The sequence below is a fragment of the Dromiciops gliroides genome, chromosome 2 (genome assembly GCF_019393635.1).
Source record: "Dromiciops gliroides isolate mDroGli1 chromosome 2, mDroGli1.pri, whole genome shotgun sequence".
Classification (NCBI taxonomy): domain Eukaryota; kingdom Metazoa; phylum Chordata; class Mammalia; order Microbiotheria; family Microbiotheriidae; genus Dromiciops; species Dromiciops gliroides.
The window spans coordinates 399,053,312-399,175,207 of record NC_057862.1 but is presented as its reverse complement, the minus strand read 5'-3'; the positions used below and the strand labels follow the sequence as shown (position 1 = coordinate 399,175,207).

The following is a 121,896-nucleotide window of genomic DNA, read 5'->3' as shown; positions in this document are numbered from 1 at the left end:
CGTTGGTGGAGCTGTGAAATGATCAAACCATTCTGGAGAGCAATTTGGAACTATGTCCAAAGGGCTATAAAGCTTCGCATACCCTTTGACCCAGCAATACCACTATTGAGTCTTTTTTCCCAAAGAGATCATAAAAAAGGAAAAAGGACCCACATGTACAAAAATATTTATACCTGCACTTTTTGTGGTGGCAAGGAATTAGAAATTGAGGGGTTGCCCATCAATTGGGGAATGGTTGAACAAGTTGTAGTATATGAATGTGATGGAATTCTACTGTGCTGTAAGAAACGATGAGCAGGCAGATTTCAGAGAAACCTGGAAGGATTTACATGAACTGATTCTAAGAGAGATGAGCAGAACCAGGAGAACATTGTACACAGTATCAACAACATTATGTGTTGATCAACTGTGATAGACTTGATTATTCTCAGTAATACAATGGTCCAAGATGGTTCCAAAGGATTCATGATGAAAAATGCTCTCCAAATCCAGAAAAAAAAAGAACTGTGGAATCTAGATGTAGATCCAACCATACTATTTCTATTTTGTTGTTGTTGTTGTTTTGACGTTTTTCCTTTTTGCTCTGATTCTTCTTTCACAGCATGACTAATTCAGAAATATGTTTAATGTGATTGTACATTTATAACCTATATCAGATTACTTGCTGTCTTGGGGAAGGGGAATAGAGGGGAGGGAGTGAGAAAAATTTGAAACTAGAAATCTTATAAATAAAAATGTTTAAAACTATCTCTACATGTAACTGGAAAATAAAATATTTATATGAAAATAAATTAAATAAATAAATATTGTTGTTTGACAAAAACAAAACAACAACAAGAAGAATGAAGAAAACCAGGAAAAACAAATGCAGAAGAAAAAAGAAAAGGAGGGAAGCTAGGAAGAAAATATTAGGTAAGGTGGAAGAAGAGGACTAAAGGGAAAAGATGATAAGAAAATTAGAAAGAAATAGCAAAAGATGGAACACAAAAATGTACCATAATGACTTTAAGAATTAATGTATGGGGCAGCTAGGGGCAGTGGATAAGGCACGAGCCTTGGATTCAGGAGGACCTGAGTTCAAACCCAGCCTCAGACACTTACTAGCTGTGTGACCCTGGGCAAGTCACTTAACCCCCATTGCCCTGCAAAAAAAAAAAAAAAAGAAAAGAATAGGAAGTGAAGAATGATACTTGAAGGATATAAGAGGTGGGCCATGTTTTCTGGGCATTGCTATTATGATTATGAGCAAATGGGTCTCTCTGCTCTTTTCAGTAAGCAAAAAGTGTGGGAAAATAAAGCTTCTTAGATGCAACTTGGAAATTTTCAATCTGCAGGGTACACTCCAACCCTACACCTCTAAAGAATATTGTAGAAGAAAGCTTTACAATTACAATCATGTCATTTAAATGTGAAGGCTGAGTGATTATTTCAAAATGAGTTTATTTATCCCCATAACTAAAACTAAAGCTGTAATATTTTTAGGCAAAGTTTTTAGTTTTAAAATAAGTAATAAGTAAAAATAAAGATTTTTAAAGTAAATTTTATTTAATACAACCCAAGTTGACCCCACACAGAGAAGCCAACTGATTCCTATAAGCATTACAGAAAGAAAGAATTCCTATAGATTCCTCATGGCCTCTCATATCAAAGCTGCAGAGCCCTTCATCTCCAATCCAAATGTGCTAATGTATGGCTGATTGAATCTGTCCCTGGTTCATCTCTATATTGAAAAGCTTTCTTACAATCAGGTTTCTGGATACCCATGCTTAAGAAAAATATGTCTTCTCATCCAATTCAACTGAGGCTTCTTGCGGAGAATAGCCAAGATACCCATCCAGATCATAATTCCGTATGCTCTGTCTTCACCCCAGCTGATTCCTTTGCCAAGAGTTCAATGAAAAATGCCACCTCCTTCTCCTTCCGTTTCTTGGCTACTTTGGGAGTGATGTTAATGTGGAGGTACTCTTCATTATGATCATATGTAGGCCATTTTAGTAACCCTTCACCATTTGGGTTTCTGGAAATATAAGAAGATTTTCTTTCAAATTATGATTATTTAATCACAGGTGTTGGTAGAGGTTAAAAAAAGAAGAGAAGGATGAGGAACACATTAAATATGCAAGGACAAATTTCCTAATATTTGAACAATATTAAATTTTCCTCTTCTAAAAAGCTTCTAAGATCTTATATAATAAATTAAAGCACTAAACATTGAAATAATTATTTTACCAGTAATATTTTTAATCATTTAAAGGGAATAGATAAAGGCAAATCAGAAACAAAAGAATTTGGCAACCTAGTGTTTGGTCAACTCAAGAACATAAATTACTGGGAGAAGAATCCCATATTTGAAGATGTAAGGGGGTAGAGGTAGGTGGATTTGGTTACTCTCCTACCCTTGCCTCACATAATTCAAGTACAAGCTGTAATGACAGATGACAAAGTGTTAATATGTTAATAAAGTGATAACATTTAGTAATCCCTTTTCCAAAGGCTAGACAACTTTCTCTGAATGCATTGGAAGTGGCAATCATTGCCTAGGAAAAACCTAGAAATGCCTTTAGGGTCCTTAAACGGCTAAATCTCTAGCTTTGCAGTCCTTCAAGGAAAAGCCCAAACTTTGAAAGAAAATCAGGAGGGGGATTTCTTTTTCCTTCCTCCCACTGGACATGGTATCTAGCAGACCTATTTACCCCAGAAAAAGAAATACATGCAAAAGATGTAATCACTTCAAAAAGTGGGGCGATATACAATCTTCAGGCGAACATAGATACAGAAATACAGTCAATCAAGTGTTAGAGCCTCTGTCAGACAGAAAAAAAAGAAAAAGAAAAAGAAAAAAGAAAAAGAGTGGATTATGGATTCAAAAGAAAGCAAGTTCTGGCAACATTCAGGCCATTGTGCCTCAGTCTAGAAATATGCCTGGAAAAGATACAAAGTTTAAAGTGGAAGCTTTGTGTGGAATCCAAATAAGAGAAAGTGTATTGAGGATGGGCAGCAGTATTGTGATAAGTAGCTATGTCCTTATGTGTTACCTTCATGTGAATACCACCACCTTGGCACTTTAAATATATGTCTGCCTTTCATATCAATTCCATGTGCATATATACATGTATGTGTCTATGTGTATCTATATATGTATATATGTGAATGTATGTGTGTATATTCGAATCTATATATGTGTATTGTACACATATATGTATGTGTGTATATATTATTGGAAGGGACCTTTAATAACAGAATCTGTAAAGTTTTTAATACATTGCCTGGCATATATGTGCTTAGTAATTCCTAGTTCTTTTTCCTTTCTTCTAATGAAATAGAGGATTTCTAAGTATTTCTGATGAAAGTACCAAAGAGAAGTAGATAATTTAACAAACACAAGAATCAAGGGAAGCATAAAAAGGTAAACATGAGTAATCAATCATAAGGGACTAAGTTTAAACAATTTACAGTTTATACATTCCTATACAGGGAGATTATGCAGGTATACCTTGGAATTCCATCATCATGATGGGTCATAAAGGATCTAATTAGACAAAGGGCCTGAAAGTGATTCCATTGTTTTAATAGTCGTAAAAGAAAAATTGAAAGGGTGGGAAAGAGAAATACACCGGGAGAGGGAAGAAGAATATTATCTCATATAATTGGGTTTCACATGTAGAAATCTATACAAGGAAGATAGATTGAGGGGAGGGGTAACAATCGATCCTTTCTCTTATCTGAAATGGTCACAGAAAATACACATACACACAGTTGGGTACTGACATGCATTTCATCTAACAGGGAAACAGGAGGAAATTAGTTAAGGAAAAAGGGAAAGGATGAGGGAAGAATAGGGAGCATAAATTAAGGAAGTGGTTAATAAGAAGCAAAAGAATCTGTTAAAGTAGAAGTGGGAGCAAAACAGAAATAAAAGTATTAGAGGATAGAATAGAAGGAGGTACAGAATCAAAGATCGTAACTATGAATGTAATATGGGGTTTACTCTTTCATAAAATGGAATAGAACAGCTGTATGGATTAGAAACCAGAATTCAACATTATTTACAATAAATACACTTGAAACAGAATGATACACACAGACTTAAAACAATAGGTGGGAGCAAAATCAATTATGCTTCAGCTTCAGTAAAAAAAAAAGGCAAGATGGCAATCATGATTTTATATGCAACAGAAACTACAAAAATATACCTAATAAGAAGAAATAAACAGGAAATTTCTATTTAGCTGAATGATACAATAGACAGCAAATTAATATCAATGCTAAAATATGTTCAACAAAATATATTCATATCTATATTACTCAAAGAAATGTTAAATGAATTACAGGGAGGAGTTGATGGTGAAATGATTAAAGTGGAAGAACTGAATCTAACTTGCTCAACCTTATATGATCTAAACAAAAACAGAAAAAGAAAGGAATTGAATAGAATTTTGGAAATTTAGCTATGATAGCTTTCTAGGGAATGTTGAACTGCCAAAAATTATGGGTAATATATGAACAAAATTATAAAGGACTCTTCACACAAAAACATCTAAGCAATTGAAATGTTCATTGATCATGGGCAGACTGAGTTAATATAATAAAACTACCAACACTGCCTAAACTAATTCATTTAGTGAGTACCATACCAATAAAATTACCAATGAAAAACTTTAGAGAACTAGAAAAAATAGCAAAATTTATGTGGAAGAATAATAGGTCAAAAATATCAAGGGAACCCATGAGGAAAAGTGGAAAGAAAGGGACTGGAGGAGTACCAGATCTCAAATTGTATTACAAAGCAGTAGTGGTCAAAAAAATTTAGTACTGAGTAATAAATAGAAAAGTGATACACTGGAACAGATTATCCAGGCATCCAGAAGAGATATCTGGAATAATATCCATAAGCAAATGAATGAGATAGACTTGTATTTCATAAAAAAGTTCCCAGATATTAGGGCAAGAATTCACTATTTTGCTAAAACAGAAAAAGAAAATTATAGACCAATTTCCCTAGTGAATATCTATGCAAAAAAATCTAAATAAAATATTATCAAAGAGATTACAGCAATTTGTCCTGAGAATAGTACACTGTGACCAGATGGGATTTATACTAGGAATGCAAGGCTGGTTCAATATTACGGAAACTATCAACATAATTGACCACATCAATAACAAAACTAAATGAAATAATGATCATCTCAATAGATGTAGACAAAGCTTTTTACAAAATACAGCACCCATTCCTATTAAAAGCACTAGAGAGGATAGGAATAAAAGTTTTCCTTAAAATAATAAGCAGTATTAGATGGCGGAGGAGAGGCTGTGACTTCCACAAACTTCAGATAAACCCCTCCACTCACGCCCAAATAACGGGGTAAAAAAATCAAAACCCAGAACAGCCTAATGCACATAAGAACAGAGTGAGACTATTTCTCTGCAAAAGAGGGCAATTCCGATCACCTACTGATCAGGTTGAACAGCTCAGCACATAGTCTGGACCCAGCCAGGGACAGTGCTTCCAGCACATATCAGAGTCTTCAGCACCAGCAGCTTCTGAGGCTCCAATCACAGACTGGTGAAGGAGTTCAGGGGTAGTCTGGGGTGAAGTGGAAGCAGTATCTACTGGAGTTGAGGCAAAGCACCCTGGGTCTGAACCAGTGGGCTGAATCCAGTGGTGGTGGCCTAGTGGGTGAGGGGCAAAAGCATTCCAAGCTTCTGACCATAGAGAATCAGAGTTCAATCAGACTTCTGATTCTGGGTCAAAGAGAAAGCAGCCATGATTATTCACAGGCCAGGCAGGCTGAGAAGAAGCCCAATCACTCCCTGTGCTGCACTGTAGCATGAACAATGTGTCCTGGAAGCAGTGCTACATTTTAAGAAGGAGCTAAAAGCCAAGAAATAGTAAGCCAGGATAAGTAGGCAGAGAAAGCAGAAGACCATTGAAAACTTCTTTGGGGGAAATGTAGACCACAATACAACCTCAGAAGAAGATAATAACAGGGTCAAAGCTCCAACATGCAAAGCATCCAAGAAAAATATGAACTGGTCTCAGGCCATGGAAGCTCTCAAAAGGGACTTTGAAGAGAAAGTAGGAGAAATAGAAAGAAGATGTAGAGAAAAGGAGGAAAGAATGGAAAGGTAAATGAGAGCAATGCAGGAGAGTCATGAGAAAAAAGTCAACAGTTTGAAAAGCCAAATGGAAAAGGAGATTAAAAAACTGTCTGATGAAAATAACTGAGGTATAGGAGGAATAGACTGGGGGAGGGGGAAGAAGAGAGATGGTCTGAGGAAAGGTAGTTCACATGAAGGAAACAAGAAAAAAGCTTATGGAGGGGAGGGGAAGAGGGGGAAGGAATTGGGGAGTGAGTGAACCTTAATATCATCAGAATTGGTTCAAAGAAGGACTAACATACATACTCAAGTAGGTATAGTACTATATTTTTGCCCTGAGGGAGGGGAGGGAGATGGAGGGGGGGGAAGGAGGGAAGGACAGATTTGGGGAGAGAGTAGTAAAAAGCAAAATACTTTCGAGGAAGGTAAAGATGTTCTGCATAACAGCACAAGTATGACATATTGACTTGCTTGATTTCATAGGGAGGGTTGAGGAGGGAGGGATGGAGGATGAAAATTTAGAACAGAGAATTAGCTCAAAGACCTTAATTTCATCAGAGTGGGCTCATAGAGGGAATAACATTCACACCCAATTGGGAGGAGTAATCTTTTTAACCCTACAGGAAAGCAGGAGGGGAAGAAGATAAGGAAGGAAGGGTGAAAAAGGGGGAGTGAAGAGCAGGGGAGGGGACAGTTAGGAGTAAAACACTTTTGAGGAGGAATAGGTTAAAAGAAGATAGAAAATAGAGTAAATATCATGGGAAGGGAAAAGGCTAGAGGGAACTAACTAGTTATGATGATTGATTATAATGGCAAAACCTATGGTACCTATCTTGCTGTGCTATGATGAAGAAAATTCTCTGTCAAATTTAAGGTACTATATATGGGTTATAATGAACAGGATACTATCAGAAAAACCTGGAAAGACCTACATGAACTGAAGCAGAGTGAAATGTACTGTATACAAAATAACAGCAATAGTGTAAGATGATTTGCTGGGAAGCATGTGGTTATTTTCAGCAAGGCAGTGATCCAATATAACCCTGAAGGACTTATGAAAATTGCAACCCATCTACAGAAAAAGAACTTATAGTATCTGAAAACAGATGGAATCACATTTTTTTCCATTTTTTTCTCCTCTTTGACAATTCTTCAATCTGAAGTTTTGGGTTTTTTTTTTTACTGTTTTCTCTCAACCTAGCTAATGTGGGAATGTTTTCCATGACTACTCATGTATATCTTATTTTAAAATGCTTGAATTCTAGTGGGGGGTAGGTGGGAATGGAGGAGGAAGAGAAGGTGGAACACAAAGTTTTTTAAAAATTGATTTTAAAATCTGTTTTTACATATATTTTGAAAAATAAATGCAAAATGCAAAATGGATGATTTTGATTGCATTAAATGGAAAAGTTTTTGTACAAACAGAAGCAATACAGCCAAAATTAGAAGGGAAGCAGAAAGCTGGGAAACATTTTTTACAGCCAATGTTTTTCATAAAGGCCTCATTTCTCAAATATGTAGGGAACTAAATCAAATTTATATGAATGTAAGTTATTCCCCACTTGAGAAATGGTCAAAGGATATGAACAGGCAGTTTTCAGATGAAGAAATCAAAGTTACCTATTCCCATATGAAAAATGCTCTAAATCACTATTGATTAGAGAAATGAAAATTAAAGCACATCTGAGGTATCACATCACACCTATCAGCTTGGATAATATGACCAAAAAAAAAAGAAATGTTGGAGAAGTTGTGGGAAAATTGGAACACTAATGCATTATTGGTGGAGTTGTGAATTCATCCAACCATTATGGAGAGCAATTTGGAACTATACACAAAGGGCTATGGTACTGTGCATATCCTTTGACCCAGTGATGTCACTACTAGTTAAATATTCCAAAGATATCATAAAAAGGGGAAAAGACCCACATTTAGAAAAATATTTATAGCAGTTCTCTTTGTGGTGGCAAAGAATTGGAAATTGAGGGGATACCCATCAATTGGGGAATGACTGAACAAGTTGTGGTATGTGAATGTGATGGAATACTACTGTGCTATAAGAAATGATGAACAGGCAGATTTCAGGAAAACCTGGAAAGACTGAAGTGGACTGATGCTGAGTGAAGTGAGCAGAACCAGGAGAATATTGTATATAGTAACAGCAACACTGCGTGATGATCAGGTCTGATAGACTTAACTATTCTCAGCAATACAATAATCCAAGACAATTCCAAAGGAATCATGATGAAAAATGCTCTTCATATCCAGAAAAAAAGAACTGTGGAATCTTTTTTTGATGTTTTTCCCCTTTTGTTCTTATTCTTCTTTCATAACATTACTAATGCAGAAATATGTTTAATGTGATTGTACATATATAACCTATATCAGATTGCTTTCTTTCTTGGGGAGGGTAAAGGAAAGCGAGTGAGCAAGAAAAATTTGGAATTCAAAATCTTATAAAAACAAATGTTGAAAATAATCTTTACATGTAACCGGAAAATAATAAAATACTTTTATGACAAAAAATAACAATCCTCTGATAAAAATATTTTCCCTTCTTTTTGATTTTTTTGTTATAAAGAAAGACATTTGGAAGGGGGAAGAAAGAGGGATATATTTGGAAGTGTAGATGATTTAAAAACAAAATATATCAATACTTTTTTGAAAAATATTTCCCTCTTTATTACTATCCTTACCCATTCCTAGCAAAGTTGGCCCAATATTTCATCACCATCCTGCTAATTTGCTTCTCCTCTTCTGGGGAACCATCTGAAAATGAGAGATATTAGAATGTGAGTAGTCCCTATTAAAGAGCAAAACTCCAAAGTTTATTTTCAGTGCCCACTTCACCTTGTTTTACTTTCACAAATTGTTTCCTCTTAGAAATATATTCATGTTTTGTTTTTACCTTCCAAAATTTACTGATTATTCCGGCTTAGTGAGAAGCCCCTTGTAACTCATCAAAACTGCTTAGGAAAGCCATTAATACAGTGAAAATTCATTCAACGTAAGACATTTGTAGCAACTCCAGTACTACTACAACATGCACATTTCTATTATTAATCCAACAGGAAAACAGGAAGGAAATTGTTTAAGGAATATTGATTTTTTAAATTTAACAAATATATTTTTCTCCATAGTTAACACCACCCCATTGGGAAAAGAGGAAGGAAAAATTTGCCTTTTAACAAATATGCAGAAGAAAACAAAAACTATTTTAAAAAATAATACCATATTGGTTTCCAGACTGGTTATACTGATTCAGAGGTCCAGTAACCGTGCACAAATGTTTCTATTTTCTCATATTTCATTCGTCACCATGTTTCTTTTCCTTTTTCATCATTACTGCCACTTAAAAGATTGTGAGAAAGAGTCTTAGAATTACTTTAATTTGCCTTTGTCTAATTGGTGTGATTCAGGACATTATTTCATATGGTTTAAAATAACCTAGGTTGGGGCAGCTAAGTGGCACAGTGGATAAAGCACTAGCCCTGGATTCAAGAGGACCTGAGTTCAAATCCAGCCTCAGACACTTGACACTTACTAGCTGGGTGACCATGGGCAAGGTCCTTAAACCTCATTGACCTGCAAAAAAAAAATGTAAAAAAAATTTAAATAGCTTAGCTTTCTTCCCTTGAACATTTTCTCTTCATATCCTTAGACCATTTGTCTATAGGAGAATGGACTCTTTTCTCATAAATTTAATCAATACTTTATATATTTTGGAAGTGAAAAATTTGTCAGAGAAATTTGCCTCAAAGGTTTCTTTTCCAGTTTATTATTTGCCCTTTAGTCTTAATTTTTTTGATGTTTGTGCAAAATCTTTTTTAAAAAATTTTATGCAATATGAATTCAATGTCTTTTGTTTTCAATTTTAGTTTTTAAATTTTCATATTCTTATTTTAGCATTTACTTGAAATTTTTATATTGGCTGGCTTTTTTATATTTATATTGTTATATTGGCCTTACAAATTCAGTGATTTGTTTTATATTATTATTCCAAATGGCTAGATATATAAATTTCCTTTAAAAAATTACTTTGGGGACAGCTAGGTGGTACACTGGATAGAGCACTGACCCTGGATTCAGGAGGAGGTGAGTTCAAATCCAGCCTCAGACACTTGACACTTAACTAGCTGTGTGACATTGGGCAAGCCACTTAACCCCAATTGCCTCACCATAAATAAAAAAGCAAAAACAAACAAACAAAAATTACTTTGAACTTGGCTCTTCTCAGTGGTACAATTATCTAAGACTTTCCAAAGAACTCATGACAGAAAATGTTCTCCACATCCAGAAAAAATAACTGTGGATTCTGAATGCAGATTGAACCATACTGTTTCTAATTTTTGGTTGTTGGTTTTTTTGTTTGTTTTTGAGGTTTTCCCTTTGTGTTCTGATTCTTCTTTCACAACATGACTAATGCAGAAATATGTTTAATATGATTGTATATATATAACCTATATCAGATTGTTTTCTGTCCAGGGAAGGGAGGGAAGGGAGAGAGGGAGAAAAAATTGGAACTAAAAATCTTATGAAAACAAATGCTGAAAACTATCTTTACATATAACTTGAAAATAATAAAATACTTTTAAGATAAAAAAATTACTTTGACTCAATCCTAGTTTTGTTATCTTATCTCATTGTTCTCATTATCTTTAATGAATGTTCCTATCATTTCTGTGATTTGTTTATTTTTTTCCAGTTGAATAGAATTTTATTTTCCAAAATATGTGTAAAAACAAAATTTTAACATCAATTTTTTAAAAACTTTGTGTTCCAACTTCTCCTCCCCCTCTCCATTCACACCCCCCACCCACAAGAACTCAAGCAATTCAAAATATGTTATACATGAGTAGTCATGGAAGAATTCCCATATTAGCTAGTTGTGAGAGAAAACAGTCAATAAAACCAAAACTTCAGATTAAGGAATTGTCAAAGAGGAAAAAAAATGTGTTTCCATCTGTTTTCAGATAATATCAGTTCTTTCTCTGCAGATGGGCTGCAATCTTCATAAGTCCTTCAGGGCTATATTGGATCATTGCCTTGCTGAAAATAAGCACATGCTTCCCAGCAGATCATCCCACACTATTGCTGTTATTTTGTATACAGTACATTTCACTCTGCTTCAGTTCATGTAGGTCTTTCTGGGTTTTTCTGATAGTATCCTGTTCATCATAACCCGTATATAGTACCTTAAATTTGACAGAGAATTGTCCTCACAAAAGCCCAGCAAGATAGGTACCATAGGTTTTGCCATTATAATCAATCATCATAACTATTTCCCTCCATCCCACTCTCTTCCCATGACATTTACTCTATCTTCTTTTTACCTATTCCTCCTCAGAAGTATTTTACTTCTGACTATCCTCTCCCTCACTCTGCACTCCCTTTGTTCACCCTTCCTTCTTTATCCTCTTCCTATTTTCCTGCAGGGTTAAATAGATTGCTCCTCCCAATTGGGCATGAAAGCTATTCCCTTCATGAGCCCACTCCAATGAGATCAGGGTCCCTGAGCTAATTCTGTGTTCTAAATTTTTCTTCCTCCCTCCCTCCTCAACCCTCCCTATGAGATCAAGCAATTCAATATGGCATATTGGTGCAGTAATGTATAACATCTTCACCTTCCTTGAAAGTGTTTTGCTTTTTACTGCTATCTCCCCCAATCTGCCCTTTCCTCCTTCCCTTCTTCCCCCCTCCCCTTTTCTCCCTCCCCCCTCCCCTCAGGGCAAAAATATATTACTACACCTACTTGAGTATGTATGTTAGTCCTTCTTTGAACCAATTCTGATGATATTAAAATTCACTCACTCCCCAACTCCTTCCCCTTCTTCTAATCTCCTCCATAAGCTTTTTTCTTGTTTCCTTCATGTGGACTACCTCTCCCCAGACCATCTCTCCCTTTCTCCCTCCCCCAGTTTATTCCTCCTACACCTCAACCCTATTTTAATGATGTCATCATGGATTAGTTGGGCGGCACTGTTGACAAAGCACCAGCCCTGGACCCAGGAGGCCCCAAGCCCACATCCAGCCCCAGACATAAGATACCCAACCTGGTCTGCCCTACAAAGAACAAAACATAAATGCTTTACAGATATCATCCCTTCATATTCAGTTCAGCCCTGTCTTCTGTGAATTTCTTACTGAGATAGTTCTTATGATTTCAAAGTATTATTTTCCCATGTAGGAATATAAATGGTTTGATCTTTTAAGATCCCTCATGAAGTCCTTTCCCTGTTTACCTTTTTATGCTTCTCCAGGGTCTTGTATTTGAAAGTCAAATTTTCTATTCAGTTCAGGTCTTTTCATCACAAATGCTTGAAAGACCTCTTTCTCATTGAAATCCCATTTTTTCCCTCAGAAAGATTATACTCAATTTTGCTGGGTATGTGATTTTTGGGTGAAGTCCCAGTTCCTTTGCACTCTGAAATATCATATTCCATGCCCTTCAGTCCTTTAATGTAGAAGCTGCCAGATCTATCTTTATCCTTATTGGAGCTCCACAGTATTTGAATTTGTTTTTTCTAGCTGCTTGCAGTATTTTCTCCTTCACCTGGGAGTTCTGGAATTTGGCTATAATATTCCTGGAGGTTTTCCTTTTGGGATCTCTTTCAGGAGGTGATCGGTAGATTCTTTCCATTTCTATTTTAACTTCTGCTTCTAGAATATCAGGGCAATTTTCCCTCACAATCTCTTGGAGGATGGTGTCTAAGCTTTTGTTTTGGTCATGGTTTTCAGGTAGTCCAATGATTTTCAAATTATACCTCCTATATTGATTTTCTAGGTCAGTTGTTTTTCCAAGGAGATATTTCACATTGTCCTCTATTTTTTCATTCAATTGGATTTGCTTTACTGTGTCTTGGTTTCTCATAAGGTCACTAGCTTCCATTTGTTCCATCCAAATTCTTAGGCAGTTATTTTAATCAGACAGTTTTTAAATATCTTTTTCCATTTGGTTTTTCAAACTGTTGACTTTTTTCTCATGACTCTCCTGCATTGCTCTCATTTACCTTTCCATTCTTTCCTCCTTTTCTCTACATCTTCTTTCTATTTCTCCTACTTTCTCTTCAAAGTCCCTTTTGAGAGCTTCCATGGCCTGAGACCAGTTCATATTTTTCTTGGATGCTTTGCATGTTGGAGCTTTGACCCTGTTATTATCTTCTTCTTCTGAGGTTGTATTGTGGTCTACCTTACCCCCAAAGAAGTTTTTGATGGTCTTCTGCTCTCTCTGCCTACTTATCCTGGCTTACTATTTCTTGGCTTTTAGCTCCTTCTTAAAGTGTGGCTCTGCTATTCACTGTTCAAGCTACAGCTTGGCCCGGAAGATGATTGGGCTTCTTCTCAGACTGGCTGGCCTCACTTTCATTTGATTTTTAAACTCTCCACTGGGTGTGTGTGTGTGTGTGTGTGTGTGTGTGTGTGTGTGTGTGTGTGTGTGTAGGGGGGTTGCCTCTCAGCTCCACTCCTGTTCTCAGCTTCAGAGGGTCCCAAGTGTTTTGTGTTGAGGGGGGGCAGGTTTTAATCTCACCTGGCCTGTTTTCAGGTCCGGAGATAACCTCAATCATATTACTAAGCAACCAACCAGCAAAGCTTTCTGTGGTGTGGTTCTCAGCTTCTGATGAGACTGCTCCCCTGTTCCCCTCCCCGACCTGGGCCTCCAGACACTCAGGATTTCTTCCTGGTTGTCCGCTGGGGTGGGACAGTCAAATCCTTTCCCCCAGGCCACTGATACCCCTGCACTTACCCCCCTGGTCCATCCATTCAGCCCGACCCCATGTTCAGTTCCAGAAGACACCGGTGCTGCAGCCAATTCAGAGGCACTGGGGCAAATCTCTTTGTCAGGTGTCTGGTGTGTTGGCCCGACTGGGGGTTTAGGCTTTATTCATGGCCCAGCACAGCCCCCTGAAATCTATCTATAGCTGGAGAAAACTCTCAGCCCATATTTTTGTGTGTTTTTCTGCCCCAAGGTTTATTTTATTGCTATTTTGGGGGCGACTGTATCAGGAGCCCTGTGCATTTAATGTCTTTCCTCTGCCATCTTGGCTCCACCCTCTGTGATTTGTTTATTAACCCAACAATGATATCTAGATGATTTTTAATAATTTTATCCATGGCTCCATGTTTAATATAATGGTATTGCACTGTAATGAGTAAAGCATATTTATGTTTCTGCTTTTTTGGTACCTATTTGTGAACTTTTTACATCCTAAGAGACGATCAATTTGACATGCATGACTTTTTATTCCTATTTAACATTCATCAGAATTCTGTCATATCTATTTTTTTTCTAAAATTTCTATTCATGTTAATTTATTTTTTAATTTTGTATTTAAATTTACATGGGGCTGATAGGGGTAAATTGAGATCTCCCATTATTATAGTTTTATTATTAATTTTTATAATTCATTTGGTTTTTACTTTAAAAATTTATAAGCTTTGATATTGGGTTCATACTTTAAATATAGAGAAAAATATTTGTACGTGCTACTTTTCAGCAAAATGTAGTTTTCTTCATCTCTTATTTATATTTATTTTTGCCATTGCCTTGTATGAAATCATAACTTGTATCTTTGTTTTATGTATGCATGTGTTTATACATGTGTGTTTCTGTGAGTGGCATTCAGCTGAGGAATAATAGATTTTATCCAATGCCTTAACTGAGTCTTTCTTTTTCAAATGTTTTTCTTTTGAGCAACATACTAAATTCTGTTTTAATGGTAAGTTCATCTCATTTACATTCAAAATTATGATAGTTAATTGTTTATTCCCCCATTCTATTCTCATATTTTTATTCTGTATTCTCTTCCTGTTCATCTTAAGTTATTTTGCTTTTTTACTCTTGTTTTATCTCATTCTTCACTATCCTCTCTCTAAGCTTAAGGTTTCTTTTGATTATGAATAATCTTTCCTTCTACATATTTTCCCTTTTTTATTATGCTTTCCCTCTTCCTCTTCCTATCTGTATTCTTGTCGAGTTGAATGGATTGCAACACCACATTCTTATGTGTTCTTCTGTTGTTTGACTTGCATACATGAACGTGAAATTCAAATGGAATCTTCTGTCACTTCTCCATTGTTTTCATATAGTGCTACTTACAAAATCCAGTTGTGTGTCTTACAATGTTTCCCAACATTTCACGCATTTTCCCTTATTTCCTTCTTTCTCCCCTAACCGCTTTTGTTGTTTCCAGTTTGGAATCCACTTTTCCTCCAGAATTGCTGTCCCTTACATTACACAGTGCACTTTTCTGTACACTCTCCTTAGGCAGCAATGTACATGGATGGAAAACTTAGGGTAAATAGCAAGGCAAAAGCTCCAAGAGGAAAAGAGGGGAACTCACATGCTCATAGCACGAACTTTGAGAGCACAGATGGCTTTTCTGACTTTGAAGGGATTCTTCAAAAGTACGTCATTATTTCTCTCCTAAGCTCATTACCAGTATCTTTAAAAGCAGGGCCACCATCAAAGGGAATCAAACCCCTTGAGCATAACTATCTGGAATACTTGTGGCACTCTGTTTTGGATAAGAGAATATTCAAGCTTTCTAGCTTGACCTCAGACACCATCTAATCCAACTCATTCAGAACAAGAAAACCCTTCACATGCTAATAAGTTGTCTAGTCTCTGGTTGAAGATGTTCAGTGATGAGTAACTCATTACCTTAAGAGACAGCACAAGAATTCTTTCAGACAGTTAAAATGTTTCCTTGTATTACCCATTGCATTTGGTTCTACCCATGCAGAGCAAATCTAATTCCACATGATAACCTTTTACTGTATATTCTTAAAAATACCTTGCTACCATTTGCTTTCAAAATCTTCTCCGCTTCAAGGTAAAGACTGACTGATCCTTTAACTCTTCTCAAATGATATGGTCTTAAGAGACCTCCCCCATCTGGTTACCCTACTCTTGATATTCTTTATTTTGTCATTGTACTCTTTAAATTTTAGTGCCAAAAATCTAAACAGGATGCTACAGATGTGGTCTGAGCAGCAGTGAGTAAAGCAGGACTATCAGATCTTTTATCTTAATCACTATGCCACTGTCAATGTGTTCTAGCATCACATCCTTAGGGGAAAAAAAAATCCTGGTTCAGTTATGACACTTGAGTGTTAGTCTGGAGATGGAAAACAGAGATGTTTGTTCTATTTCCAGCTCCATCATGAGTATTAGGTAAGTAACTTCACTCTCTGGGACACAACAATCTCCTCTATACACTGGAGATAATAATACATCATCCTTTCTACCCCACAGCAGTGTTGTAAGAAGTAAATGAGATAAGAATAGCCCTTTGATAATCTAAAGAAGTTTAACTTATGTAAGGACTAAAGTTATCTTTCAGAAGTGGCCCATAGGTAACATTTTAATGAGACTTTTAGAGCAAGGAAAGATCCATTACCTTTTAAAAATGGAGATCCAAAGACAGAAAAGATGTCATCCCCATGGTCTGCCTTGACTGTTGCTGGTTTCAAGTTTCCCCAGCGACTTGCCCGATGCTGATATTCATACAGGTAAGTGGGTGCATCTAAATCTGAAAGGAAAGAAAATGGAGGAAAATTCTAATGTCCTTTGTAACAAATGGATCATTCTTGATAACTTTTGGAAAGCTAAGACATGCTTGTGTTCTGAGGTATTATTTAAATCATTAGTCTTAGCTCTTCTCAACAATACAATGATCCAAGACCATTCCAAAGGACCCACAGTGGAAAATGTTCTCCACATCCAGAAAAAGAATGCTGAAATCTGAATGCAGATTGAACTATACTATTGCTATTTTTTTCTTTCTTGAGGTTTTTCTCTTTTGTTCTGATTCTTCTTTCACAACAGGATTGATGAGGAAATATATTTAATGTGATTGTACATATATAACCTATATCACATTGCTTGCCACCTTGGAGAGAGGGGAGGGAAGGGAGGGAGAAAAATTGAAGCTCAAAATCTTATAAAAACAAATGTGGAAAAAACCCACAAATGTGGAAAACTACCTTTACATGCAACTGGAAAAAATACTATTAAGATTTTAAAAAATTAAATCATTGGAAAACCTAGGTCCTGGGCACATAATATAGAGGTACCAAGAGAAGTGTTCAGAATGATGGCCAAAATTAAAGGAGGTGTGTTTTCCCTGCTAAGGTTACCATCTATCCTATGCTAATTCATTAAGAGTCTAAGTTTTGACTTCCTGATCATAGAATATTAAAATTGGCTGCAAAAATAGAAGTAATCTTGTCCAATCTTCATACCTATGTGTGTGTGTGTGTGTGTGTGTGTGTGTGCGCGCGCGCGCGCGTAGTCATCCAGTTTCTGCTTGATAAAGGTGGCTCATTCTAGATTTCTATGCAGCAGCCATTCCGGGCTTAGTAATAGATTGAGTAAATGTCTCTTCTCACACACAATCTGTTCCTGTCTCTACTATACTTCATGTCTTTGTACTATGCATTTTCATCTAAGAAATATTCAAGCAAGGATTTTTACCCTGGTCTTCAAAACCAAGTACTCTTTTTGTTACATAGACCTCTGAGTAGGATCTGTCCAAAGTCACTCCAGAGTCATCTAAAAGCTGAAATCTGAAAGGGATATATCTGGCTTTATCATCACCCCTTTCCTTCATATTCCTTCAAAACTCACCTCTGTTAAGCCGACCCAAAATCACAGTTGGAATCCAAAATGTCAAGTCTCCTAGCATTTCCAGAAATAGGGTTTTCTTTTTGACAGGATCTTGTGTCCCTCCAAGATACTCTTCAGTTATTACTGGAGTAAGAACTTTGGGGATTTTCTATAATGACCAGTGAATTGAAAAGTAAAAAGTGACTAAACATTAATTCATTCATTTCTTTCATTTCTTTATCTATCAATTAATTTATCCCTCTATCTATCATTTGATCTCTTCATTGACTTAATACCTTATTTAAGGCTGCCATTATTAGTGTCTTTCATGATATTGACACTGCTTTATAAACAAGCTTCAATGTTATGAAACAGCTAAAAGTTCTTAAAGCACATGGCCCATTTATGATATTGTTTGTTCGATTAAATTCCTCAAAGAGGTTTCCTCTAAAATAATTATTTATGGAATATGTTATTAAAATTGGGGCAATATGACTATTTAAAGACTATTTTGTGGTGAATCCCTTCTGTAGACATTCTGTAGAAAATAAGTATGAATTAGACAACTTCCTTCAGCATGACACAGTAGATGGAGAGTTAGCCTAGACCTAGGAAGCATAAAGATAATGGTTCAAGTCCTGAAACTGTTACATACTGCCTATGTGACTTTGTACAAATTATTTAACTTCTCTAGGCTCTTCTCTAAGACTACAAACTACAAAGAAGTTGACAACCTGAGTTGGTAGAAGAATTTTCCTTATAAGGATTTTCCTCTACCAATAAAATCATGGGTCAAATCCTACCCCTATCCTGCCTTCCCAGAATTTATAATCTAAGAAGGAGTTATAACAGCAACACATATCAGTGTAACATTAAATATATTTGAATAAATGCTTAAGAAAGGTATAAACAATAGGCTATTGTGCTACTTGAAAGGTGGCGAAGAATATTCCCAAATTAGTTGGAAGTGTTGGTCAGAGAAAATATGATAAATGCACTTCATGCATTTTCTTGCTGGTTTTTACCTTAGAGGTGGGAGGACTACAATAATGGTTTCCATTTTCTAAACTGAGTTGACAAATTCAAGTTAGACTACTTTGTTCTTTGATTGCTTTGTGTTTTACCTAAGATGGAAAGATAATGGTACAATGGAAATTGTACTTGAATGGGCATCAGGAATCCCAGATTTAAGTTCTAGCCCTGCCACATACTAGAGATGTGACCTCTGGGAAACTGCTTCCCTTTTCTAGGCCTCAGTTTTCTACAATTATCAAATGAGAACATTTAACTAGAGAGGTTTTAAGATTCTCTCCTGGATCTGATATTTTATGGCTTTAGATTTCTTACAAGAAGTGGGTAAGAATGCCATAAAAGTTCTGTGGCCGTTTCTTGGTCAAGTCCATTCTCTGATATAGGATATCCCAGAATCTGCACCAAAAAAAGAAAGAAGAAAAAAAATTTTACACAATATATTAATGGTTAATCAGGAAAGAAAAGCTACCTAAGTGATACAAATATCCAAAATGATTTTATTCTACTTTAAGCTTTGAAGTTCTCTGATAAATTTGATTAGTTCAATGGATTAACATGACTCACCAAATGTTGCAGAAAATCAAAAGAATACAAAGACAAAATAAATATTTTTCAAATCCTGAAAAGAACAGGTACCCCTCTTCTACCCAGCAGAAAGAAGCATCTCTTGAAACTGGGATTCCCATACTACCCAGAGGGTTGGTCAATGGTAAGCTTCTAGATTCTTAACCATAATAGTTTACCTAGAAATTAGGCCTGAAACAGGCTGAGACAGGAACCACATTCCTTTAGAATTGTTCTCTAGAATTTCCCGTGTTAGAATGCAGATTTGAATCATTTATATATGAATAGCTATCATTTATGTCTGAATGAGTTAATTTATCATAGGATTTAGAGCTTAAAGACTCCTTAATCTAGTCCAACCAATTTATTTTACAGATATGGAAACTGAAGTTCACAGATGAACAATTAATGACTTGTGCAAAGTCACAGTAGTAGTGAGTATCAGAGCCAGGATTCAAACCTATGTCTGCAGTTTCCAGATCTGGTGCTCTTCCCAGAATATCTTATTTTTTCCGTATTGGTGGAGTTGGGAAGAGTCAAACCCAGGATTTCATACAAAACCTCTTTGATTGTAGTGGGAAGGAAACTCAAGAAAGGTCAAGGGCCCTTCAAAATTCATGGGGGAGGGAGTAGGACAGCAAGTGAGAAAAGACATGAACTCTTATATTTGTCCTGATACAAATGCACTGTATCAACCTGAGACAATCTCTTCCTTTTATGGGCCTTTTTTGTTTGTTTGTTTGTTTTTTCATCAGAAAGATAAGAGGTTTGAAGTTGATGCCTTCCAACTCCAATGTTCTAAGATTCTTTGAATAGGAGAATGTTAAAATCCTGCTTGCCTCTGCAACAATTGCCTAGAATAATTCCTTGGAAATGGTGTCCTTCAGTGGAAGAGAGAATTGCAGGGTTGTTAATTCAGAATCAATAGCAAACCATCTCTGAAGAGGAGACCAAGCACACTGAAGATTTTTCTTACCTTAACCAGGGTAGGGGAATTTCTATTTCTAGAGAGAAAAGGAGGAGAATACAAGATTCCAGAAGAAATATAGTGCTCTCACATTTGGAAAAAAACAACCAAATTCATCATCAGTGATTCCCATGATGTAGGGAAGGGGCTTGAACTGATTTTCAGCCAAGAGGTCTTTGGGACTTCTGGGGAAAAATACTCCATCCACAACTGCAGGTAGGAAGACAAATTTCTAGAAGAAAGAAAAAATAATAACATAGCCAGTTTCTTTTCCCATGTTTCTTTTCTATGGCTTATGGAAGGTCAGAGTCATAGCATCCTTTGGTGGGGTTAATAGGGAAAAGGACCTGCAACTTTACTCTGGGTCTCCAAATTACAAGAATATTGATAGACAATGTCATTATCTTGCCAATGAATAGATTATTTCTTAGTTAACTACTTTTGACTTTAATTTCAACACAATTGATCAGAACATTTATAAAGTCAGTTTAATATATAATATAGGCAATAAACAGGATATAGGAAAGGAGAAGTGTATTAAAACTAGTCCTTTATGAAGTATTATCTTGACTCTGTAAGGAGTGAAGTACTTATTGGATTCCTCTTCTTTTAAAGGTTATTTAAATGGCACTTATGCCAAAAAGTCTTTCCTGATTATTCTAGTATACATGGATGTCTCTGTCCTTGAAAGTCACTTAACATTTACTTGGATGTGAAAAAAAGCCCTGAACTTGAAGTGAAAAGGCTAGAATATGATCCATGGCTCCAACAGTTGCAGCCAATTAAATTGGATATGTTTCTATAAATCTCAGTCTCCTCATTTATAAAATCAGATGATCTTTGTAGTATGTACCTCACAGGGTTATAAGGAAATAAAATAAATACACAATTATGATCTGGTGTCATAATATTTATATATCACCTAAGATTTAATCAACCCCTAATTAACCAGCATGCATTGTGTTCTAATTGTTTTGTCTTTCTTTTCACAGAATTATAAAATCTCAGAGCTGAGGTCAGATGCTATGTAATTCCAATTCATACTTTAACAGGAATTTCCTCTATAACAAACCCAACACATTCCCATCCAGGCCTCAACTGAATACCTCCAATGAGGGGGAATTCATTACCTTTGCAGGCAACTAATTACATTTTTGAATAGTCCTAATTATTAAGTAGTTTTCTGTTATGTCAAGCTCTACAGGTGCCTCTACATCTTCTTCCCACTGCTCGTAGATGTGGTCTATGGGATCAAACTAAAAAAATAAAATAAAATGGTTCTTCTAGATAAGATCCTTTAAACTTCTTGAACACAACTACTATTATCTTCCTTAGTATTTCCTTTTCTAGGCTAACTGTTCCTCATTCCTTAATCCAATCCTCCATGGTATAAGCTAGAGGACTTTCACCATCCTTGATGTCCTCCTCTGAGAAATCATGGGCTTGTTGATTTTCCTAATAAATGATCACCCCTAAAAATGCACAAAGTACACTAGAAGTGGTCTGACCATGGTAGAATACAGAGAATATATAACCATTTCGTGCTTTTAAGTTTTGTCTCTCTAAATGAAGCCTCTTGGGGTAGCTCTATAAGAACTTCAAATTATTTATAGGATGATTTTACAAATATATTTGTATTTGTATAAAATGATAGCCATCTCTATGGCAGAGGGGAGGGAAGAAAAAGAGGGAACATAAATATACATGATAACTTTATTATATATTTAAAAGGAAGACCAATTTACACATAATAGATTTGCAGTTTCATGTGCAATCATTTTTTATTATATGATGTTATGGAAATGCTTATTTTATTTCATCAATTTAAAATAAAATAAATATTTTTTAAAAAGAAAGATAAGTAGGAACTCATGTACTAAAATTCTATAGGGGACCTTAGTCCAGAAAGTATGGGATATACTCAGTAATGAAATTGTAAAAATACAATGAGAAGCAACACCAATAAGTAGGGAAATTTGAAGATTCTTGAAAAGACTGATGTGGATACACAGGGAAATGCCAACAACTGAGGGGTTTTTTTGTTTTTTAATACATAAAGCAAAAGAAAAATGAGCAGGTAAGAGGAGGAATATAGTAAATAATATGTTATGGTCTTTAGAAAAAAAAAATCTTTTCAAAGGTAGGTGCTAAAGCTTATAAGGAGCTGAGACCAGTGAAGAAAAGTATAACCAAACAGTATTTGAAGTTACACTAGGGGAAAGAAGGGATTAGAGGAAGGATAGAATTGCTGCTTGGGGTAGTTGAGACAATAATAACTTAAAATAGAAGGAGAAAAAAGATATTTTTCTTGTTTTCCTTTTGTTCTCTCTGCCATGGAGAATGACCTTTGCACTGAAATAGTAGAACAAAATATTGGAGAGAAATAGAGAACACTTGACTACTACTCCTAATGAAGTGAAAAAACCTGGTTTCTATGAACTATGACACTACATACTGATAGAACTAGAATATGAGATCATTGAACCATTGTTGGTAATATATGAAAGTTTGTGAAGAATAGAAGAGGTATTATAGAAGTAGATAAAGGAAAGAGTAGGCCTATATTTTTAATAGATTGAAAAGAACTGCAAATTATAGTCCAATGTGAATGGTTTTTATTTCAATGAAAATTCTAGAATGAATTACTAAGGATATAGTTAACAAAGGAAGAGATGATAACAGAGCCAACATGGCTACATCAATATCATTGGATATCTCAGACTATCAGACATGTTTTACAGGGTTTCTTTTGTTGGAGATGATGGTATAGCTATAGATATGGTTTATACTTCCTTCTCCAGCTTATTTTACTGATGAATAAACTGAGGAAAATAGGGTTAAATGACATGTTAGACTGCATGAAGAGAAGTTTCTAGGAACAGGGAGCTGTACACTCATCATACCTCTTCTGGAGTATTTTGTTCGGTTATGCATCTCATGGTTTACAAAGAACATTGATGAGTTAAAGGCAGCTAGGGGTTTGTAAAAATAATTGTAAAAAATCTTAAATCTATATTATAGGAAGATTGCCGGAAGACACTGGACATGTTTAGCTTTCAAGAAATAAGATTTTGAGGGAGTCTAATGGCAATAATGTTCAAATATATGAATAATTAGTAGAAGATGATGACAAAATGAGAAACAATGAGTGGAATTTGGAAGGAAATAATTTAGATGTCATGTCAGGAAAAAGTTCTTAACAATTAGAGTTGTCCAAAATTGGAAGGGGCTTCCTTGGCTGTAGTACATTCTACCTTAGTGGAAGTCCTCAAAAAGGGGTTAGATGATAATTTTTCAAGTAGGTTGTAGTTAAGATTTCTTTCAGGATTGGTTGAACTAGAAGGAAGTTAAGGGACCTCCCAACTCTTAAATTCAGTGACTCCATGAATCAGTGAAGAAAATTGTCCATGGTATAAGAAAATCATTTCCTTATTAACAAATTACATCAACATAGATGATTTCATTTGGTTCTCTCAAACTTTAGAGGTAGACCCTCATACTCCATTATTTTACAAATAAGAAACATGAGGCTCAAAGGAGTTATAGAATCATATGACATGGGGACCTTGAAAATCATATAGTCTAACCTTCTTATTCAGTAAACATTATATTCTACAGGTATTTATTAAGTACTTATAAATATGTGCTAATATGTAGATGCCAAAGTCAGAACTCAAACAGTCCTTGCCCTTAAGCAGCTTTCATTTTTATCTATAAGGTAAAAAAAAAAAATCTGTATCTCTTTCTTTTACAGATGAAGAAATTGAGGCTCTGACAGAAGACTCATAGACTAATTCCACTTTTCCTTATTCCTAATTCAAGACACTTTCCATAAGAGCTTGCTACCATAAATACAAGCCAGACTGCACAGGTAGACTTTCAATTTAATATGGCAACTGAAGCAAAAAAGGAAAAATATTTATATGATGTATAAACCAGGGGTTAATACAGTCATGGGTTAAAGAGCCAGAATGATTCAGAAATCCATGCATAGAGACTGTGGGGTTGGGAGGGAATTTATTATGATGGAGCAATTCGTCCAAGAGAACTCCATGGAGCAGGTGGGATTTTAGGAGGAGACTGAAGAAAAGACAGGCTTATAGAGTCTTTATGCACAAGTACCTACGAGTATAATTAGCATTGAAGTGATAGTGATGGGCAGGGAGGGAAACTTTGATTACTACTCAAATAAGTAGACAAGGTTGGGATTCTCCAATACATAGTCACCCTAAACATTTTGCAGTTAATAATTAGTCCAAAGCAAAGGCCTCCTATAGCAGTTACAAGCATCTCCTCACAGGGTATACAAGGGGCATAGATTGATATTGATCTTCATTGCCTAGAGCCTTGGCCTTTAATCCAAGAAGTGTGTAGGGTATCATTGGCCTAGTTCATGTATTTCTATGATCTAGAATATTTTCCAACCTTAAATTGCGCTATTTGGATACACAAAGGTTTTTTGGCCATCCTCATCTTCAGGATTATTTCAATTTAAAACATTTTAGGATGGCAGGAAAGGAGAAGTGAAACAAAGGTTTATCAAGGGTTCTTAACATGTCATCCATGAACTTATTTTCAATATTTTGATAACTGTTTTTCAATATAATTAGTTTCCCTTATAATCATATTATCTTATTTTACATTAAACTACTTAATTTGAGAAGGGGATTCATAAACAACTACAAAGATTCGTGACACAAAAAACATGAAGAACTCTTGACTTAAATGCTGCTCTGCAAGAGAAATGGTCATAGACTCCTTAAGAAAAATGTGTAGAAGTAGTTAATTGTCCTAAGAATGAATCAGATGCTTGTTAAAGAACATGGCATTGAGATCATTCATTCCATTCAAATGGGGCTGTTTTGTTTATGGTGTGGGTTGTTTTGTTGTTGTTGTTGTTGTTGTTGTTGTTCAGTCATTTTTCAGTCATGTCTGATACTTTGTGACCCCATTTAGAGCATTCTTGGCAAAGATAATAGAGTGGTTTGCCATTTCCTTCTCCAGCTCATTTTATAGATGAGGATACTAAAGCAAACCCGGTTAAGTGACTTGTCTGGGTTCACACAGCTAGTGTCTGAAGCTGCATTTGAATTTAGGTCTTCCTGACTCCAGGCCCAGTGCTTTATCCACTCAGCCAACTAACTGCCCTTACCTAAGCAATGAGCTATAGAGGTTTGGTTTTGTTGTTCAGTTGTCAACAATTGTGACAGACTCTTCTTGACCCTATTTGAGTTTTCTTGCAAAAGATACTGAAGTGGTTTTCCATTTCCTTCTCCACCTCATTTTACAGATGAATAAACTGGGGTAAACAGGGTTGAGTGACTTGCCCAGGGTTACAGAGCTAGTAAGTATCTGAGGACAGATTTAAACCCAAGAAGATGAATCTTCCTGACTCCATCTCTGGCATTCTATCCCTTGTGTCACTTAGCTTCCCTTCATGTTTAACTAGAGCTTAAAAGACCCAATAGTTAAAATCTGCAATTAAAACAATATGAATGCCTTACCTCTGTGGGATCTCCTAGGAAATCCAGGTGGTACAAATCCTGTGAAGGCAAACAAAAGAAGGGTAAGAAAAAGAATGTTCCAGAAAGAGCTGATCTTAATACTTCCCTTAACAATCAAATTCATTCTCATAGCATTCTCAAGAAGATCCTCAGGTAAGAAGTGTACAGGGCTTCTGGGCCACTATACAGCCTATCAAAACCAAGCTGTAAGAGCAACAAAGAAACCAAGCTTGGAGTCACCACCTCAAGTGCTTCTTCCTCTTACCTAACCCTGACCCATCCTTTGGGGGAAACATATAAGTGAGGTTAAAAGGTCTTAGAAATAAAAATGGTGGCACTTCTAAATGTCTGCTCTTTTGTAGTTCATCCCTACTCCCCCAGAACATACTGCCACCATTAAAAGAAAAAACTAGGTGTGGGGGATGGGGGTGGAGGTGGGGGGAAAGGACAGTATTATCTATTCATATAAGCCTGCAATAAAGATTGTATTTGGTGGAAACAATGCTAATGTTCCTGAAATCCATACAGGAAGAGTTTAATCATTGCATTTGAAACACATCAGAAGGGCCTGATCCTTGCTCTGCACCATGACAATCTCTGAATTCTCCTAAATTCTTCATTAGTCCCTGATAAATTGGTTCCATAAACACAAAGAAGTGAATTGTAGCAATCATGCAAGTTATTCCAGGCCCAACAAAGCACTTTGTTTTTACTTGCCTGGGAAGTCTCTTCAATTTATTTGGGGTTTCAGTGGATCTTAATAAATATCCAAGGGCTGCATTTTGTTCTTCATGTATGGTTATAGTCTTAATCCTGTGTCAGATTGGCTTCATGGAAAAAGTCAGAGAAATCCCCTGGAGGATGGCCCATGTGTTAAACATTCCTTTTTTGCAAGGAAGGCAACAACCCATCAGGTTCTCTGAAATTCCAGGGTTCAGGCAACTGTTCTGCCTCCATCCTTATCTTAGTCTTCATTAAATAAACAGATTCTTAGAACTACTTAACTCTATCAGTGTGTAAAGAAGGACCTCAAGACCTCTCCTGGTCTAGACTCTTGAAATCAAGCAGATGGACATTAGAAATAAAACCCAGAAACCAAATCATGATTAGATGATTTTCAAAATAAGTAGGATGAGTTAAAGGAACTTAAAAAAAAACTGGAGTTGTAAAGATAATTGGAGTTGCAGGATAAGGAAATCAGGATATTTTAAATACTTAGAATCCTTCAATAAAGAAACAACTAAGCCTAGAATCGAGTTAACAAAGAGACATGGGGAAAATAGGAAGATATCAGATCATATGCTAATTACATTATATGAAGTGAGCTTTTTCCCTTAACTATGGTATTTCCTCCCTGAATCCCCATGATCTTGAAGTTTGAAGAAGTGTTTTTCTCTGCTTCCTCTAAGTGCCCAAATTTGCAAATTATTGCCTACAATAAAAATACTCCCATTTCCCTCCCCAGCAAAATACCTATAATTCTGGAGATCAGAGCATCTTAGTCATGGGAGACCATTCGTGTCCTCTTGGGGAACTTGAGAGGCTGAAGTGACTCAAATACTATGAAAATTGTTCAGGGGCAGTAGATAAGTGCTATAAGGTCACCTACCATCTTCTGAGTTATAGCTATGATCTCCTCTTCTGTCTTCTGCCGCATGCAATGAACCAAGATAGCTGATGTGGTAGTTTTACATCCAGCAAAACTGGCTATTTTCTGCAACAAAATGTAAAAAGGAACATGTTTTGATATTGGCCTATGTGGATAGAATACTAACCAAACTACTTTGCCTGGATGTGGGACAACATGGTATATAGAGAATGTGCTGAATCTGGAGTCAAATCCTGGCTTTGCCCCCTGATTCCTATGTGATGTGGGCAAGTCACTTCCTCTCTCAGGGCCTCACTTGAAGTGATAAGACTAGTTGTTCTCCAGTGTCCATTCCCACCTTTAATTCCTCTAAGTATATAAATGGCTTCAAGTTTTTGGATTAGCATATAATAAAAGGAACCTACCTCAGTAGCTGGTTTGATGTTGGAACTGAATAGAGATTCCATAAAGATAACCCCACTCTGGGAAATGGCTCGGTGGAAGAGATTCTTGGTCAAAGGAGACAGCATCTGAAAGACAGGAAATAAAATTATGATTTTAGAACAGAATTGTAATTAGGGTAGGACTACCATCTCTTTATCCCAGGGCATGACTTTGGATAAATGACAACTTATTAGTACCCTCAGGGAGTTCTCAACTATAGGTCACAGATTTGCAATTTTTCTCAGCAGGAGAACCCTACTACTAAAATCACAGATGTGAACAAAAAAATTAAAATAAGAAACCACCAGAGGGCACACTTCCTCCTATTGGCTATCACACATGATTCTAGCTCTGCCATGCTTCCCCACTCCTCTCAATAGAGGCCTTCTCAGTAGTAGGCTCTGATTTATCTGTGTACTTTTTGTTTCCCTCCAGTAGAATGAAAACTTCTTGAAGTCTGGAAATGTTTCTTTTTATCTTTGTATACCAATACTGTGCTTTCAAAATTATTTGTGCCTACTGTGCTTTCTAAAATTATACAGACAGGCACACATATACACATTTTGGCAGTAAGCATTTATTGTTAATTAATATCATATATACCAGTAAAGAATTGACTGTGTGGCAGTTAGCACAGGCAGGAAAAAAGCCCCAGACCCATTGTTGTCTCTCAAAGAGACAGAACATAGTCTCAAGGCGTAAGAAGAAGAATATGCACCAAGTGACTGCATTCTGAGTCAAAAGAGGGTCAAGCCAAGATAGCAATCCTCATTTGGTCAAGGTTTTTTATCCTCTTTTGATAGAAGCAGGTCACTCACTATACCTTGATCAAAGCTAATTGATTAGCATCATTCACTTCCATTGGTTGACATGACTTGAGGGCGGTCCAAATTAAAATGAGTTCTACAGATGATAAAAGGGGGGAAGTGTACAAAAGACTCTTCCTGAATGGCAAAGAGCAAAGGCTAGGTGTGGCATAATCCCATCAGTCTTTCAATGAGCTAGATAAAAGAATCTATCTACATTTCTTTTTTTCTCTTGGGCTTGCCCTAAACAAGATTCCAGGAAAGAATTGGACTTTCTGAAGTGGGGATGGGGGTGTGGAGAGAAAGAGACTAAAACTAGGTCTCTAGGTCCCCAAGAAATTAATTATTAATAATAATTTTCTCACAATTCCAAGCATAGTGCCTTGTACATGGGTTAAATTTAGTAAATGCCTATAGAATGAAAATACAAGTGTGCCATGATCTGTCCCTTCACAGGGAGTTTTATTCTTAGGGTTGCTCCTTCCCTCAAATTTTTCTTAAATATTAATTTGAGGACATATTTTCTGTAACTTACTCCAGGTGCCAAAATGGCTCTTTATAGCATGCTTCAAGAGAACTGATTAGGTAGGTCAGGGAAAGCCCACTTGTGCTCAGGAAATCCCATAAATTGACCAGCTTACTGAAGTGAGACTATAATACATAAATTTAGGATTATTTTTCTCCTTGGTGAAATATTATCATTGTTGTTTGTGTATAACCCTGGAATTTAGCTTTCCAATGAGATCCTCAAAGAAATGAACTTAATAAAATAAGAATTAATGACATTATTCAAAAATATAAAGCAAACTGAATTATAAAAAATCCTGGGAAAACTGTGAAGATGAATTTTCCCCCCAATAACCATCAACTCTCCTATCTATTCCCTTTCTCCTCACTCATTGACTTCTATCCTTTTCTTTTTCCAAATTCTAGTTTCCTCAGAATCTCTTCCTCTCTTCCTATCAAAATCTTTTTTCAGGAAAGCTTAAAATAAACCTATTCTCATGGAAGTGTTGTACAAAGAATCTTGGTTTGGGCCATGCCCTGATCAATAAGGCAAACTCAGGAAATTAGAAGCTTGATGCCTTGGATGCAACCAACGCTGATTACAAACCTTGGCACAGTCTTTATAGATAAGAGTTGCATATAACGGCAAAAATTGCTGACTGACACAAGTATGAGGAAATGGGTTTATGCTACTTCAACTTTTCCCATGTCTAAATATAAATGTATAGTTTACAGACCACAATTTCCTACAGGCTGGTTGCATGCATACCCAAAGATCAAGCAAAGTTTAAAAATATAGTCACTAAGGCTAATTTATACAATGTCAATGACTAATAAGATTTAATATACTAGTTCTCCAAGGGGAATTTGCATTTTAAGTGGGCAATAGACCTTCAAGTAATGAAACACTAATTTTAGAAGAATCAAAATTCAATGGGTTGGGTCACTTTTTGGCTACTCCATGAAGACCTGGAAATCATGAAGTCCTGGAACCCATGAATGCATGTAGGTCAAGACCAGCCACCTTGGTTCTGTACCCAGATGGTACAATAAGCTATGGTTGTAATTATAGGATACTAGGATTAAAGACAAGTGGTAAGTCAAGCAAGGTCTAGTTAATTCAATGAGTGGTTCAAAATTTAGCCAAAATGGGGAAGCTCACAATCAACATGGCCGTCTCTCACATATGACTCTTTCCCTCCTCTGACACTGCTACTATTCTGGTGCAAGCCCTCATCTTCTTTCATCTGGATTATTGCAATAGACTGCTGATTGATTCCCTTGTTCCAATTCATTCTCACTCCAGTCCATTTTCCACTCAGCTGTCAAAGTGAGTTCTAAAGTATAGATCTGACCATATCACACCTTCTTCCTTCCAATTCAGTAAACTCTAGTGTTTCACTTTCACTTTCAGCACAAAATATAAAATTATCTGTTTGGCTGATAAAGCCCTCCATTACTAGCTCCACTCTCTTTCCTATCTTCTTACTCTACCCCATTTCCCACATACTCTGTGAGCCAGTGACACTAAACTCCTTATTCCTTGAACAAGACAGTTCATCATTCAATTGCAGGTATTTTCACTGACCTTGGATGGTCCTCATGCCTGGAATGTTCTCCCTCCTAGTTTCCCTGGCTGCCTTCAAGTCCCAGCAAAATTTCCACCTTCTATAAGAAATATTTCCCATTTCCCCTTAATTCTGGGGCCTTGCTCTTGTTATTTCTAATTTATTCCAATTATAACTTGTTTCTACATAGCTGTTTTCATGTTGTCCCTACCATTACACTGTAAACTCCTGGAGACCAGACTGTACATCTTGTGCCTTTCTTTATATCACCAATGCTTATCACAGAGCTTGATACACAGCAAGAGCTTAATAAATGTCTATTGACTGACTAAAGTATCATCATCTTTTCTCATCATTGTAAGTCCCCATCAGAATTGTATATTCATTCTCATTCAATTTTTGTCATATAAACCTAGTAAATGTGCATTTCATCATTTTGGTTCTGCTTTTTTTTCACTTTCCATTATTTTACAATGGTCTTTCAAATTTCTATTTATTCCTTAAATTTGTCAATCTTAATTGCATTATAGAATTCCATTACATCCAAAGTTACCTTGCATTTATATATATATATATATATATATATATATATATTTGTATATGTCAGTCAGTTTCATTTATTAAACACTTACTATAAGCAACACTCCTTGAGGGGAGACCCTGTTTCATATTGGTCTGTGTCTTCAGCACCTAACTCATTCCTGTCATGTGGCAGGAACTTCAGACTTGCCTGATTGACCTTAATTTATTTAATAATAGTCTCCTTTTTTTGTTTTGTTTTGGTTTTTTTGTGTTGTTTTTGTTTTGTTTTGTTTTTTTGCAGGGCAATGGGGGTTAAGTGACTTGCCGAGGGTCACACAGTTAGTAAGTGTCAAGTGTCTGAGGCCGGATTTGAACTCAGGTACTCCTGAATCCAGGGCCCGTGCTTTATCCACTGCGCCACCTAGCTGCCCCCAATAGTCTCCTTTTTGTTGAACATTTCTGTTTCTTGAAATAGCAAATAATACTATAAAATTTCTGAAAAGATAGTTATTTTTGTTCGCTTTTGATAATATCTTTAGGGAATATTTTCAAGTAGGAATTATTTGGGTCAAAGGCTACAACTATTTTTGGAACTTACAACCTATTACCAGATTGCTCTCAAAAAGAATCTTCAAAATCATGCTTCAAATCACTTAGCATAAGATAAATGTAAATTAAATCATTATGAGTTTTCTCCTCAGGTCACTCAAATTCACAAAGGTGACAAATGAAGGGGACAAAAATTTTTGGAGGATCTATGGGAAAACAGGTACCCTGATGCATTGATAGAGCTGTGAACTCTGGTTTCTCTTCAGATCGCATAAATGTTTATCCTTGAACTGATAGAGCTGTGAAGTGGTAGTTTGGAATAATACACAAAAAGTGACTAAACCTTTCAATGTCTTTGCCCCACTGTTTCCACGCCAGTGTATATACCTAAAAAAGGTAAAAGTAAGAAAAAGTGTCTAATATATATCAAAATATTCACAACAGCGATGAAAAACCTGGAATGAAAATGGGTACCCATCAATTGGAGATTTGCTAAAATAAAATATTATATATGAATGGATGAATGGATTTGTGTATGCATGTATATATTCATGTATTTTATATATGTATAGATGCATACTTATATATGTATAGCATCATTTGTGAGTGAATATATACATAGAAATTTCTATTTCATACCAATTATCTTGAGAGGGTGCTATGTAAACCTAGGGTCAAAGATTCCAATTTTTCCAAAGGTTTTCTAAAATGTTGTTTTTCACTCATTTTTTAGTCATGAATTACTCTTCATGACCTCAATTAAGGTTTTCTTGCCAAAGATACTAGAGTGGTTTGCCATTTCCTTCTCCAGGCATTTTGCAGATGAAGAAATGAATTCAAACAGGATTAAATTACTTGCCCAGGCTCAGACAGTTACTAAGTATCTGAATCCAGATTTGAACTCAGGTCTTCCTGATGCCAAATCTGGCATTCTACCTAGTGTGATACCTAGATGCCTCCTTTCTAAAATGTAATACAGTTCCTAAAATATTATACATCTTGAAATTGAGTTATAACAGTTTGTGTAGTATCTTTAATCATTTTGATCTCAACTTTGTCTAATATTAATTCACATACACATAAATATACATATATGGACACATACATAAGTGTTTAAGGGAATATTATTAAACAACATAAAATATTAATATATGAAGCTCAAATAAATATGAAGATTGTATATGAAAATACAGAATATAATAATAAGAGCCCAGAAAATAATATATACAGTGTCTGTAATATAAATAAGAAGATCATTAAATGAAGTTGATCTCTGAGTAATGGAAACATCAGTGGAGGTCCCTGAAAACAGGTGATGAAACACTGTAATTCCTCCCTCACAGCAGAGGTAGAAGAGACTAGAGCAGCATATTGTTTGAATAATCTAATATAATCAGCAGCAAATGTTCTTCTTGTCTTTCTAATTCACAATGGGGGTTGGGGGCAATCTGGATGTGAGCATTGAAATGACTATGGTGTAAAGGCAAAAGGCACTAATAAAACATTTATAAAAAAGATCATCAAACTACAAGCCTGCCATTTCACTGGCAATAAGCGAGAGTCACACTGAGAATTAATAATCTCTTTGTCTTTCCCCTTTGCTACATAAAGTCAGGGACCATGTTTTATGTAATCTTTGTGTTTTTCACAGTTATCACAATGTTCTCTACACAGTGGCATTTATTAAACACCTATTATATGCCATGCACTGTGCTAAGCAATGGGGATATAAAAAAAAGCAAAAGTTATCCATGACTTGAGGAGCTCACCTTTGATTGGAGGTTACAACATCTAAATATATAAGACCTAACAGAATATATATAGAGGAGGTAGAAGACAATGCTAGAGGAAATAACTTTTAATAGCTGGGAATGCTGCAAAAGATGGCATTGGTGCTGAATCTTAAAGAAAAGCAGGGTTTTTAAGAGGTGAGGACGAAAAGAGTTAACCAGTGAGAAAACAGGAAGATGGGAGATGAAATGTTATGCCTGAGGACCTGCAAGTATATCATTATTATCTGGATTATAAACTATATGAAAGAAATTAAGTGTAAAATCATTGGAAAAGTATAAAAGGTTCAGGTTTTAAGAACCAAATAAATGATTTTGTATTTAAACCTAGAAGGTATAGGAAATAAACAGAATTTATTGATGGGGACGGTGTCATGATCAGGCCTATAACTAGGAAAATCAATTTAATAAGTATATGAAGGATCACCTAGAGTTGGGAGAGACTTAAGCCAAGAAAAGAATTAGAAAGCTATTGTAATAGTCTAGTTGAAAGGTAATGAGGGCCTAAAGTAGTGTGGTAGTTTTCTGAGTAGAAGGAAGGAGTCGGATATTAGAGATGTTATAGAGGTATAGATGAAAAGATTTGGCAAATGACTGCATAATCAAGTTGAGTGAGAGGGAGGAATCAAGAGGAATCAATCTTAACCAAATTTGAGAGCCTGGGTGATTAGAATGATGATATACTTAAGAATAATAGGGAAGTTATAAAGAGGATAGATTTCTAAGGCAGAACAGACAATAAGTTGTTTTACTCATGTTGACCTTAAACCCTATGGAACAATAATTTTTAAATGTTCAATAGGAAATTGGTAACTCAGGACTGGACTCAGGGAAATATATTGGGATATACATATATATGTGTATATATATGTATATGTATATATGTATGTATGTGTGTATACACACACACTTTTATATATATGTGTGTGTATATATATATATATATATATATATATATATATATATATATATATATATATATATACAGAGAGAGAGAGCGAGAGAGAGAGAGAGAGAGATCTGGGAATTATTTGCTTAGAAATGACAATTACATCCATGAGGGCTCTTGAGATCACCTAGTAAATAGAATATAGAGGGAGAAAAAAATACAGTGCCTTGGGGCATATTTACAGTTTTTAGGTATGAAAAATCAGCATGGGAAACTGAGAAGCTCTTAGTTAAGGAGAGAATCAAGACAAAGGTGTATTGTGGTAATCCAGTGAGGAAAGATTATCCAAGGGAGGTCATGGATAAAGATTAAGAAAAGACCATCATACTTGGCAATCAAGATATCTTTGGTAACATGGTAGAAAGAAGTTTCAGTCTAGTAATTGGGTTAGAACACAGATTATGAAAGGGTTTATGATACAATGAGAGGAGAGAAATCAGGAGCATCAAGTAAAGAGGTTTCTCAAGCTCAGAAAAGATTATAGGATGATAGCTTTAAGAGATGGTTGGATCAAGTGAGGTTTTTTGGATTGTGGTTTTTTTTAGGATGGGGGAAATAAGGAAAATTTTATAAGCAGAAAGGAAGGAGTCAGTAGATAGGAAGAGACCAAAGATTAGAGAGAGAGTACAGATAATAACAGAAGCAGGGAAAGGTTGCTAAAAGATTGGAATATCATTCAAGACTGCTTTATTTTACCTCAAGCTATTGCTCACAAAGATAATAGTTCTCCTAGATTTATAAAGGTAGGTTGGGCTACTTTAGGGAGAAACTGTATAGATTTTCGTGATACTCTGAAATACTTAGTGTGTGCATACATAGAAAAAGCACTGGATTTGATATCTGGAGATATGGGTTTGAATACCAGTGAGACTAGAGCCACTTCACCTATCTTAGCTTCAATTTCCTCATTTATAAAACTAGAACAATAATGCTTATATTACCTAATGGAGAGTGTAGCTGTGGATAAAGTGATTTTAAAGCACACTAAAATGTGAATTGTGCTATTGTTATTATTAAAAAATACCATTTTGAAAAAAATTATGTCCAATACCTCCATAAATATCCATTATTAGGTATCTATAATCAGAATCTTCAGACGTTGCCAATTTTGCTCATTTTGAAGGCTCCCTCTCTTTGCTAAGACTCACTGGCAGTACCCTCCTCAATCAAGGCCTGGAACCTTGTAGAACTCACCAATGCTGAAACACTAAAACCTCCTGATGACTCTCCAAAGATGGTCACCAAGCTTGGGTCTCCTCCAAAATTACCAATGTTCTTCTGGATCCAGTGGAGTGCAGCCACTTGGTCTAAAAAACCCCAGTTCCCCTGGGCATGTTCATCTCCAGTGCTATGTGGGAGGAGAGTAGAAGAGGTACATTAAAAAAGAGAATAGCTGTCCAAAACCAATATAAATCCTTTAGAGGGGTGAATTAGGGTCATGAAATTAAAGGCAGCATGGTATAACGTAGTATAAAGAATACTGGGCAGGTAGTAGTTAGGAAAGAACGGGGTTCAAATCTGACTTGTGATACACTGTAACTATGTGATCATGGATTAAAACATTTAATCTCCCTGAGCCTCATTTTAGTAATCTGTAAAATGGAGATAATAATAGTATGTACATAATGTGGTTGTTGAGAGATACAGTAACATAGGTAAAGCATAGAAAATGATGGTTATTACTATTAGGAATAACTGGTAATATGGGAAATGAGAATTAATACTGAGCCTCCATATCTTTAGTGGATCCAGTTCAACCTCTCACATTGACAGTTTTGTGTAGGCTCCTTTTTCCCCATAAGATTCTAAGTATTATAACAGTAGAGATTATCTTTGCCATCCTATCTGCTTACATGAAAAGACACAATTCATATTCTACCTCTTCCAAGAAGGATACCCAAACCCATAATGATTTTTCCTTTCTCTGAATTCCAACAACTAACAATTATTATTTTATACCCTCCACTTGCAGTTAGTATTTTGTTTTTGTTGATAATCTTTTTCTGTTGATACTTTTTGCTGTTAATACTTGCTGATTCTCAAAAAACATTAACTCAACCCTCTAAATGGATTCTGGAACTACAGAACCTAAAAAAAGACAGAGAGACACAATCTTCTAACATGAGACAATTTAAAAGTCTTCAGGAAAGGTCTGTCTCACTTGGGTGAAAGGGGAGGGCAGTACAGCCCAGCTCAACCCAGCTAAGGTCAGCACACCATGGAGTGGGTATAGGCAAGTCAGCAGAAGGCTCCTGGCCATAGAATTAATAGGTCTCTAAGTCCCTTTGGTCCTGGCTCAGAAGGCTGGTGGCACAACAGGCCTTTTGTGAGACTGACAAGCCCTGGCTAAGAGGGCAAACTACCAGCTAGAGAATGACCCACAGGACAGGCCTGACTTGGTCAAGCCATCCCAGAACAGGGAGCAAGCCCAGGGCAGTGAGGAATGCAAAAGCCACAGAGGCCTCAGAGGAGAAAGACAGTGACCAGGCCCCTATGCCCCAGCATAAGAAGCTTTCAACACTAATCCCTGTGCCCCAGGAGCAGACCTCAACTTTATAAGTAAAAAAAAAAAAAAATAGGCTACAAGATGAGTAAGAAACAGCAAAGGGCCCTTACCACTGATAGCTTCTATGGTGACATGGAAGACCAAAACACAAACTGAGATGAGGACAATACTGTCAAAATGCCCACATGTGAAACCTCAAGTGGTAAGATAAACTGGTCTCATGACCAAAAAACCTTCTTGGAAGAACTCCAAAAGGCTTTTTAAAATCAAATGAGAGAGGTAGAAGAAAAACATGAGACAATAAATGTGAGAAATGAGAGTTACATTGGAAAAAGAATCACAAAAATTGACTGAAGAAAACAATTCCTTAAAAGATACAATTGGACAAATAGGGGGAAAATGGCCAAATGGAAAAGGAAGTGCAAAAGCTTACTGAGGAAAATAATGCCTTAATAATTAAAATTGGGCAGATGGTAGCTAAAGACTCCATGAGACAACAAGAATCCTTCAAGTAGAATCAAAAGACTGAAAAAAAAATAGAAGAAAATGTGAAATACCTAATTGGAAAGAAAAATGACCTGGAAAATAGATCCAGGAGAGATCATCTAAGAATTATTGGACCACCTAAAAGCCATGATCAAAAAAGAGTCTAGACATCATATTCCAGGAAATTATAAAGGAGAATTGCCCTGATATTGTAGAATCAGAGGATAAAATCATTATTGAAAAAATCCACTGATCACTTCCTGAAAGAGACCCCAAAAGGAAAATTCCAAGGAATATTGTAGCCAAATTCCAGAATTATCAGGTGAAGGAGAAAATACTCCAAGCAGCCAGAAAGAAACAATTGAAATATCATAGAGCTACAGTCAGGATCACACAGGACCTGGCAGCTTCAACATTAAAGGATCTCAAGGCTTTCAATATGATATTCTGGAAGTCAAAGGAACTTGGATTACAACCAAGAATCAACTACCCAGCAAAATTGATATTTATCTTTCAGGGGAAAAGATGGATATTCAATGTAATAGGGGACTTCTGAGGTTTCCTGAAGAGAAGACCAGAAGTGAACAGAAAATTTGATCTTCAAATAAAAGACTTAAGAGAAGTATAAAAAGGCAAACAGGGGGAAATTGTTATTCAATAAGGTTAAAAAGTTTATATCCCTATGAGAGAAGATAATAATTTTAACTCTTGAGATCAGTATCTCTTCTGAGTCATTTCTTAAAATTTATTCAGAATTTTTTCCCCAAATTACATGTAAAAACAAATTTTAACATCAATTTTTTAGAACTTTGTGGTCAAAATTATCTTCCTCCCTCTCTCCCCAGCCACCCCCTTAAGAACTCAAGCAATTCAATATAAGTTATACATGAGTAGTCATGGAAAACATTTCCACATTAGGCAGATTGTGAAAGAAAACAGAAAAAATCAAAACTTCAGATAAAGGAACTAACAAAAAAAAAAGTATGTTGCAATCTGTATTCAGATGCCATAGAAGAAAAAATGGAAAAGAAATGAAAGTTACACAAGACAATTATATAAAAAGAATCAACAGCTTGGAAAAGGAAGCAGAAAAATTTACTGAAGAAAACAATTCCTTAGAAAATACAATGGGCCAAATAGGGACAACAGTTGGTCAAATGGGAAAAACAATTAGTCCAATGGAAAAGGAGGTGCAAATGTGTACTGAAGAAAATAATGCCTTAAAACTTTGAATTGGGGAGATGAAAGCTAATGACTCCATGAGACACCAGGAATTAGTCAAACAGAATCAAAATAATGAAAAAATAGAAGAAAATGTGAAATACCTCATCAGAAAGACAACTGAGCTGGAAAATGGAGATCACTATCTCTAATAGGGTATAGTTACTAAATGGACTTTGATGTGAAGGAGAACTTAAGGGGAAAAATAAAAAGAGAATAGAGGGAGGAGATGAAAGGGGAGGTAAAATGAGGTTATCATCATACATAGAGGCACAAAATACCTATTACAATAGACGGAATGAAGGGAGAAGTGAGCATTTTTTTAACTTTACTTTCATAATATTTGGTTCAAATAGGGAATTATATATATACTCATTTGGATAAAGAAGCTTAGCTTACTCTTTAAGGAAGTAAAAGGGTAAGGGGAAAAGGGTGGTTCTGATAGAAGGGAGGGCAGAAGCAGGGGAAAAAAGAGGAAAGAAAAAGACAAAACAGATTGGGGTTATATCATATCCCCACTTCCTTTGCCCTACTGGGTTCAGATTCAGACTTCACTTCCTCATTCACTCTATTTCATATGTATAGACTGAAAATAGGGTTTTTAACCAGGTATAAGGTAGTCACACCTCTCGGCAACCATATGGTCCTTAAACACTATATCAAACTGTAAAGTCTTTTAATGTGGCCATGTAGCATGTATTTAAACAATTTACTGTCTATTGAAATTATGTAGAGATGTCTCTCCAAAATCTCACTTCTAACAACCATTTAAAATATCTATATGTCCCTATTTTTCTTATCTATTATTTTGGGTATTTACTCTTCTCTATATTAAAATGGATGATAATACTTGTTGATACTCATTGTTCCGTATGAGTAGGGAGGTACCATGTATAGACTGGGAAGAAGTGAAAAAATAGGATTAATTTTGGGGGGTAAGAAATGGAAAGAATGTGCTCCAGGTCATTTGCATAACCTTTTGTTTTGCCCTCATTTCCTATCAATGGAGTAACTCAGTAACTAAATACTTAAAGACAGTGAGTGCTAGTATCAAAAATGAAAATGTTGAATTCCCCACCAATGCTTTCTCCACTGTGCCACCTAACTGCCCCTAAAGTTAGATTTAAACAATTAGAGAAATATTGTCATATGTAGACCAAGCCAATACAATAAAAATTAAAAATCTACCCCAACTAATTTATTTATTCTGTGCCATGCCAATCAAACTACCAAAAATATTTTATAAAACTAGAAAAAAATGACAAAATTCATCTGGAAGGATAAAAAGTAAAGAATATCAAGGTAATCAACTTAAAAATGTGAAGGTGGCTTACCACTACCAGATCTTAAATTGTATTGCAAAGTGATAATCATGAAAACAATCTAATACTGACCAAGAAATAGAAAGGTGGAACAGTGGAATAAATTAGGTACACAATACACAGCAGTAAATGACCAAAGGAATTTAATATTTGATAAACACATAGATCTAAGTGTTTGAGAAAAGAACTGACTATTTGACAAAAAATTTTTTAGGAAACTAGATATGGACCAAAATATCACACAATATACCAAGATAACATCAAAAAGGATATATGATATGGACATAAAGGGAGATATCATAATAAATTTAGCACAGCATGGAATATCTAACTTGTCAGATCCATGTATAAAGGAAGAATTTGAGACAAAGCAAGAGATTGTGAACATTACAGAAAGTAAAATGTTTAATTTTTATTATCTAAAATCAAAAAGGGTTTGTACAAATAAATCCAATGCAGCCAAGTTTAGAAGAAAAATAGGAAACTGGAGAAAAATTGTCATAACAAGTTTCTCTGATAACAGCCTGATTTCTCAAACATATACAGTACTTAATCAAATCAATAAGAATATGAATCATTTCTAAATTGACAAATGGTCAAAGGAAGTGTATAGCCAGTTTTCAGAAGGAAAAGTCAAAGCTACCTATAGCCATATGGGACAAAAATGCTTTAAATCACTTTACATAAGAAAAATACAAATTACACCAACTTTGAAGTACCACCTCATACCTATTAGATTGATTAATAGGACAGAAAAGAGAAATGACAAAAAAGATGTGGAAAAATAGGAACACTGATGTACTGTTGGTGGAGCTGTGAACTGATCTAACCATTCTGGAGAACAATTTTGAACTATGCCCAAGGGACTATAAAACTGTGTATACCCTTTGACCCAGCTATACCACTACTAGATCTGTATCCCAAAGATATATGAAAAAAAGGTAAAGGATCTATATGTACTTAAATACTTATAGGAGCTCTCTTTGTGGTGGCAAAGAATTGGAAATTGAGAGGATGCTCATAATTGTGGAATGGCTGACTAAGTTGTGGTATATAGTTTTATGGACTACTATTGTGGTATAAGAAATGACAAGCAGCATGATTTCAGAAAAATCTGGAAAGCTGTACATGAGCACATGCAAAATGAAGTGAACCAGGAGAACATCATACATAGTATCAGCAACATTGTGTACTGATCAACTGTGAATGATTTAGCTATTCGCAGCAATACAGTGATCCAAGAAAATTCTCATGGACTTATGATGAAAAATTCTATCTACCTCCAGAGAAAGAACTAACAGTTTAAATGCAGTTCAAAGTATACTTTTTTTTTTACTTTTTTAAACTCTTGGGCTGTTTTTTGGGTTTTTTTTTTGGGGGGGGTGATATTTTGGTCTGTGTTTTCTTTTGCAACATGATTAATATGGAAATGTTTTCATGGCTGTACCTGTATACTCTATATCAAATTGTGTGCCTTCTTAAGGGGGGGGAGGAAGTGCAAGGAAGGGAGAGAATTTAGAATTCTAAATTGTAAAAATGAATCTTAAAATTGTTTTTACATGTAATTGGAAAAAGACTAAAAGGTGAGTATGCACACCAATCAGAGTGGCTATTATAACAAAAAAGGAAAATGCTGGATGCTGGAGGGGATGTGGGAAAACTGGTATACTAATCCACTGTTGGTGGAGTTGTGAACTGATGCAACCATTTTGAAGAGCAATTTGGAACTTTTGGAATTTTATAGCCAAAGGGCTATAAAACTATCAGACTCATCATACTCTTTGATCCAGCAATGCCACTGCTAGGTTTGTATCCCAAAGACATCTCAGAAAAGACCTATTTGTACAAAAATATATTTACAGTAGCTCTTTTTGTGGTGACTAAGAATACAAAATCAAAAAGATGACCATCAATTGGGGAATGATCAAAAAAGCTATGGTATACGATTGCAATGTATTAGATGATGTGTCTTCCCAAATATACTGCCTGACTAATCTTCCTAAAGCTCCCATAAGATCATGCCACTCCTCTGCCAATATTACTATTATGCCATAAGAATATTAATATCCCCATTATATTATGCCATAAGAAATGACAAACAGGATGATTTTAGGAAGGTCTATAAAGACTTATATGAACGGATGTATGGTAAAGTGAGGGGAATCAGGAGAATATTGTGCACAGTGACAGCAATATTGTTTGACAAAAAACTATAAATAACAACTATTCTCAGCAATACAGTGATCCAAGACTATCCCAAAGGACTAATGATGAAGCATACTATCTACCTCCAAAGAAAGAACTGATGTTGATTGAACACAGACTGAAGCATGTTATTTTTTCCTTTTATTCAAGTCTTCTTATAGAAAATGACTAATATGGTAATGTTTTACATAATTTTTCATATCTAACCTATATGTAATTGCTTATTGTCATGGAAGGAATGGGGGAAGAGGGAAGGAAGGGCAGAATTTGCCACTCAAACTTTAAATAAAAATGTTTATTAAAATAAATAAATAAAATAAATTTTAAAAGGTGAGTATGCCTTTATCTGTGTGAGACTCTCTTTTTTTATCAGGGATAGCACTTGATATTAGTAAATGGAAGCAGAGATCCCAGCAGATGACCCTGAAGAAGTAAAGCCCAGAATTTGACAACAAAGTATATATAGTTCAGCAACCACAAACATGATGGAGATGTCAAGAGACAACCCCAAGTCCAATAAAGAGTGGAAATGTGATACATAGCAAAGATAATGCAACACCATCTCATAGCCTTAAAGGAAAAGAACACTTGGATAGATATTTGAGGCATGAAAGAGAATCTTTTCCTGGCATGGGGGATAATGATATGAGTAGACTCTTGAGAGAGAAGAGAACAGGATCAGAAAGTGGGACATAGTACAATTGGGTTTAGCTGAGAGAGTATGGAAAGGGGAATCATTTGAGAAAAGCCTGGCTAGGTAGGCTGGAGTCACTATGTCCTGAGTTTTGAATGCTAGGGTCAGGAGTTCATTTGTTAGGAAAAAGGGGGTATCTAAACTATTTGTGGTGGACAAGTGGCATGATCTTATGGGAGCTTTAGGAAGATGAGTCAGGCAATGGTGTGGGAAGATATATCATCTAAGAACAAGAAGCTATATATTATGTACCAGGCACCAGAAACAAATAGTTCATATCCCCAAAGAGATTAAGATATTCTAGCTAAAACCACACATACACATAGAAGTACAAAATATATACGAATCAAATACAAATTTATTTTGGAGGAACGAGAAGGCATTAGCTGCTCAGGAAACCAAGAAATGCCCTGTGTAGGAGGTTGTATGAGATTTGAAGGAAGCAATATATTCTGTTCATTAAATGCTTTCTTTTTTTTTAACTAACTGTCCTCTGGATGGCTAGTAAATATAAAAATATATATTTGTGGGAGTTCATGATCTATGACTTTGAGCAGATGCAAGCCCATATAGTAAGACAATCAAATCATAGATTTAGAGTTAGAAACAATCTCAGAGTGCAACTAGCCCATCCCCTTTGTAATTGAAGGAAATAGAAATATTCTCTGGCAGGGTGAAATTACTACATTCGTGCTTTGAGAGACTCTTAAGAGCAGTTGCTCTAAGATGCTAATTCAGAATTTCAGAAGTGGGCTGACCAATGACTCTAGTAGCAAGAGATGATTCACACTTTTTGTTTTGTGTCAGTTGATTTACCGGATTCCAGATCTTACCTAAAGAACCCAAGGATTCCCAGGCGGTACTGAATTGACACCACTACCACATTTTCAAGGGCTGAGAGGGCCAGTCCATCATAGGTTGAAGCTTCACCCATCATCATCCCCCCTCCATGGATCCATACCATCACCTGAAGAATAAGAGGGGAAAAAATGTTTCTGTCAAAAGAATGCAAAGTTGAAAGAAACCATAGAAAATGAATTTTTAAATGACCTAACCCATATGATTGGCAATCTTTAGGAAAGTGGTGAGATCTCCATTCTTCTCCAAGCTCCTTGCTAACATCTTCCCAAGACTTAGCAAGCCATACAGACTTCTGCATTCAGAAGTTCACTCTCCTCCACCATTCCCTTTCACACTGGAAGTACCCTCCTATCCCTGTGGCCTCTCCCATTGATTCATTTCTTCCTCCTAAGACCTCTCATTTAAGGAGAATGCCCACATCAAACACATCTTTTTTCTTCTCAACTTAACTGCTGAGTCATCTTCATCTTCATAGAGCTGCTCACTGGCACTCCTCCCCACTTTCAGCTCCCTTTTAAGTGCTGTCATTCTCCTTTGGGATGTAAGTTTCTTGAGAGCAGGGACTAACTTTCTTTCTGCTTCTATTTGTATTCCCTGAACTTAGCCGAAGGCCTGGCACATAATGAACATGCTTGTTCACTTGAACTTTTAACTTGGTAGAGTGGAAATGAGGAATTAGCAGTCCTGGGTTGTAGATCTGGCTCTACCACTAACTTGTTCTGTGACTTGAGGTAAATCACTTCCCTTCCAAAGTCCCAAGTTATCTATCTGTAAATTGAAGGATTTGGTCTAAATGATACGTATGGCCCTTCAAGCTTGGCAATTTGACCTTATGTTTCCTCTGATAGAGGTCAATCCAGAAGGGACAAGAGGAGAAGGAAGGCTGGTTCAGGAACATTAAAGTAAGTCATCATGTTCTCCCTTCAGTCTTTATCTTCTTTATTCCCTGTAAATACTTCTGTTCATCATGATAGTACACAAGTAAACTCTCCACTGCTGCATGTTCCCAGGACTGGTCCGAATTGGCTGATTCAATCAGTTGATAAACTAACATTTATTAAGTTTTACTATGTGCCAAACACTGTGCTAATTACTAGGAATACAAATTTTGTTGTTGTTATTGTTGTTCAGTTGTTTCAATTATGATTGACTCTTCATGAATAAATTTGGGGTTTTCTTAGAAAAGATACTGGAATGGTCTGTCATTTCCTCCTCCAGTTCATTTTATATATAGATAAGGAAACTGTGGCAAGCAAAGTTAAGTGACTTTTCCAGGGTCACACAGTTAGTAAATTTCTGAGGTAGGATTTAAACTTAGGTCTTCCTGATTCCTGGCCTAACATTATGCACTGTGCCACATAGCTGCATAAGTAATATAAACACAAGTAGAAATAAAGCATTCCATGCCTGAAAGAACCATATATTCTAATGGGGGAATTTGTCCGCAAAAACTAGACTCTTGGACTGTCAGAGTGAAGAGGGACCCCAGAAGATATTGAATGAAAATCTTGTACCTGAGCAGGAATCCCTTCTACAATATCCCTGATGGGTAGTTACATATGTGGGCATTGCTAGTATCAGTATCTGTGAGTATGTTTATACATCCACAGTTCATCGAACACCATCATCTCAATATTGAATGCATGTATGTGTGTATGGGTCAGATGGTGTGGTTTACAAGAAACAGCCCCACCAGACTCCAGGTCACCTCCGTGGCCACACTGAAAGCTCCTAAGTCTCTACCTTGTGAATATAGAATCTTCCTATCTTCCCCAAACCCTTCTCAACAATGCTCTTCCAGGCCAGGGTTTTGAATACAATAAAAACTCTTTGGCATCTGATATGAAGGACAGTACTGGAGAAAAACCTAGTGTGTAAGACTTTTTCCTCAATGCTTTGTTCAAAGTACACTTCAATGGGAGAAGGTCCATTCCTTGTAAGAAAACCCCTTATAAAGAAGCATCTAAAAAGTTTAGACATTTAAAGAAAAAGTTAATTTGGTCAAGCCTTTCATTATCCATTAACCAGCAATTGGGAAGGAAAAGGGAAGAAGAGTCAAGGCAGGACACTATGTAACTGCTGTGGATGCTGCATATGACTGTAGCCTCCATGCTGTCCCTGGGGTATTTATTCAGATTTTTTACTTTTAGAAAAGGTAAATGAAGGGGACAGCCAGGTGGTACAGTGGAGAGAGCATCGGCCCTGGATTCAGGAGGATCTGAGTTCAAATCCGTCCTCAGACACTTGACACTTACTAACTGTGTGACCCTGGGCAAATCACTTAACCCTCATTGCCCTGCAAAATAAAGTAAATGTGGAACTGGTAGACAAATTAAACACTAGCTTTAAAATAAGAAAACCTGGATTTAAATGTCAGCTTGGTCACTCACTATCTGTGTGACCTTGGGTAAGTCATATTCTTCATCTTAGCCTCAGTTTTCTCATCTGTAAAATGAAGGGGCTAGATGAAATGGACTCAAGTTCCCTCCCAGATCTATATTCTACTGTGACCAGAGAGTGGCCCTAGTACCCTTGGGTACTGGGGATTTCTCAGGAGAGAGAATATATCATATAGGCCCTAGAATAGAACAGATCTGTTCCCTCTTAACATATAAAAGGAAGGTGAAGGGGTTAGGAGAGAAAGAGAGGAACAAATGTACTATTTCATAGTGGGGAAAGGTAGAGGTCTTGAGTGGAGCCTAATTACATCTTTATGCCAATTCTTTTCCTTAGTATTACCACCTAGAATCATTTAGCACAGGTATTAAATTCAAGACTGGAGGGCTGCATGTGGCCTCCCAAACTCCTGAGTATGGCACAAATTAGCTTAAAATATAATTGGGAAATGTTGAACAACAATAATACAACATAGATAGTGTTCATTTATGGTTTTCTATATTAATTTACAGCTGCAATGCTTTTTTTTTTTGTGAGGCAATTGGGGTTAAGTGACCTGCCCAGGGTCACATAGCTAGTAAGTGTAAAGTGTCTGAGGCCAGATTTGAACTCAGGTCCTCCTGAATCCAGGGCTGGTGCTCTATCCACTGTGCCACCAAGCTGCCCTGCAATCCTTTTTTATTTGAATTTGATATCATTGATTTAAAACATCAAAAAGAGAGAAAAATAACCGATCAAAAGGCTCTCTCACCCCACCTGATTTATTTGGAGAAGAAAATGTTAGGAGTGAGAGAAACTTGTAAGTAACTAAATTTTGCCCATTTAGATCAGTTGAAGAAACTAGGGAGATTTCAAGAGGACATGGCAGTTTAACTTATATATTTGAAAAGTTGTCATAGGAAAGAGGGATCAAGCTTATTCTTTTCAGCCCATAAGGCTACAATAGGAACACTGACAGAGGTTTACAGAGAAACACATTCCAGATCTATGGAAGAAAATTTTTCCTAACAAATAGAGATGTCCCTCTGTAAAAATGCTCTTGATTGATAGTGAATCTCCTCTAACTAGAGCAGATGACTATTTGGCATATTACATAGATGATTCATACAGATCGATGGGTTAGTTTAAATAAGCTTTTAGGGGGCAGGGCAATGAGAGTTAAGTGACTTGCCCAAGGTCACACAGCTAGTAAGTGTCAAGTATCTGTGGCCAGATTTGAACTCAGGTCCTCCTGAATCCAGAGCTGGTGCTTTATCTACTGCACCACCTAGCTGGCCCCAGCTTAGATAACTTCTAATGTCTTTTCGACTCAGAAATAATGTAGGTAGGTTAAATGAGAGAAACCTGAGTGATCAAAGGGTTCAATATTCTCCCCTTGAGGACTGGTTGAAGGTACAAAATGTTTAGCTTAGCTAAAGTAGACTCAGGAGGAGGTTGATCACTGTGTTCAAATATCTGCTGGGCTGTCTGCAGCTACTTGGTCCCAGAGAACAGAAATGGACCTAAATCAATATTGAAAGGAGGCAAATAGAGGGAGGGAGGAACAAATGTCCTTAAGAGCCCACTGTGCTAACAGTTGCACTGGCAAAGCTAAATGGCTTTCTAAAGTCATAGAGTCTGACCACTGGGGACAGGGGAGCTTATCAACCCATTGCTAGCACCTTTAGACCAAGGGCTGCTTCTCTGTTACCTTGTACTGTAAATAGGAGAAGGAATCACGAATCATCTATCAACTCCAAAGTCATAGCCAATTTCAGCCCTAGGCTTCTTACCGGTAACTTGGTCTTCATTGCCAGGTCAGATGGTGCATAAATATTTAAGTACAAACAATCTTCAGACGTTCTCATTGGAAAGCTTTCATTCCGTATGGAGAAAAGGCTAGCGAGTCCCTGCGATACAGATATATTCTGGGGGCACCTGGTCAGTGAAACATGTGAAAATCATTACTTTTCATCAGCATCTTAGGAAAGAATATTTGGGGCCATAGGATCATTCAGCAGTTTTAAACCTGGCAGAGTCCTCAGAAATCACTTAGTCAAAAATGTTTATTTTTAGAAATGCAGAAACTGAAGCTCAGAGAAAGACAATATCCTGTCAGTAGTCACAGACAAAATAAATATTAGAAATAAGATGACAGCTCAGGTCCTCTGACTCCTCCACCCTGGTCACTGCCTCACCATTAGTGAGGGTATGACCAATTTCTTTCATTTTCTTTTCTTTTTTTTTTTTAGTTGTTTGTTGTTTTGTTTTTGTGACTCACCCAGGGGCACACAGCTAGTAAGTGTCAAGTGTCTGAGGCCAGATTTGAACTCAGGTCCTCCTGAATCCAGGGCTGGTGCTTTATCCACTGCACCACCTAGCTTCACCCTTTCATTTTCTTTCAGTTCCTAAATGACCTACTAACTTTCTGTTTGACTTTGGACTTACCTGCCCTGAGCCTCAGTTTTCTATTCTGTCAAAGATGATATTTAGAATCTCTTTGGGTTCTGTCTCACTGTGAATCAAATACTTATTAGTCTTAAGAACAACAGAGTAGAAAAAATGAGATTTATATCAAGACAGAGATGCTAAAATTTATTCTACCTTGTGAAACATTGGAGTATCTGCAGGGCCATTCAGATGCAAAATTGGGTCCCTACAGCTATTCCTTCAGACCTCATTAGCAGTATGCTTGGCCCTAAATCTCTGTACCCTTCCCATTCTACCAAAATGTATATTTCTGGTGCCCCAAACACTTTCTTATAGCTATTAGTTTGTTATAACAAGAAGTGAGTGCCTCATCTCATTTACACACCAAGATTGTAGGGTAAGTAGAATAGTCATCTCATCCCCACTACAGAGGTTGAATCACAGGCCCAGGATTGCACAGATCTGAAGTAGCAGAGTCAGAGCTAGAATCTTAATTATAATTCCAAGGCTCCTTCCTCCAAATCACCTGCTTTATATCCACCAGAACCATTAAAGCCACTAGAGAGCTTGCCCTGTGGCTAGGGATGGTCTTGGTATGACTGAGCAATAAAGGCACAGGGTCCTTGCCATCCTGCCAGGTAATGTGTGCCCAGGGATTTGACTATAAGTAAGCAAAGAAACCAGTGCCAGCAGCATCTATTCCGGTTTGACAACTTTGAAAGATCCATTATTTATTCATTTTTGCTGAAGTTACTAGAAAAGGTGAATCACTTGGGGCAGCTAGATGGCGCAGTGGATAGAGCACTGGCCTTGGAGTCAGGAGTACCTGAGTTCAAATCCGGCCTCAGACACTTAACACTTACTAGCTGTGTGACCCTGGGCAAGTCACTTAACCCCAATTGCCTCACTAAAAAAAAAAAAAAAAAAAAAAAAAAAAAAAAAAAAAAAGGTGAATCACTTCATACTTCAGGACCAGCCCACTATGAAAACCTGAGAGGTTCTTCTCCAACAAACCCTCCAACCTCTTATAGGTTTTAAGCTAGGGGGTCAAAAGTGAGAACAAATAGGAATATTTTCCAGGGTGTTGGGGACAAAGTGAAGTATTCTCAAAGTTTGACTAGAAACTAATCCAAGAATAAGAACATTTTTCTTCATGTTCTCCTCCATTGTAAACCCTCCCTTCCCAAGAAGAAGCTGAAGACTGATAGCTTACAAGGGTGGGTACGTAGTGGTGTCCTTCACATACTCCCAGGGTTCAGGAGGCTGGGGTGGAGTGAATCGCAAGGGTCCAAGAGGAGGTTTGGCAAAAGGAATGCCCAGAAACACATGGACAGATATGTCAAATCCTTGCAGTCTCACTTGTTTGCCTTGGACTTTCCCATATTCAGTGTCTACTACCATTGAACGTTGCTGCTGTCCTGTGCCACAATGAGAGAGGAGAGGTAGTTTCACTGGAGAGGCAACATAAGCAAGTAGAATCATCATTGCACTAGGAGTCAGAAGCCCTAGGCATCTCGGCCCAGCTCTGCCTAGTACTAGTAAGACCACCCTGGTTAAGTGACTTCAATTCTCTGGGCCTCAAGTTTCTCACCTATAAGCTAAGGGTAATAATAAAACCCCACTGTATTGTTTTGTGTTTCAAAGGAGAAAATTGATATTAAAATGTTCAGCAGATATACTAATAATATCAAATCATATTCCTATAAGACTTATCTGTTAACAAAATACTGTTCACAGTCCTGCAAGGTGAGTAGTAGTATTATACCAGTTTTACAGATGGAAAAACCTGGACTCACAGGAATCAAGTATTCTGGTCAATGCCACACAGCTGGTAAATGTCTTATAAAGACAATTTTGTGCATTTTATGCCATTCCACATATCCCTGAAAAAATAGTCTAATTATAATACACACATTTTTGTATTCCTTCTGTGGAAAATGTATGCATTTGTTCATTTAGTCAACAAGCTTTTTTTTTTTTTTTTTTTTTTTTTTTTTCAGGGCAATGAGGGTCAAGTGACTAGCCCAGGGTCACACAGCTAGTAAGTGTCAAGTGTCTGAGGTCAGATTTGAACTCAGGTCCTCCTGAATCCAGGGCTGGTACTTTATCCACTGTACCACCTAGCTATCCCTGGTCAACAAGTTTTTACACAGTACCTACTATCAGCAGTGCATTGTGCTTCGTGTTGATGGCCACCAGATGAATGAGACTTAGAGACGGATTTCTCTCAAATTTAGGAATGCTGACTTATGCACTTCTATTTCAGGAGATTGGGCTGCATTGTGGCATAGAGCCAAGAAGCATAAGCCCCCAGCTATGTAGCCTTTGACACCTTCATTGAGACTAAAACCTGGCTAAACTGCTCCTGTGTGGCAGATTTTTGTTAAACTAAACTGAAATGGAATTATACAACAGAAAATAGGGCATGACCGATCGTACTAGAGATCATCATGACTGCTTTTAGTCTGCTTTCTCAAACAGACCAACTGAAACATAGATTTTATTTGTTCACAGATGACCAATCTCCCATGTCCCTTTAGATCCTTGGGTTATTAGGAAATATTGAGAGGGGAAGAAACAAAATCTACAGATAGTCCAGGGGATAGCTGTAAAGGGTGTTAAAGATCGAGCTAAGAAGTTCCAAAACTTTTTCCCACTTCAGATGAATGGCACTTATAATACTATATTACCCATGTCTTCCTCCTGTCACTTTCCTACATACCCTAAAATTATTTGATGCACAGTAGCCTCCCTAGCCTTTTAAGTATCTGAGGGAAGCTGGGCAATGGGGGTGTTTTGAAGGTCACCCTAAGTGAACAGAATCCAGTTTCTGTGCCCTATTTGATAGGCAAAATCATGGTGACAATGGATCCAAATCACATGAACAGGGTTTGAAAGGGGTTTGAATAGAATCATGTCTTTCTGGGAGGGAATTTATTTCATCCTGACAAACTTGAGCACCAACAATTTGTAAGGTATTGTTCTGAATACTAGAGATATGAAGGCAAAAAAAAAATCAACATTCCTTGCCCTTAGGACCTTACCTTTCTATTGAGATCGAACATACCCACATATAAATAAATAAATGCAACTTATCTATAAAATTCTTGGAAGGAAAGAAGTGCTATTGGACGAGATGAAGAAAGACTTTACTTAAGCAGCAGAGTTTGAATTGTGCTTTGCCTAAGTAGGGATTTTATGAGGCAGAAATGAGGACGATTTCCATTCAAAACGCAGCCAATGATCTATACGAAGGGAAAGAGACCAGGACAGAATGCCATGCATGAGGAATGACCAACAAGTCTTTAGTCTGAGTGAATGAAGATGAAGAACATAAAATAAGCATAGAAAGGTATTTGGGACCTGGATTTTTTAGGATTTTTAAATACAAGGCAAGAAGTTTTATATTTTATGCTAGCTGCAATTAGGAACCACTAAAGAATTTTGAGTTTATCACTGATTGTCCAATCTGTGTTTCAGGCACATCAACTGGGCAGCTATGTGGAGGATGGTTTGGAAGGGAGAGAGACTAGGAGGGAGACCAATTAGGAGGAAATTCCTGTAGTCTGAATTAGTAGTAATGAGGGCCTGAGCCAGGAAAGAGGCTATATGTACAGTGAAAGGGGCTACATGTGAAAGATAGCATAAGGATAGAAGAGACAAAACTTGGAACCTTATTAGACTTGGGATATGGAATTGTGAGGATGATAAGGAGTCAAGAATGTTTCCTATATTTTGAACCTGGGTGACTAAAATGATGGTAAGGCCCTCAAAAATGGGAATATTTGGTGGCAAACATTTGCTGAATAATCAGTTCTATTGGGGACATGCTGGGTTATAAATGTTTATGCATGCAAGTGATACTATGCAACAGGTAATTGTATTGTTGGGCTATATGAAGGGCAAAATTAAGATGAAAGAGACAGAGAGAAAGAGACAGAGAGGCAGGGACAGAGAGAGAGATCCAAATCTTCCTAATGGAGATAAGAATTGAATGTACAGGAGCTAGTAAAGGTAGAAACATGAGTAGAGGGCATAGAACAGATTCCTGGGGAATGCCCATGCTTATAGTGGACAGGATGATGATGATATAGCAAAGGAAACTAAGAAATGAAATTCAAACAGACAGGAAAGATGAGATAATATGTACAAAGCACAAAGGAATTTTAAAAGGTGATTTAAATGGAATGTATTATTTACTATCTCATTCTCATCTTTTTTTTTTTTTTTTTTTGGTGAGGCAGTTGGGGTTAAGTGACTTGCCCAGGGTCACACAGCACATTCTCATCTTTTTAATGGAATTCAGATAGAAACAATACTAAGAAAAGTTCCTGTACTATTATTCATCTATATTGAATATTATGAAAATTATCCCAAAGGCAGATAATTATGATTGCTTTTTGGACTTGAATCAATGTATTGAGGTATAAGTGTGTCTTCTATGGGCTCGCCAGAAACATCTTTGGGACACTTCCCAGCAGCAGAGAGGATGACAGAAATGATATGTATTTTATTATATTACTGTATGTTTTTATTTCTTTCCTCTATTTTTGAACATTTCAAATTTGACATTTTGGAGGCTATGAGTATTTGATACATTGACATCTATTAAAATGTTGTTTTTAAATTTTTATGGATCAATGCTATGTCCTGGCTAGTATGTGCAATAGATTTGTCTGTGATAATACTTGTTTTTATAGTTTATTTTCATTTTGTTTACTTATTTATTTACTCACTTATTCATTCATTCATCCATCCATCCATACATACATTCATTCATTTATTTATTTTTTGCAGGGCAATGAGGGTTAAGTGACTTGCCTAGGGTCTCATAGCTAGTAAATGTCAAGTGTCTGGGTTCAGATTTGAACTCAGGTCCTCCTGAATCCAGGGCCGGTGCTTTATCCACTGTGTCACATAGCTACCCACTCTATAGTTTATTCGATTACTTTTCAAGGATATTTTGATATTTGAAATTGTAATAAAAGAATGATAATGTGGAGAACCAAGAGAAAACAGTACAATAGAAGCCAAGAGAGGTGAGTGTATTCAGGAGGAGGGGATGTACAGTTTCAAAGGTGCAGAGAGAGCTCAAGGAGGCCAAAAACAGAGAAAAGGTCATTGATTTACCAATTAAGAGTTAATTTATAACCTTAGAGAGAGTGGTATCAGTTTAAAGGTAGAATTGACAGCCAGATTACAGAGAATTTTAAACAAAGTAGGAGAAAGAGTGGGCACAAAATCATGACAGAATCTTGATCCTGATATCCAGAATGGAATGTATAGCACATGCACATAAAGGAGTGAGTGTGCCTATAAATGGAACTGCAATGATAGATAAGAGAAGAATAACCCTTGTTATATAGAAATCAATGGGTGTAGTACTAGGATAACACTATTAATAACTCCTGATTGGGGAGTTGGCAATGCATTTCATTATTTACTGAACCAGGGCCTTTCCAGGGTTCCAGGGGAACTTCCTTTGTGTATATTACAATTGGAATCACAAACAGAACTTCCCATTTATATCAGAACCCTCATGTATAAAAAGACTAAATTACCAACAAGGTCTTCCTGACAAGCAAATAAAATAAAGGCAAATCAGCATTATTCAGCAATGGTCTAAGAAGTCTTTATTTTCAGGGAGATTAGGGGCAGGTGGCACAGTGGATAGAATACTAGCCCTGGAGTCAGGAGGAACTGAGTTCAAATTTGAACTTAGACATTTGACACTGACTAGCTGTGTGACCCTGGGCAAGTCACTTAACCCTAACTGCTTCACCAAAAAAAAAAAAAAAGCAAGTCTATATTTAGGGAGATTAATCTGAAGAGAAAAAAAGTCTGAAGTATATCATAAAGATAAGCTGTGTACTCTGTCTGGAAACCATATCAGTCTGATATTTTATAAGTATCTTAAAGAAAAACAAATATTGTATGGAGGAAGAAGAGATTTTTTGCCCCGATTCAGTGTTTGAAAATGTGTGTAAGCAATACTTGCTACTTTCAAAGGAAGCAAAGTTATCTTAGTTTTTGAACCACTGGGACTGAAGAGTTCCCTCAATCACGAAGCTCTAAAAAACTACACCCCAGTTTTAATTATTTTGTGAGTAATAAAATTCTCTAAACCATAGTTGGTGAGCTCCTACACATTTATTTACTTTTAATAATTAGTAAAAAGCTATAATTAGTTGCAAGTAAAGGCTTTTAATGAAATAACAGTAATGAAAGGAACAGAAAAGCATTTCCTCCATAAAACTGGAAGTCATTCTCACATAAATGTACATCTTTTCCATGGAAAGAGGAGAAATACATAGAGATCATGCAGAAGGAATATATGTGGTCAGGGGATGGAGGAACAACTCATGCCTCTAATGCCACAGCTCTGCTGATACCTCTGGTGATGGCTCTGTTGAGCCTATTCTCCATGGGGGAAAATCTTCTCCATTGACAATGGTCTTCATTTATGCAAATGCCTTTAGACCCAACCGATCATTTGTTATCTACTAGGGATTCTGAGATTAGTAATCTCTCCATTGTAGGGGAAGACCATAGCTCTGTCAATGAATTCTTTTAGCCACCTTGATTACCCACTGTTGCTCTGAGAGTTAGTAAGCCTCTCCACTTCAGAGAAGGGCTTCAGTTCTCTTCATTGATCAGGTTTAGAACATGGCCATAAAGCTCTTAGCTAGGTTGCTCACAGAAGTCAGATAGATCCCTAATCTGAGATCAATAACTCTCCTCTTCTATCTTCACTCATTCCTCTGATCCAAATTTCATCTGACTTCAAATCAGAAGCCAATTCTAGTGTTTGTTTTTTTATCATATTCCCTTGTCTGGAGCAGTTATTTCTAGAGCTTGCCTTCCTCAAATTAAAAAGAATCTGAGTAAAATTCTGTTGAAGAAACTGTTTTTGACCTTTCTCTACCATGTTTCTCTATTTTATGCAAATAACATAGGTACAGTGGTTTGGAGGATGCTAGAAATCTATAACCTACTTATCTCAACAAGAAATCACAGCCTAGTCTTTCAATGCATATACATTAAGGACAGTAATTACCAAATGTTACTTTTCATAAAGTGCCCCCTCTCCCCGGCTTCATGGGCTATTTTATTTGGAAATCACACAGACATGGTGAGAAGTCGTATCTTCTCTAATAATTTTTGTTGAAGTTCAGAACTTAGATACAGAAGTAAACTTTATAACTTGTTTCTAAAAACATCTCAAGGATGATTACTTTCTAAAGTCATTGTACTCTCTTATAGTTTTCCTTGTATTTTATTTATTATTTAAAAGTTATTTTTAAAAAATATTACCATATTAAAAAGCTATTGTTTGAAACCAAGGAAAACTTCAGTGGCTTTTTAATTTGAATCATAATGTGTACAATGACAAATATCATAAAATATTTCCATGAAACAAGTGACCAAGAAAAACACATATGTACCTGGTGTGTCTTTTGACAGAACTTATCATTTAATTTGAATGGCAATGAGTCCAATGACAAGGGAGGTCAGTAACAAAAGATGAGGTCTAGACTACTACTAGTTGAAATCTAGTATGTTAGATATAGTGGCTATCATTCACATTCTACAAGGTAGCCATCTCCAAAGCATCATCCCTGCCATGTCATGGCAAATTGACACCATCCCTCTCTAAACTTTTTCAGGAATGCAAGTATATCTACATAGTCATAAATATTAATATCAGTTATAGCTTTATTGGACAAAATCTTCTCCAGTGAGGGCCTTGAGTAGAAGTTTCTCTAGCATTAGATAAATGGATTTTTTGCCTTAGGGAAGTATTTAAAGGGAAATATCCCTCCTTTTCAAGGTCATTACTATCCCTAGGCCTCCTGTCCATTTGTGGTCTTCTCATATAAGAAATCACCCCTGGATTGCCAATACCAGAGTCCCATCACTAAGGTATTTTTTCTGAGTCTGTCTTCAACCCAATATCTATTTGTAATTAAATGTCAAACTCTTCAAAATAGGTATCAGAACTAAACCCATGTCTGGACTGTCCTTGGCACCACTGTCCCTACCTCCATTCCTGGAACAATTGTTATCCTGGGAACCAGGAGGTAGGCTTGAGTAGTAGTGGCCCAGGTGGGAGAGGGGCACAGGCTCATCTGAGCTGACAACCACAACACACAAAGCTGGTTGATTAGCAAGTTGGTCTGGGGTCATCTACAGACCAGGGAACAGGCCAGGCAAGTGAAGAACCTGATCCTCCTTAAATCATACCACCTGGGACTTCTTAAGCTTGGGATACTGCAGCCTGCAAACAGTGCCCCACTTTAAGGAACTAAAAGTCAAGTAAAACACAGGCAAGATGAGCAGAGAAAGGTGAAGAAAGTTTGTTCAGAGACAAGAAAGATTGAGGTGGAAGCTCAGAGGAAGATGTCAACGTCAGGGCCCCTATATCTAAAGCTCCCAAGAAAAATATGAATTGGCCTCAGGCCATAGAGGCCTTCAAAAAGGACTTTGAAGATAAAGTTAGAGAGGTAGAGGAAAAAATGGAAAGAGAAATGAGGGTGATGCAGAAAAGACATGAGAAAAAAGTCAACAGCTTTAAAAGCCAAATGGAAAAGCCCTCTGATGAAAATAATTGCCTAAGAATTAGGATTGAACAAATGGAAGCTAGTGACTTTATGAGAAAACAAGACACAATAAAGCAAATCCAAATGAGTAAAAAATAGAGGGCAATGTGAAGTATCTTCTGAGAAAAACTGTTGACCTGGAAAATAGGTCCAGGAGAGATAATTTGAAAATTATTGGTCTACCTGAAAACCATGATCAAGGAAAGAGCTTAGACATCATCTTCCAAGATATTCTCAGGGAAAATTACCCTGATTTTCTAGAAGCAGAAGCTAAAATAGAAATTGAAAGAATTTACCAATCACCTCCAGAAAGAGATCCCAAAAGGAAAACTCCTAGGAATATTATAGTCAAAGTCCAGAGCTGTCGGGTCAAGGAGAAAATATTGCAAGCTGCCAAAAAGAAAGAATTGAAGTACTGTGGAACCCCAGTCAGGATAGCACAAGATCTAGCAGCTTCTACATTAAAGGACAGGAGGGCACAGACTATGATATTCCAGATGGCAAAGGAATTGGGATTACAATCAAGAATCTCCTACCCAGCAAAACTGATCCTAATCTTTCAAAGGTAAAAATGGGATTTTAATTAAAAAAAAAAAGAGGACTTTCAGGTATTCATGATGAAAAGACCTGAGCTGAATGGCAAATCTGAGTTTCATTTCTTTCTTTCTTTCTTTCTTTCTTTCTTTCTTTCTTTCTTTCTTTCTTTCTTTCTTTCTTTCTTTCTTTCTTTCTTTCTTTTTTAGTGAGGCAGTTGTGGTTAAGTGACTTGCCCAGGGTCACACAGCTAGTAAGTATTAAGTGTTTGAGGCTGGATTTGAACTCAGGTCCTCTATACACTGTGCCACCCAGCTGCCCCCAATCTGAATGTCAAATACAAAACCCTAGAGAACCATAAAAAATTGGAGTTGCAGGACATACCTGGAGTCATGCAGTGGGTAACTGTCTTGTGTCTAAGGCCGGGTTTTGGCTGGGATCCCCCTGGGTCCAGGGGGGGGATGCTTTGTCCACTGTGTCACCTAGCTGGTGCACAGGTAGAGGGAGACAGAGACTGCAAGGAACAAAAAGGGCCCTAAGGCAGGCAGCAAAGGGGAGGATGCCTGCCTGGTCTTCCATCCAGCACCCTCCCCAACACACACACACACACACACACACACACACACACACACACACACACAAACACACTCTACAGAGAGGACGGTCAGGAAGACTGAGACTCCGCGACTACCACCACTCTCACCACACCGCGGGTTATCCATTTGGATCGGGATTCCGCTTTGCCCAATGCACTCCCTATTCCGTGTTACCTTCAGAAAAGGTTCATGGCATTTTACAGGTGCAGGAGACCATCTAGCTCAATACAATCTTCTTACACATAAGACCAAACCAAGCCAAGTCCACAAGCACCTTTAAAGTGCCTACTGTGTGTCAGGTACTTTGCTAAGTGCAAGTCCTGCAGATGAGGAAACTTGGGGGGGGGGCTAGAAAGGGGAAATGACTTTTTTCAAAGTCACCGAAAATTCAGTCTACCCTCTCCCATGGTCCAGTCTCACTCTTAGAATGAGTCCTCTCCAGCAATCACCTCCTACTTCCTTTTTATAGATATCACCTGAGCATCACCTGTTGGAAGGTGACCCTTTTTTAGACTGAGATAATGAAAGCATATGGTCTCACCTTTCCTGAAATTTAGGGATATGAGTGGGAGAACAAGGTGAGATAAGTAATTGGGTGAAAAGAGTTTAATTCTTCGAATCTGATTGTAAGAGACAAAAGGGCCTGTAGCTGTCAGGAAACTGAGGTACAGAGAGGGTTAAGTAATCATGGAGTATTTATCTAATTAGTGGTAGGGTCCAGAACTTTGGTCCTTTCACCTTTGCTTTTTCTAGTAGAAGAGCTCTGGATCTTCTGTCAGAGGCCTAGATTATGGGATCACTGACCTAAAGCTGGAATAAATCTCTGAGGCTGAACCACTTCCTTTTACAGATGATGAAACTGAGGCTCAGGGAGGTGGTAACTTGCTCAAGGTCACGAGGTCAGAGTTGAAAATCAGGAGGTCTTGAACCTAGGCCATTTTATTCCATTCTTTCCACTGTACCAAAATCTCAATATTCTCACTGTTTCAGAGGGAGCTCTCTCCTATGGGTCTGCATAAAACTGTTTATCCATATGTGATTATAAGATTTCGAATTGAAAGGGGCATTAAAAATCATTTTATAGATGGGGATAAGTGACTCATCAAAGTCACACAGTTAGTAAGTGTCAGAGACAAAATTTAGACACAGGGCCTCTATCATCGTCAACATTCTTTCCACTGTACCATACTGCCTCAGCTGGATAATCCTGCACAATTTCCCTCATTATACAAATAAAGAATCTGAAGCCCAGAAAAGGAAAGTAATTTGCACAAACTCACATAGGCCCTAGTGGGCAGAGGTGGATTTTGAACCTGGATCATAGATAGTAAGCACCTTAGAGGTCAGGTAGTTCACACCTTCATTATAAAGATGAGGTAACATGTCCAAAGTCTAAAAGATGGCTTGTGAGAAAGCTAGGATTTGAACACATGTCCTCTGACTCCAACTCTAACCCTCCTTCCACTCTAGCACATTCCACTGACTCCAGATCCATGGCTCTTTGGATTATTCCAGGAATTAGGAAGGTTGAAGGGCTCTGCCCTGGGTTTCTCCAAGGACTCAGCGGGTGGGGCCTGGAATCAGTGGGGAGCCTCCGGCAGACCCAGGTGCATGACTGGTATCCCAGCTCAAGGGGTGGAAGATCTTGGCCTTTTTAAGTTAAGGTCCTTCTGAGGTCTCAGTTTGTCTGAGGAAATGTCCATTCAGTAATTAAAGACTAGGTAATAATTGAGGTAAAAAATAGCCTAGTTTTGTCTCATAAAAGAATCAGTCTGGAAAGGGAAGTCGGTCAGATCTTGACTAGAGGAATATCAGTGTTACTGCTATATTCCAAGTATTACTGCTATATTCCAAGCTGTGTTGTCAGCCATATAGTATTTCTGCTTCATATAAACCTTGCAGTTTACTTGAAACCACCAACAGGTATCTTAGTACTAGATGTTGTTTATCCACATCGGGTTTCAAATGGAACAACCCGACCATGCTTTAAACCAAAATCTCTCTGGCTCTCACTGATTGGCCAATAGAAGAATTTACATGCATGGAAGGAAATAAAGAATAAAAATGTTTTTTTTTTCTTTGAATGTTCATTTTTTTTTGTCTGCTTCTTTAAAGTATATGGGTTTTTTGTATAAAATTTACTATTTTGTTGATACTAAGTTTATAATAAAATATAAGCCTGTTCAGAGATCTTTTCTAGCCTATAGCTTAAACATCTCTTTTTTTCTCCATTTCCATTAGTTCTAACTCCAGGACCACCAAAGTCATACAATCATAAAATTTATAGCTACGAGAGACCTTTGAGTTCATCTTTTGTAATGCCCCCATGGTACTGGTGATTGCACTTTGTATCAGAGAATAGCATAATATTAATAATATTAGAGCTTTCTTAACAATTCCCTTCCTTGCAAAAGTCAAAAGGTTCCTAGTCTTTGCCAGAAGACTTTCTCATAGCTGATCTCCTTTCAGTCAACACTGCATTCTCCTCTTCAGCATTCATTCTTGCATTTCCTCCCTGAGAACCTTGTAAACAGATAGAGCTGGGAAGGACCAAGCTGGTTAACTGGTCCAACAGTTTCCTTTCAAAGATCCTCAGTCACCCTTATTTCCTCTTCCTCAAAGAAAGAGGCAGATAACTCAGTTGATTTGGAAGCCAGTAGGAATGAGCCCTATTCTATCTCCTTACCTCCAAACTTGAATCTGTTTCCATGCACAAAAATACACAAAGTGATGGACTGAATTTGATAACAAAAAGCCACAATATTCACATAAGCAAATTGCAAGTTTTTTTTAATATGAGTTCTCTAGGCAATTACCTCAGTTTACCACCTGATTTCCATGTTTATTAGAAACAGAAAGTTTTGCCTTTAAGATCTCTCTATGGTAGCTCCCTAAATTCCCACCCATTTATCCAACTCTAAAGTTTACTGGGGCAATAATTTTGGCCATCAAAGAGAGCTTATAGGTTTTCAGCAGGAAAACCTTCCAGCACTGTTCTACTCTCCTCATCCTTTCTACAAATTCATACTGATTCTCTCCCTTCCCTGGACAACTTAACTTCACTCAGCATGACCTCATGGCTTTCAGATTCCCACTCCTTTACTACAATTAACCATTATAGTTCATTACCCAAAAAAAGAGACAGTTTTAAATGGCTCTGCAGAAAGGCAGCATGTATGAATACTAAAAAGATTGTAAGACAAACCATTTGGCTTCTAGTCCAGTTTGTAACTGACTTTACCCTCCCTTTCCCCTCTCTTGGCCTCAGTTCCCATTGTAAAATGGAAGTGTTGAAATAGAATGTCTCTGAAGTTCTTTACAATCCTAATATTCCAGAATTTCAGTTACCTGAGTTAAGAGAATTTTCTTTTTCTTTTGTCTTGAAAGAACTAGAAAATTGCTGGAATTTTTCCATTTCATATTTTCAGACCCATTGTCTTTAAGCAGAGAATGTTTTGATTTTTGTTTGTTTGCTTATTGTTTTAAGTAATACATTCCTGACTAGACCAAAGCCAGAAATCCCTGTGGCTATTCTACAGGTGACATCCTGAAATTCAGGAATTGACTCAGCTCCTTTAACTACTACTGAAATCATAAAATCAGAAACTTTTTCCAATGGAAAACCATAGGAAAGCTAGTTCAAGGTATGGAACTCTAGCAGAAAGACCAGTTCTTATGCAACTGAGGTTATCAGTTTTGCACTCATTTTTTATATATTGAAATATTTGTGACTGTTAATAATAAAATTCATAGTGGAAAAAGAAATTTATTTTTTAATTGACCAGGATCTCTGACTTTTCAGAGATTACTAAGACTTCTAAATAGCTCTTTTCTTTTGGGAAAGGGAAATAAAACAAAACAAAAACCCCAAACCTTACCCTGAGTTGTGAACATAATAAAAGAGCAGAGAACCAGGGAAATCAGCCATATCTTGTTGAGAGTAGTTCTTTGCCACATTTCTGGTGCAGGCATCTGTGCTGTCCTAAAAGGCTGAGTTTGCTTCTGTGTTGCACAGTTGTAAACTGATTGAGTGACTGATTCCTGGACAGAATCAGAGTAAGTCAAGTCAGGCAAAAACAAAAGAGGAATTAATCCTCTTCAAATATTACCCTGGTGAGAGCCAAGATTGGTGTTTGGAGCCTCCACCCACAATTTACTCATGCTCTTCATTTGAAGTACTCTAATCATAAAATGCTTCTGTGACAAAACTCAATACCCACATCAGTAAACAAAACCAGCATTACATAAGGTGTACTTTAATCCTGGAAGATGTTTGAATTTTCTATCTTCAGTGCACATAAAGTCAAGCATACAGCTTAGTGTGATGAAAGTCAATGGAGTTCAGTAGAAAAACTGTGGGCTTAGAAAGATCTTCTGACTTGACTGCCAGACCCACCCACTGCCTTGCTAGGTGACCTTGAAGGACTCACAACTTCTTTTATTTTATTTTCATCAGTGCAAAAAGCATGACGGAGTTTAGTTCTTTAGAGAAAAAAGTCTTTATGATTCATCAAGATATACTGGGTGCTGACTGAAGACTGAGTATAATATGGGATAAAGGAAGAAAATAAAAGAAATGCCTAACTTTGAGAATGCTAAAGATTATTGGGGAAAACACTCAAATCAGGGAAATAACTAGAAATGACAACAGAATAGAATAAATAATTAAAAAGTTCACATTTCTCAGCTATTATAAAGTTTGCAAAGCACTTTCCTGAAAACTCTGTAAGACAGGTAGGGCAAGTACTACTTTATCCATTTTACAGATGAAGAAATTGGCTGTTTGAAAGGCTGTCATTTATGTAAATCCACACAGAAAGTACCAGAGATAGGACTTGAATTTCCAGGTCTCATGACCTGAAATCAAGCGTTGTTTCCATGATTACAATATACAGGCAGCTTAAAGGAAATTTTTAAATTTAATTTGGAGGGCAATTGCACCTCCCCTTTCTGTACCTTCAGCCTTTCTTGTGGCATCTGATGACCTCAATACCCTGACTTTTTTCGTGCCATGCCACTCGCCTGAACTTTCTTCACAGTCCTGCCTTCCTCAAATTGTCATGTGCTATAGATGCAGGGCGCTCTGCTAGGTATTGGGAAGAAAAGGAGGAATGAAATATAGTCTCTATCCTTAATCCCAGAAATGCCTAGTAATCCGTCTGATCTTCCTTCAAGATATATCTCAGTTGCCATGTCCTACAAAACATATTTCCTCATCCCTCAACTTCCTAATATTCTCATTTTCTTGAAGTTATTATTTTATTATTTATTGTTTGCTTTTGTGTATACATGATGTTTCTCAACTTTGGAAAATAATTTTTGTAGTATTACTAATTTTTCTTTTAAATTTTGATAGAATTCTCCTGGGAATCCAATAGTACTAAATCTTTTTCTACTTCAGAGTTCCTTTATATTTTATGGGATTTTTTGTTTTTGTTTTTGGAGATTACATTTTTAAAAATCCCTATTGAATTTTAGAGGTTCATTGGAGCTAATAACCACAATACACAAAGCTGGTTGATTAGCAAGTTGTTCTGGGGTCATCTGCAGACCAGGGAACAGGCCAGGCCAGTGAAGAACCTGATCCTCCTTAAATCATACCACCTGGGACTTCTTAAGCTTGGGATACTGCAGCCTGGAAACAGTGCCCCACGTTAAGGAGCTAAAAGTCAAGTAAAAGAAAGGCTAGATGAGCAGAGAAAGGTGAGGACTATAGAAAGTTTCTTCAGTAACAAGGAAGACCGAGGTGCACCCTCAGAGGAAGATGTCAACATCAGAGCCCTTATATCTAAAGCTTCCAAGAAAAATATGAATTGGTCTCAGGCCATAGAGATGCTCAAAAAAGAACTTTGAAGATAAAGTTAGAGAGGTAGAGGAAAAATGGAAAGAGAAATGAGGGTGATGCAGGAAAGACATGAGAAAAAAGTCAATAGCTTGAAAAGTAAAATTGGCCAGCTAAAGCACCAGTGTTGCCTGGAACTAACTAAGCTCACAGTCTGGTGAGTGGGCTGAGACCTGGCCGAGGGGGGGGGGGGAGAATACAGGAGTCTATGCTGGTGCTAAGGCAGAACTTGGATTTTACACCCCTGCTGAGAACCAGGAGGTAGGCTTGAGTAGCAGTGGCCCAGGTGGGAGAGGGGCACAGGCTCATCTGAGCTGGCAACCAAAACACACAAAGCTGGATGATTAGCAAGTTGTTCTGGGGTCATCTAAGGACCAGGGAACAGGCTGGGTGAGTGAAGAACCCGATCCTCCTTAAATCATATCACCTGGGACTTCTTAAGCTTGGGATACTGTAGCCTGCAAACAGTGCCCCACTTTAAGGAACTAAAAGTCAAGTAAAAGAAAGGCAAGATGAACAGACAGAGAAAGGTGAGGACCATAAAAAGTTTCTTCAGTAACAAGGAAGAACAAGGGCACCCTCAGAGGAAGATGTCAACATCAGGGTCCCTTTATTTAAAGCTTCTAAGAAAAATACAAATTGGTCTCAGGCCATAGAGGTGCTCAAAAAGGACTTTGAAGATAAAGTTAGAGAGATAGAGGAAAAAATAGAAAGAGAAATGAGGGTGATGCAGGAAAGGCATGAGAAAAAAGTCAAATTGGCCAAATGGAAAAGGAGGTACAAAAGCTCTCTGATGAAAATAATTGCCTAAAAATTAGGATTGAATAAATGGAAGCCAGTGACTTTATGAGAAACCAAGACACAATAAAGCAAATCCAAATGAATAAAAAAATAGAGGGCAATGTGAAATATCTTCTGGGAAAAACTGTTGACCTGGAAAATAGGTCCAGGAGAGATAATTTGAAAATTATTGGTCTACCCAAAAACCATGATCAAGGAAAGAGCTTAGACACCATCTTCCAAGATATTCTCAGGGAAAATTGCCCTGAAATTATAGAAGAAGAAGCTAAAATAGAAATTGAAAGAATCCACCAATCACCTCCAGAAAGGGATCCAAAAAGGAAAACTCCTAGGAATATTATAGCCAAATTCCAGAGCTCTCAGGTCAAGGAGAAAATATTACAAGCTGTCAAAAAGAAAGAATTCAAGTACTTTGGAGCCCCAGTCAGGATAGCACAAGATCTAGCAGCTTCTACATTAAAGGACTGGAGGGCACGGAATATGATATTCCAAAGGGCAAAGGAAATGGGATTACAACCAAGAATCACCTACCCAGCAAAACTCAGCATTATCTTTCAGCAGAAAAAATGGGACTTTAATGAAAAAGAAAACTTTCAGATATTTGTGATGAAAAGACCTGAACTGAATGGCAAATTTGACTTTCAAATACAAGACCCTAGAGAACCATAAAAAATTGGATCTGGGGGACATACAGTGGGTGACTGTCTTGTGTCTGAGGCTAGGTTTTGGCTAGAATCTCCCTGGGTCCAGGGGTGATGCTTTGTCCACTGTGTCACTTAGCTAGGTGATGACATCTTTAGGGTTATATTGAGGGGTGAAGGGAATTCACTGGGGGAGGGGGAAGGGCAGAAGTGAAATCCTACATGAAAGTAATAGGAAAAGGCTTATGGATTTGGGGAAGAGATGGGAGAGAAGCAGGGTAGTAAATGAATTTTACACTCATGAGAAAAGGCTCAAAGACCTTAAACTCATCAGAGCTGCCTCAAGGAGGGACTAACACACACAATGAAGTGGGTGGAGTAATCTATTTAATCTGGGCATTAAATGAGCCTAACACTCATCAGAATTGTCTCAAAGACCTCAATCTCATTAGAATTGGCTAAAGGAGGGAATAATGTACACAGTCAATTGAGCGGAGTAATCTCTCTAACCCTGCAGGAAAATATGAGGGGAAGGAGATAAAGAGAGAGGGGCAAAAGAAGGAAGGGCAGAGTTGGAGAGAGGACAGACAGAAGCAAATCCCTTTTGAAGAGTGATAGGATGAAAGAAAATGGATAATAGAATAAATATCATGGGGAAGGGAATAGGATGGAAGGGAAACAGTTAACAATAATAATCATGAAAAAGAGAAAAGGGGGGAAAATTGTACAAAAAATATTTATAGCAACTCTTGGTGGAGGCTAAGAATTGAGAATCAAGGGAATGTTCATCAATTGAGGAATGATGGAAAAAGCTGTGCTATATGATTGTAGTGGAATGGTCTTGTGCTACAGGAAATGACAAACAGGATGATCCCTGAAAAACCTGGAGAGACTAATGAACATCCATGTATAATGAAGTGAGCAGAGCTCGAAGGACATTGTGTGTAGTGACAGCAGTATTGTTAAATGAGCAACTGTGAATGACTTAACTACTCTCAGCAGTGCAATGATCCAAGACAATCCCAAGAACTAATGAGGAAGCTTACTATGCACCCCTATAGAAAGAACTGATAAAAAGAACACTTGTGGATTGAAACTTTAGGCCCAGAGCTCTACTCATTGTACCACCTAGCTGCTCCTGATCTAGTTTGTGTATTTTGTATTTCTGAAAGTATTCCTCAATTTCTTTTGTTTTCTCAGTTTTGGTACCATTTAACTTTGCATGTTTTTCTTAACATTTCTTTTTATATTCTTCTTTTTACTTTATCTTGATCATTTGCTATTTTGATTTGATCTTCTGCCTTCTTTTTAATCAGAACGCTTCATTGATCATTTCTGTAGTCTCTTTGAGTTCCACTCAATATATTTCTCTATTTTCCATGATTTCCTTTTTTTTGGTGATTATTTTAGGTTTGTGTGTGTTGCCTTTTTAATATTTTGAAATGCACATTCAGTTACTTCATCTTCTCCTTTTTTCTTTCCTTAAACTGTATTTAAAGGGGTATGATTTTACACTAAGAACTGCTTAAGTTACATCCAAGAAATTTTAATTTATTTTTTCATTGTCTTTTTCTTTTACATAATTATTATTTATATGATTTTTCTTTTGACCCAAAATTATTTATCATTTTACTGTAAGATTTCCATTTGCATCTGTGATGTTTGTGCTCTATGAACTAAATTATTATTTTATTGCATTGAGGTTTGTAAAATATATATTTACTATATCTGCATCTTTGTGTTTATGTATATGTATGTATGTATGTATACACATATAATATATTTTATATACAAAAATGCTAAAATACATCATATACATAGATATATATGGAATATTTCTGCCTTAATACATAGCCAATTTTCCCAAAAGTTCCATAGTACTGAAAAATGTCAATGTTCTCAGTATTTTAGCTCCAGGTTCTACAAACATTTGTTCAATTCTATGTTTACCATTTGTCAACTTTTTGTTATATTTGTCCTAGATTAAAGTTTCCAGCTATTATTGAGTAACTATCTGTGTTTTCTTATAAATCAGTCAATTTTTCTTTTCCTTTCCTTTTGACAATCTGGTACCATCCTATTTGCCCAACCTGATTTCATATCATTCCAGTTCCCATCTTCTTTCTTCTAGCTGAACTGAACTAATTTCTGTGTCTTGAATTCATATTCTACCCTTGTAGCTCTGTGCTTTGTTCATGCAGTCCCTGAGGAGTGAAGTGCACAATATAGTAGAAAGAATGCTGAATTTAAAAATCAAAACACATGGCTTCAAATCCTACTTGGTCATTTACTATCTCTGTTACTATGGGCAAACTACTTAACCTCGCAAGGGTTCATCTCTGAAATAACGGAGTTAGTCTAGATGTCCTCTGAAATCCCTTCCAGCTCTACATCTGTAATCCCAGTACTTTGTGCACAAGTGCTTAATAATTATAGACAGGAGATTAATGTTTCCCCCTATCATGCTACTGTCTTATGCTGGACATATTGAAAACAGAAACAGGGTTCTACCTGAACCAAAGCAAAGTCCCTTTATTATAAAATTGGTAGAGACCAATGTCACTCTTCAAAAAAAAATAATCTTGGGCAGCTAGGTGGTGCAGAGGATAAAGCACTGTCCCTGGATTCAGGAGGACCTGGGTTCAAATCCAGTCTCAGACACTTGAGACTTACTAGCTGTGTGACCCTGGGCAAGTCACTTAACCCTTGCTGCCCCACCCCCCCAAAATAATAATAATCTTCTTAAGAGATCAAAATTTACTATTACCAAAAAAATCTATCCAATTTGAAAAAGGCTGCGAGAACTTATCCAAGTTTCATCTCTTGAAAAATTCAAAAAAATTACACCAACTTCTCATTAAAAATTATTTTAGCTGTTACCAAGTGCTTATTATTTTCTGCAGTCACTATATTGATTAAAGCTGTATCAAGTTTTAAAAAGTGGGATGTAACTGATTTTTATCTAAATGAGTTGGACCACATCAACAGCTGAAAGGAAGGGCTAAGTATGTTGCAGTCCAGATGAGGAAAGAGCAAGGATACTACAGAACTGGGAGAAAGATGATGAGGTTTTTCCTCCACTTGTTACCCTATGGCTCTATATAGTAAGGTGGATTCTAGAGATCTGAGTTTTAATTCTAGCTCTTATACAACCAGGGTAACCTTGAGCCAGTTTATCTCTTTGATACTCAGTTTCTTTATAAGTAAAATGGGGATAACATTTATACTTACAATTACCTATCTCACAGGGTTGTAAGGGGGAAAAATTTGTAGGAACATGACACTTCCATGTGGGTGGGCACAGTACAGAAGCTACATATATCGAGAGCAGGAGATATCACAAAGCTATATGGGATTAAAAGATCTTTATCATAGTCTTAGATTTATTGGCTATTAGCCATATGATCATCAAAAAATCATTTGATGTTTTGGTATTTTAGTTCCTTCATATGCCAGATGAAGATAAAAACCCTATCTTGTCTATCTTATAAAGATCTTGGGGGGGGGAGGGCGAATCAGTTGACATAAAGTATCTTGATAATCTTGGAGAAAGTTTCTTTTAATTAGTTTTACAAATCCTGAGTACAAATCCAGCATTAAACACTTACTAGCTATGTGATCTTCAGCAAGTCACCTAACCCTGTAGAACTACTGAATTGCATGAATGAATGAATAAACAAATGAATAGGCATTTATAATGATAGAAGTTTCAGGACTTGTCAATGGAAGAAGTATCTAAGCTCCCTTCCAGGTCTAATATTCTGTATTCTTTTTATAATATTAATAGGTCCAAAGCTTTTTCTAGTCCTAATGTCCCATGGACTAAAGTCACTTTGCCTTACCAAGTCTGTTTTCTCATCTGTAACATGGGGAGGTTGGATTAAATGATATCTGAGGTCTCTTCTAGCTCTAACATCCTATGTTGAAATGAAATCTATGCCCAGGAAACTTGAAAGTAGATATTATTTCTCACAGTCCCTAGTACCAAGATTGGGCAAGAAGTATTCTGTAACAAATATCAAAAGGGGCAGCTAAGGAATAATGGTCAATACAATTTCCTTTTTTATGGGGAATATGAAATTGAATTGCATTATAATGTCTCTAAGGTTTGCCAGGCAGATATGGGTGCTAGAAATGGACACTTGCTTGGTCAAGATGGAAATCCTCTAGTTTTCCAACTTTGATTCCTTGGGAAGTTAGTATTTCCCCAGGACTGCCAAGTTCACACAATAATCTTAAGTGGAGAAGTTAGAAGCCACATCTGGAGTGAGCTGACATGGGGGCATGAAAGAAAGAGCACTGAGGAGAAAAGAGGATACTGGTGGAGCAAGGACCATTATAACTGACTGAGCATATGGAGAAGTGAAAATCCAGAAATCAGTGGGACCAAAACCCTGTATCACAGATGTAGAATAACAAGAACCATAAGGAGTGAATGACAACACACCAAGAAAAGGACTATGTAACCCTATTCCTGCTTAAATTCACACTTCTTTCATGAGAGAGAGATTCCCAGTCTCTATTTATTGAGGTGTTTTTTGAAGGGTTGAAGGGTGCAGAGTCAAGATGGATGAAAAAGGGCAGAGATTTGCCTGAGCTCTCCCCAACACCCTTTCAAATACCTTTAAATAATGACATAACACACTTCTTGGAGCAACAGGACATACAAAATGACTGAATGAAATAATTTCCCAGCCAAAAACATCTTAGAAGGTCACAAGGAAAGGTCTGTCACACCTGGGTGAAAGTGGAATACAGTCCAGTGCAGGCCCTGGCTAGCACATACCCAGCCCAGCAATCCAGGAGCAGAAGTTGGGAACCACTGAATCAGCAGCAGCAGTGGCTGCTTCCAGAACTCTCAGCCCTCAGATGGTATGGAGGCTGAACAATTGTTCAGAAGGAGATCACATGGTATACTTAAAGAATCCTAGATAATCAACTCAAAAATCACTTGAAACAATTAACAACTTTAGCAAAGTAGCGGGATATAAAATAAATCCACATAAATCATCAGCATTTCTATACATGACCAAAAACGTCCAGCAGCAAGAGATAGAAAGAGAAATTCCATTTAAAGTAACAGTAGATAATATAAAATACTTGGGAGTCTACTTGCCAAGACAAACCCAGGAACTCTATGAACACAACTACCAAACTCTCTTCACACAAATCAAATCAGATCTAAATAATTGGAAAGATATCAATTGCTCATGGATAGGCAGAGCTAATATAGTAAAAAGGACAATACTACCTAAATTAATTTACTTATTCAGTGCCATATCAATCAGACTACCTAAAAATTATTTTATAGAGCTAGAAAATTAATAACAAAATTCATCTGGAAAAACAAAAATTCAAGAATATCCAGTGAAATAATGAAAAAAAAAAATTCACAGGAAGGTGAGTTAGCGGTACCAAACCTGGAGCTTTACTATAAAGTGGCAGTCATCAAAACTATCTGGTATTGGCTAAGAAATAGAGTGGAGGATCAATGGAATAGGCTAGGCACAGGAAACACAGTAGGAAATGACACTAGTAATGTAGAGTATGATAAACCCAAAGACTCTAGGTTCTGGGATAGGAACTCAGTATTTGACAAAAACTGCTGGGAAAACTGGAAGATAGTATGGCAGAAATTAGGCATAGACCAACATCTGACACCTTATACTAAAATAAGGTCAAAATGGATACATGATTTAGACATAAGAGGTGATACCATAGGTAAATTAGGAGAGATAGGAATACTCTACCTTTCAGATCTTTGGAAAGGAAAACAGTTTATGACCAAACAAGAGATAGAATATATTATAAAATGCAAAATGGATGATTTTGATTACATTAAATTTAAAAAATTTTGTACAAACAGAAGCAATGCATTCAAAATTAGAAGGGAGGCAGAAAGCTGGGAAACAATTTTTATGGCCAGTACTTCTGATAAAGGCCTCATTTCTAAAATATATAGGGAACTAAATCAAATTTATAAGAATCCAAGTCATTCCCCAATTGAGAAATGGTCAAAGGATATGAACAGGCAGTTTTCTGATGAAGAAACCAAAGCTATCTATTCCCATATGTAAAAAAAGCTCTAAATCTCTAATGATAAGAGAGATGAAAATTAAAACAACTCTGAGGTACCACCTGATACCTATCAGACTGGTTAAAATGACAAAAAAGGAAAATAATAAATATTGGAGATGCTGTGAATAATTGGAACACTAATGCATTGTTGGTGGAGCTGTGAACTGATCCAACCATTCTGGAAAGAAATTTGGAATTATGCCCAAAGGGCGATAAATCTGTGCATACCCTTTGACCCAGCAATACCACTTTTGGGTCTTTTCCCCAAAGAAATCATGGAAAGGGGAAAGGGACCCACATGTACAAACATATTTATAGCTGCTCTTTATGTGGTGGCAAGGAATTGGAAGTTGAGGGGATGCCCATCAATTGGGGAATGGCTGGACAAGTTGTGGTATATGAATGTAATGGAATACTATTGTGCTGTAAGAAATGATGAGCAAGAGGAGTTCAGAGAAACCTGGAGGTTCTTGTGTGGGCCGATGATGAGCGAGATGAGAAGAACATTGTACACAGTATCATCAACATTGAGTGTTGATCTACTGTGATGGACTATATTCTTCTCACCAATGCAATGGTACAGAAGAGTTCCGGGGAACTCATGATAGAAGAGGATCTCCAAATCCAGGGGGAAAAAAAGGACTGTGGAGTATAGATGCTGAATGAACCATATTATTTCTTTTGTTTTTGGTGCTGATGTTTTTCTATTTTGAGGTTTTTCATCATTGCTCTGATTTTTCTCTTATAAGATGACTAATGCAGAAATATGTTTAATGTTTTATATATATATATATATATATATATATATATATATATATATATATATATATATATATATATATATATATACTGTATCAGATTACCTTCTGTCTAGGGGAGGGGGGAGGGAGGGGAGGGAGGGAGAAAAATCTGAAATTGGAAAGCTTGTATAAACAAAAGTTGAGAACTATCTTTACATGTAATGGGAAAAAATAAAATACTTTATTAATTTTTAAAAAAGAAGGAGATCACGGGGGTCTCTTTGCTAGCACTGAGGCAGGACTCTTGCTTTGCCCATATTCACATCCAGATCACAACTGTGGGTCACAGTCCCAGGGTAAGGAGGAGCACTATAGAATACCAGAGCTTGTGACCCCAGTGGAGCAGGGACCCTTATCACATTTCCAGGACAGAAAAGAATGCTTGTGATTACCCACAGACTGGAGCACAAGCCAGGAGAGTAGTAAAAACATCTCTCCTAAGATCATATCACTTTGGAAGAACTGAAAACTTACAGGTCCCTAAAAATACCTCTGAAAACAGCTGTACAATATCCTGAACTCTGGCACAGTATGCCTTCTACCCTGGAAGCAGTACTGCACTTTAACAAAGACTGAAAAGTAAAGAAATAGTCTTGGAAAATGAGCAAACCATAAAAAAAAATTCTAATGATAGAAAGTTACTATGGTGACAAGGAAGATCAAAGCATATCCGCAGAAAAAGATAACAAAGTCAAAGTTCCTACATTAAGAGAGGAATGCAGTAGGAGAAAAGGAAAGGGAGCCATGGAATGACATAAATTATCTCACATAAAAGAGGCAAGAAAAATCTTTTACAGTGGAGGGGGAAATGGGGGAACTGAGGCAGAATGAGTGAAGCTTGTTCCATCAGAATTGACTCAAAGAGGGAATAACATACACACCCAATTGGGTATATAAATCTATCTTAGCTGGCAGGAAAGTAGAAGGGGAATGAATAAGAGAGGATGGGGTAGAAAGTTTGGGAGAGGGGGTAGTCAGAATCAAAACACTCTGAGGAGAAACAGAGTGAAAGGAGAAAGAAGAATAGAATAAACGGAGTGGGAACAGCATGGAAGGAAATACAGTTAGAAAAAGTAACTGAAAAGAATTTTGAAACAAGTCCGTCTGATAAAGATCTCATTTTTCAATCATACAGAGAACTATGTCATAATTATAAAAAAGAGTCACTCCTTATTTGGTAACTGATCAAAGCATATTAACAGTTTTCAGATGAAGTAATCAAAACTATCAATAGCCATATGAAAAAAATGCTCTAACTCACTAAAAAAATTCTGAGGTACTACCACATACCTATTAGACTGGTTGATAGAACAGAAGAGAAAAATGACAAATATTGTAGGGGATTAAGAAAAAAGTCCACTGTTGGTGGAATAGTGAACTGATTCAACTATTCTATAGAGAAATTTGGAACTATGGTACTACCAGCTCTGTATCCCAAAAAGAGATTTAAAAAAAAAGGAAAAGGACTTATATGCAACTTATATGCACAAAAATATTTATAGCAATTCTTTTCTGGTGGCAAAGAATTGGAAATTGAGGGGATTCCCATCAATTGGAGAACAGCTGAACAAATTGTGCTATGTGATTGTAATGGAATACTATTGTGCTATAAGAAATGATGAGTACTGTGCCCTCAGAAAAACCTGGAACCTTACATGAGCTAATAAAAAATAAAAGTGTACTGTGTGCAAAGTAACAGTACTGTAAGATGATCAGCTGTGAATGACTTAGCTATCAGAAAACAATGATGCAAGAAAACTCTGAAGGACTTATGGTGAAAAATACTATATATTCCTAGAGAAAGAACAGATGGTATCTGACTGCAGATTGAGACATACTTTTTATAAACATTATTTTTTGAGTTTTTTTGTTTATTTTTTCTCTCACAACATGACTAATATGGAAATGTTTTGCATGAGTACACATTTATAACCTGTATTGAATTACTTGTTTTCTCAATGGCGGGTTGGAGGGGAGGGATAAAAGGAGAAAATTTGGAACTCAAATGTTTTTTTTTAAAAATCAAATGTTAAAATTGTTTTTACATGTAATTGAGGGAAAATAAAATATTAAAAAAGTTTAAAGTTGAAAAAGGTTAAAAATAAATAAATATAGGGACTAGCTAGGTGGTGCAGTGGATAAAGCACCAACTCTGGATTCAGGTGGACCTGAGTTCAAATCTGTCCTCAGACACATGACACTTACTAACTGTGTGACCCTGGGCAAGTCATTTAACCCTTATTGCCTTGCAAAATAAATAAATAAACAAACAAACAAATGAATGAATAAATGAATTAATAGATATATAAATGAATAAGCAAATAAATGAATGAATGAATGAATAAATAAATAAATAGATGAGTAAATAAATATAAATATAAATAAGGGGAAGACTTTGCTTCATGTTTCTCTTTTTTTAATAGATGGTTTTCTCTAAAATAAATGTAGTCAACCATTGTATTGCTGATCTATCTGTTTCATTATTCAAACGCAGTAGAGGAAAGGTATTAGCAGTGGGAAGGAGAGAAGGAAGAAGTCTAGGGAAACAGTGTCAAGGTAATTTTCCTTGGCTAAGCATTCAATCTGAACAAATGAGAATTATTTATTCATTTTTGTATAACTTCCTATAGCATAAAAAACTAGACTGTTCATTCCTAGGCAATGTATGCATAGGCAGTTGGGGGTTTAGAGGAGTGTTGAATTCCCTGATATGTTGGAGAGGTATTCCTCCAGCTATTTCCTCTTTCTAAATTTCACTTCCCACCACCTGCTTAAAGGAAATCTAAGGCCACTGAAAGAGTGCAAACAAAGGAGATAACTATAAAGAAATTCATGAGTGAAGACAGGAGCTGGAAGGTTGTGACTCTATTTCCCCAGAGCCAGTAAATGACCTAGTCTCAACAGCCCAAAGCAACAACATGTTATATCATTATAACACCTGAGATTCAACCTGACTTTTATCATTTAGTGAATGGGTCCTTAGCCCTTCCTTCTTGGTACCTAAAGACACCAGACCTTTTGTAAGCCCCTTTCCATTGTACGACTGAAATTCTTTTCTACCCTTTCCCTCTAATTTCAGAGTTTAATTAGTCTCGTTCATTATCTTGGCCTGTTTGCTTATCTCTATGTCAAAGGGGCTGATCAAGGGATCTTATGGTCAATTTGATGATTTACTTAGCATAAACTTTTGTCTGGAGTCAGGAAGTGACTTCCCCATGGAGATAGCGAACATTCTTATTGGTTTCTTAATATAACACAGAGAATTCCTAATTTATTTTTAGTGAATGGGATTGCCTCCAAAATTATTGATGGAGTGGGACTCAGGAAAATAGAACCTTATCAGGTGATCTACTTTTTTTCAAGGGTTTATAAAAGTTATGTGACAAACTATCTCAGTCATTTTGAGACTTCTGCTGACTTTTTCCTGTTCAGAAGGTATATCAAAATACTGCAGAGTATATATGAAATATATCTGTATATGTATGTATATGTATATGTATGCATATATATATGTGTGTTGTATTGCATACATGTACATGTACATATGCACTGTGTATGCATATATGTATGTATATGGATCCATGCATGGGATATATGTGTGTCGATGAATGAATCCACTTCACACATATATACATATAATACGCATGTATATGCATGTGTATATGCATGTACATGTGTGTGGGTCCATATGTGTACATGCATACATATATTCATATATGGATACATATGTATATGCACATGTACATGTAGGTGTATATGCATGTATATGTGGATTTGCATTAGCATCCTTGGAGCAAAGACATTTAAGAGTATGCTGGACCACATCTTTCTGTTCCCTTGAACTAAGAAGACAGCCATCCTAAGAGTGGCCTTTTCCACACCAAGAGATGGAAAACACTGTGTTATAAGACAGTTCCTAAAGATGGCCATAGAAGAAGTAGACATGTCTTGGCCCTAATGTTCCAAAGCTTCCTGTATATTACTACAGGGTATGATTCCAAAATTTAGCCTTCTATTTAGACATAAAAGGTGATGTCATAGGTAAATTAGGAGAGGAAGGAATAGTTTACCTCTCAGATTTATGGAAAGGAGGACAGCTTATGACCAAACAAGAGATAGAGAATATTGTGAAATGCAAAATGGATGATTTTGATTACATTAAATTAAAAAAGTTTTTGTACACATAGAAGCAATGCATCCAAAAATTAGAAGGAAAGCAGAAAGATGGTAAATAATTTTTATAGACAGTATTTCTGATAAAGGCCTCATTTCTAATATATATCAGGAATTAAATCAAATTTATAAGAATGCAAGTCATTCCCCAATTGAGAAATGGCCAAAGGATATGAACAGGCAATTTTCCAATAAAGAAATCAAAGCTATCTATTGCCATATGAAAAAATGCTCTAAATCACTATTGATTAAAGAAATGCAAATTAAAATAACTCTGAGGTACAACCTGATACCAATAAGATTGGCTAATATAAAGAAAAAGGAAAAAAATCATAAATGTTAGAGAAGCTGTGGAAAAATTGGAACGCTAATGCATTGTTGGTGGAACTGTGAACTGATCCAACCTTTCTGGACAACAATTTGGAACAATGTCCAAAGGGGTATAAAGCTGTGCATATCCTTTGACCCAGCAATATCACTATTAGGTCTTTTTCTCAAAGGGATCATAAAAAAGGAAAAAGGACCAACATGTACAAAAATATGTATAGCTGCTCTTTTTGTGGTGGCAAGGAATTGGAAATTGAGGGGCTGCCCACCAACTGGGGAATGTCTGAACAAGTTGTGGTATACAAATGTAATGGAATGCTATTCTGCTGTAAGAAACAATGAGCAGGAGGATTTCAGAGAAAACTGGAAGGACTTACATGAACTGATGCTGAGTGAATTGAGCAGAACCAGGAGAACATTGTACACAGTATCATCAACATTATGTGTTGATCAACTGTGATAGACTTGACTCTTCTCAGCAATACAATGGTCCAAAATAGTTCCAAAGGAATCATGATGGAAAATGTCTCCACATCCAGAAAAAAGAACTGTGGAATCTAGATGCAGATTGAACCATAATATATCTACTTTGTTTTGTTTTGTTGTGTTTTGTTTTTGTTTTTCTTTTTTTTGAGGTTTTTCCCTTTTGTTCTGATTCTTCTTTCACAGCATGACTAATGCAGAAATATTTTTAATGTGATTGTACATACTTAACCTAAAATTTAGCCTTCTAGTTGGAGAAGGAAGATTTTCTGGGTAGAAGCAGCAGTAACCTTAGGGGTCACCTCATGAGTAAGTTCAAGGACAAGAGTTCCTAAGTTTGAGAATTCAAGAACTAGAACCTCTAGAGAAAAAAGAGTATTTCCTGGTCTGTATTGCTTCTTGGAGACATAAAAATTACCTATTGCACCCTGCAAATGGGAAAGCAGTGAAAGAGTCCTGTGACTTTGGAAAACAAGAGACCTCTACCTTGCCTTTATTATAGTAAGTGATTCAAATTATATAGGTCCAGTGTGAAGAGATGTTGCTTCTTCAGCAATGCCAAAATGCCATTGCTTTCTATAGAGAAGTTTATGAGTTATTGGAGTGTTTTGCAAATATTCATTATCTTCCTATAGGTTCCTATGACCCAATCAGGTGACCTATCTTTAGGATCTATTTAATGACTCCTGTAAGTTCTTTGCATCATCAACATTTGCTGTTGTTTGAAATAGGGGGCCCTACTCAATATGCATTTATTACCAAGAGTGCTTTTATAGGAAGTAGACCCTGCAACTCATCTTTGGGAAAACTTGTAGCATAAGCCATAAATTTCTTTTCTGTTGTTGTTTTTTGTTGTTGTTGTTAGGTTTTTTTAGTGATGCAATTGGGGGTTAAGTGACTTGTCCAGGGTCACACAGCTAGTAAGTGTCAAGTGTCTGAGGCCGGATTTGAACTCAGGTCCTCCTGAATCCAGGGCCAGTGCTCTATCCACTGCACCACCTAGCTGCCCCCTAAGCCATAGATTTCTTTGGATGGTTCCTATTTTCTTTCCTATGATTCTTATTTCTTTCAAGAGCACCTTTTTTTTTTAGGTTTATAATTTCAAGTATTATCTTGTGATCATTCTCTCTTATCCCACAGATCCAATCACTTAACAAATCTTGTTTCTACCTCCACAAAGTCTCTCCCACTTGATACACTTCTCTCCAGTCATATAGCTATCACCTTCCCTCAGGCCCTGTGTAGATTGCCACATATCCGAATTATAATTACCTTCTAATTGGCCTCCCCCCCTCAAGTCTCTCACCATTCCAATCTATCCTATATACTGCCATCAAATAATTTTTCTTAAGTACCAATCTGAACATATGACTCTCCTACCCAAAAAATTGTAATTGGCTTCCTATTGCCTGTATTTCTATACAAGATAGTCCCCAAACTGTCTTCCTAGCCTCATTGTCTTGCTTTTCTTCCCATACTATAGCCCAATCACAATGGCTTTCTCTTCGTTCTCCACAAAAAAGACAAGGCAATTTGTGAAGTCCCGACAAAATGTCTTCCCAAGGAAAGATGAAAAAAACAAAGTAAGCAGAAGAGAAATAAAAATCAGAAAGGAACATGAATAAAGGCAAAGGTGCAATGTATTCACTCAGGACCTTTGTCCAAAATCCAAACCATTATGCCTCAGTTTTAGGATTTCCAAAGCGACAGTATTCAGGTTTCAAGTTGAACTAATTTCAAACCTTCAAATGCTCCATTCATGTAGAAGCACAAATTAGATCTTTTACATATTACAAGAAAAGTCACCCCAATATTTCATAATTTGTAGAATTGAGAAAGAAGAGTTAAAAGAGAAATTATTTAAAGGATAAAAGAGGGAAAGAGAAAGGAAGAGGAGAGGAAGAAGGCCAGAAAGAGGAAGAAGAAGGTGAGTAAAGAAGAGGAATAAGAATCACATTTATTGTTTCACTTCACACCAATATATTGAGCTGGCTTCAGACTATGCTTTGCATTCCAACGAGCTATCTACCATGACACCAGAGCCTATCCTGGGCTCTGTCATTTAGGGGATTACCACAGTCCCTCCTCCCAACTTCTCTTTCTCGCTCATGCACTGGGAATAGGGCCAAATCAATATCACTATTGCTAATGGAAAGGGACAAAAGAGTCACCTGCCCATTATTTCTTCTTGCAATCCCTTGATCAAAACACCACTCCCTAGAAGTATAAATACTATTCCAATATAAGCTTCTTGTGAGCCAGACTGTCTTTCTCATGTGTTTGTTTGCACAGCACCCAACAAAGCAAGTACTTACAAATACTAAGCACTCAATAAATATAGATTCACTGAAAGAAAAGGAAAAAGAGAAACTAAAGAAGTGTGAAGAAGGATTTTAAAAGGAAAAGGAAGAAGAAGAGAAGAAGAAGAAGAAGCAGAAGAAGCAGAAGCAGAAGCAGAAGAAGAAGAAGAAGAAGAAGCAGCAGAAGAAGAAGAAGAAGAAGAAAAAGAAGAAGAAGAAGAAGAAGAAGAAGAAGATATTGAAGAATAAAGGGAGAAGATGCCTAAGTGCAAATCATGCCACAACTACTGTAGGGATTTGATGCTGAATGTGCATCTCATAGATTCTCAGATGCAACACTTAAAAACCTCATTTATAATGTAACCCTAAACTTCTAGGGAATCTTATAGAGTAAAGCTGTATTAATTCAAATGCAAGTGCTAATAGTGGTTATTTCAAAGGTTGATTTATTTATCCCCATACCAAAGACTAAAATTCTGGTATAGGTAGCAAAAATCGCAAAAGAAAAATATTATTTAATACAACCCAAGCCAACTGTACCCAACGCTTATTCTTTGGAGTATTATAAGAAGGAAATATTATAGATCCTGGATTCCTCATGGCCCAGGGTGTCAAAGCTGTGGGGGCCCTCACCCTCATACCCATGGTGTTGACATATGGCTATTTGCATTTCTCCCTAATACCATGCTGTCCTGCCCATCTTCATGTTGAGAAGCTCCCCTGCCACCAGAACTAATTACCTATGCCAAGATAAAAATTTCTTCTCGTCTAGATCCCCTGAGGCTTCTTTTGGAGGCTAGGCAGCTGACCTATTCAGACAATGTCTAAATATGATCTCTCTACTCTTTGTCTGGTTCCTTTACCAAGAGCTCAGTGAAAAATGCCACTTCATTTTCTTGGCTGCTTTGAAGGTGATGTTTATTTGGAATAACTCTTCATTCTGATCATATTGAGGCAACTTCAGCAAAGAGGTGGTTACATGACCTTCCCAAAATCATATAAGTAACAGAGCTGGAATTGGAACCCAAATTCTAAGACTTCAAATCCATTTTTCTTACCATTATATCAAGTTCAAGTGAGGAATCTAAAACCTAGATATCTGTAGTAGTAAACAAGTCCTACCATAATGTTTTGAAATCCTGCTATAAATTGTTCAAGCCAATGACCAATTTATAACATTGTATATTATGCTAACTTCCCCTGAAATGCTGTGTTATCTAAAATATTGTATTTGTGGGATACATTATTGATATTTGGGAAAAGATGCCTATTTTAAGGGCTATTACTTTGTGCTGGGTCCCTGTGCTAGATATTTATAAAACTATAGAGGTGAAAAAGGCACATTTCCTACTGCATGACATGGTAGATAAGGAGTTGGACTTCTGCTCATATCCTGCCTCTGGAAATATACTGGCTATGTGACTCTGGAAAAATTACTTAACATCTTCATCCTATTGGATGTTCTCTAAAACTGTAAATTGCCAACCTGAATTGGTAGAAATTTTTCTCTTCAGGAATTTTCAATGAAATCACTGGTCAAGTTCTACACCCATCCTGCTATCCCAGAACCTATAATCTATGCGAGAGTTAAAACAGAAACACATAAGTATAGCATAAAGTATATTTGGATAAGTGCCCAAAAATGTATAGACAATTACATTTCTTCCAAAGTGGGCAAGAATACTTGCATGAGTAGAGGTGTTGGTCAGAAAAGATGTAATGAATTCACTACATACAATCTCTCACTGTTTTTACCTAACAGATGAGAGGACCACACCTCTTTTTTCTGTATAGGCAATAAATTTAGTTTTTGAATGTCATTACTTAAAATATTTTGCCCTCTGAAACTTTTGGTGCTGGAATATTTAACAGTCAAAACTGGCTTTAAAAATATATAAGAAAATTGGAAAAAATACAATAGAAAATTGCACTGCAAAGGGCATCAGGGAATCTGAGTTTAAGTCATAGCTCTGTCACAAGACAGGTGTAACATTTGGGAAACTGGTTCCCTTCACTGGGCCTGTTTTCCCCATCTATCAAACAAGGGCTTTGATCTAGATGAGTGTTGAGGTCCTTTGAGTATTAACATTCTATGTTCTAAGTTTTTATTTCTAAATTTAGCTATGTTTTAATTTTCCTCCAATATCTTATATTCCATGTCTCTAAATCCCTTAAAACAATTGGGTAGGAGTTCAATAATAGTATTTAATGGGAAATTAAAACTGTCTACATGACACAAATGAGGAAAATTATTTTATCTTTAAATTTGAAGTAAATTTCTCTGAGTGGTGTTAATTCAATGGATTAACATGGCCCACTAAATGACCCAGGAAGCCACAAATGTAAAATGATGAGAAAAATAGTATTATTTCAAATCTTTAAAGTAGCATCTGCCCCATTTCTTCCATAAAGACAGAACTGGATTCCTATGATGCCCACAGAGTTGGTGAATGTGTAGCTTCAGCTTGCTCACATAGTAATAAGGCCTGAAGGGTCCCTAACTGATACTAGAACCAGATTTCATTAGTTTACTAGGGTTTCCCCTTTTAGAATTTAGATACAACTGGTAGAGGTAACCTTGAACCATTAAAACATGAATAGCTACCATTTATGTATTGGTGAGTTAATTTTTCAAAGGATTTGGACCAGAATAGTTCCTTAATATAGTCCAACCAATTCATTTTACAGATGAGGGAAATGACTTTCACAGAAGAACCTTAAATGATTTGCATGAGGTTACACAAAAGCTAGTAATAGAATCTTAATTTGAAACCATGTCTGCATATCTCCCCACCTCCCTTTTCATCCCCCTTTACCTTCTAGATTTTCCCTCCCTTCTGTCAGCACCCCACCCTTTTCTTTCTCCTTTCCCTTCTTACTTCCCTATAGGGTAGGATAAATTTTTACACCTAAGTGTATATGTTATTCGCTTTTTGAACAAAATCAGATGAGAGTAAGCTTAAAGCAGAGCTCCAATTAAGCATAAAGTTAAAAGTCAAGAAGTAGGCTGGGAAAATAAGCAAACAACATAAAAAACTTCTGAAAACAGAAAGTTAATATGGTAACAAGGAAGATCAAAACACACCATCAGAAGAAGATAAGAAGATAAAGCTCCTACATCCAAAGCCTCCAAGAAAAAATATGACTTCTCTCAGGTCATAGAAGCACTCAAAAAGGACTTTAAAGATAAAGTTAGTGATATAGAGGAAAAATTTGAAAGAGAAATGAGGGTGATGCAGGAAAGTCATGAGAAAAAAGTCAACAGCTTGAAAAGCCAAATCAGCCAAATGGAAATGGAGATACAAAAGTTTTCTGATGAAAATAATTGCCTAAGAGTTAGGATTGAACAAATGGAAGCTAGTGACTTTATAAGAAACCAAGACACAATAAAGCAAATCCAAGTGAATTTTTACAAAAATAGAGGGCAATGTGAAATATCTTCTTGGAAAAATGGCTGACCTGGAAAATAGACTGAGGAGAGATAATTTGATAATTATTGGTCTACCTGAAAACTATGATCAAAATAAGAGCTTAGATATCATCTTCCAAGAGATTGTCAGGGAAAATAGCCATGATATTCCAGAAACAGAAGATAAAATAGAAATTGAAAGAATCCACCAATCACCTCCTGAAAGAAATCCCAAAGGAAAAACTTTCAGGAATATTATAACCAAATTCCTGAGCTCCCAAGTCAAGGAGTAAATATTGAAATCAGCCATAAAGAAGCAATTCAAATACTGTGGAGCCCCAGTCAGGATAGCACAAGATCTAGCAGCTTCTACATTAAAGGACTAGAGGGCATGGAATATGATATGCCAGAGGACAAAGGAATTGGGATTATAACCAAGAATCACATTTCCAGCAAAACTGATCATAACCTTTCAGAGGAAAAAAAGGACTTTAATGAAAAAAGAAGACTTTCAGGTGTTTGTGATGAAAGGACCTGAACTGAATGGCAAATTTGACTTTCAAATACAAGACCCTAGACAACCATACAAATGTTGGAGTTGGGGCACAGACCTGGTGTCATGCAGTGGGTCTTGTGTCTGAGGCCGGGTTTTAGCTGGGATCCACCTGGGTCCAAGGTGGATGCTCTGTCCACTGTGTCACTGAGCTGCCCCATGATGACATCTTGAGGGTTAAATTGAGGGATCAGGGGAATACACTGGGGGAGGGGGAAGGGCAGAGGTAGCATGGGGTGAAATCTCACATAAAAGAAACAAAAAAGACCTTATGGAGTAGGGGATGAGATGAGGGAGGAGCCGGACAGTAAATGAATTTTACACTCATCAGAACTGGCTCAAAGACCTCAATCTCATCAGAATTGTCTCAAGGAGAGTATAATATACATACTCAATTGGGTGGAGTAATTTATCTAACTCTGCAGGAAAAGAGGAGGGGAAGGGGATAAAGAGAGAGAGGCAAAAGAAAAGAGGGCAGATTGGGGGAGGGGACAGACAGAAGCAAATCCCTTTTGAAGAGGGAGGGAAGAAGCAGGGGAAAAGGGGGAAAGAAAAGGAAAGGCAGCTGATAAAAGGGAAGGAAGATTGAGGGAAGCAGTGGTCAGAAGCAAAATACTGGTGAGGAAGAATAGGGTGAAAGAAGAAAAAAAGAATACAAAAAAGTGGAAAAGAGGATGGAGTGAAATAAAGAGTTGATTGGTTTCTAATCATAAATAATATGAGAGCTGAATGGTCAAAATCAGGAGATGGTAGAGGAGAGTGAGTTCAAAGACATGATCTTTACCTTCTGTAAGCAATCAAGCTAAGTAACTAATTAAAATTACTGAATAAAGAAAACAAGTCATTCCCTGAAGTTTAAAAGCTTATTAACTAGAGCACCTATAGTGCATGGTCAAGAAAGTACAAAGATTTGGTTGACACTGATTGCTTGAACCAATGAAGAATGATGTGAGAAGAAATTATGTATATCATATCCTAACCTGAATACCATGATTTAGCTTGTCATGATATTGTTTCCATTGTTTCTTCTACTCAGTCAATGAGTTTTTCTCAGTCTTTTGATTGCTTGAGCTCTCTGCACCTTTGAAATACCAAACCCTTGCTTGTGCACATCTCCTCTTTGGGCTTTCATAACACTGATTTTTCTTGGTTCTCATCATTAACACTATATGATAATTACAGATCCCCAAATATCCTTAAATATTCATTAAATAAATCATTGGACTTCCTAGAACTGCAGAATTTTCATGGAGAAACCTATTGTCCATGATCACACTGACTCATAAAAATTTAAGAAGAATGTATCAATAACTATCACTGTACCAAATAATCATAGCTTCAGAACTATTCAATTTAAAACTTTCAAAACATAGAAAATCACATAATATAAATATAAACATGCATGAGTATGTCTAATATCTATGTATCCACACACCAAAATGACATCATGTGAGAACAGAATATGGTACATATCATCCTTGTCATCCTATCTGATACTGGGAGGTATCCCGCAGGTTTTTCTTGGGAGCCTTTAGAAGATGAACTTGTACAAAAAGCAGGCATTATTATCTACCTTTGGAATAAGCATTGTAACATTAGATATAGATGAAAAATAGCAGGATAAAAACATATCCCAGTCAAATCTGAATTTCACTGGAAAAGATGAGAATGATATATTATTTTCATTATTATTGCTATAACATTCGCATAGTCCTTTAAAGTTTGCAAAATTCTTTACATTATCTCAGCTCACCTGCCCGTTCTGACATTACTTCTTAGTTTCCTTTGCTAGGTCCTTACCTAGCATATTAAGAAGGCAAATTCCCCATGATTCTGTTCTAGGTCCTCTATTCATTTCTCTACTTTTATCAGCTTCTTTGTATTCATTTTCTCATCTCTAGTCCTAATCTGTCCTGAACCTTGGTCTTATAATACCTGTTTTAATACCCGTTGTAATAACCTATTGTAACCTGTAATACCTGTTGTAATACCCGTTGCAATAACTACCTGTTGGACATCTCTAGATGGATGTGCTATATGTATGTATAACTTAACATGTCCTCAAAAAAACTAATTATCCCTCAGCAAAAATCCCCTATTTCAAAATTTCTCTATTTCAGTTTAGGACGCTACCATCATTTTAGTGATAGAATTCCCACACTGAAGCTTAGAACCAGGATTCCAGTACCTGTACCTATACTGAATGAGTTAAATGAAACAGAACTTTGGCCACAGGGCTCCTGACTCCTAAGTGATTGTACTCAGTTCTGTTGCCTCCCCAGTGAAACTAACCACTCCTCGCTCATTTTGGCACAAGGCCACAGCTTTCTTTAATGGTAATGGATACTGAATATGGAAAAGTTGAAGGCAAACAAAGCTACAAGGATTTGATACACCGTCCATGTTTTCCTGGGTGTTCTTTTTGCCAAACCTCCTTTTGGACCCCTAAGATTCAGTCCACCCCAGCCTCCTGAGACTTAGGACTATGTGAAGAATACCACTAGGTACTCAGCCATGTAAGCTTCAATCTTCAGCATCTTCTTGGGAAGGGGGAACGGGGGATTAAAATGGAAACCCCATACAAAAATCAAGAAGAATCCTCTTCCTATTCTTGGATTACTTTGTAGTCAAACCATTTGAGACTCCCTCATTTTGCACTCCTCCTTGGACATATCACTGTTTTCATTTTCAACCTCCTACCTTAATCCTTATCAGAGGTTTGTGGGTTTGTTGGAGAAGAGCATCTCAGATTTTCACATTAGGTTGCTTCTAAGTTATGATGTGATTCGCCTAGACTGGGAACTTCAGTCAAAATGAATAAATAATGGACCTACTTGACTATGTGAACCCAAATAGATACTGTGTGCATTTTTTTAAAACTCATTTAAGATCAAATAAAGTCCTGGCCACACATACCTGGCAGAATGGCAAATGCCCTTTGCTTCCATTGGTCAGTCATGCCATGACCATCTCTAGTTATAAAGTAGTTTCATCATTGCCCTCAGTGGGTTCAGTGGATATAAAGCAGGTGTTTTGGAACAAAAAGCCTTAAAATAAAGATGAGGATTCTAGCCCTGGCTCTACTACTTTATAACTGTGACCTAGGGCCAATAACACAACATCTCTGTGTTTTTAGGGGTTTTTTTCATTTCTGCATTAGACATGAGAGGACTACACCACTTATCATACAAACCCACTGTATAGATGGGATGAGGCACTGGCTTTTTTTTTGGTTATACTATAGCTAATAGTTAAAAACAAAGTAAATAAGATGAAGGAAATATACATTTTGTTTCCCTAGGTAGAATACAGAGAGTGAGGGCCAGTCATACCCTAATTATGGTTAGGGACAACTCTAGAGTCCTGATTTTGCCTTTGGCTATCCCTAGAATAACCACAATATTTCAAAGGGAAGAATGACTTCTATGGTACCTCTGCTCTAATATAAATCTTCCCTTTTCCCACTCATTCTTTTTTTTTTTAATGTATGAGGTATTTTATTTTTTCCATTACATGTAAAGATAGTTCTCAACTTTTGTTTATACATGCTTTACAATTTCAGATTTTTCTCCCTCCCACCCCTCCCTCCCCCCTCCCCGAGACAGCAGGCAATCTGATATAGGTTATATCTATATATCTCTATACATATACATATAGATATATATATACACACATATATATATATACACACATATATATATACACATAATAACATTAATCCTATTTCTGCATTAATCCTGTTACAAGAGAAAGAATCAGAGCAGTGATGCAAAACCTCAAAATAGAGAGAAAAAAAAAACCAACAGCACCCAAAACAAAAGAAATAATATGGTTCAATCAGCATCTATACTCCACAGTTCTTTCTTTCTTTTTTTTTTCTTGGATTTGGAGATCCTCTTCTATCATGAGTTCCCTGGAACTCTTCTGTACCATTGCATTGGTGAGAAGAATATAGTCCATCACAGTAGGTCAACACTCAATGTTGATGATACTGTGTACAATGTTCTTCTGGTTCTGCACATCTCATTCATCATCAGCTCACGTAAGACCCTCCAGGTTTCTCTGAAATCTTCCTGCTCATCATTTCTTACAGCACAATAGTATTCCATTGTATTCATATACCACAACTTGTCCAGCCATTCCCCAATTGATGGGCACCCCCTCAACTTCCAATTCCTTGCTACCACGTAAAGAGCAGCTATAAATATTTTTGTACATGTGGGTCCCTTTCCCCCTTCCATGATTTCTTTGGGCAAAAGACCTAAAAGTGGGATTGCTGGGTCAAAGGGTATGCACAGCTTTATCGCCCTTTGGGCATAATTCCAAAGTGCTCTCCAGAATGGTTGGATCAGTTCAAAGCTCCACCAACAATGCATTAGCGTTCCAATTTTCCCACAGCCTCTCCAACATTTATTATCTTCCTTTTTTGTCATTTTAGCCAATCTGATAGGTGTCAGGTGGTACCTCAGAGTTGTTTTAATTTGCATCTCTCTAATCATTAGTGATTTAGAGCATTTTTTCATATGTGAATAGATAGCTTTGGTTTCTTCATCAGAAAACTGCCTGTTCATATCCTTTGACCACTTCTCAATTGGGGAATGACTTGGATTCTTATAAATTTGATTTAATTCCCTATATATTTTAGAGATGAGGCCTTTATCAGAAGCACTGGCCTCAAAAATTGTTTCCCAGCTTTCTGCCTCCCTTCCAATTTTGGATGCATTGCTTCTGTTTGTACAAAAATTTTTTAATTTAATATAATCAAAATCATCCATTTTGCATTTTATAATATACTCTATCTCTTTTTTGGTCAAAAACTGTTTTCCTTTCCAAAGATCTGATAGGTACACTATTCCTTTCTCTCCTAATTTACCTATGGCATCACCTCTTACATCTAAATCATGTATCCATTTTGACCTTATTTTAGTATAAGGTGTCAGATGTTGGTCTATGCCTAATTTCTGCCATACTATCTTCGAGTTTTCCCAGCAGTTTTTGTCAAATACTGAGTTCCTATTCCAGAAGCTGGAGTCTTTGGGTTTATCAAACACTACATTACGAGTGTCATTTACTACTGCATTTCCTGAGCCTAGCATATTCCATTGATCTACCACTCTATTTTTTAGCCAGTACCAGATAGTTTTGATGACTGCCGCTTTATAGTAAAGCTCCAGGTTTGGTACCGCTAACCCACCTTCCTGTGAATTTTTTTTCATTATTTCCCTGGATATTCTTGATTTTTTGTTTTTCCAGATGAATTTTGTTATTATTGTTTCTAGCTCTATAAAATAATTTTTAGGTAGTCTGATTGGTATGGCACTGAATAAGTAAATTAATTTAGGCAGTATTGTCATTTTTACTATATTAGCTCTGCCTATCCATGAGCAATTGATATCTTTCCAATTATTTAGATCTGATTTGATTTGTGTGAAGAGTGTTTGGCAGTTGTGTTCATAGAGTTCCTGGGTTTGTCTTGGCAAGTAGACTCCCAAGTATTTTATATTATCTACCATTACTTTAAATGGAATTTCTCTTTCTATCTCTTGCTGCTGGACTTTGTTGGTCATGTATAGAAATGCTGATGATTTATGTGGATTTATTTTATATCCTGCTACTTTGCTAAAGTTGTTAATTGTTTCAAGTAATTTTTGAGTTGATTCTCGAGGATTCCTTAAGTATACCATCATATCATCTGCAAAGAGTGATAGTTTTGTTTCCTCCTTGCCTATTCTAATTCCTTTAATTCCCTTCTCTTCTCTGATTGCTAAAGCTAACATTTCTAGAATAATATTAAATAATAGGGGTGATAATGGACATCCCTGTTTCACCCCTGATCTTATTGGGAAGGCCTCTAATTTATCTCCATTGCATATAATACTTGCTGATGGCTTTAGGTAGATACTGTTTATTATTCTAAGGAAAGCTCCCCCTATTCCTAAACTCTCTAGTGTTTTTATTAGAAATGGGTGCTGTACTTTGTCAAAAGCTTTCTCTGCATCTATTGAAATAATCATATGATTTTGGTTGGTTTTCTTATTGATGTGGTTGATTATGTTAATAGTTTTCCTAAATGTTGAACCAGCCCTGCATTCCTGGTATAAATCCCACCTGGTCATAGTGTATTATCCTGGTGATCACTTGCTGTAATCTCCTTGCTAATATCTTATTTAAGATTTTAGCATCAATATTCATTAGGGAAATTGGTCTATAATTTTCTTTCTCTGTTTTTGCTTTGCCTGGTTTTGGTATCACCACCATATTTGTGTCATAAAACGAATTTGGTAGAACTCCTTCATCACCTATTTTTCCAAATAATTTGTATAATATTGGAATTAATTGTTCTTTAAATGTTTGGTAAAATTCAACCATAAACCCATCTGGCCCTGGGGATTTTTTCTTAGGGAGTTCATTAATAGCTTGTTCAATTTCTTTTTCTAATATGGGTTTATTTAAGGATTTTATTTCCTCTTCAGTTAACCTGGGCAGTTTGTATCTTTGTAAATATTCATCCATTTCATTTAGATTGTCAAATTTATTGGCATACAGTTGGGCAAAATATTTCCTAATTATTGCTTTAATTTCCACTTCATTGGTGGTAACATCACCCTTTTCATTTTTGATACTGGTAATTTGGTTTTCTTCTTTCTTTTTTTTAATCAAATTAACCAATATTTTATCTATTTTATTGGTTTTTTCATAAAACCAGCTCTTAGTTTTATTGATTAATTCTATAGTTTTTTTGCTTTCAATCTTATTAATTTCTCCTTTAATTTTCAGGATCTCGAATTTAGTGTCTAATTGGGGATTTCTAATTTGTTCTTTTTCTAGCTTTTTAAGTTGCATGCCCAATTCATTAATCTCCTCTTTCTCTTTTTTATTCATGTAAGCATTTAGAGCTATAAATTTTCCCCTAAGCACTGCTTTGGCTGCATCCCATAGATTTTGGTATGTTGTCTCATTATTGTCATTCTCTTGGATAAAGTTATTGATTGTTTCTATGATTTCTTGTTTGGCCCATTCATTCTTTAGAATGAAATTCCCACTCATTCTTAACACCAGTAAAAATTTCATCCATAAATAATCAGGGTTGAAAGACACCTTAGATATCATCTATTTCTACTTTCTCATTGTGCTGAAAAGAGAACTGAGGCTCAAGGTAGTTAACTTAAATGTCCAAAGCCTAATAGAAAATTAGTGAGACATTATATAAACTGAAAAAAAATTTTTTTAAAACCATCCAGTAATATGTCAAACCTTCAGTACTGTTGAGGGGAAGTCAGAGGTGGCGTGATGATCTGAATTGTCTTCTTGTCTCTATTTTTTAATGACTTTTGACAAGCTATTTTCCCTCTAAGGGTCTCATTTGTAAAACAAGGATGTTTGACTGGGTTATCTCCAAGCTGTGGTACCAAATCAAAGTATCAAAGTTCTTTGTTAACTTTTTCTCCATTCAGAATAAGACCATCTCATTGACGTATTTTTGTTTGTTTTTGTTGTTGTTGTTGTTGTTGTTGTTGTTTTTGCGGGGCAATGAGTGTTAAGTGACTTACCCAGGATCACACAGCTAGTGTCAAGTGTCTGAGGCCAGATTTGAACTCAGGTCTTCCTGAATCCAGGGCCAGTGCTTTATCAACTGCACCACCTAACTGCCCCCTCATTGATGTATTCTGAAGATTGTTTGTACCGAAATGTTTACATGTCAGCTAACTTGGCAAAGAAAACCAACTTACTGATAGGAAGCCTAGGGCAGGGGTTGGCTATGATTTGGAATCAATAAGTGAGTCATGGTTACCTCTTGTTTCTATAGCACAGGCCAGTGAGGAAACAGCCATTGTCTAGAAGGAGTAGGAATATATTTTGATCTCCCATGTCTGATGGTCAGATGTGACCTTAGAAAGGTCATTTAGGTTTTTTTTTCTGCTTCACCTCAGTTTTCCTTAGGTAAGAAGTATACTTGTTTACCTAGGAGCAAACAATAAGTAGTTAAATAATAAAATAATAAACAAAATACAATCATCTTTTTTTTTTTTTTTGCGGGGCAATGGGGGTTAAGCGATTTGCCCAGGGTCACACAGCTAGTAAGTGTCAAGTGTCTGAGGCCGGATTTGAACTCAGGTACTGCTGAATCCAGGGCCGGTGCTTTATCCACTGCGCCACCAAGCTGCCCCCTACAATCATCTTTTAAGTGGTCTCTCTACTTTTGTTCTTTTCCTTCTCCAATCCTTCCATCTCACACTGCTAAAGTCATCATATTGCTAATACACAGATGTAACCCTGTCACTTCTTTGTTATTGTTATTATTATTATCAGTGGTACTAATAATGACAATAGCATCTACCTCATAGAGTTGTGAGATTCAAATTAGATAATGTTTGTAAATTTAACTTTCCAGGCTTATTCTAAATTTCTCCCATTCAGTTACTCTTTAGATAAGTCAAAATTGCCTTTGAGCCTTTCCTTACACATGACGTACCATCCCTTACCTCAGTACCTTTTCACAGGTTGTCCCTGATGCCTGGAAAACATTCTTTCCCCACCTCTACCTCTTAGAATCCCTTGCTCCCTACACAGTTCCTCTCAAATGTCACATACTCCTATATGAGGTCTTTTTATGAGTCCCCTAGTTTCTAGTTCCCTTCCAAAAAAAATGCCTTCAATCTATTTTATGCATATTTCAAAATGTGAGACCCTTAAGGGTGGATTAAGAGTGGAAACTGATTTTGTCATTGTTTGCCCAACACAAGGCACAGTGCTTGATACATAGTATATGCTTAATTAATATTTATTAATTGACTGATTGCCTTATGTTTGCAAAGTACTTTTACAAATATTCTTCTATTTATTGTGGTAAAAACCAGAAGTTTTAGCTGAATCATTTGGGGGTTGAGCACATGCTACTGAAGCGGCTTTTGAAGGACCTCCCTTTTAAGCACCAGCTTAAAACTGAGGGAAGAACAGAAGTTCGCTCTCTCTGGCTTTTCAGCTTAGCTGTGGTGCACAAGCGTTTGATGTTCGGCTCTGGTTCTCAGCCTGGCAGGCAGTTTGGGATTCAGTAAGTTTTATAAAGGGATATATACTAAGCTTAGATCTAAGATTATTCATTTGTATTTCTACTTTCCTATTTCCCTAATTGGTATCACCTTTTGTTGTCTAATTAATTCCCAAGCAATAAAAACTAATCCCTCACTGATTAAAGCTCAGAAGCTTCTTTTTCTTAGTGGTCTGGGATATATATATCTATATATCTATAGATATATATATATATATATCTATATATATATATGTATATGTATATGGGAAAAATTAAAAGGGAGAGTTTAATGCTTGTATATCCAATTTTAAATCTCACAGTTTTAGCAACCACAAAGGGATCTTAAGGACCCTCCAACCCTCCCTAGTTTGGCCACAAGCCAACTAATTTGGTGGATTTACCAAATTACCCCTCCACCCCACCCCCACTGACTTTCCCTCATTTGCCTAATCTCCCTTAAAGCATTTAAGCCTCTAAAAGCATTGCTTTAAAGAGAAAATGGGCCTCATCCCCTACTGAGGTGGGGCTCCTTAAATCTGCCATGCCTATTACCTTTAAGGTTAAAGGGGGACCACCCCCCCTCCATTCCACAGTATCCATTGTCTAGGGAAGCAATAGAAGGGATCACCCCTTTAATTGAGGCTTTGAAAAGCCACAGTATTATTATTCCATGTCATCACTCTCCATGCAATACTCCTATTTTGCCACTTAAAAACCCCAAGCCTGGGCCAGATGGTAGACCTGTCTATCATTTTGTGAAAGATCTTAGAGCAATTAACAATCATGTTATACCTAGGAACCTTATAGTCCCTAACCCCTCTACAATAGTGTCATCCATTCCCTGTGAGGCTACATGTTTAACAGTGGTAGACCTCTGCTCTGCCTTTTTCTCCATACCAGTACATGAGGACTTCCAATATTTATTTGCTTTCACCTGGAAAAATACACAGTGGATCCACAGGGATTTGTAGACAGTCCCACATTATTTTCCCAAATTTTACAGCAGGATCTGGCCTCCATTACCTTTAAAAGTTCCATGCTAGTACAATATGTTGATGACTTACTTTTGGCCTCTGCTAATGCTGAAGTTTATCAGGAAGATAGCCATCACTTACTACTAAAGCTGCACAAGAGAGGCCACAAGGTTTCCAAGTCAAAAGTACAATGGTGTTTGCCCCAGGTAGAATACTTAGGATTTATTCTGGCTGCTGGAACTCACTCTGTGAGGAACTCACTCTTCTAAGCAGGCCCGGGCCATTCAACAACTCTCTGCCTCCACTATGAAGAAACAGTTAAAAGCCATTCTGGGAGCAGCTGGGTACTGCAGACAATGGATACCCTCTTTTGGTAAAATTACTAAACCTCTCATAGCTCTAACAAAAAATACTTAGTATGTTAATGATTCAGTATGGGGGAGAGCATGTTGGACAAAGCTAGACATGGCAGTAATCTTGCTTTCAAGTAGTTTAAAGTCTAACGGGAGGAAGGCTAAATAGACACATAGCTATGATAGAGGAGAGAGGAACATAAATATAAAGAGGAGATACAGGTAAACATGCTATGAGAAATTTGAAGGGAAAGTTCCTTTTAATCTATGAGGGAAGAATGTCCAGGGAAGGTTTATGGAAGAGACAACACATTCTTTGAGCCTTAAAGGAAAAGAGATACTTGGACAGATGTTTAAGGTGGGAGGGAGAAAAGTCTATTCCTGGCCTGGAGAATATTTGAGTAAAGCCATGGAAGCTGGGGAAGACAAGATGAAAAGGGGGAATATAGTACAATCAATTTGGACTGAATCAGAGAATATGTGAAAGGCAATAATTCAAGAAGAGGTTGGCCAGGTAGGTGGGAGTCAACTTGTCCTAAGTCTTGAATGCCAGGGTCATTTGTTAGAAAAAAGGGAGTCACTTAACTATTTTTGGTAGAGGAGTGGCATGACAGTGGAGCATTAGGAAGATTAGTTGGGAAATGGTGTGGGAAGTAAATGAGAAAGCAGAAAGACTAGAGTCAAGAAAATTTTTGCATTTCCCAGAGTGGCCTGTATAAAAAAGCCTTGAGTTGTTGTTTTTTTTAAAGTGAATGCTAATGGAACACAAGGTCTGACAGTTTTAACCAAGAAAAAAGAGTTTTGAGTATATGTCCAAATGTATTGTGTTTCCTACCCAGTCCAGCCCGGCTAAATTTGGATAGGTTTATCAACAGATTGTTGGCCAGCTGGTGAACTTCATGTTTATGGAAAAAGTAATCACATCTTTGGAAATTGTGGTTGTTTTGAAACGTAACTCGTCAGAGTACCACATATCTAGTATTTGAGTTCCTCCAATTAAGTATACTTCAAATTCAATACAGGAACAGAAACTACCATGGAAAGCATAATGGATTTGGAATTGGAGGACATGATATCAAACTACTTCTTTCAATATGAACTCATCCACTTAATTTCTGTGGAAAATTTTGGCGAAAACCATCCATCTATCTTTTCCTTAGTTTTCTCTACTGTAGAGTGAGAGGTTGGACTAATTGAGCTCTGAGGTTGATTCGAACTCTAAATCAATAATTTGATTGTCTTATTCTGTACGTTTAAATTTGCTCAAAGTGATAGCTCATGAGCTCCCACCAATATATTTATATTTATAAGTCAGTCAGAGGACAGTTAATCCAAAATAAAGACAATTAATAAACAGAGTATATTGCGTCCTTCAAAGCTCACGTCAATAACCACCTCCTATGTGGGTACTTTCTTGCTGTCTTCAGTGACTAATGCTTCTTTGCCTCTTCAAAATAAAATTTCATTTGATTTATACACATTTTGTATTTCTATTTTATATACAAGTTCAATAAGAACAATTTAATCTCTTTGGAATAGGAACTGTTTGTTTCTGGTGCCTGGTACACAGAATATGCTAAACAATTGCTTGTTCAATTATTAGATGATGCATCTCTGTTGGGTGCTACATTATCTTTTTTTTAATTAATAAAGTATTTTTTTCCTGTTACATGGAAAGATAGTTCTCAACTTTGGTTTATACAAGCTTTCCAATTTCAGATTTTTCTCCCTCCCTCCCTCCCCTTCCCCCTCGCCTAGACAGCAGGTAATCTGATATAGGTTACATATATATATATATATATATATATATACACACACACACACACACACACATAATAACATTAAAACATATTTCTGCATTAGTCATGTTATAAGAGAAAAATCAGAGCAATGATGAAAAACCTCAAAATAGGAAAACAACAGCACCAAAACAAAAGAAATAGCATGGTTCATTCAGCAGCTATACTCCACAGTTCTTTTTTATTTTTTTTTCCTGGATTTGGAGATCCTCTTCTATCATGAGTTCCCTGGAACCCTTCTGTACCATTGCATTGGTGAGAAGAATATAGTCCATCACAGTAGATCAGCACTCAATGTTGATGATACTGTGTACAATGTTCTTCTGGTTCTGCTCATCTCACTCATCATCAGCCCATGCAAGACCCTCCAGGTTTCTCTGAACTCCTCCTGCTCATCATTTCTTACAGCACAATAGTATTCCATTACATTCATATACCACAACTTGTCCAGCCATTCCCCAATTGATGGGCAACCCCCCAATTTCCAATTCCTTGCCACCACATAAAGAGCAGCTATAAATATTGTTGTACATGTGGGTCCCTTTCCCCTTTCCATGATTTCTTTGGGAAAAAGACCCAAAAGTGGTATTGCTGGGTCAAAGGGTATGCACAGTTTTATCGCCCTTTGGGCATAATTCCAAATTTCTCTCCAGAATGGTTGGATCAGTTCACAGCTCCACCAACAATGCATTAGTGTTCCAATTATTCACAGCATCCCCAATATTTATTATTTTCCTTTTTTGTCATTTTAGCCAGTCTGATAGGTGTCAGGTGGTACCTCAGAGTTGTTTTAATTTTTATCTCTCTAATCATTAGAGATTTAGAGCCTTTTTTCATATGGGAATAGATAGCTTTGGTTTCTTCAATGAGAAAACTGCCTTTTCATATCCTCTGACCATTTCTCAATTGGGGAATGACTTGGATTCTTATAAATTTGATTTAATTCCCTATATATTTTAGAGATGAGGCCTTTATCAGAAGCACTGGCCATAAAAATTGTTTCCCAGCTTTCTGCTTCCCTTCTAATTTTGCATGCATTGCTTCTGTTTGTACAAATTTTTTTTAATTTAAAGTAATCAAAATTATCCATTTTGCATTTTATAATATACTCTATCTCTTGTTTGGTCATAAACTGTTTTCCTTTCCAAAGATCTGAAAGGTAGAGTATTCCTATCTCTCCTAATTTACCTATGGCATCACCTCTTACATCTAAATCATGTATCCATTTTGACCTTATTTTAGTATAAGGTGTCAGATGTTGGTCTATGCCTAATTTCTGCCATACTATCTTCCAGTTTTCCCAGCAGTTTTTGTCAAATACTGAGTTCCTATCCCAGAAGTTAGAGTCTTTGGGTTTATCAAACACTACATTTCTAGTGTCATTTACTACTGCGTTTCCTGTGCCTAGCCTATTCCATTGATTCTCCACTCTATTTCATAGCCAATACCAGATTGTTTTCATGACTGCCGCTTTATAGTAAAGCTCCAGGTTTGGTACCACTAACCCACCTTCCTATGAATTTTTTTTCATTATTTCCCTGGAAATTCTTGATTTTTTCATTTTTCCAGATGAATTTTGTTATTATTTTTTCTAGCTGTATAAAATAATTTTTAGGTAGTCTGATTGGTATGGCACTGGATAAGTAAATTAATTTAGGTAGTATTGTCATTTTTACTATATTAGCTCTGCCTATCCATCAGCAATTGATATCTTTCCAATTATTTAGATCTGATTTGATTTGTGCGAAGAGTGTTTGGTAGTTGTGTTCATAGAGTTCCTGGGTTTGTTTTGGCAAGTAGATTCCCAAGTATTTTATATTATCTACTGTTACTTTAAATGGAATTTCTCTTTCTATCTCTTGCTGCTGGACGTTTTTGGTAATGTATAGAAATGCTGATGATTTATGTGGATTTATTTTATATCCTGCTACTTTGCAAAAGTTGTTCATTGTTTCAAGTAATTTTTGAGTTGATACTCTAGGATTCCTTAAGTATACCATCATATCATCTGCAAAGAGTGATAGTTTTGTTTTCTCCTTGCCTATTCTAATTCCTTAAACTCCTTTCTCTTCTCTGATTGCTAAAGCTACATTTCTAGTACAATATTAAATAATAGGGGTGATAATGGACATCCCTGTTTCAAACCCTGATCTTCTTGGGAAGGCCTCTAATTATCTCCATTGCATATAATACTTGCTGATGGTTTTAGGTAGATACTGTTTATTATTTTAAGGAAAGCTCCACCTATTCCTCAACTCTCTAGTGTTTTTATTAGGAATGGGTGCTTTATTTTGTCAAAAGCTTTCTCTGCATCTATTGAGGTAATCATATGATTTTGGTTGGTTTTCTTATTGATGTGGTTGATTATGTTAATAGTTTTCCTAATGTTGAACCAGCCCTGCATTCTGGTATAAATCCCACCTGGTCATAGTGTATTATCCTGGTGATCATTTGCTGTAATCTCCTTGCTAATATCTTATTTAAGATTTTAGTCATCATATTCATTAGGGAAATTGATCTATAATTTTCTTTGCTCTGTTTTTGCTTGGCTTGGTTTTGGTATCAACATCATATTTTTGTCATAAACGAATTTGGGGGAAGTCCTTCTTCACCTATTTTTCCCAATAATTTGTATAATATTGGAATTAATTGTTCTTTAAATGTTTGGTAACTTTCACCTGTAAACCCATCTGGCCCTGGGGGATTTTTTCTTAGGGAGTTCATTAATGGCTTGTTCAATTTCTTTTTCCATATGGGTTTGTTTTCCGGATTTTATTTCCTCTTCAGTTAACCTGAGCAGTTTGTATTTTTGTAAATATTCATCCATTTCATCTAGATTGTCAAATTTATTGACATACAGTTGGGCAAAATAATTCCTAATTATTGATTTAATTTCCAAATCATTGGTGGTAACATCACACTTTTCATTTTTGATACTGGTAATTTGGTTTTCTTCTTTCTTTTTTTAATCAAATTAACCAATATCTTATCTATTTTATTTGTTTTTTCATAAAACTAGCTCTTAGTTTTATTGATTAATTCTATAGGTTTTTTTGCTTTCAATCTTATTAATTTCTCCTTTAATTTTCAGGATCTCTAGTATCTAATTGGGGATTTCTAATTTGCTTTTTCTAGCTTTTTAAGATGCATGCCCAATTCATTAATTTCCTCTTTCTCTTTTTTATTCATGTAAGGCTGTAGAGCTATAAATTTTCCCCTAAGCACTGCTTTGGCTGCATCTCATAGATTTTCGTATGTTGTCTCATTATTGTCATTCTCTTGGATATAGTTATTGATTGTTTCTATGACTTGTTGTTTGACCCATTCATTCTTTAGAATGAAATTATTTAGTTTCCAATTGATTTTCATTCTACTTTTCCCTGGCTCTTTCTTACATGTAATTTTTATTGCATCATGATCTGAGAAGGATGCATTTACTATTTCTGCCTTTCTACATTTGACTATGTTTTTCTGCCCTAATACATGGTCAATTTTTGAAAATGTGCCATGTACTGCTGAGAAAAAGGTATATTCCTTTTTAACCCCATTCAATTTTCTCCAGAAATCTATCATGGCTAACTTTTCTAGTAATCTATTCACCTCTTTCACTTCTTTTTTATTTACTTTTTAGCTAGATTTATCTAATTCTGAGAGGGGGAGATTCAGATCCCCCACTAGTATAGTATAACTGTCTAATTCCTCTTGTAACTCATTTAACTTCTATAAGAACTTGGATGCTATACCACTTGGCACATACATATTTAATATTGATATTACTTCATTATCTATAGTACCTTTTAGCAAGATGTAATTTCCTTCCTTATCTCTTTTAATGAGATCTATTTTTGCCTGCACTTTGTCTGAGATAAGGATTGCTACCCCTGCTTTTTTTACTTTAGCTGAAGCATAATGTATTCTGTTCTAGCCTTTTACCTTTACTCTGTGTGTATCTCTCTGCTTCAAATATGGTTCTTGTAAACAGCATATTGTAGGGTTCTGGTTTTTAATCCACTCTGCAATTCACTTCCATTTTATAGCAGAGTTCATCCCATTCACATTCACAGTTATTATTACTGACTGTCTATTCCCCTCCATTCTATTTACCCCTTTTATACTTTCCCCCCTTCTTTCACCCTATTCCTCCTCACCGATGTTTTACTTCTTACCCCTGCCTCCCCTGATCTGCCCTCCCTTTTTATCACCCCCCTCTCTTTTCTTTACCCTTTTCTCCCTTGCTTTTGTCCTCCCTTCTATCAGTCCCCCTTTTTTTTTTTTTTTTTTTTTTTTTTTTTTTTTTTTTTTTTTTTTTTTTTTTTTTTTTTTTTTTTTTTTTTTTTTTTTTTTTTTTTTTTTTTTTTTTTTTTTTTTTTTTTTTTTTTTTTTTTTTTTTTTTTTTTTTTTTTTTTTTTTTTTTTTTTTTTTTTTTTTTTTTTTTTTTTTTTTTTTTTTTTTTTTTTTTTTTTTTTTTTTTTTTTTTTTTTTTTTTTTTTTTTTTTTTTTTTTTTTTTTTTTTTTTTTTTTTTTTTTTTTTTTTTTTTTTTTTTTTTTTTTTTTTTTTTTTTTTTTTTTTTTTTTTTTTTTTTTTTTTTTTTTTTTTTTTTTTTTTTTTTTTTTTTTTTTTTTTTTTTTTTTTTTTTTTTTTTTTTTTTTTTTTTTTTTTTTTTTTTTTTTTTTTTTTTTTTTTTTTTTTTTTTTTTTTTTTTTTTTTTTTTTTTTTTTTTTTTTTTTTTTTTTTTTTTTTTTTTTTTTTTTTTTTTTTTTTTTTTTTTTTGTTTTTTTTTTTTTTTTTTTTTTTTTTTTTTTTTTTTTTTTTTTTTTTTTTTTTTTTTTTTTTTTTTTTTTTTTTTTTTTTTTTTTTTTTTTTTTTTTTTTTTTTTTTTTTTTTTTTTTTTTTTTTTTTTTTTTTTTTTTTTTTTTTTTTTTTTTTTTTTTTTTTTTTTTTTTTTTTTTTTTTTTTTTTTTTTTTTTTTTTTTTTTTTTTTTTTTTTTTTTTTTTTTTTTTTTTTTTTTTTTTTTTTTTTTTTTTTTTTTTTTTTTTTTTTTTTTTTTTTTTTTTTTTTTTTTTTTTTTTTTTTTTTTTTTTTTTTTTTTTTTTTTTTTTTTTTTTTTTTTTTTTTTTTTTTTTTTTTTTTTTTTTTTTTTTTTTTTTTTTTTTTTTTTTTTTTTTTTTTTTTTTTTTTTTTTTTTTTTTTTTTTTTTTTTGTTTTTTTTTTTTTTTTTTTTTTTTTTTTTTTTTTTTTTTTTTTTTTTTTTTTTTTTTTTTTTTTTTTTTTTTTTTTTTTTTTTTTTTTTTTTTTTTTTTTTTTTTTTTTTTTTTTTTTTTTTTTTTTTTTTTTTTGTTTTTTTTTTTTTTTTTTTTTTTTTTTTTTTTTTTTTTTTTTTTTTTTTTTTTTTTTTTTTTTTTTTTTTTTTTTTTTTTTTTTTTTTTTTTTTTTTTTTTTTTTTTTTTTTTTTTTTTTTTTTTTTTTTTTTTTTTTTTTTTTTTTTTTTTTTTTTTTTTTTTTTTTTTTTTTTTTTTTTTTTTTTTTTTTTTTTTTTTTTTTTTTTTTTTTTTTTTTTTTTTTTTTTTTTTTTTTTTTTTTTTTTTTTTTTTTTTTTTTTTTTTTTTTTTTTTTTTTTTTTTTTTTTTTTTTTTTTTTTTTTTTTTTTTTTTTTTTTTTTTTTTTTTTTTTTTTTTTTTTTTTTTTTTTTTTTTTTTTTTTTTTTTTTTTTTTTTTTTTTTTTTTTTTTTTTTTTTTTTTTTTTTTTTTTTTTTTTTTTTTTTTTTTTTTTTTTTTTTTTTTTTTTTTTTTTTTTTTTTTTTTTTTTTTTTTTTTTTTTTTTTTTTTTTTTTTTTTTTTTTTTTTTTTTTTTTTTTTTTTTTTTTTTTTTTTTTTTTTTTTTTTTTTTTTTTTTTTTTTTTTTTTTTTTTTTTTTTTTTTTTTTTTTTTTTTTTTTTTTTTTTTTTTTTTTTTTTTTTTTTTTTTTTTTTTTTTTTTTTTTTTTTTTTTTTTTTTTTTTTTTTTTTTTTTTTTTTTTTTTTTTTTTTTTTTTTTTTTTTTTTTTTTTTTTTTTTTTTTTTTTTTTTTTTTTTTTTTTTTTTTTTTTTTTTTTTTTTTTTTTTTTTTTTTTTTTTTTTTTTTTTTTTTTTTTTTTGTTTTTTTTTTTTTTTTTTTTTTTTTTTTTTTTTTTTTTTTTTTTTTTTTTTTTTTTTTTATTTTTTTTTTTTTTTTTTTTTTTTTTTTTTTTTTTTTTTTTTTTTTTTTTTTTTTTTTTTTTTTTTTTTTTTTTTTTTTTTTTTTTTTTTTTTTTTTTTTTTTTTTTTTTTTTTTTTTTTTTTTTTTTTTTTTTTTTTTTTTTTTTTTTTTTTTTTTTTTTTTTTTTTTTTTTTTTTTTTTTTTTTTTTTTTTTTTTTTTTTTTTTTTTTTTTTATTTTTTTTTTTTTTTTTTTTTTTTTTTTTTTTTTTTTTTTTTTTTTTTTTTTTTTTTTTTTTTTTTTTTTTTTTTTTTTTTTTTTTTTTTTTTTTTTTTTTTTTTTTTTTTTTTTTTTTTTTTTTTTTTTTTTTTTTTTTTTTTTTTTTTTTTTTTTTTTTTTTTTTTTTTTTTTTTTTTTTTTTTTTTTCTTTTTTTTTTTTTTTTTTTTTTTTTTTTTTTTTTTTTTTTTTTTTTTTTTTTTTTTTTTTTTTTTTTTTTTTTTTTTTTTTTTTTTTTTTTTTTTTTTTTTTTTTTTTTTTTTTTTTTTTTTTTTTTTTTTTTTTTTTTTTTTTTTTTTTTTTTTTTTTTTTTTTTTTTTTTTTTTTTTTTTTTTTTTTTTTTTTTTTTTTTTTTTTTTTTTTTTTTTTTTTTTTTTTTTTATTTTTTTTTTTTTTTTTTTTTTTTTTTTTTTTTTTTTTTTTTTTTTTTTTTTTTTTTTTTTTTTTTTTTTTTTTTTTTTTTTTTTTTTTTATTTTTTTTTTTTTTTTTTTTTTTTTTTTTTTTTTTTTTTTTTTTTTTTTTTTTTTTTTTTTTTTTTTTTTTTTTTTTTTTTTTTTTTTTTTTTTTTTTTTTTTTTTTTTTTTTTTATTTTTTTTTTTTTTTTTTTTTTTTTTTTTTTTTTTTTTTTTTTTTTTTTTTTTTTTTTTTTTTTTTTTTTTTTTTTTTTTTTTTTTTTTTTTTTTTTTTTTTTTTTTTTTTTTTTTTTTTTTTTTTTTTTTTTTTTTTTTTTTTTTTTTTTTTTTTTTTTTTTTTTTTTTTTTTTTTTTTTTTTTTTTTTTTTTTTTTTTTTTTTTTTTTTTTTTTTTTTTTCCCTTCCTCCCTTTTGCTTCCCTAAAGAATGAGCTAAGTTTCTTTATCCCAATGAACGTATATGTTATTCCCTCTTTGAATCAAATCTAATGAGAATAGGGTTGAAACAATGTTTACCCCTCCTTTATTTCCCTCTATTGTAATAGGTTTTCTTTTCACCTCTTCATATGATATAATTCATCCCATTCCACCTCCCCTTTCCTCTTCTCCCCATAGACTCCCTTTTCAACCCCTTAATTTTTTTTTGTATCATCACATCAAAGACAATTTTTATTTATACCCTCTGTGTAAAGTCCTTCTCTCTGCCCAAATACATACAGTTCTTAAGATTTATGAGTATTATCTTCCTACGTAGGAATATAAACAGTTTAACCTAATAGGGTAACTTTTTTTTTTTCCCCTCTGTTTACCTTTTTAAACTTCTCTTGAGTCTTGTATGTTAAGATTGAATTTTCTATTCAGTTCTGGTCTTTTCATCAGGAAAGATTGAAAGTCCCCAATGTCATTAAATGTCCATCTTTTCCCCTGAAAGAGAATGAACATTTTTGCTGGGTAATAGATTCTTGGCTGTAATCCAAGCTCCTTTGCCTTCTGGAATATCATATTCCAAGCCTTGCGGTCCTTTAATGTTGAAGGTGCCAGGTCTTGAGCAGTCCTGACTGTGGCTCCATGATATTTAAATTGCTTCTTTCTGGCTGTTTGGAGTATTTTCTCCTTCACCTGATAATTCTGTAATTTGGCTACAATATTCCTTGGAGTTTTCCTTTTGGGGTCTCTTTCAGGAGGTGATCGGTGGATTCTTTCAATGATGATTTTATCCTCTGATTCTATGATATCAGGGCAGTTCTCCTTAATAATTTCCTGAAATATGGTGTCTAGATTCTTTTTCTGGTCATGGCTTTCAGGCAGTCCAATGATTCTCAAATTGTCTCTCCTGGCTCTGTTTTCCATATCAGTTGTCTTTCCCATGAGGTATTTCACATTTTCTTCTATTTTTTCATTCTTTTGATTCTGCTTGACTCATTCCTGGTGTCTCATGGATTCCTTATCTTCCAACTGTCCCATTTTAAATTTTAAGGCATTGTTTTCTTCAGTGAGATCATGCACCTTTTTTTTCCATTTGGCCAAATGAATTTTTTAAGGCATTGTTTTCTTTAGCAAGATTATGCACCTTTTTTTCCATTTGGCCAGATGAACTTTTTAAGGAAATGTTTTCTGTAGTCAATCTTTGTGTTTCCTTTTCCAAGCTGCTGATTCTTTTTTCATAGTTTTCTTCTTTTGCTTTCATTTCTCTCCCTATTTTTCTTCTACCTCTCTCAATTGATTTTTTAAATCCTTTCCGAACTCTTCCAGGAAGGTTTTTTTGTTCTTGAGACCAATTCACCTTCCCTCACGAGGCTTCACATGTAGGCAATATGAGTTTGTGTTGGCTTCTTCCCTATTGATACAGAAGCTCTCAATGGAGAGGGCTTTTTTTTTTTTGCTTCTTACCCATTATTGCAGCTTATTTATTTATTTTTTAAGTTGAGGTCTGCTCTGGCGGCACCAGGGTCCCTGTTTTGGGCTTCTTGTGCAGGGGTATAGGTGCTGTGTGACTGGCTTTTTACTCTGAGGCCTTTATAGTGTGTGCAGTTTGCCCTCCTGCACTTCCCTGTCTGAGCACTCAGTCAGGCGCCTGATCCTGCCTGTCCTGTTTGTGGCCCTCCAGCTGGCAACTTGCTCTCTCGGCTGGTGCAGGTAGGTTTTTCCACTGTCCTTCTTGGCCACCAGATTTTTGAGCCAGGTTCCAGGAGCCTCAGTTGTTTGGCTGTGGCCCACAGCTCCTGCTGACTTGCCCCGACCCCCTTGGCGCTGGGCTGCTGCCCTGTGCTGGGCCTCGCTTTTGCCCAAGTCAGACCGACCTTTTCCTGAAGAATTCTAAATTATCTCTGGTTGGAAGACTGTCTCTCTGTCTCTTTGCAGGTTCTATAGTTTCAGAATCCATCAAGAGGCTTGATTTAATGTTCTTTTTGAGGGAACAAAAGGAGAGCTCAGGCAGCTTGCTGCTTCCTCTCTGCCATCTTGCCTCACAATCTGCTACATTATCTTTACTGAATATCATGTCTCTAATCTTTGATGGACTTAGTCTTGTCCTTTCTTGACATCTTTACCACGTTTATGGTTATGGAACAATAAGTATTTTGCTACCATATACTGGGCTTCAGCTCTTCAAGGTCATCTGATGGGCTGTTCCCATCTACTAAGAAATAGTGACTAGAAATTCTCTCCCTTACAAGGGTATACTCACTTTTCTTATGAATATAGTTGCTGAGCCAGTAAGACTCCAAACTTAGCCAGGCAGTCGAGAGCAGCTAGGTGGCACAGTGGATAGAGCACTGGCCCTGGATTCTGGAGGACCTGAGTTCAAATCTGGCCTCAGACACTTGACACTAGCTGTGTGACCCTGGGAAAGTCACTTAACCATCATTGCCCTACAAAAACAAACTTAGCCAGGTGGTCAATAAAAGTCAGCAGAATGTGCCCCACCTAACTTTAATTCTACAATTATGTGTTAGAAAGTCACCCCTCCCATTTTATCTTATAGCAGATTTTCAGCCTATTTTTCTAGACAAACATACAGAGAAGTTAGCAAGTTCTCTGTAATATATTTCTACTATATGCCTGATTGTGATACTGTGTGCTCCAAACTCATCCCATGGACTCTGCCCAAAATAATGCCATAGGAGTGATATTGAGGCTTGGATTGAAACCTCCATGCTCCCAAGATCCTATTTGATTGAAAAAGATCTGTACAAAGGAAAGGAATAAAATAAAAACAGAGGAATAAATAAAATAAAAGCATGTGGGTAACACTCCGTCAGGAAAAAAAAATGCTAGTTCTATTTTGTTTATCTCTGTTCAGTTCAAAAAGACCACCTTTCTACATTGAATACTGACAAAGAAGTTTATGATAATTATCAAATGGGAGGCATAGGTGATACTAGTTCTTTGCTATTAGAATTCAAAGGAGGGAGCAATCACCATGGGTCTGAGTGTCCAGGTTTCCTAGAGTAGATAAGATACAAATTGGTCATTTTCAGATTAGCATAGAGGATGGGAAAATATTGCAGCCCAGAAAATCACATGAGCAAAAAGCACTAATATGGTATGGTTAGGAATAGGAAGGATTTGGACACCAAAGACCTGGAGATTTCATCCAGGCCCTGTTGGAGAAGTTGCCTTTAATTGAATATCTAAGGGATGAGATAAGTCATGGAATTAACAGCAGGAATTAGAAGACCTGATGACTGGTCTCATAGTATTTACATCTTGACATCAATCTTTTTTTTTTTTTTTGTGGGGAAATGAGGGTTAAGTGACTTGCCCAGGGTCACACAGCCAGTAAGTATCCAGTGTCTGAGGCTGGATTTGAACTGTGAGAATTGGAATTACACCCCCTGCTGGGAGGGACATTGTGAGCTCTGGCCTGAAAAGAAATCATGTGAATTTAGCATCCAGAAGCAACCTTTTCTGGGGTTTTGAAGGTCAGATTGGATTCAGGAAGTGATGTTTGCCACCTGTAGGTCCTGCCAATCAGTGCTACCAACCAATTAGCTTGGAGCTGTGTGTGTGTGTGTGTGGATAGTCTTGTTTCCTGTTTTACAGGAGGCTTCTGGAAGGAACAAGGCTTTTTGTTTCGGGGCTGCTGCTTGGTGGGAGGACAGATGCTTAGCTCTCTTAGATTGTTAGATGAAGTTTGTTTTTTACCTCTCTCTCTTTACTAACTTCTGATGCACTTTAATAAATACTTAAAAGTCTAAACTCTTGCTAAAGCTTCTAATTCAAGGCAACCACTCATTAGATTTTAGATATCATAGCTAGAATTTTAGGCCCTTGCAGAACTCAGGTCCTCCTGAATCCAGGGCCCATGCTTTATCCATTGTGCCACCTAACTGCCCCCATAGTATTTACATCTAATGCAGAAAGGAGGACCTACAAATAAAACATGAAAATAACAATGTTAAAAGTTGAAATGGATTTACTGGAGCTATGGAGGTTCATGATAATTCCCAACTTTCCCATGTAACTAACTATTCTTTTTTTTTTTTTTTTTTGGTGAGGCAATTGGGGTTAAGTGACTTGCCCGGGGTCACACAGCTAGTGAGTAAGTGTCTGAGGCCAGATTTGAACTCAGGTCCTCCTGACTCCAGGGCCAATCCTCTATCCACTGTGCCACCTAGCTGCCCTGTAACTAGCTATTCTTAATAGTGATGCCAATATTTTTAATGTTTTATATATATTATCAAACATGCCCTTCACCTACCTTCATGTAGGTGCTATTGTTATCCATTTTGCTGATTAGCAAAATGGGCTTAAATAGATTAAGTAACTTGTCTATGATCACACAGTTAACTATCAAAGGACATATTTGAAACAACGCTTCTCCTGACTATCAGTCAAACACTACTTCTCATTCTAAAACACTACTTCTCATTTCTTGACACTAAGTTTTGTCCAAAAGTATACCTTTTGTCTTCAAAGTCCTTTTTGAGCGCTTCCATGGCTAGAGACCAATTCATATTTTTCTTGGAAGCTTTGACTTTGTTATTATCTTCTTTTGAGGGTGTGTTTTGATCTACCTTGCCACCAAAGAAACACTAGATGTTTTGATGCTTTTTCTGCCTTCTCATCTTTGCTGCGCATTTCTTGGCTTTTAACTCCTTTTTTTTTTTTTTTGTGAGGCAATTGGGGTTAAGTGACTTGCCCAGGGTCACACAGCTAGTAAGTGTTAAGTATCTGAGGTCGGATTTGAACTCAAGTACTCCTGAATCCAGGGCTAGTGCTCTATCCACTACGCCACCTAGCTGCCCCTTAACTCCTTCTTAACATGTACCACTGCTTCCATGATCCACTGACCAAAGCTACAGGGGGTTCCAGAGAGTACAATTAGGCTCTTTCTCAGCCTGCTTGGCCTGTAAGTAACCATGGCCTGCTTTCTCTTTAACCTGGTAGCAGAAGTCTGATTGAAATCTGATTCTCTGTGGTTGGAAGCTTGCCATGTCTGTGCCCCTCCCCCACTGGGCTGCTGCTACTCAAGTCTGTTTACTTGTTCAGAATATGGGCACACTGCCTTAGCTCCAGCAGAGACCACAGCTATTTCTCCTGGCCAACTGCTGGACCCCCTCACTAGTCTGTGGGCTGAATTTCAAAAGAAGCCACTGATGCTGGAAATTCTGAGGCTCTGGATGTGCAGCCTGCCTGGGTCTGGATTTGTGTTATGCTCAAGTCCTCTCTCACTCAGAACAGCAGATGATCCCAGTCACCTAATTAAGCCATCTTTGATGTGAGAATCAGAGCGTCACCACCCTGCTGAGAAAGACATTGTGAGAACCAAGGCAGCTCTGCCCTGAGGAGAAAGCATGTGACTTAGCATCTGGAAGTTGACTGGCATCTGAAAGTTATGTCTATAGAACCATCTGTAAGTCATGTCATTCAATGCTACCAGCCAATTAGCTTGGAGCTGTGTGTGTGGACAGCCCTCCTTCCTGTTTCACAGGGGGCTTCTGGGAGAAGCCACTGAGGATCATTTTTTTTCATTCCAGGACTTTGGGTTGGTGGCAGAGAGGAGATAGTCTGTAATCCTTGTATTATCTTTACTGTTTATATAAATGCGTAAAAGCCTAAACTGTTGCCCGATTTTATCAGTAAATCTTAGCTAATTTCACCCCACACCAGGTGGGGTCAGGTCAGGCAACCACACACTAGATTTTGAACATCACAGCGCCTGGAAAATAGTCTCACTCTGTTCTTTTGTAGGTTATGCTTCTCCAGGAGTTGTCTTATGGCATTATTTTTGGAGGTTATGTTCATGATTTGTCCAGAGTGCAGGAGAATCACAGCCTTTCCTCTGCCATCTTGGCTCCACCCCTGGAAGGAGGACTGTTACTTCTAAAGAAAAGTTGAACACTGATTATAGACTAAGTATGGCAAAATGGGAAGAAAAATAGATCATGCAGTTGTCTTCAAGATAGTTAAAGTTTATGGGGAAAGATAGTTAAATTTGTAAAACAGATCATAAAAAATTATAACATTCACATTGCTATAAATGTTATGCTTTAAAATAACTTTTTTCTTATGATACAACATAGTTAATTCTGGCTGTACTTTCCAAGGGATAGGTCTTTTACATTTTACCCACACCCCTAATGTTTCACTGCTCCCTGATGTCATCTGAGAGCCTCAGGGAAATTGGGGTCTCTCTCTTTCTCTGCCACTATATGAAATTCCGTTGATAGTAATCCTTCATTTTAGGGGTCAAGTGACTAGTAACTCAGTTCCATTTAATTATTCAACACTGGATTGCTTTTTGTAAAGGAACATTTACTTCAAAGATAAAGGAATAATGTATAAAAATTTATCTTGAAAACTTGGGAACATAATGCTTCCTACTCCCTCTACTCCTCAGTTTCTGGGAAGAGAGATGGTTTATACTTTAACTGAGTTCCTTCATAGCATTAATCCTAACAAATTCAAGTCCAAAGTTTCATTGGGCTAGCATTTCAGGACCCTTACTTCTTGGGGATTCCTTTTTGGGAAGACTGTAACACAAAACCTGTATTCCTGTCTTGTCAGAATCCCATGTCTCTAGTTCCTGGATTAGGCATTCCAGTCCTTGTACCTAGAATGGAAAATGATGCAGAAAAAGATAAATCTCTATGCTAATTTCTTTGAGCCACTTGGACTAAAGGACAAGGGTGGGAAAGAAAGAGACCTCAGGTCCTCCTCCCTTATCATATTATATGAGTGAAGTACATTCAAATGGGAATTCAGGAAAAAGCTACCTGATCTGCTAAGATCATGTTAAAGTTGTTAACTTTTCCAACTATGTGGCCAACAGAAAAGGTTGCTCTCAACCATGTGGTAGGTCCATGAAAAATGTCCACACACACATTTCAATCCATTCTCCTGGAAGCAGTCTTCTATGCAGTCAATGCCATCTTAGGTCATATGCACATGCACCAAAGTTCCAATAAACTGAACAAACACAAAATAAGATGGGCATTTGATATAAAAAGCAGAATAGAAAAACATAAGATCGTACTTGCAACCTCCATTCACAGCTCGTTGTATGCAACAAATTTAAAGTGTTATTTTCAAGACTCCTCAAATGGTTCATATGATTCCTACTGCCTATACTTCTATTCTCTTCTGTGCATGTTGAAAATGTATCAGTGACATTCTTTTCTTCTTTCTTCCCCCATTTTGGTAACTCCATTGCAAGAAACCCTACTCTAGGGGGTGGCTAAGTGGCGCAGTGGATAAAGCACTGGCCCTGGATTCAGGAGTACCTGAGTTCAAATCCAGCCTCAGACACTTAACACTTACTAGCTGTGTGACCCTGGGCAAGTCACTTAACCCCCATTGCCCCGCAAAAAAAAAAAAAAAAAAGAAACCCTACTCTATAGGTCTCCATCCCCAAAATGGAAAGAAAGAAAACAAATGCTTATATCAAATACACAGAATTAAAGGAAACAAATCTCCAAATTGGCCATTTTCAGAATGCATGACTCATTGTACACTTTAAATTCATTACCTTACCCTCAGGAGGTATGTAGCATGTTTTCTCACTGTTCTGGAATAATCATAGGTTATTGCATGGATTAGAGTTCTTAAATCATTTTTTACAATGTTGTTTTTATTGTATAAATTATTCCTTTGATTACACTCAGATCTTCCCTTCTCAGAATGTGTCTCTCTTGTAATTTGTTTAGTACAGGATTATTCTGTTATATTCATACATTATAATTTGTTCAGTCATGCTCCAAATAATGGACACCCCAATAGGTTTGATTCTTATGCCACTACAAAAATACACTAATAGAAATATTTTTACTTGTGTCACTTTGTTTAGGCTTTTGGAAGCATAAGCCTAGTAGAGCTTAACCCTGGGTCAAAAGATATATACATTTCATTGACATTGTGGGTATTCTAATTTGCTTTCCAATATTGCTAAATCAATTCAAAAGTCCTACTGTTGTTACATGGCTCTGAGAAATCCATAGGATTCTCTTTTTCATCAAGTAATTTTGGTTCATTTTCCTTCATAAGAGAATACTTATTCATGGTGTTTTGGATTTTTTTTGATGTTTTACTTAGTCTTCCTTTTGTCTTTCCCATCCTTTCTTTTATCTGTTTATGAACTTGGCTTTTACTAAGACTTTTTCTCTTGAGCTTTTGATTTTTCCATTTTTTTCTTGTATTCCCAGGCATTTGTCTTTGATATTCCCCTCCCACTCATTGACCCCCTTCCCTTCAGCTGCTATACAGATCCCAGAGACTGGACTTGATTTTTGTATTTAGCCTCTTTGAGTAGTAGTAGTTGTTGTTGTTGGTGGTGGTGGTGGTAGCGGTATGTGTGTGTTTCTGTGTGTGTGTGTGTGTGCACACGCACGTGCGCGCAGAAGGTTAACTGTTTTGGCCTGGCCCATGTAGCTGTCTGGAGTAAGCTCTGGAGGGAGCGAACTGGCTCCAGCTGTTTCCATCCCTTTCCTTCGGATTTTGATGTTCTTTTCCCCTGTGGATGATTTTTTGCTACATGCATATTACATCTTCTAGCCTTCCTCTTCTACTTATTCTATATTTCCTTCCTGTGACTAGGCAGAATCAGTGCCCACCAACTCTTGTGTGAAAAAGGAGTGGATTTCTGGTTGATTCACTTCCTTGGGAAGAGTAAGAAGGAATGACTAAATCATGGTCTTGAGGGCTTGCTTGAATTCAAGAACTGGGCATATAGAATGAGTTGGGGGTAGTGATTCCTGAGTGGGAGTTTTAAGTACTTTAAGTTCATTGATGTGATTCTACAAAAAATCTTGGACTTAAATCATGTATGGGTGGTATGTATCTCTCTGTGTCTGTACACAAAGCATATCTAGACTGAGAGATAGACAAAGACACAGAAATGTTGGGTTGTATGTTTTTGAGTGCCTGAAGAGTGGCCTGTATAGCCATATACCTTCTATGGGAAATTACATGTATTTAATGCCTGTTCTCACATAGACGCATGTACAGATAGACATATACTCAATGAGAGGAAGAAGAAAGAAACTTGGGATCTTGTTGAATGAAGACAGGAAGGGAAAGGGAGATGTCCAGATTCACCTGGATTTAAAGAGAGTCTGTAAGCTAAATTATTTGCATGGCCCTCACAGGAAGAAGAATCAGCACCAAATGGAAATGTATGCTTCAAAAACCAAACTAAACATATCTCTTTTCTGATACTATAACCATATGTATTATGGGAAATGTATATGGAAGGGAAGGAAATATGGGAACACTAAAAAGGGATAGGTAGTTGATGAACTCTGGAAAGGGAAACAGGGTTTTCCTGACCATGACCTTGTTTTTGTATCCTACTGCTTAAGTAATTGGAGGTCATTTGCTACTCACCCAATTAAAATGCTACAGTGTGGTGAAGGGCACTTGATCTAGAGTCAGAGGTCCCAGAATTGAATACTGACTCTCCTACTTCCTCCCAACTTAACAATAGCGAAGTTATTTCACCTCCTTAAACCTAAATTGCCTCATTTTCAAAATAAGGAGAGGTGGACCTTAGGTCTTCCAAGGGTTAGGGTTAGAATAGAGTATGTCTAAAGAGGGACACTAAGCATAGAAAAACCTCCAAAGTCAGACCCATGAAAGGTGAGATTGAAAGCTTTACTGTACTCCTCCAAGAGACCACTTAAAACAAAGAATAAGTATTAGAAAGGTCTGAGTTATAAGTGTATAGTTAATTTGCTCATTTCTCTAATAATTATACCACCTGTATTTGTTAATAATTAAAAAGACTGTTTAAAAATAAATATATTCAACTTTCAAAACTACTTTAGTAAACAGAGATTGAGTGCAGAGTACTGTTAGTGCTATACTAAACCAGGTTTTATAGGATAATAAAGTTTTATAGATGCAGCTTTGAAAGTCTCAATCTAAATATTATCTCTCTGACCCTTACTCCTAAGGAATTAGAGGCCATTACTGGAATTCAGATATGAAGGCTAACAACCTTACATAAGGGCTGAAATTATTTATTTCCATGCTTAAGACTAAGGGATGGACAATTGGACTCAAAGAGGGGAAGATTTGAGCTCCAATTCATACTTTATTTCTGACATCTACTAGTTGGGCGACTTCAACACTCTAGGCAACTCTCTATGACTATGTTTTGCAGAAAACGAGCTCGTCTGAATTAGAAGAGGAAGTTTCCCCTTGTAGGAGTTGCCTATACTAATGAATCTAAGGTCCAGCCCTTTTATATGAAGTGTTCAAGAAGGACCAACATCTCTGGTGTGAGTCCTTTCCAGGGCTGTTCATACACCTTTGATGTCTACTTGCCCCACAACTCTTACCTGTGGCTCCAAGAAGCTGTAACACGTGTAGTGGCCAGACCCTGGTAAATCATCTCAGCAGACAGGCTAAACCAGGTTAAAGGTAATTGATACACCTTAGACCCATCAGTCAACTAATAGGGTGTCAACTCCAGGCATGTGAAGATTTCCCCTGGCAGAATGGACAAATGAAAACTATTTGTTCCAACAACCATGAAGGTGGTAAAGCGGGTGCTGTGGTACACTTAGAGCTTGCTCAGACATTGAAGACACCAATGTCATTCACTGCATCCCAAGCCATCACTAGTGATAAATCTGGAAGAGAGTGAGGCTGACAAATTTGTGCAATTTTGCCTTACTTAAATACAATTCATCAGTGAGTCAAGACATCACCCCATGATATCATTGGGCCTCTTCAAAAATGAAGGACAAACAACAACATTCCAGAGCTAAAATTGTAACATAGATAGCAAGAATCACAAAGAAAACAAATTGTATCTAATATATCCCAACTCCAGTTCCATGCACCAAAGGTAGGTTATTTGAAATACTCTTGAGAATACAATCACACAGACTAATCATAGTCCCTGTGCTGAAGCTGTACTGTCCCCATCCAAGTCCCCAAAACATCAAAATATGGATGGTCTCATCTCTCTCTGGGTCCCAAGGTGTCCCTTCCACTTTTTCACTGAGTAATTTTACCAGTAATTCATTTTCATTGAGTAATTTTACCATCACCAAAGGCAGCTAGGTGGTTCAGTATATAGAGCACTGGACCAGGAGTCAGGAAGACTCATCTTCCTGAGTTGAAATCTGGCCATAGACACAGTGACCATAGGCAAGTAACTTAACCCTGTTTGTCTCAGTTTCCTCATCAGTAAAGTGAGCAGGAGAAGGAAATGGGGAATCATTCCAGTATCTTTGCCAAGGAAACCCAAAATGGTATCAATGAGTCAAACACAACTGAAAAATGACTAAACTGAATCATCACCCAAGAGCCAGACATCCATCTCAGCCCAACACTCTTCCTATTCCGTTATGCTAAGGCTTCTTCTTCTTCTTCTTTTTTTTTTTTTTTGTGAGGCAATTGGGGTTAAGTGACTTGCCTAGGATCACACAGCTAGTAAGTGTTAAGTGTCTGAAGGCCGAATTTGAACTCAGGTCCTCCTGACTTCAGGGCCGATGCTCTATCCACTGTGGTACCTAGCTGCCCCAAGGCTTCTTCTTCTAGTAGTGGAATTCTCAAGATTACAGCTCAGTGTTCTTTCTGTTCATCCTTTCTGGGGTCTTCCTCGCAACACCATCCAAAACACTATTTCTTTAGCCTTAAGGTTCTCAACTGTTTTCAAGGTAATGTTAATTTGGAGGTACTCTTCATTCTGATCAAGGACTAACCCCTCTGGTAGCCCTTTTCCATTGGGGTTTCTAGAAATATAATTGAGGTTCTTAAAATAGAAATAAACATTTAATCACTGATGGTGGAGAAAATTTAGAAAGGGGGCAGTAAACTACCCCTAATTAAACATAAACATACAAATATCCCAGGATTTAGACACTATTATTTCGCCTTCTTTGCTTCCTGTCTCACCCATTCTGAATAAAGTTGACCTAATATTTCATCATCATCTAGCTAAGTTGCTTCTCCTTTTCTAGGATACTACTTAAAAATAGAAATAGCAAATAATAGAATATATCATTTAAAAATAGGAGTAATTTTAAGGAACACAATGGCTAAGTTTCTCTTCTTATCCTAAAATCTTAAATCTTTATACTTATCAAATACAAGGTAATTATCCTTATTTGCTGTTTTAAATAAGGTCTACTCTATTCCATTGACCTTTCTATTTTTTCACGAGTACCAGATAGTTTTGATAATTACCACTTTCTAATATAGTTTAAGATCTGGTACTACTAAACTTCCTTCCTCTATTTTTTTTTCATTATTTATTTTGATATTTTTGACTTTTTGTTTTTCCCAATGAATCTTGTTATTATTTTTCTACTTCAGTTTTAAAAAATGTAATTGGAATGGTGTTGAATATATAAATTAGCTTGGGTAAAATTTTCATTTTTATTATATTGGGCCTGCCTACCCAAGAACTATTAAATGCTTATTAATAACAAAAATTGGGGGAGATGTAGAGACACCCATTTTTTTTCTAAAGTCCTGATTTTTAAAGTTTAGTCTCTTGAAGGATATTGCTGATAAAGAAATTGGACTAACTTTCTTGTTTAGCCCTCTCCCCCCAACCCAAGGCAGTGTAACTATTGTGTTCTGCTCATGCTTGGGTGGGGCATAAATTCTTTGAATAGATTACCCAAGGCAAGGTAAATTTAAAAAATACATGACTTAATTGGTTCAGGTCCAGCCCCTTCTTGTAATAATTATTCTCTCATTAATTTTCAGCTAATCAAGGTTGATTCCCACTCTGGGGAACAATTGCTCTTCAAAGGGTATGTAAACTGCAAACCACCCACCATGATTGTCTTTGGTCTAAGAGAACCACCCCAAATGACCATACTTTGATTAAAATGCCGACTATTAATAAACTGATTAAGTTATCCAAGAAATTATATCTCTCAATTTAAAAATATCACAATTGTTCTTTTTTCATTTTTAATAATGGATATTTTATTTTCCTTTGATTTTGGAAAAATCAGATTAATGTTTATCTTTTTTTTAAAAAAAGCTTTCAGTTTTGTTTAGTAATTTAATCGCTTTTTGCTTTCAGTTTTGTTGATTATTTTTTGATCTTCTGAATTTAAATTTTGCTATTTAGTTCAGGTTTTTAATTTATTCTTTTCACAGTTTTTTTTTAATTTTTACTTTAGGGCTAATTGGTTGATCCTGTCTTTCTCTTTTTTATTTATAAAAGTGTTTAGACATATAAAATTTTTTATAAGGCATCATTGGCTGCATCCTCAAAGTTTGGGTTTCACTGTTGTCATTTATTTGATGCTATTTGATGCTGTTTGCATGCCGGTTCTATATATTATAATGCATTCTTTTTTTTTGGAATTGTGTTATTTAGTCTCCAAATCATTTTTAATCCTTTCTTTTTCCAGACTTTTATTTAATATACTTTTTTGATCATTATAAAAGTATTTTATTATTTTCCAGTTACATGTAGAGATAGTTTTCAACATTTGTTTTTATAAGATTTCTAGTTTCAAATTTTTCTTCCTTCCTCTCCTCCCTCCCCTATCCCCAAGATAGCAAGTAATCTGATATAGGCTATATATGTACACTCACATTAAACATATTTCTGTATTAGTCATGTTATCAGAGAAGAATTAGAGCAAAAAGGAAAAACCTCAAAAAAGAAAAACAACAACAACAACAAAAACAATAGAAATAGCATGGTTCAATCTGCATCTAGATTCCATAGTTCTTTTTTTCTGGATTTGGAGAACATTTTTCATCATGAGTCCTTTGGAACTTTCTTGGACTATTGTATTGCTGAGAAGAGTAAAGTCTATCAAAGTTGATCAACACACAATGTTGTTGATACTGTTTCCAATGTTCTCCTGGTTCTGCTCATCTCACTCATCATCAGTTCATGCGACTCCTTCCAGGTTTCTCTGAAATCTGCCTGCTCATCATTTCTTACAGCACAACAGTATTTGATTATATTCATATACCACAACTTGTTCAGCCATTCCTCAATTGATGGGCAACCCTTCAATTTCCAATTCCTTCCCATCACAAAAATAGCAGCTATAAATATTTTTGTACATGTGGGTCTTCTTCCCAAAGAGATCATCAAAAAAGGAAAAGGACCCAGAAGTGGTATTGCTGGGTCAAAAGGTATGCACAGCTTTATAGCCCTTTGGGCATAATTCCAAATTGCTTTCCAGAATGGTCAGATCAGGTCACAGCTCCACCAAAAATGCATTAGTGTTCCAATTTTTCCACAGCTTCTCCAACATTTATTATTTTCTTTTTTGTCATATTAGCCAATCTGATAGATTTCAGGTGGACCATGCAGTCTTTAAGGATAATATAGTTCCCTTTTTCTTTTTGCAATGAAAGATAGTTTTACTGTTGCCTTTTTTTAATATCATGCTTTTTTGTTGTTCAAGTATTTTGTTTAACTGAAGCATAATTTTTTATCCCTTTATTTTAACTGAGTGGATTTTTATGTTTCAATATTTGGTTGGATGCCATTTTCTAATCCATTCTACATTCTTCTTCTATTTTATGGGTGCATTCATGGCATTTATGTTAACCATGATTATTAATTATCTATGGTTATTAATTATGTATTTCCCTCTATCCTGTACTCTCAAAGGTTTTCTCTTTTTGCTCCCTGACTTTCCACTTTACAAAGAAGAAAAGGATAAGGAAAGATAATGTGCTTAAAATAAATTATCTTCTTTTGATGCAATCTGCTTCTACTCCTATGCACTTCTTTTTTTTTTTTATGTATGAGGTATTTTATTTTTTCCATTACATGTAAAGATAGTTCTCAACTTTTGTTTATACATGCTTTACAATTTCAGATTTTTCTCCCTCCCACCCCTCCCTCCCCCCTCCCCTAGACAGCAGGTAATCTGATATAGGTTATATCTATATATCTCTATACATATACATATAGATATATATATATATACACACACACATATATATACACATAATAACATTAATCCTATTTCTGCATTAATCCTGTTCCAAGAGAAAGAATCAGAGCAGTGATATAAAACCTCAAAATAGAAAGAAAAAAAAAACCAACAGCACCCAAAACAAAAGAAATAATATGGTTCAATCAGCATCTACACTCCACAGTTCTTTCTTTCTTTTTTTTTTCTTGGATTTGGAGATCCTCTTCTATCATGAGTTCCCTGGAACTCTTCTGTACCATTGCATTGGTGAGAAGGATATAGTCCATCACAGTAGGTCAACACTTAATGTTGATGATACTGTGTACAATGTTCTTCTGGTTCTGCACATCTCATTCATCATCAGCTCACGTAAGACCCTCCAGGTTTCTCTGAACTCTTCCTGCTCATCATTTCTTACAGCACAATAGTATTCCATTGTATTCATATACCACCACTTGTCCAGCCATTCCCCAATTGATGGGCACCCCCTCAACTTCCAATTCCTTGCTACCACTTAAAGAGCAGCTATAAATATTTTTGTACATGTGGGTCCCTTTCCCCCTTCCATGATTTCTTTGGGCAAAAGACCTAAAAGTGGGATTGCTGGGTCAAAGGGTATGCACAGCTTTATCGCCCTTTGGGCATAATTCCAAATTGCTCTCCAGAATGGTTGGATCAGCTCACAGCTCCACCAACAATGCATTAGTGTTCCAATTTTCCCACAGCCTCTCCAACATTTATTATCTTCCTTTTTTGTCATTTTAGCCAATCTGATAGGTGTCAGGTGGTACCTCAGAGTTGTTTTAATTTGCATCTCTCTAATCATTAGAGATTTAGAGCATTTTTTCATATGGGAATAGATAGCTTTGGTTTCTTCATCAGAAACTGCCTGTTCATATCCTTTGACCATTTCTCAATTGGGGAATGACTTGGATTCTTATAAATTTGATTTAATTCCCTATATATTTTAGAGATGAGGCCTTTATCAGAAGCACTGGCCTCAAAAATTGTTTCCCAGCTTTCTGCCTCCCTTCCAATTTTGGATGCATTTCTTCTGTTTGTACAAAAAATTTTTAACTTAATATAATCAAAATCATCCATTTTGCATTTTATAATATACTCTATCTCTTTTTTGGTCAAAAACTGTTTTCCTTTCCAAAGATCTGATAGGTACACTATTCCTTTCTCTCCTAATTTACCTATGGTATCACCTCTTATGTCTAAATCATGTATCCATTTTGACCTTATTTTAGTATAAGGTGTAAGATGTTGGTCTATGCCTAATTTCTGCCATACTATCTTCCAGTTTTCCCAGCAGTTTTTGTCAAATACTGAGTTCCTATCCCAGAAGCTGGAGTCTTTGGGTTTATCAAACACTACATTACTAGTGTCATTTACTACTGCATTTCCTGAGCCTAGCCTATTCCATTGATCTACCACTCTATTTTTTAGCCAGTACCAGATAGTTTTGATGACTGCCGCTTTATAGTAAAGCTCCAGGTTTGGTACCGCTAACCCACCTTCCTGTGAATTTTTTTTCATTATTTCCCTGGATATTCTTGACTTTTTGTTTTTCCAGATGAATTTTGTTATTATTTTTTCTAGCTGTATAAAATAATTTTTAGGTAGTCTGATTGGTATGGTACTGAATAAGTAAATTAATTTAGGCAGTATTGTCATTTTTACTATATTAGCTCTGCCTATCCATGAGCAATTGATATCTTTCCAATTATTTAGATCTGATTTGATTTGTGTGAAGAGTGTTTGGTAGTTGTGTTCATAGAGTTCCTGGGTTTGTCTTGGCAAGTAGACTCCCAAGTATTTTATATTATCTACCATTACTTTAAATGGAATTTCTCTTTCTATCTCTTGCTGCTGGACTTTGTTGGTCATGTATAGAAATGCTGATGATTTATGTGGATTTATTTTATATCCTGCTACTTTGCTAAAGTTGTTAATTGTTTCAAGTAATTTTTGACTTGATTCTCGAGGATTCCTTAAGTATACCATCATATCATCTGCAAAGAGTGATAGTTTTGTTTCCTCCTTGCCTATTCTAATTCCTTTAATTCCCTTCTCTTCTCTGATTGCTAAAGCTAACATTTCTAGAACAATATTAAATAATAGGGGTGATAATGGACATCCCTGTTTCAACCCTGATCTTATTGGGAAGGCCTCTAATTTATCTCCATTGCATATAATACTTGCTGATGGCTTTAGGTAGATACTGTTTATTATTCTAAGGAAAGCTCCCCCTATTCCTAAACTGTCTACTGTTTTTATTAGGAATGGGTGTTGTACTTTGTCAAAAGCTTTCTCTGCATCTATTGAGATAATCATATGATTTTGGTTGGTTTTCTTATTGATGTGGTTGATTATGTTAATAGTTTTCCTAAATGTTGAACCAGCCCTGCATTCCTGGTATAAATCCCACCTGGTCATAGTGTATTATCCTGGTGATCACTTGCTGTAATCTCCTTGCTAATATCTTATTTAAGATTTTAGCATCAATATTCATTAGGGAGATTGGTCTATAATTTTCTTTCTCTGTTTTTGCTTTGCCTGGTTTTGGTATCACCACCATATTTGTGTCATAAAACGAATTGGTAGAACTCCTTCTTCCCCTATTTTTCCAAATAATTTGTATAATATTGGAATTAATTGTTCTTTAAATGTTTGGTAAAATTCCCCTGTAAACCCATCTGGCCCTGGGGATTTTTTCTTAGGGAGTTCATTAATAGCTTGTTCAATTTCTTTTTCTAATATGGGTTTATTTAAGGATTTTATTTCCTCTTCAGTTAACCTGGGCAGTTTGTATTTTTGTAAATATTCATCCATTTCATTTAGATTGTCAAATTTATTGGCATACAGTTGGGCAAAATAATTCCTAATTATTGCTTTAATTTCCACTTCATTGGTGGTAACATCACCCTTTTCATTTCTGATACTGGTAATTTGGTTTTCTTCTTTCTTTTTTTTAATCAAATTAACCAATATTTTATCTATTTTATTGGTTTTTTCATAAAACCAGCTCTTAGTTTTATTGATTAATTCTATAGTTTTTTTGCTTTCAATCTTATTAATTTCTCCTTTAATTTTCAGGATCTCGAATTTAGTGTCTAATTGGGGATTTCTAATTTGTTCTTTTTCTAGCTTTTTAAGTTGCATGCCCAATTCATTAATCTCCTCTTTCTCTTTTTTATTCATGTAAGCATTTAGAGCTATAAATTTTCCCCTAAGCACTGCTTAGGCTGCATCCCATAGATTTTGGTATGTTGTCTCATTATTGTCATTCTCTTGGATAAAGTTATTGATTGTTTCTATGATTTCTTGTTTGGCCCATTCATTCTTTAGAATGAAATTATTTACTTTCCAATGATTTTCATTCTACTTTTCCCTGGCTCTTTCTTACATGTAATTTTTAATGCATCATGATCTGAGAAGGATGCATTTACTATTTCTGCCTTTCTACATTTGACTATGATGTTTTTGTGCCCTAATACATGGTCAATCTTTGAAAATGTGCCATGTACTGCTGAGAAAAAAGGTATATTCCTTTCTATCCCCATTCAATTTTCTCCAGACATCTATCATGTCTAACTTTTCTAGTAATCTATTCACCTCTTTCACTTCTTTCTTATTTATTTTTTGGCTAGATTTATCTAATTCTGAGAGGGGGAGATTCAGATCCCCCACTAGTATAGTATTACTATCTAATTCCTCTTGTAACTCATTTAACTTCTCCTCTAAGAACTTGGATGCTATACCACTTGGCGCA

General features: G+C 35.8%; 1 protein-coding gene across 1 annotated transcript; it reads right to left on the bottom strand.

Moving 5' to 3' along the window:
• Positions 1 to 1,524: 1,524 nt before the first annotated feature.
• LOC122741128 (liver carboxylesterase 1-like) lies at positions 1,525 to 62,409 on the bottom strand. The gene is made up of 14 exons (XM_043984252.1): positions 62,207 to 62,409; positions 49,812 to 50,016; positions 47,962 to 48,106; positions 43,765 to 43,898; positions 35,692 to 35,845; positions 27,788 to 27,892; positions 27,384 to 27,488; positions 25,775 to 25,813; positions 20,362 to 20,502; positions 19,055 to 19,135; positions 17,729 to 17,876; positions 16,500 to 16,631; positions 8,796 to 8,868; positions 1,525 to 2,017 (listed from the first exon to the last, which is right to left on the bottom strand). The coding sequence occupies exons 1-14, from the start codon at positions 62,298 to 62,300 to the stop codon at positions 1,840 to 1,842; spliced, it is 1,734 nt and encodes a 577-aa protein (XP_043840187.1). The 5' UTR covers positions 62,301 to 62,409; the 3' UTR covers positions 1,525 to 1,839.
• Positions 62,410 to 121,896: the final 59,487 nt, after the last annotated feature.

Coding starts and splice junctions, on each gene's coding strand:
- LOC122741128 (XM_043984252.1), bottom strand. CDS start 62,300: ATGCCTGCACCAGAAATGTGGCAAAGAACTACTCTCAACAAGATATGG. Junction 27,893..35,691: donor GTTTTAGTGTTTCAGCATTG/GTGAGTTCTACA, acceptor CCTGTCTTTCAG/ATGCTGTCTCCTTTGACCAA. Junction 27,489..27,787: donor ACATCAAACCAGCTACTGAG/GTAGGTTCCTTT, acceptor ATTTTGTTGCAG/AAAATAGCCAGTTTTGCTGG.